The 106666-nt window shown below is 48.4% G+C and overlaps 1 protein-coding gene across 1 annotated transcript; it reads left to right on the top strand.

Moving 5' to 3' along the window:
• The first annotated feature begins 23737 nt into the window (after positions 1-23737).
• Positions 23738-92316, top strand: LOC144115144 (nose resistant to fluoxetine protein 6-like). The gene is made up of 15 exons (XM_077649320.1): positions 23738-24233; positions 71290-71531; positions 73167-73278; positions 75385-75472; positions 76391-76524; positions 77145-77315; positions 78219-78312; positions 78741-78833; positions 81241-81406; positions 82074-82153; positions 83062-83184; positions 85521-85641; positions 86312-86498; positions 87403-87545; positions 88922-92316. The coding sequence occupies exons 1-15, from the start codon at positions 23870-23872 to the stop codon at positions 89159-89161; spliced, it is 2358 nt and encodes a 785-aa protein (XP_077505446.1). The 5' UTR covers positions 23738-23869; the 3' UTR covers positions 89162-92316.
• The last annotated feature ends 14350 nt before the right edge of the window (positions 92317-106666 follow it).

The raw sequence follows: 106666 nt of genomic DNA on the forward strand, positions 1-106666 counted from the left end.
TGGTTGGGCCATTGGGGTGCCCGGCCAAGTAATTTTGGTGGCATAAGGTGGGACTGGGGCACCCTTCAGTATCTAGGAGTTTCTCTGCATCAAATTCTCAACAGTGAAGCCTACTAGAATTCACAGATAATGTTCATCAGGCGACAAACCAAGGCTTGAATGGGAAGAGAACTGTCGGCGTTTGCTCGGGCTCAAGTCTGCAACATTTTTCTGTTTGCAAAGCTTGCCTATGTCCTGCAGGTTCTCCACTGTGCGCGGAAGAAAGTGCAGGTGATCCACAGAATACTTGCTACCTTTGTATGGCGTTCCCAACGGGAGCCCATGTGTCGTGACAACCTATTTCTCTAGAGTCTGGTGTAATGGGCTTTGTTCACTTATTCGTGCATCAGCTTGTTTAGAGTTTTTTTCTATTTCAAATCGACAGACCATCCCTTTTTAGTAGCTGTGCTTATTAAGCGTCTCAGTTCTCATTTCTCTTTCCTATTCACACCAACTGGACACATTCGTGAAGGGCCTTTATGGGGATTCCTTATGGAAGTTGCTTACACCTTTCCTCACTGTGCACTTTTCTTTAGATTACTTGTATAGCCTCTCGAGAAGGCAGATAACTCAGGTACTTCTGAGTATTTCTTGCCTATACCGTTGTATCCGCCAGCTTTTCTGGAGCTTCTTGAGACCAGTGTTTTAAAACATGCTAAAGAATGTGCATTTCATCTGCCACCAAATCGTTCTTCTTTAAACTGCACACATCGACACTGCCTGTCAATGCATCGCTTCATTGACCATTGTTTTATTCTGTGCAGTGACGCCATGTTCTTCTGGGACATATTACAGCGAACGCTTAATAACTACACTGAAATGACACCCTACAGTACCCGCTTTTTGCCTATTGAGAAAAACAATGTTGTACCATGTGATCTATTTATGCTGATGAAACTATTTAGTCTCTGGGAAAGCCGTATGATGGACCACCAAGCCGAATCACCGCGGTCATCGAAATCTTTGTGCTTTGAGCAGTGCGCTTTGATGCGGGGAGCATATGATACCCTGGAAGAGCCGCCTAGCGGACTCCCCTATCTAGATGCATGTGCGTGCCTCCCAGAATTTTGTTATTTGGGGCGGTGGGGACGTGCGGAGGCACGGTTGGCTCGTATTACGCAACCGGGTGTTTTTCGGTATATTAAAATTTTTCTTTTCGGCATTTTTCCGTGCAATAAACAAAAAAAACTGCGGCGATAGCCTAGTGCTCTCGAGCACTGGCCAGCGAAGCTGACCTGTTCGCGCCTCCGCGGGTATGAATCCTAGTCGCGGCAATATTTATTTTTATTTATTTATTTCACTTGGCACAAACCAACAACCATCGCAAGATACTTGCACAAACTGAAAAACATCTCAAAATCGTGCTCGGGGCTCGCCCATCGGAATAGCGCTTTCGATACAAAAGCAAGATTCATAGGCATTCCAACAGGCGTTGAAGCACTCTTAAGCACCTAATAGCATCCGTAACATTGGAGTCGACACACACGTAAGCACAGGGTAAATTGAAGAGGGGACTCTACTTATCACCTGTACTTCGGAAATGTAATATGGATTGCAGAAGGGTGCAACTCTGGGCGAGTTAGTGGGGATCCGTTATTCTGCTTGCAAAGATAGAACACACAGAATCAGGGAGGACGGGACGAAGTGCTCTCCTATTCATATCACGAGTTCCTCATTACAGTGAATTTCCCAGCCCACAACCAAAAGTTAGAAACGCAGATATTTTAGTCACGTTTTGGAACCCGAATTCATATACTAAGCGTCCGAACGCAGTCAGTGGCAAAATTTACACTCCGGTTCTGAGGAGCATATGAACAACATGTGGGGAGGAGTGTATGAAATTTATTTCGGCCAAAGACAAAGGTAATACCCGTGCTACACGGGCCCGTTTGAATGGCGTGTGAATCGAGTGTCATTAGAGACTTGGAATAGCACTCGGACTCGGCGGACTGCCGCGATTCTTCACGACTATTTCCAAACGCATCCGAAATCTTCAAGCATTCACTCGCTGCGTTGCAAGGGCACTGCCTCAATCGAGTTTCGCTTTAATCGGCCCGCCTGTTTTCAGTGCGTAGACCCTATTCACTATCAGATTTAGCGGCGGCGGCACGGGGCTCCTTCGTGGCAACCCTGGGCCCCCCTCGCCCCCCCCCCCGCCATATTGTAGAGGGGGGGGGGGGGGGGGGGTCAAGACTAAATGCTCCAACAGAGGTGTGCTCGCATGGCGACATGTATTTTCTTAACATCACCGAGGTGGTCCATTTATGGAAACCATAATTTTGTGCGCAAGAGTTGCTTGGCCTTCACTAGGTCTTGGTACCATGATCCTTGAGCCTCGTAGAATGATGTCGCCTTGCTTGCGCATCTCCTCTTTCACCTTTGAAAGTGCATTGATTCCGTCTTTGTCATTCGAGGAATTGAACTTTGTAGTTGATGCCAGGTGTTGGGGGTGATGGCCTCAGCAACAGCTCTACATAGCCCATCTGCACAGGTCTCAATTTCAGTAAGATAAAGTGTTTTCGGAGTAGATGGCTACGCATTAAGACAGACGAACTCTTCGATGGAGCGTTCAAGGTCTTCTCTGGGGGCCGCAACCGGATGTCGGGAGATGTAGACTGCAGGGTTGAGGGTTCCAGGTTGATAATGTACCTCAAAGTCATAGACCTGGACACGAAGGCACTGCCTTTCAACTTGTAGGCGTGTTGGCCGCTTTAGCAGAGAATATGGTGGTTAGCGGTTTGTGACCTATCACCGCTACAAATGAAGCTCCATAGACATACAGGTGAAAGTTTTCACATGCCCACGCTATAACAAAGGCTTCACGCTCAGTTTGTAAGTATCTTTGCTCACTCGGGGTGAGTAAGCGGCTGGCGTGCCACACAGGTCGTGGTGAGGGGTCATCTTTAGTGTGCTGGGTCAGAACTGCACCCAGGCCAACTGGACTTTCATCCACTATGAGGGTAGTTTTGTGGCTGGTTCAAAGTACGCAAGTGTTGTTGTCTGTACAACGCCTTCCTTTATACGACTGAAGGCATCATTTTCATGTGGAACCCTGTTCCACTCGGCATTCTTCCGTAGCAGTTGCCGAACAGGTGCAGCGATAGGGAAGTTTGGAATGAAAGTAGAGCAGTAGGTAGGAAACGGAAGGAAACTTCTGAGTTCACATAATTTGGCGTAGTAACCTTCTGGAGGGCTATCCCTTTGCTCGGTAATAGTTCAAGACTCTCTTCGCCGAAGACAAAGCCGCAGAACTCAAACTTGGTTTTATGAAAGGAGCATTTGCAGGGTTCACTGCTAAACTACAGTGCTTGAGTCGTTCACATAAGGCATGCAGTGGTCGCTAATGCTCCTGCAGCACCGTGGACAAGGAAGTCGTCACTGGTGTTGAGGGCGCCTGATATGTCTGCTATGACACGTGAAATAGCTCGTTGGAACACTTCAGCAGCTGAGCATATGCCAAAAAAGGCGTTTGTACTGGTATAGGCTAGAGGGTGTTGCGAAGGTAGTGATCACACGAGAATCTTCCTTCATATAGTCAGTAGTTCGTAGCCATTTCTCTGATCAGTCTTGGAAAAGTATTCTGGAGGGCGTCAACTCTGTAGCCATCTCATGGAGGAGGACCGTGACGGTTAAGTACCATGGCTTTGCGCATGTCGACACACATTGGACTTGGATCAGAGGATTCATAACCGGTACGACTGGGGTAACCCATGGTGTTGGCCGTTCAAGCGGACTCGATAATGTCAGCACCTAAGAGAGCTTTGATTTCAGCTTCTACCTTCGGTTGGAAGGCACTCGACGAGGTTTCTACAAGAGGCACATCAGGCTTGATGTGTAGATTCACTAGGGTTCCCCTGGGTTTTGGCAATTCCTTTTAACTGCTCTAGATAAATGCTGGGAGAGTCAGCTGTACTGAGCGAGTGTGTGATGTGCAGCAGTCAGTGGGCAGTAGCTGGTTCGCGGCTTAGCAGTGTCGCTAGCGGGCAGCTGTTCTTTTTGATGACATGCTTAATGACGTGCTTTTGCCTTCGTATGTCACATTTACATGGGAATCCACCAAGGATGTGCAGTAGTTGTACAGGTTCGTATGAGCAGTGTTTGCTTAAGGGCTAGTTTGTTCATGTTTTCAAGGCGGAATACTTTTTAACGCCTGTCTTGTCCCCTTCATGTGTTGCGCTAAAAAGTGTTCCGCCTTGAGATCCATATGAATATATCTGATGTAACGTGTAATGCAGGTCATGTTTCTTTGCGAGAGAGTAGTATGCATGCTCACCCATTGTGTTGACGCTTGCTCCAGAATCGATTATAGCACTTGCAGAGCCGTAAGGACCGGAAGTGATCACTGCTTAGGGTAACTTCTTGCCTAGGCCAGCAGTGTCGAACATTGAATATGCACTTCTTGTGATAGCATTGGTCTGGTCTCTTTGCAGATTAGGTTGTCGCAGGGATCGGCATAGACGTGCGAAGTAGTTCGACTTTTCACACTTGTGGCAGGTTCGCCGTCGCGCGGGGCATGGCGAGGAACGGTGCGGGTTTGAACCACCGCAGAATCCACACACGCGGTCTTTCTGCTGGCCGGATGAACCGGCTTAATTCTCGGTGATTTGTCTATCGGGGGTGGCGGTCGGTGCGTGTCGCCGTGAAGGGTGACAGGCTGTAAACACGAAATTGCGTATTCCGTGCTTTTGGCAAGTTGGTCAGCGAGCTCTGTTGTGCGGGAAAGTTTATACAGTACCGCTAGCGTCATTTCGGGTTTGCAGAGGGTTTGCGTTTGCATTGCGGCCGACGAACAAGTCTGGCTGAAGTGTGAGTTTATTCCTGCGTCGATGTCCGTAACCCCACAGGGCAGCGCAATTTTCCGCACACGGAGGTAGAAGGTGTGCATGTTTCCTTCGCTTGACTGACGTTCTTGACGAAATAAACAGCGCTGAACTTCGCAGTTATCTTGTGGGTCAAAGTGCTTGATCAGTTGTTCCACCCCAGGGGCGTATTCGTTCAGGACGGCGGTGCTCGTAGATGAGACGGCGGCTGCGTCCGTCGCGGGTGACGAGTCATACGTGTCGTGCACTTGGTCGCCAACGCAATGAAGGAGCATTGCCTTCCATCTTGCTCGACCTTCGATTTTGCGCGCGGAAAGGAAGTTTCCAAAACGGGCGACCCACTTGCGCCAGCATGGACTTGGTGTCGTGTGCTCAGCTTTCGGCGAGGATAGCAGCAGTGATGATCGTGGTACATTGATGCACATGGTTGCATGGAGGTAGCCGATGACTTTACGCTTTTATCCTCATCGCCATTTATAGCGTTCGAGCAACTTTTATTCTTCTGGTTGCATAGGACTCCAAAGCTGCTGCATCGCGCGGTCACATCACAGGCTTTATCCGCCGCCACACGCCCAGCATGCCTTGGGCGGGATGATGTCCATAATCGAGGAAGGTTAGAAACTGAGCAAAGTGACGAGGACAAGAGGCAAAGAGACGAATATGACACCACGAGCGTGTCCGTGGCATCGTATTCGTTTCTTTACCACTTTGGCCTCGTCCTTCTCCGCAGTTTCTAACCTTCCTCAAAATTGAACCAATTAGCCCGTAAGAATGTCCTACTAAAGATGTTGATAATTATTGTGTTTCCAATAACCAATCACTAATCCAAACCGAAAATACAGCAACAAAACACTACAGAGGGGGCAGCCTACCCTGATTCTCTAGCATACGTGTGTCGAAGAGCACTGACAAAAGTCCCCTCCGCCGAACCTTGATAATTTGTTGGACAGCAGGATTGTCTCGCGCATGTGGCCGCGATGTGATACGACGGCCATCTCGTTGCGCGGCATGGTTGCCCACATAGGCGCGCTGCGCAATTGGTGTCCCATGAATAAGCGCGACGACGGCGCCGCCAGTATATAGGTCCGCAGCTGTCGCTGACGCACCGATCAGCCATCGTGACAACGATACTAGCACGACCAACGACCACATATCATTGTAGTGCGACATGTTGTTCAGGCCAACGACACCGACAATACCGGTCGGCGGACGGTCGCCTGACGTGTTCTCTGTAGATCGATTGATTGAAGAGACGGCGTCAATAGCTGCGCTTGTCTCTACATTATCCTTATTATAAATTAGAGAAACGAGCTGCTACGTTTCATATGGGCACAATTTAACACCAGCAATAAACGCTTGAAAAATTGATAAATTTTAAACGACGACCGCCTCTTACCACGACGAGAAGGCCTAGCGAGTCTGCAGGATACATGTGTGTGATTCTGGCGACTGTGGAGAGCGAATTCACAAGTACCAGCGAATGCAAATTGCCATTGAGTGTAGTTTCGACATAGTTGACCTGAATAAATAGACGATTTATTAAATCGCAGGATGCGTGCGCAATGAACGGCAGGTGCCAGTCTGAAACTGCGGAGCAATGCTTGAGGCAGCCAGCAGAAGTGTCCGCCGTTGCTTGTGGATTATAAAATAGGCCGTTTCAGTTAATGCGAACGATCACGGAGCACACTTCTGGATAAAATTATTTAAAATCAAGCATTTGGTTTCACTGGAAAAGCATAAATAATTGGCAAGAAACGGTGGTCAAGCGCGATGTCAGCAACTCGGTTATCAAGTGTTTCCCAGGCAGGTGATCGCATCGGCGCTTACAGAATCGTCACGCTGGCAAAACAAGCAAGTACACAAACTGTGAAAAACAAAAGCGGTTATTTAACATAGGTAAAACGCAGCTTGAGATTTATGTCATGCAAAGGAGCACTAAAGCTATTTGTGCAGAGATGAAAAACAAGAGTACTGCAGTGCAGTCGTCGTCGTCGGCACATCCTTGGGGAAATATCGTTCTCCCGCGCTAAATGCTCTGCGCTGTACTATGACCTTCAAGCAGTCATTTAGCGAGCAGACGAGCTATTCGCTTAACAAGCAGCAGATATAGAAATCAACACCCACAGAGCTAAAGCAGTCGCGCGACGCGGCTGTGGGCGAGACGAACTGTGTTCGCGTTTCGACGGCATTCGTAAATCTTGAATGTCTCCGCGGTTACTTGCTGACTGGACTGGCATCTTATCCGAATGCCATTTAAAAAACTTCGCGCAGCAGCACAAGTTTCGCAGTCGCGTCGAATCACATTCGGTTTGACGGCGTTTGAAGCGCCCAAGTAGCAAGGGTATAAAGTGAGTGCGATTGATCATAGTTTTCAAGTAACAATTGCGAAGTACTATTGCACTCGCTTCGATGGTCAAATCAGATGAAGTCCTTTTGATAATTTATTGTTAGCTCGTAGGAATTAGTTGACTTCTGTATCGCATTAATACGGACACGAAGAGATAAGAACAGGCCCAGTGCTGTTCCCAGTAGGATCTCTCTTCGCTTTTCGAGCTCTTCAATAAGTGAAACTGGCTCATGACATTGAGGAGAGATTTTTTTTCTACAAGACATACCATGACGACATGATGCTGGTGAATTTCTGCTGTTAGCCGTGCACCGGGAATGGAGATCGGAGTTTTAAGACAAACTCACTTTATAGAGAATTAAGAACTTGGTGGGCTGGAGTGCGTCTATGGTTCACAGTACAAAAAACAATTAAAGAGAAAAAGCAGGCAAGGGAATAGAAAATAGGACCTCGTTATGACATGCATGACGCAAACCAACAGTCACCGAAACCCAGGAGCATAGGGTTAGTGTTGTTTTTTGTTTGTGGTGTTCATCAGTGCGAGATTAAAACGGTGATCATTTTTGCAAAGGATCACTGATTAGAAAGCAGAAAGAAAGCAGTTATTTATGTGTAGTGTAACCGAACCTTGAGAGCGTTCACCAGCGCCACCCTCGTCCATAGCGGCGGACGTAGTGCGTCCTGTATTACCGCGAGTGCCACGCAGGAACGTGATCGAACGGTGAGGGCGGAAGCTGTGCGAGAACCCTTTTATGATACCTACGGCATCAAGACTGCCTAGAATCGAGTCCCTATTTAGCTAACGAGGGCCTCGAATCTAACGTTAGCCAACGACGGCCCTCGTTAGCTAACGAGAGCTCGGGTCCGGCTTTGGGCCGGAGCGAGCCCGTTCAGTGCACTAATCCTCATTTTTGCATCAGTTTTACGCATCCCACTGGAATGCCTAACAGTAGCTCGTTACTAAATAAAATAAATGTAACATAATCTGACACCCACCTTAAAATAACAATTCAATGCAGGAATTGGCTTTTCTTCGCATACTTTGGTGCTAACTGCTTAGCGAGAAGGCACGCAAAGCATTGTGCGCTTTGCGCGATTCTCCTTGCGAGGCTTCGGGTAGAAAAGCTGACCGTCATTTTTTTTTTGTTCATTCAAAGCAAGGAGGTGTGTTTTGAAGTATCCCCGCTAAGATTCGTGCTGCTTGCTCCTCTGGCTGCTTTTCCAATCTACACGCCTCTGTTAAGGGGTCTGAATAGCCAAATTCTTAATCCCTCCCCTCCCCCTCCCCCTTTTTTTACCGAAATGCAAAGAAGCCCGTGTGTTGTGTGATGTCAGCGCACGTTAAAGTACCCCAGACGGTCGATATAAATCCGGAGTACTCTATTACAGCGCCTCTTTCTCTCTCTGCTTTCATCCCTTCCGTCACGGCGCAGTTTAGTTGTCCGCCTAGAATGCGACAGTTACCGCGTATTTCCGTCCCTCATAAAACATTTCCATTTTTGTGCAACATCTAGCTTTTGCCGTTTCCCCCAACATGATTTCTCTCTTCCTCTCTCCCACTACTTTCACCTCTCAGATGATCAACTGCAATCTACGCTGGTCGCGCGATGCCTTCCGTTCAGCTGCCACCTCTCGCCTCTTTCCCTTCTACTATCCCAGCCTGGCGCAGTTGCGCAGATACCAGCTAGGCTCGGCAAACAGTTACGAGCGCCACCCAACTTTTCCTTTCCTCAAGAACCACATTCGCTCTCTCCCACCAACCAAGGCACACGGTGCCGTTGCCCATAGCGACATGACCCCCCACTACGAAAGACGCTGCCACCTGAGCGGCGGCGCTGGAAGCGCGGGTTTGCACAGGTGGAGTTAGTAACGCTGATCCCGCACGCGTAAAAGCGCTGATGGCACTGCAGGCTGATCTCCCCCAGCGCCCGCTGCTGTACTACGTCATGATGAAGCCATTACTTGCGCGCTTTTTTTTTGTTGTTGTTGTTGCGAACGCCAGGCGTCGCGTAGGACAGTATGACTCGTCTACGATGTCCACGGCGCCGCGCACTATACGAGTTGCATGTGAGAGCTCTCTTGCGGGTTGCGGTGCGGGTGGGCTAGTTCAGGACCCTTTCCAAGTCAAGCAAGGTCGAGGTCTAGGAACAGCGTGGTTCATTTGTCAGCTGCCGGAGTGATCACAAACTCTGGAGCTTCTTTGCGTGTCACAGCCGCGGGCGGCGGCGCATGTGAAGCGTGATAGGCAGCCCTTGCTTGCCGCCGACTGTTGGTGGGAAGTGCGCGAGAGTGCTGGTGGCCTAATGTGGGCCCAACCGCGAAGGCAATGCTCCAGCGCCGGCGGACGCGACCTTTCCACCGTCGCTGCGTGTCGTGCGGCGAATAGTGACGGTGCCCATGGGCTTTTCCTTCGTCGCCATGGCTGACAGCGTCGCGACTCTTCTGCGGTGTTTTCCCCTTGTATATAGAAAATATGTAAATACAGTAGCGCTGTAGCGGCGTGTAGCCGTCGTCTCTTGGTGGCGATGGCTACACGTCGGCACTTAGGCTTAGAAAGAATCGAGTTCAAAAGAACAAAAATTAAACCCCAAAAAATCAAGGAAAGCGCAAAAATTCCTCCTTGCATGCTGTTCAGAGAAACCAAGCAGGAAAGCGAAGCAAGAAACGGGCGCGTCCATGCACAACGCTGCAGAGTGAATCACGTAGAGGAGAGAGAGAGAGAAGTGAAGGCCGATTGGCGCTACTCTGGGTTCTAGCGAGCTTGGAGGCGCTTTGAAAATACATAGAGTCATTTACTGGGTGATCGAGTGCTCAAGAAGGAGCATGCAGCAGGAGCAGAGAATTGCGTTTGGGAGGGAAGTTTCCATGGCGGCGGTGTCGGAACCCATTCCTCGCCGGTATTCCATCCATTCGAAGAGATTTTGTTACACGTTGGGAAAAGGCGAACTTTATGACACCCGCCATCGAATGAGATTGGGGAGCTCATTCGAATTCGACCTTGAACCGATTGTACAATCTGTACACAAGGTAAGCTTCAGAAACAAGGAACGGGAAAAAATGATCTGTGCACCATCTAGGTTAAAGGTTTTATTTCTTGAGTTCAGGAAGAAAAAAAAAGTGTTGATTTCAGACGTCAACCTATTTTCACGACATGCTCTCGAGGACAGCTATTGCTCTCGGTCTCAGCAGATCCCGAGTGTGAAGCACGGCCTTGCGCGAGGCCGTCGATCATTTTGGGTTTGTTTCTTGTTGGCTGGCGTTCCACGTGCGTTTCTCTCGGAAGTACTTAAAGCTGTAACTGAGCGTTCCACGCTTTGGATGTCACTTCCGCGCTCCGGATATCTCCACGCTCCGCCGTGCCAGCCTTATTGTTCGTTTATATTTATCAGACTTGTGGTTGACTTTATACTTGGCTTGGCTTTTAATAGCCAAATTGCCGCAGCATGGCCGGAAACAATATTTAACGCCTATAACATGTCGCATGAATGTTTTCAACAGCTTTAAGAATACAAACAAAAATTGCAAACACCTTTCATGTGCACTGACGCCCCTTAATTATGCTATTTTTTATCACTGATCGTCACCGCTATTATTTGCGAATGGCATTTTTTTTTTTTTTTGCTGTGCGGCACCCAAAGAGACTGAATGGTATTGTATGCATCGAATGCCGTTCGAGTGGAGTGACATTAAACATTCCAGTGCAACAGCGGTAACAGTCTGCGTCAAAGTTTCGAAGCAAGCGAGACAGCGAGCGAGCCTCGAACCTCTCCCTGTAAAAGAACACAACCTGAAAAGTTGCACTGGAGACCTCTACCACATGGCGGTGAAGGTCAGCCCGTTTCGACGGGGAAAGTAATAACAAGTTATGTCTACCTCTTTCGCCAAGGCATGTTTACCGTTGAAAATGAAGTCAGACTTTTCTTTTTTCTCAAGTAACCGAGCGAGATCAACGCTACATCGGGACGGAGCAGAAGCTTAGGAAGAAGGCGACGCAAAGCATGACCGCCGGTACCATGGCTAGAGAAGGTGCTTGACGTATAGCATATGTGATAAAATTCGCTCTTTACTTTACCACGGCCCTATTGACAACGTCACAGATGAAAACGTTTCGTTGCAGAATAATATTTTGTGAAGCATCTCTCAGATTTATTTTTTAAAGATATAACAAAAAATAGAAATGAATGCATTTTGAGCGAACAAGCGTCTAGGGAAGCGGATCGAGGCAATTGGAGTGGTGTTCTGTTCGGGGAATTTTCTCTGTTTGCAAGAAATCTGAAGCACAAAATTTTGCGAAAAGCTTGCCTTTGTGTAGGTTCAGGAAAATTTACTGGCCAAAATGTGATCACTTTTTTCCAAATGAATGGATTTTTCAAGCTGCCGCAGGCGAAAAGAGCTAGAAAAAGACATTTTCGGGTCTGAGAAAATTTTAAGTTTCGGCATGAGATATCATTGCCCGTATAGTTCCTAAAGACGGCATTAAATTGTGCAGATAGATAGAAAACTACTGAGCAGCTCTGGGGCCGCAGTAAGTATGTTTCTTGCAAGCAATTCTGCCTTCATCGCATCGATCGAAGTGCGACATCGTTGCTTTCTCAGTCCAGCGCATTCAGGCGTTTCGCGCGATGCATGCCTTTTTAGCGATATGACAGGTGTTAAAAAAGCGTAAAAAAAAAGAACATGTCATGAGGCTTAAGCAAGGCAAATCAAGTTCCTGTACGTACGAGGTGACTGAAGGATCACTCTCGGACTGCTACCCTTTTCTCTCATGGACGCAGAAACAAACGTGCCGCAACGACATCTTTCGTGAGAAAGAAAAAAAAATATTTACAGGGCATATCTCACAGGCAAAAACTAATACTAAGCGCGAAATAGGTACAGGTTACTCCACTGCTCTCGAGTATAGGAAAAGACAAACATTTAAATGTTTCTGATGCTAGCCGACTATGCGGAAGAGAAGCTTCTCTCAGAGGGCAGATATTAATGACGAAAAATAACTCAGTAGTGTTCGCAAGGTATGGGTGGTGTCTGTGTCCCTGGGAGAATTCAGCACTGCCCGCGTCACGCGCAACGGAAAAGAGGCGCTCCGTAATCCTTGGTACAATCTTGAGGGATTTCCATGACGACGCAAAGCGACTGCGCGTGTAGATGATGCGCTCGAGGTCTCCTCACGCGTTGCATGTCGGGCCCATTCAAGTTCCCCGCTGGCCATCTTCAAAAAAGAAAATGGTTAATGCAAGCTAGTTTCACAAGAATTCGCGAAGACAAGTGCGATTACACGGCAGCCACCGCCACGCGGTTTGCGAAAGACGCATACAAAACCACAACAGCCAATATACCCGTACTTACTGTCGCTGCGAATGGCACCGCAATGAGTGCCGTGAAAGACGCTCATAAGGGGCATAAGTGTCATCTTGTCGCTCTTAAAAAATGGAATGGAATTAAGCTAAGTAGAGTCAATGTGCGGCGCTCCACAGTTTATATACCGTCAACGCCGACAGTGCCGACAGTGCCCACTACGCCGCAGTGAGGAGGTAACCGCTGCATCAAAGCGATATTTTAACGACCACGCCTTTATTATATACAGAGAATAAGATTGCAAAGTATTGGACGGGTGCGCCCAACCCAACGAAGCTTGTTAGGCGGTATACACTCAGCAATCACGGACGTGCAGCTTACGGGCCTTGCTATGCATACACTTGATTTATCGATACTTGATCTCGCAAGCATATTGGCAGAAAAGATTTCAGCGCTGCTCACGAGCCGGCGAAGTACACCCAATATATACTAAAAGTCCCGCATTTAGTGCAATTCATCAGCGTCGCCATCTTTCTCACTACGAAGTCACGGAACTCATTCGTCTTTCCATAAGCCCCTCGCACTGGGTAGGCATGCATTTGTTTATTAAGGAAGACAAAAAGGAAGGAAAAGACTTTTGCCGGCCGCGGCGTCTGCTATCGGATACTGAAGCACCCGAGCTGCGGCCAGCAGGAAATAAAGGGACAACGAGCAGACAGGGAGATTAAATTAAAGTGTGTGTGTGTGTGGGGGGGGGGGGGGGTTGATACGGAGAAAGGCAGGGTTAAGGACAAAGTAAATGGCACTGATATCAGCGAAGTAGCTGTACATGAGCACGACGGATTGTCTCAACACTGCACTGCTTGTCACTGCGGCGGGGCATATCCGCTTGCGTCATAGCGATTCTTCTGTCGGCATAAAGCCCGTCATGGAACGAAGAGATCCACAATCCGATTCCCTGCTCGGCCAGCTTGTGGCGCATGCTTCTCTTGACTTCACTGCTTGGTGACCACGGCTGCCGGCGTTCTGGCGAGGCTTTGCGAAAGCTGTGAGACCCTGCGATAGAAACGATGCTTTGTAAGAACCTACGATAGCTTAGTTGAAATCGAACTTACTCTAGTTCATTATTAGAAAGGTACTCTGTAAGGGAAAAAAATAATGTCTTCTCGCAGGTGTGTAAAGTTATGAGCTACTTCTCAGAACAGTAATTTTGCTCTATGTGTCCCTAATAAAAATCGTCCGACGGATATGGAGGAGACGGGAAACTCGCCAGTAAACAGCGAAAAATAATAAGGACGCCTATAGTGAATGAAGATTTACAAAGCGCAAGTGAATTGTTTTGCGCGGCCGTCTTGGTGCCACGACAAGCATAAAGACCAATTGTCTACATATAACTCGCTAACAATCTACGTTTACTGCCGCGGTGACGAGCTATATAGGCTGGTTAACAGTTTTAAAATTAGGTTACGTAAACAGACTCACCACATCCTATGAAACTGGATGGAAAAAAGTAGCCGCCATTGAATATAGCAGGTTTTTCAGGAAATCTGATCACTAAATATTTAACTTTTTAACTATTACCAACAGGCAGCTGATTGCAAATAGGGATTTGCAGCCGGCCATTAGTAAAAGCCATATCAGTTTTTAGAACTTCTAAAACGCGATTACCCTCGCCTCTATGGCTGAACTAATTATGGCTACATCGTGCCAAAATACATGCGCTTTCGAGAAGCATGCAGGCAAAACAAACCCCTCCGCTGAACGTAACTAGTCAAAACAGCCAGATTTTGTCGACCCACAGCGCCGAGGGTAATCGCGTTTTCGAAATTCTAGAAACTGATATGGCAATTACTAACGGCTCGTTACATAACTCTAATTGCAATCAGGCGCCTATCGGTAGTAGTTAGAAAGTTAACTATAAGAATTTAGTTCATCACTTTCCTAGTTAACATGATTTGTCTGCTTTTTGACGTCCACCAATGGCGATATTGCTATGCCGCAAAAAGCTTCCCTTTGCCTGAAAAAAAACGTTATTTTTCAAAAATTAGTGATCAGCATCCTTGAAACACCTGGCATAATTTCCTGCGCACCGGTCGAGACCTCTAGAACTCATGTGTTCAATCATCTGCGGTCACCTGCTGTGCTGCTCTCTGTATCAAGTGACGTGCTGTATTTGCGCCTGCGCTCTCGATATTTGTCTCGTAACGTTAAAAAAAAAGCTGTCCTTGAATTTCGCTCTAGCTGTGATCAAATAATTCTTTTCCCCCGTTCAAGGAGTCGGCGACTGTTCCTCATTTCTCTTTATGTACCAAAACAACTGAAACCCGAAGGGCGTATCGCGGCTTTGGAAAGCTTGAAAAAAAAAACAAGAGAAAAAAGAACTTGCATATAGAACGACTCGGCACCCAACCACTGAGAGCAACGAGAGGGCGAGTGCGCATTTGAGCAGTGCCTGTTCTTTCCATTAGAGCACTGCTACCGGAGGCCCAAGCGAACGCAGAAAAGCAACGAACAGCGCACCAGCAATCGAAACATCTCGAAAGGCGCAAGGCCGCGGACGGCAAGACTGCCCGTATCATGAGGTATATCGACAAATCGAGGCTGTGCCCTCCTGATCCTCTCCGGAACACCTTCGCGCGGAAGCCGTATCGCTCCCTAGATGTTAGCCTCGAGATTAGCGGCTATTTCTGAAATCGCACGCCGGCATTATTAACAGACTTAGGGGACTCCGGATCGGTCCTGCGCGCTCGCCGGCCTGTGCAGAGCAAAAGCAATCTGCCTAAGTACCCGGTTTTGCAACGCGGCCTCCACGACCGGCAATCTGCGCTGCTCTCTCGAAAACGGTGACCAGCCCGGTTTGAACGTGCTTCGCCACGCGGTTCGCGCAACGTTGTGTCATCATGTACAAAAAAAAATGATCCGTGATTTCATGCTACACAGTGCGAAGAAGGGACAGGAAGTCCTGTACCACCTGCACCACGCAGGGCTCCACGCGATTAATACACACATTCAAGTGCACATTTTCCCTGTTTTTACGTTGTTGTTTTTTTGTCAAACACACTCAGATATTCGTGTTTGACGAGAAGCGAAGTATATAGTTTGCTGCAGCAGGGTATCCAGATGGTCACAAACGCCGAATGGCTGGAAATAAACGTATTGTCATTGGTCAGAGGCTGGTCACATGATTTCGTGACCTCACAAGTTTTTGGGTTAGTAGCAACTACGACTCCCCAGAAAACGGCCTTATATAGGTATGGTTAAGAAAGCCACTGAAACAAAGCAGTGTGCTCACATTCATACTGTACATGAGAACACGTTTAGAGTGCAAGAACCCTTTGCGCACTGTTCGGCAAGTCCTTCTTTGCAACTCGGAAATTAAGAACCAGTACTGTTCGGTCAGAAGGCCGATTAAGCATGTGACAGCGCGGAGTTTGATTTGTACGATATCAATAATTTCTTAAACACTATGCCAGTGCGGCCCTAGTTTATGAAGACAGCAGCCAATTAGAAGGTCTTGATTGAGTTACGTAGAAAAAAAATCCCGTGATTCTGATATGCAATCCACGCACGTTACATTCTATCCTGCATATCTTGTTGACGTGGCGCAGCATGCGCCGCGTTTTGCCCGTTTCAGTCAAGAACAGTGACGTTCCATTCGGGGAATTTTTTTCCTTTTCAGGAACATTGAGGGGCAAAATTTGGCAAAAACAAAATTTTTGCAGAGTTTCAGGAAAATTTAAGAACGAAAATTGTCTCACTTTTTCCGAATTGGCAAAGTTTTAAAGCTGCTGCCGAGAAAAAGGGCCCGAAATACGTAATTTTAGTTCTTAGTGTGGGAGCACATTCTCACACTCATCACGTTCATGAATTTTTTTTTTAAGAAGAGAGCAGCAAACCATGCAGCGTAGAAGGGTCAAGCTTCTGGTTTGCAAGTTTACACTGTTGTACTTTGTTAAATGCCAACAACAGCCAAGTTAACTGCAGCTACTAGCCTATTTCCTTTTTATTAGGCGACAATCACCGCGCTGCTTCAGTTGTAGTTTCATTCCTGCAGGGAATTTTCCACAGTGCACAAAAGTTAGTCCAATTTCAAAGAACAAAAAACGATACGAGGTGTGACCACCTACGTAATATCTCTCCGATCAAAATCGGGCTTATTTGCAAGCCAACAGCCTGGCAAATGCCACCATGCCCCTGTTTTCCCCAATCCCTATATCTTAGCCTAAATGTAAACGAGAAAATGTGTTTGAAACAAGAATTAGATGGTTTGTAGCAGGGACCAAGCAAATCAGAAGAAACTTACTTGTTCCTTGCGTGTTTATTCCCAAAATAGTTTTATCCAAAGACACATAGAGCATAGAGCAAGCGCTGTACCTGCATGAAGCGGATGACTCGTGAAATCATGCGCTTGCACAGTTTCGAGTTAGCAGTTCTCGCAAAAATTGAAGGATTTATATGCATGTTGCTTCGAGACAGCGCCGGAATGTTACCCTTTTCCACCTATAGAAGAGGCAAGTTGTAACAGAGCACTCATTGCCAAAATGCCCTTCGTCCGCAGACTCACCGCGCTGCAGAGGCACATATTTAGTCGGCACATTCGACATCTCCTTTCAGTACCTCCGCTTATCTCAAGAATCACGCAGCTATCCAGACTCATTGTCCAGGAAGTGAGTCTCTAGAACTACGCGAAGGCCACAGTAGTTGTGTAAGCAGTGGTGGCGCAGCGATCCACTCGTTGTGCAGCAAACGAAGCGTGTAAGGCTTCCGTGGAATGGAGGCCAAAGCATGTTACATCTTGCAACGCTGATATATTGAGCAGTGCCGTACTTTCTTCCCCCCCCCCCCCCGCCCTCTGCGTCTGCCGAAGCGCTTAAGCATTGTCGTTATGCAAGCCGGCCGCTGCATTGCGCGTGCAAGGAAGAACGGCATTCGAACGATACATGTGGGCGAGATCAGTGCGAACCGACAGCTCGCATAGGTTAGTTACACTTGAGTCTAGACATCGAGGACATTCCAGCCATCGTGGGCTATTAATTTTAACAATGTCCTGCCATTTCACCGTCATTTAGCGGGTTTTCGTACACCTTTCGTAGTACGACATCTTTCGTAGTCTGCATAAATGGCTGAATTTTACATGTGAAGCGCCCTTGTTAGTCAAATAAAAATTAGCGCGCATAGTGAACAGAAGCGAGTAAACAAGCGAAAATGAGAAAAGGACCTTAAGCCTCATACAGGTCTTTCTCATTCGAAGCAACGAAACTCCAGACTCGTTCAATTATTCATGAAGTGTCGTGCTTCCGACCTTTTTAGATGAAAAGTGATGCAAGTAAAATGCTTAAATACATTTCCGCATATAGCTGCACGGAAAAGTATCTGTACAAAAAGTATCGGACTGTTGGATAGAGATATTTCGCATTTCAGAACTGTTCAAAGAGCCAGTTTCGCTCAAATCGCACGCGCCTCGGTGACAAAAACATTTGTGTGTGTGTGTGTGTGTGTGGGGGGGGGGGGGTGAAGCGATTTTATTTTGTATAAAAAAAGGACCTGATTTGTTTCTTCAGTGTGCGTTTATAAAAGGTATAACATTATACCTTTTGTCAACATACGATTATTTACAGGATAGGCATACTCACCCTCTAGAAATGACCTAATTACCCAACTGAATAATGGATCCGTGCATAAGTCGACAACTTATTCCATTACCCAGCAAGCAGTCTCAGTAATAGCGCTTCAGGCGGCACACCATTTATATATGCCTGTGCGCGTGTATGCGTGCGCGTGTGTGTGCATGGGCATGCTTGAAAAATTGGTTTTTCCTTTCTTCTTTCAGTCCCTCCTTTATCCCTTTCCTTACGGCACGGTTCAGGTGTCCAACGATATATGAGACAGATACTGCGCCATTTCCTTTCCCCCAAAAAAAACCAAAAACCAATTCTTCTTGTGGCTACGTTGGGGGAGGGGGGGGGGGGGGGGGGGGACGTCCGCTTGCGTCGCGCGCAGGTGGTCCTCGGCGTCCAGGAAGGAAAAAATTGGTTTTTCAGGAAAGGAAAGTGCATGTGTCTGCATGCGCGTGGGGGAGAGAGACTTTAAGTGTCAGTACACGTCAGGATACACCGTAGACGCAATCGGCGTGAGCTCCGCCGTGGCTCTGTTTCCGACATTTTTCCAATTTAGAAGTTCCTGTCAGGCTCGCGTTCTGTATGATGCTACACGTACTTCCCACTTCAATACTCGCTGGGTCTCATTGATTTGCCATTGTACGAAATATGTTCGCATTTTTTTTTTTGCGGCAGCTTCTTTCGTTACCTTAGTGCATGCGAGTAAAAAAGACGAAGGCACGGTGCTTTTTCATCTCTTCTCGCCAATAACTTTCACACATGTCAAGAGAACAAACTGTATTGTAAATAAGCGAGCACCTTCCCGGAAAAAGGCACATGTTAAGGGGGGCTGTGTTCACCGAGCGAAAAAAACGCATGGTAAGCCGCATAAATGTCCTCAGTAGTTCGGTTCAAAGGGGCAGTGAACCAGGGCATTGAACTTTCTTCACTTGAAATACCCTCTGCGCAGCTGCATTCAACGATTGCTGTTCAATGTTCGAGTCCTTTTACGGTTTGTATAGCAAAGCGAGATGAAAAAAAAATGACTGAATGCCTGTTTTGTGCTTGACATAAATTCGTCGGCTATTGGCGGGCATTACAATATTCCATGCGAAAGATGGTCTTAAAAACTTGAAAAATTGCAAACAGTTTATCTAACTGTCCCTTGCTCACAGGGCACAGGGCTCACAAGGCAGAATGCTCACAGGCAATCGCCAATACAATCGGAGCGACGTTAGGCATCAATAACCCAAATTAGATAACAAGCTATTTTTCGGGAAGGGTACTCCAAAACATTCCACACGCAAACCATTAATAAGGTTACAAAGAAATGCACAAAACGTACCCAGCTCACATATACAGTCTACATGGGCTGCAAGGACTACACAGCGACCATGAATAGTCCTCCACAGAAGATGCACCAATCAGAAAAAGTGCCAGGTAAGGTGAAACAATATCTCCACCGTTATTTAGCGCACGTTTACAGGAGATATCCAGAAAACTGGATTGGGGAAGAGTTAATAAATAGAGGGATAACTTCTCATTTTCTGATGGCCTCTGCTCAGCTAAGTAACTCAAGGTAGGCATTGCAGCACATGGTTGTAGACCTCAACTCCCTAAACACATCGGTAAACCTAAAAATTCTGAAGAAAACTTATGGTCAACAATTTGGGAAGGCAATCACAGCTGCGATGGGCAATTACGCATAGAATGACAAGGAAGTACACATATATATTCTCATATATATTCTATATACGGCCGCACAGTTTCCGTATCTGCTGCAATGGCATCCAACCAAATTTACGCCATCCATTTTTACGCCTAAAATTTCTGTAGCAAGTATTAAACCATAAACCAGCTCTAGAGCCAAACCTATATTTAAGACCGCTTATCTACAAGGCCGACAGGACTTGTTCATTCGCTTCCTTTAACGCCCTACTTGGCAGAGACCAACGCATTCCAATATTCCCTTTTTCCTCGAACTGTTACTGATTGGAACTACTTACCCGATAACTGTTTTCTATCTTTGAGTATGACTGAGACACATATTCTAAATTCCAGGGATTAACGGCCAAAACATGTTTGATTTTTGTTATTTCTGAGCATGTATTTCACGCATCTGTGTTATTGTCTGTGCTTAATTCCCGAACCTTTTTTTTTTTTGCTGTTTTGCAGAATTTCATGTCTGTACTTCTGTACTTCGCCCTTTTCTTCAATGTTACATAGTACCCCAGTCTCTTTTCTGCTGTATAAATTTTACTCCTACGATATTCCACTTTCTGTGTAACGATTTTTGTGTTTTTTCTTTTATACATGTTTGCTGTAAAACTGTACTCTTGTTATGTTTCATGTTTGCCCTTCCTGCTTGGGCTTCGACCTGCAGTATTTCGTAAATAAATGTACACGCAAGCTAAGTATTGACTGGAAAATTCGAACCATGCGACAGTAGTTCGGAGAATAAGAATAGGGTGTGGCGCATTTGGCAGGGACTCTCGGCTGTTAAATAGAGGCTTACAACGTCACTAGAGATGAAAGTATTTAATAGTTGCAGGGTCCCAGTTTTAACCCATGGGGCAGAAACCTGGAGGGTATAGCGAGAAAGCTTTTAAAAAATAAAGCGAGCTATGTAAAGAAAAATCCTAAAGGTAGTTAAAAGAAAAGAACCGGAGTCTTTATGGAAACAAAAGTAACTTTATGATATCCTAGTTGAAATCAAGAGAAGGAAATGCAAATAGGTGAGACAAACTACGGTAGGTTAGGGTCGTGGAGTGCAAGGCATTTGCGGTTTCTCCGCGTGTATTTTCGGTACTCATTCGATTGATTTTGGAGATCATTTGGAGTTGCTCCTTTATTCCCGTCGAACAACTTTTTTGTTCAATACTAACGCTGCTTCGTTCCGTCTTAGCCGCTCAGTTCGAGCTTGATATGGTTATCTAATAATTGCATTGTTGTTTTATGAAGAATGCATGCAGTACTTTGGTCGAGAGAAATTAGGGCATGGAAAATGTACCGGTGAAGGCATGTCATGTCTTTCTTGCCTCAAGTATGGGCTCCTCATTTACGGCATCTAAAATTACTGCTTCAAAGATTGTCTCGGAATACTACAAAAGATAGCGAGTAACACTCACAAATCTGCCGATTATCACAAGGCGCACCAATATCTGCAATTGGTAGAAAGATCCTTTCGCCATGGTTATTTTGCAACGTTATTAAAAGGCGCTGAATTTTTACGAACTGAAACAGTGCTTTGGCGACAGCTTCAAAACGCTTTCTCTTCCTACGTCGCCGTGTTGCCCGGTAGTTATATCCCCGACTGTTCCCTGTGTGGTCAACGGGCCGATAGAGCCCACACGCTTGCCCCGCTGTTGTCCCCACACCAGAGCTGAACTCGGTACTTTTGAGCAGTGCAGGGAGGCCGCGCTGCTCAGCTCGGGCCTACCTGGCTGTCCAAAGCCGGGCCCTCGAGCGAGCCACCGAGGTCACCACGGAGCAAGGTCTGCTGATCACTGAGCGTCGGCATCAAGTTCCGTTTTTTTCTTTAAACAAATAAAGTTTTCCCTTCTCCTCCTTACAAACCCAACATTGTTATCTGCATTTGCGTTTGGTCACAACGTTTCTCATTTCCCGTACAATTGCCTGAGCAGAAATGAAGCTAACCGTCGCAGCCCAATTCGCGTGCACTGACATAAACTTTAGTTGGGCAGGTATCGGCTGGACATGGCAGCAGAAAAAAAGACAGGTGCCGTGAGCCTACACGTTCATGTCAGTTCGTTAGAACTCACTGTTTCCCTGCGGCAAGCTTTTCTTCGCAACAATAAAAGCGAGGCTTGTCGCGAACATTTGAGCAATTATTAAAATAGACTCCGTTAGTTAAACTGTACAGCGGATTTAAATACAATCTCCCAGCCGAATACTTTCATTTATTACAAGTGTTTAACAAGTTGATTAACCCGCCCAAACTTATGGGCTTATTGACGTTTTAACTCGCACCTGAATAAAGTGAATAACAGCTGGAGGCGTAGCACTTTAACAAACGAAAAATACGCATGGACTCGCTTGTACAGGTGCGGACAAAAGTAATCGTAGCACGCAATTGTATTCCAACATTTTTTTACGCGTTGCCTAATTGAAATTTCTGGCAACAGCGTGTGCATGCTGGTAGTCCACGTTGGGGTGCTTTCTCGAGGACAAACAGTGTTTCTCCATTTCCAGTCGGGAAGGCGTGATTGCACTGAATAGCTTGCTCCGTTTACTTATGTCCGCGCCAGTGCAGCTGAGTGGAACGCCGTGGCTTCCATTCAACGTTTAGCGGCTACTAATGACTTTACTGCACCGAGGGGAAAAAGCACAGCGAGAGAGCCAAGAAGTGCCGCATAAAACGCTGCAGCAGGGCACTGACCTCACGGCAGTCAGTGCCGAAGGCACAAGTGGGAAACTCAGGCGCAGTGAGTGATGGCATGGAGCGAAGGCGCTCCCACCTGAGCCACCGCGTCAGTCCATCCATCCGCCGCACATGTACACAGCACGCTCTTCTGCAGCAGCAAATATGGAGGCAGGCAATCAACTCGAGTTCAGATGGAAGTGGGAAAGTCGTGTTTTTCAGAGCAAGGTAGGGACCACGCATTGCAGTCCACTCTTCGTGACGTAAATTCGTGTGCGAGGAGCAATTCCTAGCGTATCTGTAAATTTGGCTCGCCTTACATATTGTTTTATAATATGCAATAGTTACTTGCAGCGTCATCACTGCACCGGCACAAAGCATCATCACTGCAGCACGCGGCAAAAAAAAAAAAACCTAGGCAGTGCGAATTATGTATAAGGCAGTCGGATATTAGATGGGCTAATGTGTTACGTGGCTAACGTGATACGTGATCAGAGCATTTCCTTTTTACCTTGTGTACTCTGTACTGATGGAGATTATCTCGCGTCCCAGGAGTGGGGAAGTTATTTACTCCCTACTCACGTCTTTATTTTCTCTTTGTTTATGACGCACAAAAGGTCAGCTGAGGCTTCAGTGAATCGTGAAACGGATCTTGTTGAATACTCGAAGTGTTCTCCAATCTGCTTAATCACAAAGCCTGTAAGCGTTCGCGTTATTCAGGTAACAGGACAGCCTGTATTAGCACTGCTTTAGCGTACTACCGGGTGAGTTACTGCGTTTTCTTTTTGGTGTCGACGAGTTCGCGCCGAAATTTCCTAACAGCTTCTTCAAAGGAATCTTCGAAAGGAGAGCCTTTCTCTCCAGCACTACGTTCCAGGTCGTATACTGCCTTGCCCTTCTCTGTCTAGGTGAGAGTCACTGGCCGCAGTGGCGACAGTGTGCCGCGTTCGAGGGGATCGGGAGGCCGGCGCTCCTCGTGATACCAGTGCAGAGGTGTCGTCGACTCTTCGCTCAGCTTACATAATGAGGCGGGCCGCGCCACCAGGGCAAGGGTTGTGCTGCGACAGCAGTGACGCTGTACAGCTGAGCGGCAGCTGCGATCAGCGGAACAGGTCTGCGTTGCCCCTTCCCCAGCAGCGACCGCCGGCGGCACGTCCCTGGGGCTTTCGCCGGACGCCCTTTCCTGATCGGCGCGCGACCAGCCTCTCGTCCAAGGGCAATCAGAGGCAGTTCCGATGCGTTTGTCTTTCCCTTTTACTCGTGCTCCCGGTGAACGCCGCCTAAGTCGCCTTTCGCGATCGGTCGCGCTTGGACGGGTGCTCCTCCGCTCACTCTACGGCGTCGTACGCAGGGCCCCACGTCGGCCCGCAGCCTGACGCAGCAGACAGCCATGCGGCCCCCCGTGATGCTCGCCGCCCTCCTGCTGCTGGTGCTCGGCACGGCAGCCGCCTCTCCGGCCGAGAGCGACACGCGACCCAGCGTGCCGTCCCCGACGACGACACCCAGAACCGTGCGCTCCAGGGCGCCCGTCAGGACCACCACCAAGGACCCCGGGCCCGACCCGCGCAACCCGTACAAGTACTACGCGCGCAAGCAGGAGAAGCTCGTCAAGACCCTCATGAAGACCATCACTGAGCACGTGACGCCCCAGTTCCTGGGAGACATCTCGCAGCTCAACCTCACCGGCGACTGCACCTACGGATTATTCAAGATGATCTTCGGCGTCAAGCAGCTCAAGCCGTGGGCCATCAAAAGTGAGTGGCATGGCAGGCGCTCACTTCTGTGGGGGCCTGGTGCCAGTTATTCGCCTACTGGGCTGGCAGTTCTGTGCCAGAGATGAGACAACAAATCGATGCCGTAACTACTAGCGTACGGAGCAGCAAAAAAAAAGTAGACGAAAATAGATAGTACCTGTACCACACGCGTCTCCTGCTCCTGGTTTTGAACTTATAACCTCCCAGGAGGCGCTGTTTTTTACGTAAAGTTAAGCCCACAAATTGAAATGAATATTTAAAAAAACGTGATTTTTTTTTATCTGAAAACAAAAATAGAGAACGTGGACCCAGTTTCCACAGAACTTTAACCTACTGCAGCTACACAAAGTAATTTAAAAAGAGTGACAGTGACAACGGGTGGAACTGGGAGTACGATTTCACTGGGAACCTGCGCCCGTACTAAAAGCCTTCCTTTTTAGTACGAGCACATGTTGTTCATTAGAAAAACAGGATGCCGGCGGCAACAGCTGGTAGGCTTGATTGGTTACTACAACATGATTGGCAACGCAAATGAACGGGAAGTACGAAAAGGACAAAAGACTTGCGTACCCACAACTGCAACTCGTAAAGGCACCCAGCATATGCAACACTTCGTCATTAGATATAACGTGAAATAGGATGAGGAGATGCACAGACCTTAAATTCAGTCTTTTAGTACCTACACTTAGTGCTTTTTATACAAAATTCTCATATGAACCAGCAATGAGACGTTTTGCGTCTTTTAAGAGTTCAGATTCACTGCACTCTCTGTCACAAACAGCCTGCTTTCTTCGTTTCGACCCGCTTCTGTGTTCGACGTACTTATGTGAAGCGCTGCAATGAGAAATAATAAAAAAAGACCATGTAACCTGTATTTGTTTGCAACCCCTCATTATTATACACGTATGGCAGAAGGGTGGTGCGCTTCTACAGTACTTCATGACAGTAAGGTTGTTGTCATCAACAAACGTGCCTAAACCGCCAAACTGTGCTCAAATCTCGTGTGAAACTCGGACAATGCCGTTGTCAATTTCATGTCATTGTTGTTTTTTTATTCGCGTGCGTTCGAGTTGGCGCCCGAGCATTGTAGCGCGTTAGCAAGAGAGCGGACTTATAATTCGTCATATGCGCCGCCAAATATTGATAATCCCCATGAAACACTGCTCTTTTCGCACTTGCATGACTCGGCATTAATATATTGCCACCATTTCAAAGGTGTCACGCGCAAGAGAGCTCGCTCATCACGGGCACTTATTTCAGCGTGTAACAAAAGAAGGTCATACGCCGAAGCTGGTGTAAGCGTCTGGCACCCAGCTTCATCGAGGCAGTGACGTGCGAGCTCTAACAGCTGAAGCGAGCGCAGCGGAAGCTATAATTGTAGCAGAACAGAAAGGATATCCCGAAAACAGCGAGTAGGAAAGCAGATCGCGACGCTTACGGACGCAGGTGCTTTCAGTGTTGTGCGCTTTTATTCTTTTTTTCAATTACGCACAGACGGGAACACTTATATTAAGAAATTGCAGTGCAGATAGCGCGCACATTTTCCACTGCTCAATACCACTGCTTGCATTCAAACACGCTGTCAGTGACTTCTCTACGTACACACTCATTTAAGGCTCACGAACAGTGCTTGCGGGAGCTCGTAACATTTGCCGTTGACACCTCGCTTCTATACGTAGCCTTCTGAAACGCGTTGTGTGAGCCACCGTCCGCATAGCACAAGTACATGACCCGTTGTAGTTGATTTCGAGCATAGGTCCACCAGTAAACGTAGCCTCCGAGCTCCGAAGCTCACCGTTCACGCGCTCCCACACAAGTACGAGAGTGCCACCGCAGATGGTCGGTGACCGTTGCGCTCGTGCCTCGTGGAACGCAGAGCTGGCTGCTGTCGCAATTACGAATTTAATTACCTACACGTCATTTTTCGCCTGCGAACAGAACGTTGAACTTACTTGAACTGAACGATTAACCGCAGATCCTCAGTGCCTTCTCCTCACAGAAGCCGCTTTCATAAAATCAGAGAACCGATAAGGCAGCAAACTAAAACAAATCGCGGAGTGAGATGAAATACCGCGAGGTCGCAAGGAATTAGTATGCAACAGATACGGTTCCTATCTTCATAGGAAATTTTTTTTTAGATTTTTCTCTTGTATCTGGGGAGGAGGACCGGCAGGGAAAGGGGGCATCCTTTCGAGGAATTGTCCTCATTAGCATGCGGAGATTGTTGGCCGTGGCTTTGCACGCAAGGTTTGTTTCTTACAGATTCCACTGCATAAACAGTTCACCGCCCCAGAAGTTGAAGTTACCAATAGAAGCTCCGGGTTAACTCTATATCTCTTTCTCCTGTGAATCCGAGTCCCTGCACCGTCCACGGCTAGCGCAGGCCAGTTCTAAGTGATACCACTCGTGGCCACTTGTCGTCGTTAGTGGTTTCCTGTCACTCGTTAATGGGATGACGCATGACGAACCTTTTACTCTTTATTTTCGTGTGTACCGGTGGTCACCTAATTCATCAGACCTTTATAATTTCATCCGAATCTCGGTGGAGAAATAAAGGCAAACGAAATTATCCGTGAATTAGTTCAACCTTGTACAATGGCGATTACTCGAATCGAATCGGGTTGAGCACCCATGCGCGAGAAGAGTTAGGATTGGAGAAGGAAATGACATGTAGCTGTGGGAATGCTCCCTGAAATAAACAGTTCACCTGGCTCAAAAAAAGAAAGGAGGGGGGATCTATGGCATTAACCAAATATGAGCTACTTCTAAAGCCGAAATCACGGAAGGAACCAGCAGACAGCTGCCCACTGCGTACGAAAACTTCATAATGACGTTTTCTCTCTGTTTTTTTTTTGTTCAAATGATTTCACTCACCGTCTCTCTTTTTCGTGTTGGTTCCATTAAAACCGCTCAGACCGCGTTGCCTGACTGCTGCATTACCACTTTATGCACCAAGGAACCAACCCGCGTAAAAGGTAATAATAAGAAACAAAATAGAAGATCTGACCCGCCTGCTTTTTATAAATATAGCGAGTTTATTCGCCCATATGCTGCTTTCTTGTCTTTGAAAGTAGCACCTTCTTAATTACCGTTACTTTTAGTTATTTAATAGGCTTATTTGCCCCAAACGTTGCTGCAGGCTCTGAGGAACGCCATATAGCAGAGTGCTCCGGATTAATTTCGAGCACCCGGGGGATTCATTACCGAGCAATGCTATCTCAGCGCACAGAAGTTTACGCATTTCCTATTGTTCCAAATGCGACCGTCATTGTCGGAATCGAACCCGCAAATACAAGCTAGTCGTGATGTGCGAACCTCCTCGGTGCTTGCACCGAGGCAGGTTGCACAAACAGGCAACGGTTGCCTGTATAGAGAGCAAAAGACCAACGATCGCACTGCCACTCTTGGTGCCTTGCGGAGCAAGCACGGGCAGTTAGTTCTCGCGAGAAAAAAAAATAAAAATAAATAAATTGCGTAGCTCTTAATTAAGCTCTGAGGAGTGAAGCTCCTAGGATTTAAACTCGAGCGACTACAAAGGACGTGCTCGTCGGCCTGCACAGCGGCATTCTGGGAGAGAGAGAGGGGGGGGGGGGAGTCTTTATTGACAGGCATCACTGGCGGATTGTGAAGCGCCGCGCCATATGCTCTCGTCTCTGAACAGACTGGCCCGTAATCTGAGGCCCGTGCAGCAACAAGACGGGCGCGCAGGGAGCGCCTCGGGCGAGATTTTATCGCATTCCGCACAGAGTCTAGTTGGCGCGCTCTGCGCCAGGCCTGCGCAGCGCAGAGGGCCGCGCGTCCTAAGATGGCGCAACTCGACCGACCGAACCTGCCGCGTGCAGTGTCGAAACCATTCACGCATGCGCAGCCGAGCGACCAGTCTCACTTTCCGTCGACGTGCCGCGTTTGGATGCCCCTATGCTGCACGCCGTCGTGGCAGCAATAAAAACGCACACGAGCCGCGTAGTAGCCGTTTTCCGGGGTGTAAAGAGAAGCTGGAATTTTGCGAACTATCCTCCGTTTTTTTTCAGAATCTTTGTCGGAATGATTCCTCAAGTTTAAGTTCTTCGCGTGTAGGAACTGACCTCTACGAGCTCCTTGGATTACTACTCTCAGTCGTGAGTAACGCGAGTAGCCTTCGCTGCGAGCTTTACGGTTGGTGAACGGCCTCGAAACGCTGCCAAAACCAAAAAAAAAACGGACAATAAAGGTATTATGAGGCGCAGAATTATTTGGCTTTCCTTATTCATTGGTCACACGACGGGCGTTTAAGACGTAATGCGAACAACTGGCCGATATGCCATAAATTAAACAGCAAGAAATAAGGTGGCCTGCTTAACTGCTTCATTGCATCCTTGCCACAATAATACGCTTAAACGCGATAGCATGCATCCTGTCTTCGAAGAGTAGTCAGAAACGCGTCGCTTCGGTTGAAAGGAGATGCGGTTTGAGAAGGACCGCATGCATAGTTTGATGTCTCTCGTGTGTTAGCAGCACTAATATTTCGCTGCAACCACTCCTGATCTCTTTAAATATAGCTGAACGCTATATCGAAAAGAGGTTGGTGTCGGCCGAGTCATATTTATGCAAAGCGCGCAAAAAGTGAGTGTGGAAGCGCGTTCGCGACAGTCACAAGTGTCGGTTGTACTGGAGACTGGTTTCTGAATATCATGGAACGAACTGCGGTCCGTGAAACTGCGCGAACCCAGCAAAAAGGGTGTTCTGACCCCTCCTTCCTCTCGCGCATTGCAGAAAAGTAGCGCTTGATATATATATATATATATATATATATATATATATATATATATATATATATATATATATATATATATATATTATATATATATATATATATATATATATATATATATATATATATATATATATATATATATATATATATAAACAGACTGCCAATCTAAAGCGCCACAGAAATTGCACCAAACCGTCAGTGCGGAGGCTTCGTGCACTCGCGGTCACCCTTGCTATACCCGCTCTCAATAGCGAGCAATGCAGAGGTCGGTAGCATTTTTTTTCTTTCTCTTTTCTATAAGTCTACGAGCAATGCCGAGAGATCTATGCGGGTGCAGAGGCGATACCGATCTGCGCCGGGATTTCATGCTGGGTGACCAAGAAGCAGAGGGAGAGCAGCACAGATTTTGCCCTGGTATACCTGATACCGAATGATCGGTATCAGGTATACCAGAAGCCTTGCCCCGAGCTGTGTCCTCGCGTTACTGGTCTGACTGCCCCCATCTCCGAGGGTCTGTCGGAAGGCCTGTACAAGAGGGTTGCTCCGGAGTGACGCGCGCCAAGCTGTAAAGCAAGGGCACGAATTGCGCGGGAACGAGACAGATTCGTGCTACCTGACACATAGAACATTGTTTGCGCATGGATAATGTATTCCTTAATTTGGCTGCGTTAATTAGCGCTGCAGAAGAATTTTCCGATACGTGTCGGCCTTTTACGGAGACAGCTGTACCAGCGAAGCTTTACAGGGCTTCCGGAGTCGTCCTCGTCGAAGCAGTAGTGTGTCGTAACAGGAAACTTATGCTGTCCCCACTGCGGGGTCATGTGATGGCCTTCTGGCCAGCCACAACCGCGCCATGTTACCATGCTAGCCAATGGGACTGCGTCGTCTGTGGTGACGTGTTCCAGGAGGGTCTGAGCCTTGTCGGTTAACGGGCCCTGGAACTGAGCCTTCGGCTTGGGCGGGGCAAGGGAGGGGCAGGGCTAACAACCATTTAAGTCACTTGGCCTTGGGCAAAAGCAAAATTCTTATTGACTGTCGTTACACACCACCGGAACAAAGCTCCTCTAGCATATGCGTAGAGGCAAAAATGTTTTTTTTTTTTTAGACACCTCTTCGATAACGTACGTGTGGCGAATAACAAGGGGTCGAGAATGACTGTGCGTCTTCGTCGACGCGAGGTGGCGGAAGGATCGCGAGTGATGTGCGGCGCGCTTAACATCAGGCGCAGATGACCCGTTCACCGTTCGAGTTTCCGCGTGCTGGGTAGCGTTGTACGGCTCCAGCCTTTGCGTGCCGCTGCGTTGAGAATCTACAGAAGGCGAGGTTATCTCGGTCAAAATGGCAGCTCTAAGCGTTTGTCGCGTTTAAGTGCGAGACTCGTTTGGCGAGTTCGATTATTTTACATAAGTAGCTTGTTCTAGATACAAAAATAAAAACCCTGTTTCGTTTGCAGAAATAAGCACGAAATGGCACTCAATTACAGCGGGGCCGGCATACGTTTGGTCGCGTCTAGCGGGTACTCTCCTTGATCGTTGTCCTCACCTGTCTCTACAAAGTCCGGGACGGCACATGGTGCGTCTCATGTCTAATGTTCGTATGTGCTTTTGTTGCGTATGACACGTCATGTACCAACTCCGACTAACCAGTCTCCTAATTTGCACCAAGGTACGCATGTATAGCGCAGGCTGGCGTCCGCAGACTCTTGTTTCAATCGGCAGAGCAGGGACGGGCAGCTCCTGGATTAAGCATTACAAGAACTGAGAGAGTTTTCCTGAAATCCGGCCGGAAAGGCTTACAAGCATTTCATGCTTATTACCACCGACGGTCTATATTTAGCTGCGATCGTAACATTTAAACATAAAAGGTTTGAAGATAAAATAAATTCTACGCTACTATTACGCTAGAAAAACATTTCGTACTCGTCACATCACTCACGGTCCTCGGAACACTGTACAGACTAGGTTATTCGTTCTTTCTTTTTTTTAGATGTGCATGTTTGTTTGTTTTTCTCCTGCGCACGGATTCGTCACCCTTACATTGTGATTTCTTCGGAAAAGCAAATCAGGTCCATCTGGACAACTTGCTGTTTCTTTCTTGCTTCAGAAAAAGAAATAAGGTAATGCGGCGACGCAAATCCCAACCACTTCACGTTGCGAAGGTGATGAATGGAGTTCGCGCCATGAGCTTTGGCGACGAAAAAAAAAATCGTCGAATCTGTGCATTGCGTGCACACGTGCAATATTCGTGCGCTCAGCCAAGGCGCCAGGCCTTTGCCGTTGGAACTGGCGGCATTCCGAGGCGTTTTTTTCAAGGCGGGGAAATTTGCGGGTAACAAAGGAGAGCACGACACGAGCGGCATTGGCGTTGCAGCCACCTTGAGCCAGAAAGCTACGTACCGTGAATTAACGGCGGTGACGCTCGTTATTCAAATAAGGGAACCATAAATGCTTTCGCACGTCACGAGTGCACTCTGTCGATCTACATGGTCCAGTCGGGTGCGTGCATGAAAACGGGCGTGGACTCTGGTTAGTGCAAACGTTAGCAGGGATTCATCCCTGCACCGTCCCTTAGGCTGAGCTTGTTTTTCTATTTGCCGAAGGCTCTGCATTGTTTTACAACCCAGCACAAAACATACGCGAATACAGCGCGCGGAGTTTCGAGAGGGGTACTTACCAAGAAGGAAATGCCGTAAAATGTAAGTGACTGAACGCTCCGCGCTACGCGCTTTCCTGTGACGCTTTGTGACAGGACAGGGAGCATTTACGAGACATCGCAAAATCTGATCTGGAATCTGCTTTGGCGCAGCAAGGCAGCGAAATATATGCGCTCAGCTTTACGTTACGGCAGTAGAGTTGGAGCAAATCAATCTCGAAGCCCCGCCGGATATTTAAACCAGCTTGACGCTTTCACTCGAAAACCGACTTTCATGGGCCTTCTGTTCTCAGTAGTGGCGACGATTCACGCAACCCGTTCAAAAGACTGCAACCGCACTCTCCCTTCTACCCCACATTACACGACCAACATCATCTTGTTTCGACAGAAGAACGCGAGTTTTTACGTTTTACGCTTTTACGTTTTTACGTTTAACTCCTGTCGAGACGCCTCACGTCCCGTTAAACTCATTACTCTGCTGTACTCTTGCCAACCCCCTCCCCCCCCACCCCACCCCCCCATGTTTCTACGGGGCCTTTATTGTCGTTCTCTTTTCAACGGATGATGGCTCTTCCTCCAATGTCTCCGCCACAGCAATCGGATTCCTTCCCTCCCTTTCCAGGCACTTCGGTGTCGAGCTAGCCCGTCGTCGTAGCTTGACCCCGGCCTCTCCTTGTTTTCATTTTTTCTTCACAAAAACTCATTTCATGTATTTATCCTTTTCCTTGCTTGAAACTTGGAGGCAAAGAGAAACAGACCACTCTTCGCCACAATGTCGTCGACTGCTACGAAAGTCCCAAAACAAGATCTCTAATGAGCTGCTTCGGATATGGCGCAAATATTCCGTAATTTATGCTCCACTGTTTCACTCTTTACCTCATCCTTCAGGCTGCACAGGATTCGCCGTGTCAGTAAATGAATCAGATCAGTGAATCAAAGATTCGAAAGTCCTAGAGAAACTTGCAGAGTGTGGCAGCGTCACCTTGTTCGATAAAAATTTAAATTAATTATCTTGAAAATTAAATCAGGGCGCAAATGCGAAGTCAATGCCAACGTTGTGGCTCAAACTCGCAGCCAGCAAACTCTTTATTGCTTCGTGGCTATGCTGTTTTATTCAAAATGATTGATCGCGTTTGAAGACGCGCGTATCGGGTTTGAAGACGCGCGTATCGGAAACATTTGCACAAAGGACAGAAGACGATACACACAAAAAAAGCAAAAATTTTCAGTCACTGCACTTCAAATTTTAGCCATCGCACTACACATGCTTGGTGCATCCCTGTTTCCTTCAGACTTGCGTCCAAAAGTTGTTTAGCTCTACCCACAAATGTCGCAGCGTCTCTCCATTGGCGTTCACCCAAGCAACAGTGATGAGCTTCCTCGATCCTTCGAAACTAATCGGCAGTGATTCGACGAAAAGGAAAACTTCAACATCCCACAGAACAAAAAAAAAAGATCGCACGTCGCAAAGAAGTAAGACCTGGGCAGCTGATCATTCAACTAGCCAACAACCACTCGCGTTATTGAGGTCACGTCCCAATCCTGCTGGAAGACCCCAAAAGAGTTTAAGCTTGTCGAAACACCGGTGAAGGCCTCCCCGGTGAACATGGTTCATATTCAACACACAAATTTCTTTATGACGCACAGCCAAATTTTTATTTTAAAAAACGTTCGTGCCACCAGTCGGTTCGTTCCCTGGACGCCTGAAAGGCATTGAAACTAAAATTTCAGCCGCTCGCTGGCATGAAGTGCTTGGAACTATAGTGTAGAACCAAGAGCTTAAAACTCACGAAGTTTGAAACCCGTGAAATGTATTGAATAACACGGTGTCATCGAAACAGACAGGCCCTTGAAAGCGAGAAAAGGCTACGGGAAACGTATAGGATACAACTAAAAAAAAAAGTAGTTGGTAACAAGCGGTTATGGTCCGCAGCGTCCTGTATTGCTACGCTGACCAGTCGCAACAGTAAACGAGATCAGCTTTTTAATGCCTGACCATATCACACAAGCAAGAGGCATCGGAATGCTTGACCTTGTAATTTCGCCTAGCGATTAACTTCTTGTTTAGCTAAAAGAAAAGCTTTAGCAACTGGCTACGTTTTGTCACAGAGGAATTCTGTGTGGCGGTCACTGCAGACTTAAGTTGTATCCGACTATAATGTGTTTATCTGCATAAAGAGAAAGGGATTTATAAAAATGGACCTAGCAGATAAACTTAAAGGGAATATAAAAACAACCCTATCAGAGGCACTTCGCTAATTTTTTTTTTAATTTTCGTCCTGAACACAGGCGCACCTTTCTATAGGTTATCACAAAAAAAAATGGATATATAGTCACTCGAAATTTCAGCAAACTCTCCTGACCTTCCAATAATAAAAGTTGGTGGTGTAAGACTTCTTTTTCTGCCACGTTAATAGCACATGTCGAAATGCGAATGAGAAATTATTCTTCTATATTCCTCCCTGCTGTGCTCTGTCCGCGTAGTATTTTGTCACCATTTTTATGTGCCATAACTTTTATGGACGCAACTGTCCTTTCGTCTTCCTATCGAGCTCCGTTACTCTGTTTTTTTTTCGTTATCTTGCTCAAACAGATACCTTAAACAAAGAACGATTTTTGACTCTCCATTCTCTTTCAGCCATTATGTGGTTTTGGTAGCACGACAGAATGGCACGATGGCGGCCAAGTTAATGCAACACATTCACTACAAACACCGCGCAAGGCGACACGGACAACGAAGGACAGAGGACGCTGCGCCACCTTTCCTGCGTCCAATCTTGTCTGCGTCGCCTTGCACATTATTCCATTAGGATACGGTTGCACGCTGTTCAGTTCATCCAACCGGCGTGCAGCGTGCCGATGTTGACATGCATGGGCCTGCGGGAACTTTTTCCTCATTTCATCAATGAGCAGTCTTTGCAATCTGAAACGAAGCTGCTACGTTCGCTGCCCTACTCACCTGATTTACACACAACGCGTTCAGAACGTGGCCGCAGCTATATTAAAGGCACTTCGCTTCACTGGATTGCAGGCTGAGTTCTATACGAACATTATTAGGCTGCAGCAAGACGGGGGTTACGAAACGCAGCAAAATTTAAGGGCAGCCACCCCTCGTGCTGACCGCTGAAAAGCTGCATTCTACACTCGCGCAGAGGGTCCGGTGCGTTTATAAACGCCGTACTACGGCGGGAATCCCTGGATTCCAACCTGTATGCAGGTCGGAATCCAGGGACTCCCGCCGTCGTACGGCCAAGTCCCCCGCCTGCCTGGCAGGCAGCCGTAACCTTCATGGATGTGGTCGTTGGCGCCGTTGCTTCCTTAGAAGGAAGCAGGACGCCGGCAATATGGACCGGGTGTGCAGAATCGCCTGAGCTTACGTGGCCAAAGGAAAGCACGTGAAAGCGTGTCTACATTCCGACCCAGCTGGCTACCCAAGCGCAACGCTTCAGTATCCACGACATCTGGATTATGGGCAGAGGAAAAGGAGTGCGTAAACAGGAATTTATTGCGGGGGGGGGGGGGGGGGGCGGAATGAGCCAGGCAATCGATTAAGTGGCTGTCTCTACGTCGCTCGGAGGCATAAACAAAGTTGTCCTCCAAACGTTTCTCTGCCCTTGGACTGATTTCATTCAGAACACGGGGCAATTTTCAGCTGCGATGTTGGCTGCTCTCCCCTAGCTTTCAAGTCTTCACTTATTTATTTTTCTTCTAGATTTATGCTTCAGCATTACTTACTTCTGTTCAGCCAAACCAGCAAGCATTTCGCCTTCTGTTACTTGCCATTCTTCCCGACATTTCTGCACGGCAGCACAGAGTTCCCTCTGTGAGTCATGCTTCACAACACGCTTCGTTGGTCACGGGTGAAAAACTTCGAAGGGTGAGCCCCAGTGAAGCGTAACATGCTTCGTGTCGGCGGTGCGAAGAAGCGTCCATATTTCAGCTATGCAATGACCACTCGGAAAGAGCACGCGAAGAGTCTGCCAAAAGAATGCAAAGTGTAAGCGAGTAAGTTATTTATACCGTCGCCTCAGCTGGATCATCGTAATTAAGTGTCGTTCGAGGCTCCCCTCGTGCGAGATGGCGCCACCTGCCCGCTCGTCAGTGCGGCCTCGGCAGCGAGATCTGGAGAAGGAAAATGTTTAGAAGAGCGCAGCCGCCAAACGCCTGTTGCGCCACGCAGTGTCATTATGCTCGGGGCTAGCATTATACACTGCCGAACCGAAGGACAAGTGAGCAAACAGCTTCGAGCGGTCTTTTGCTGCTGGATGCTGACGAGACCAAAAAACCATTAAAGATGCTAGTCCGATGCAAAAACCTGCATTTCCTTCTTATAGGTAACGTATATAGTCGTCACAAAAAAGAAAGCGTGTGCGCGCAGTCGACGCTACTCAAGTTGCACCAAGTGTATTGTTCGCATGCACCGCTCGGCGGCCGGCGAGTGGTTATTCTACTACTTTCGAGGAATCACTGCGCATAAAAAAATTCCGAGCGACCTCTTGGCGGTAATAGGACGCGTAGAGGCGGAAAATTACTATTTGAAATACACCTAGTTGCAATAAAGTGTCGATGTGGGCTAGTTTGCACATGACTGGATTGCTGAGCGGGGCAAAAAGTCGGGACTGAGGTGGAGGCAACATAAACCGATGACTAGCAACTATTTAAACTCAGTCAAAAAAACACCGAAAAATCTATCCGTAAATTTATTCTGGCGCGAGAACAATTCCTTGTCTCCCCTCTTTCATTTCTGGTGAGTCCATGAACTCTTTCAACTTGCAAAAATGTCCAAGAGAAGAGAAAAGAAAAGGAAAGACGCATAAAAGGAACCGCTGTTAACCAAGACAGAACAGCTCTTCCTGCGAAATGCTTATTGATGACATCCTGGCGCGGCTATCCTCCCGTGAATGGCCAAAGCTTAAACTACTTCTCTGAAATGCCGGTTTCTGTACGTTACAGAGACCAGCTGTTGAGCATTGCAGGGGCCTGATATCAGACAAGTAAGTGTTGCCACATCATCGGGGTCCTACGGACATTGAATACACGTGTATTCTTTTCTTCTGTGTGTAAATGGGCACTTGCCACTGTCCGCGATTTGTACTGTTGTCTCCTTAGTGCCCAGGTTTTTCCGCTGTTTCGCATCCCGAGCACACGGTTAATCAAGAGCAGAACGTTCTTCGTGTGGCGTGTTGTTGCTGCTTCCTCTTCCTGAAGCCCATTTATACGGATATCTACTCTAAAACATTCATTTACCAACACGCGCGCTCAATATCCGAAAACAACAAACCGCGCTTTATACTGTTACCTATAGGCTGAAGTAGATCATCATGAACTCATTAACTGTGTGCGAGCTGGTTAGGCGGTTTTCACACCTTTTCCATCAGTCAGTTTCTATTGATGGCGAAACGAGCCGACAGGAGAGAGGCAAAAGCATAGTAAAGTCGTTTATTCTCGCGAACACTGCTTAAAATGACGTCAAACAGCAAAGAGGAGCTTTCGGTGGCGTCTAAAAAGCAAGAGCGCCGAGCGCTATCTACGGACTCGCACATAGCAGCATCGACATACGTGTTAACGCACCTATTGGCATCCTCCGGACATAGACGCGCGTGTGACAACGCTGAAATCGAAGGACAAAAGTAAAACGAAAAAATTATGAGATCCCTGCGGCACCCGCATTGGAGGACAGCGTAAGCATTGACGCCTCCTCGCCCGTCTTTGCCCCTCTTTGCCTAAATTAATCAAGTTCCATCATTGCCCATTTCAAGTTTTGAAACTTAACGCCACTCTTCGTTTTCAAATTTGGCGCCACGCTTCGCTCCGTCCACACTTCCCGTTTTTCAAATTTGGCGCCACTTCTGCTCAGGCCCCGCCCGCCTTTTGGACATTTTCGGTTCTAATTAATGAATTATCCCACATGCGCCTGATGATTTCCCCTGCAAGATTTTTTGGTGCTCTGTCTAATGCATCCATTCTTTTTCTTATAACTCAGTTCGTTCGAATGTTATCGTGATGACAAGCTCGTGATGACATGGAACCGCCAACATAGCCATACAATGCTTACGCATTAAAAGAAAAGTTTGGGAGCAGTATATAGCCATTGCTCCACCATATGCTCGAGTTATGGCAGTTTCTTTGCCCGCGCGGCTGGAGAAGCGGGTGCAGCCAGCGTGGCCGCAGTAGAGGCCACCCTGGCGCGTGAGGAGCGTCGTCCAGGTTGCGTGGGGGTCTCCCTCGGTGGCGCAGTGCCAAGGACAGAGGTCACTTCACCGGGCAGAGCCAATCGTCCATCGGAGCACGCACGTGCCGCTCTTCCAGGGTCCGTTGGCGCCCCCGAGCGCGAAGCTGACCAGAGGCACGCGCTGAGGTTGCACGTGCGCTCTTCCGCGACTGTTTACTTGCTTCGACGGAAAAGTCGATTGGCATTGCGGTATTCGCTCGAGGGAAGAGTTTTAACGACAGCGGAGCGTAACCTTCGACGGATAGGTTGACGAAAATAATACGCTTTGAAGGGCACGAAGCGAGCAAAGCGCCGCGCGTCGAAAACTTGTCGTCCAGCGTAAGCAAGAAACTATTAAGTGACGATTGTCGACATCTTTTCGACGGGGCTGTTTCAGTGAACCACCGCATTCCCTCATGCAACGCTGCCGGAATTCTGGAGAGTGAATAAGCGAGAAGGAGAGGAAAAGAGATTTTACGAGGCAACTGTGCGAACTAGCGTAGAGAATTTGCAGGTTAACTTGATCAAATAAGCTTTTTTTTCTGTTTATTAAAAAATACTTACACACATGTGAGCTCCTCAGCCTTTACCAATGCTAGGCATGTTCACTGTTGGAAGGTGCGATTCGTCTGAATCTGTTCTAACAAAGAGCCGTGTTGGCGCGTGGAAGACATTCGATTTATTCGAAGCGCACCTACGTGACATCGCCGACGGGTTTGTTTTCCTGAATTGTTACTTTGCCTCACCGCCGCGGTGGCTCAGTGGTTAGGGCGCTCGACTACTGATCCGGAGTTGCCGGGTTCGAACCCGACCACGGCGGCTGCGTTTTATGGAGGAAAAACGGTAAGGCGCCCGTGTGCTGTGCGATGTCAGTGCATGTTAAAGATCCCCAGGTGGTCGAAATTATTACCGGAGCCCTCCACTACGGCACCTCTCTCTTCATTTCTTCTTTCACACCCTCCTTTATCCCTTCCCTTACGGCCCGGTTCAGGTGTCCAACGATATATGAGACAGATACTGCGCCATTTCCTTTCCCCCAAAACCAATTATTATTATTACTCACTGTCACTTGTTGCGAGCCCGTTGTGCCATTGCGGTTCTGGCTGGGCAACATTATTTTTCTTTCTTTTTTCTCTGCCCACACTGATATATGTCACTGGTTGCAGCCTGTAACTTCAGGCCTAACATTCAGCCAGCGCTGCACATTTCAAGCTCCGGTAGTAAATAAGATGCTGACTTATGACAATGGGGAAAAAGACGATTCTGTAAAAGAATCGTTACAATATGAGTCCCGGTACTAGTTTCTTGAAAGAGCATTTTGGATCTTTGAGAAAACCTCAACTCTATATTTTCACACCCTGAAGAATTTCAGGAGGAACAGGCGCCTGAATGCACGGCGCTTGCTAAAAGTGACGAAGCTAGCAACCTGGCTGAAATTATTACTGCGACATACACCTAGGCCTTTATAGTATAGCCACTTTTTTTTTTTACACTCGATTCCATTCCATTGTTATCATTCGCAGCGGAGACTAGAATACCCCGGCGATTCCGAGGGAGCGGCGGTGCCTCAGCGAATGAAGAAATAGAATTAGAATAGAATACTCATGTTGTGCAGGCAGTGAGCAGCATTTGAAGATTTCATTTTCATCAGTTACCCTACCCGATCGAGGCTACCCAATCCGTTAGAGGCGGCTTCACTGCAGCGCGCATGAAGGCAAAGCCGAACCGGCGCGGCCTTGCGGTGGCACGGAAATGCGCGGAACTGGAGCGCTGTGTCCGTGTTTCTTCCCTGCCAAGGTTCGAGACGAGCGTGCGGGCTGCGTACTCGCGCGCCGTTATTCGGCCACCCGCGCGCGCAGAGAACGCGAGCAAAGGCGTCACCAGCGACGGGACGGGGCGAAACAAAAAAGCCCACTTGCGAGCGGCGCGAGATATCCATCAATCTGGCCAAGGTAGGGCCGAACCAGTTCAGCGGCTCCCGAAAGCGCGCTCCGTCACGCGGGGGGCGCCGCCAGCCAGCGCGCTATCCGGCGGCCAAGTGCTACGGTCGCGGTGGAGGGAACCGGCGCGCGCGTAGCTCGTTCGCGTTTCGCGAGCGGCACAGCCGGCAGATTAGACACCTCCGTTCGCTGACACCAGTAACGTTCCCCCGTTGGGAAGGAGAGAGAACGACGCGTGCCGCACGGGGAAGGAAACAAGCAGGAACATCGTGAGCTAATTTACGTACCTAGGTTTTTCATTTGCACTCGAGCCAGCTTACGGCTTGAACGAGGTCCGGTTATTAAATACCCGCCACTTATAATTACGGGAACCCAGCTTCTCTTTATCTGCGGTGGCATAACCATTTCGCCTTTTTTTTTTCGGGCACATAAGCCCCGATTTATCGGGAGATAGGTATGCGCAGCGGAAATTAAGAAAAGGTAGCAGAGAACACGCATTGCCGGCCCAGAAAACCTGACACCGGTATCACCACAGGTGTCGTGTAGAAGCCCGTTTTTTTTTTTCCTAGTACAGCCAGAAAAGGCCCGCGCAAGGAGCAGTACGTGTCCGAGACAGTCGATGTAATGGGTAAGAAAGAATAAAAGGAGACGGAAAATATTCAGCGACCAGATAGGCTACCGCAAAATTCGCTTAAAGAAAGGAGTAAGTCAACGGTCTCATTCAAGTATTTAAAGGAAGAAACAGCGCGGTGAAAGACGGACACATGAAGAAACAACACACATGAGCGCTTCATTCTCATTCAAGCTCATTCAAGCTTCTCATTCAAGCTTCATGCTCATTCAAGCAGCAACATACATGCTGTAGTTAAAGATCGGTGGAAAGCCGGGCCTGTTGCTTCAAGGTGGTGCTTCATATATATCACGCGAACCGCCGGCTACTTCAACTCTATAGCTCATAACGTGCAACTAGAAGTGAATACATTTAATTGCCCCCTGCAGCCGAATTTTTGACACGGCGCATTAAAGGTCGCTGTGCTTTACATCGTTCTGTCTCCTAATGGCCTTCAAAGCGAACGTCAAGAAAAACAAGCCGCTGTGATACCGCCAGAAACACCAAAGAAAACGCTTCGGGAAGTTTAGAACCGTCGATTGAGCGCGACATGCGATAGCACCCGTTCTGCGCCTCAGAATCTGCTGGCACAGAAGTGAAAGCTACAACGGGCGCCAGAAATAAAGGAATTTTGAAAGCTTTTTTCGCGCAAGGGCAGTTCTTTGCTGGCTCGCGCCCTTGACTTCACCAACTGTGACATAAAACAGCGTGCAAGAGCCGACCAATCACGGAGCGTTACAGCGGGCGAAAAGCGTTCGGGAATCCGGATGCTGATTAGCTGGCGCCAACTGCAGCCCCCACTTCAGTGCCAGGCAGTTATGAGAATATGAGGATTATCGCGGCTCTACGAACCAACTTCAGCAAACAGAGCGGGGCGCGTTTGGACAGGAGGACCCCGCTGCGCCTTGTTGAAGGCGCCGCTCTAAGCCTATACCAAATTCTCTCAATTTATTTACAAAACTAACAAAATAATAAAATATTCTGACTTAATATACATATACATTGGTCAGCAATGTGGTTGAAGTTGCGCCCACCTTTTGCACCCTGGTATATTTTAAAGCTGTGGCTAAAATTACCCGGGAATACTTTAACTTTCTAGCTATCGCATTTTGGGCAGAAATGCTAGTGTCAAATAGTAGAACGTCTCAAGAAACCTCTAATTTTCCTGTCTTTATTTTGATATCTACTTCAGATTAGTTTTTGTGCGTTGAAAAGAAATTCTGCGAAATATATAAAAAAAAAACTCGTGGTACCGCGCTTGCGCGCCGTGACAGCAGTGTTCTCAAACATGGAACTCATGAATAATAATAATAATTGGTTTTTGGGCAAAGGAAATGGCGCAGTATCTGTCTCATATATCGTTGGACACCTGAACCACGCCGTAAGGGAAGGCATAAAGCAGGGAGTGAACGAAGAAGGGAAGAAGGAGGTGCCGTAGTGGAGGGCTCCGGAATAATTTCGACCACCTGGGGATCTTTAACGTGCACTGACATCGCACAGCACACGGGCGCCTTAGCCTTTTTCCTCCATAAAAAACGCAGCCGCCGCGGTCGGGTTCGAACCCGGGAACTCCGGATCAGTAGTCTAGCGCCCTAACCACTGAGCCACCGCGGCGGGTGTGGAACTCGTGAACGAATCTCCGCTCTATGGTGCTGCGAATGTGACAGGGCGAAAGCAATGACATGGGCGCTGGTGGTAATTATTGAAACTAACAGGTGCGGCTTGGCTGCGTTCATCGCGGAAAACAGCGGGCGCGGCGGTTCGCGGTAGTGATATGAAAGCCGAAGCACTAAGCACCGTTCTAGACGTCGGTCGGGCGTTTCGTCTGGCAGGGATATCACCAACTTCGGGAGCAAAGCGTGGCGTCGAGACGCCAGACGCGAAACGCCGGTAGACGCTAAGGAACGCTGCTTAGTGTTTCCACTGACCACTGCGCCCGCTGTTTTCCGTGCACAACGTGGCCACGTTACAGGTGCTCCTTTCAATTTTTACCGCCAGAGGCCTCGACCGGCATAACATTACGATTCTGAAAGCGATGTCAATCCATTCTCAAACTTCCCGCCGTTTGTGATTGGCTGAACCGACGCCGCGCCTCGCGTTCGCAATTTTTTATTGGCTTCCGATTGGCGGTAGTGGGGGGTGCGATATCAAAATTGATGAAATCATCTTCTGAATCGTTATATTATACCGGCTGTGGTTACATTTTTGCACCTGCGCTCTTTCCCAGCAGTGTGCAGGTAGCCACTTCTTCAAGCAGCACATAGATGACAAGTGTGAGACTTCTTTTTATTTTTCCAGAATGTAGTTCGGCAAAATATCGCCTTCGCAACTCCTTCTCTGGACTCTATGGTTAGAAGCGACGATAGACGCGTGCTATCGGCGCTGAAAGTTTGCAGAATGCCCTCTGCGGAATCTATGGATTTTAGCGCATCCAGAGCGAGGAACCGGGCGTTGAACTCACCGCTCGAATGGAAACGCACTTGCACGGGTGGAACGTGCAGTTCATCTTCCTGTTCCACGATGTTTGCTAATGCATGGTGCGCGGCAAAGCTAACCCCACGATCCGATACAATACGAGCCGAGCCAATGGTGTTAGGTGTTATCTTTAGTAGTACACGTTACCTTCTGCGCCTCTTCTGCTGACTGACGCAAGTTGGCTTCGGCTGGAACAACGCCAGGCGTGAGCAGAATAATGCTTGCGGCGCTGGCTACGCAAAGTATTCGAGTGCTCCTAACAGCATTTAGTTTTTAAAGAGCGTAACTTCCATACACATAAGACCACTGATATTCCCCATACTGCATTCCGACCGCATCGAGCAATTGAAGCAAAGTTACAAGGTCTCAGTTACCGAGCCAGTATGCAGTATGGTAGATCTAAGCTCGCTTAATCTTCACGTCAAAAATTGAAGGCCCACCTGACGCAGACTGGCGAATTATCGTCAGTTGTCACCATCATCATCATTTATGTACCCTTAAGGGCTCCGTTGGGGCATTACATAAGGGGGGGGGGGGGGGGGAATATATGGCAATAACGGGTCACAAAAATAATAAAAATATAGTTCATAAAAATAAATAGTAAGCACAAGTAGACACAGCTCTTGACCCTATGAGATATAGAAATGAAACAGATTTATGCTTGATTGAAAACTGTGGCGACCTATCATACGTTACTGCAATATTTACACAAAGAGAAATCCACGCAGCATAACTAGGGCCTTTCGTTTCCGGGTGTTAATTTTTCCAGAATTGGAGAACGTGCAAATCGGGAGATATTTCCTTAATTAAAATTAGGGTAAACATCGGTTTATCCAGCGAAAATTTTCGTAATTCGGGTTTCTTCGGGTCCTTTTTGCAGCAAAAGACAGTTTACTACAAGCGCTCGTTCTTGGGCAGGACACAAAATCCACTATTTTTTGTTAAATATTTCACAAACATGGAAATGACACTTTGCGCAGAAAAAAAAAAACAGCTGCTCACCAAATTAGATTTTTTCTCATCTATTAAAATTATTTCGTCGCGTAAACTGTCGATCTCCTACGCAGCACTTCGCGCGCATGCGAGACCCGCCTGCCTTGTACGCTGCCGAAACACTCATTGAACATCGCAGAGGCTATTTTAAACGGGCAAGAGCCCTGCAGCTGAACGTCGTTAGCGTGGACCGTGCTTGGTACATGATGCCGAATAAGTTCCCGTATTTTGGCCTCTGACATCTAAAAGGTGCTTTTTCGAATGTCATGAATAACAAGCGTTAAAAGATGATTAAGATCGCCACTTGAACGAACACTCCTCTGAAATAATTGCGCACGATAGACGCTAAATGTAATGCGGTGTCTCCAGTTTTGCTCAAGTGGTGTTCACTAACAGCGTACAACGCTAGGATCAATGCTTTCCAATACTCAATTTTTTCCCCGCACAATAAGTCAATGGAATGAACTCCCGCCTGAGGTGCTTAGTAGAATCAGTGCCACTGGCAAAATTACTTATTGACAGTTGCTGAGTTGTTGTCCCTTGTTCTTTACTATGTCCTATTACCTATGTGTTAGTTTTCTGCGATGTAATTTGCTGTGTTTCTTTCTGTGTATTTGTGCCCCTCCTGCTTGGACCAATTTTAGCGTCTGCAGTATTCTGCAAATAAATAAATAAAACGTACGTTCTTTACGTCCTTTCATGAATACGGATATATTAACGAATGACTCATTATGTTGCCCTCGCGTGTTCTTTAGAAGAGGCATTTTCGGACAGAAATTGGGTTCATCCCGTGTCCGGGGTGCAGGAATCGGGTAAAATCAGGTTTTAAGCGCGAACAAAGGGCTGTAAGTATAACTAAAGTGCAAGCGCCCGTAACTCTCGCCGCGTGACATTTAAAACTGCATCGAAGATTATCAGCGAAAAATTGTTTATGAAACGATGTTCGCACTATGTTTGAAAAGCAGCCGATGTATGTCGCATCAGCGCCACTTTCTCGTATAGTCCGTCGTGTCTAATGCGATGAGGCGGTTTCTACTTCGCCTTGAACAACGGCCTACGGAAGCCAATACTTCGTTTAATGGAGACTGCACAGCCAAAGCCAGGAACCTCCTTACGCAGGGGTCCCACTGACTGTTTCGAACGCTTCTACATCGAACTGGTAGTGCGTGATGGCACCGCATCATGTCCGTTTCGTTACCTTGTTTTTGTCGCGAGTGTCCGCGCCCCTGCAGCCATGTGTGCCATGGCACGAAAGCCTTTTGGGGGAGAGGGGAGGAGCAAATCGAACAGCACCCATCAGCCACGGTGGCCGTGAAAACACGCTACGAAAGAAGCGACACAGCAAGGACAAATAAGCAATGACCACGAGCGGTGTACAACTCTCCGGTCGCTCAAGTGAAGCGCTCGCTGCTGCGATAAGCGCTTTAGCAATAACGCAAGTAATGGACCGAGGAAACTTTTCCGCGGAGATCATTTTGCATACATTACGCGGAGAGGCCTGTCCGCGCGCTTCAGCCACCGATCAGAACGGTGGCTCTCGCTGATGGTATTGATGAAGGAAAAGAACAGCCCGAAGACCATCAGAAAAACGCGCGCCGTCCGCAGATGAGTGATTAATGCCCCGTTGCTCAACGGATGCGCGATCAGTGGATTGTCTTGCTTGCGTGATGGCTAATTCCGGACCGACGCAGGTCTGCGCAGCGGGACAGGGACGCCTACGCGCGCTCACGGCCGCTCCACGCAGCCGCGGTCACCATGCAGAGCCTGCGGCGTAATCGCCGTCCCGGAGCTGCAGCGCGTGATTAGGCCCAGACGATGCCTCTTGCGCGCAAGGCGGTGCGCCACAGGGTGTGGGTAAAGAGTGAAGCGGGTGTGGGCGACACTCGCAGCCCTGTTCGCAAAACGCCGAAAGCGGCAGGGACCAAGTTTTATGCATGAGTAAACAACCTGTGGACTGTTGAATGCTTAATTAAGTTATAACAAAATAACTGAATCTCCGCCTACGAGGCTTTTTTCTAGTTGTTTACCCCATTTGCTTCGCTAAAAGCGATTGCATGGTGTATTCTAGCGAAACTATTCGGACGAAAAATCTCACGGAACGATTACCCTGTAATGCGATAATACAACGCAGCTGCTGTGGGCGATTTTTGCTATTGGATAAAGAATATTTGTTGTTCTGTATGCTTGAAGTATTTCAGACATTTTATTCAGAAATTGCGCAGATTTATTTTTCGTTCATTATTTTATTAATTCATTTTTAAAGGTTTGTACCTTGTCTTCTTTTGGATGAATATTCTTTGGAGGCACGAAGAGCACCTTATGGTCCGTGAAACGAACGCTTTAGTACTCTGTCGTACAATGTTCAATCCCAACCCCCCAAATTTGAGCCAGATTCGTAATGGCTGGACTTTGGGGTCATGTTGTGTATATGCCAGGTATCCCACCGTACCTGCAACTAATCCATCAACCCCGCCCACATTCAGGGTAAGCATGTGTGGCTTACCTGTTCGCAGCATTACGAGTGCCCCGCGCGCCCTCTCCTGAGAGTCGCTAAGAAGACGAAGCGGCCACAAGCTCGTGAGGAGCGCTTGGCCTATGGTCACGTGATACTCTTACAACACCAAGATCTGCGGTTAACCAGCAAACTATCCTTTAAAGCCTAGTTCTGCGCGACGTCCGCTCTGAGCGCAAAGAATACGAAGCGACCACGGGCGCGTGAGAAGCGCTCGGGCTAGTCACGTGATCTTGCTACAGCATCACCAACACGCTTAGCCGTCAAACGAGCCATTCGCGGCTGCTTTAGGAGCTATGGTGGACAGCACAAAGCATTGCGCTGCGCGTGACGATTCTGACGCTGTGAGAATATGTCCAGCATAAGCCAAACTTTAGGTTATGCGCTGCAAATGTTTTAAGAATGCATGCTGCAACGAGTCTGAGCGTTGCACCCGGGCAGGGCGTTTCAGAATCGATATATTTTACGCGTATTTTGCGATATTTAATAACTAGACAAGAATGTGGAAGATATCAGGCCCAGAGTTCTGGACACTAATAAACACACCGGTCTCTGCGCGCTACGCCGCTCCCCGGCACGTAATTTATGACGCCGAAGGGCAACACTTTCTTGCGGGCACTTCAGCCGCTTGTAAAAACGTGCATTGCGTATGAAACGAAACGAATCCGCACAGGAGGTGAATAAACATGTCCCGACCGGAGCAACGCAGCGCAAAACAAAAGTGCCCGGAGGGCGCACGCTTATGTGTCTTGAGCCGGATACAGGTTGTCCTTGGTCAAGACGCTCACTGAACGTAAGCTACCCTGGCGAGATTTTGTCTACGTTGGCCCGCAGACGATATTATGATGCGCACGCACACTGGGCTCGCAGCGAAGAAGGATGGCCTTGAAGTGGTACCGAGCTGAGACACGAAACCAGCAGAGAGGCGCAGAAAGCGACTGCTGGCTCTTGGAGTTCCGCGAACTACCGAAAGTCAGCAAAACATGAAGAGCGGTCCTGTGTGCGCGCGGTGGAGTATCAGTCGCCGCAAGCACACAGCTTCCCCCCCCCCCCCCCCCCCCCCGCTTTCCCCTCCGCGCAAGGAGAGCGCGTAGGAAGCAGTCGGAGCATGCCAGAAAGCACGGAGAAAGAACACTGTCTGCAGTGTATCTAACGCGCCTCTCGCATCACCTCGTGGTGTGGCGATCAGAAAGCAGGTCCCCCTGCAAGCGCTGCCTTTTCATGTTTCATCATCAGCCGTTTACACCATACAGGCGGCTCGTGTTTGCTGGTCACGCAAGCATTCCGTTCTTCGACAGCTGCCGAGGTATATTTTCGCCTTCTGCCAGGCCGCCGGACACAAGGCCAAAACTGCATGCCTGGCACTCCGTCAAGGCCTCAGAGAGAGATCCGTGGACTTTCGGTTCTCCCGCGCGCAATAAGTCATTTCGTTCAAGCTGATGTACGTGCGCATGTCATTCTCGTTTACTCCACGCTCGCTCCCTTGGTATGCCTGCGAGCCTGCCTTCAGCGTCACGGCTTCCTCCGGTCCGCGCCGAGCCTCCAAAGTGTTCGGAAGTGAATGGACGCGGGCTTCGGCCGCCCATAGCGCGGTGTGCCGCGCTGTCTCGCGTAACGACGGCGGCGCGGAGTGCTCGGGCCGGCGGGAAGAGCTGACCTTGCCGGTGATGGGGAACAGGTCGCCCATCGCTCGGGGGCGTCCAAAAGTCGAGGCCGGTTTTCCTTGTCCGCAATCCCAGGACGACAACGGCGGGAGGAGCCGGCCGAGTCGCACGCCTTCCACCGTGCCGCCGCAGGGGCACGTGGCGGCACGCGCCAGACGCCGTCGGTAGCCGTCGGGCCGGCACGACGCCGCCGCTGTGCGGCTCACCGACGGCGGAGCATGCACCGCCTCCTGCGGACGGCGAAGAGCGATCGGCCACACCCATCCGCTGTATCGTCTCGGCGCGCAGCTTCTCACCACGGGGCTTTCGTAAACGACGCGTTGTAACGGATCCTGTTCCGGTTCCATTCTTGCCTTAAGTATTTTGCACCAATAGAGGTAGACGCCATAGGAAATACAACAGTCAGTTTTCATATAAGAACGAATTAAGCTGTTTAATAATACTAATAATACTAATAATGCATTGTAAAGAGGTCGATCGGCGGTACCGGCAGCTGCGCTAGGGGTCCTCGCGTTGAGGCAGTTTTCAATGAACATGGCCCCGGCCGTCAGTTGCCTGCTGCTTACGGCCAGCGCAGCCGCCAAACCGCCAGCTTAGGACGGTGTTTTCTTGGGCATCCCTGGAAAAGGCATGCCATTTTTAGGAACTGTAGTTCAGGGGTACATGTTCCCGGGGCCAGCCAGGCGGCGGCGGGAGCCTTGGTCTTCATCATCTGAGCGGCTCCGATTGGCCCCTTCCAAGCCGTCTCTCCGCTGTCTCGCAGTGTGAGGTTAACTAAATGCATGAACACAGAAGTCTCGAGGCTTTCATATCTAGGCATCCTTAGTAACTGGTTACCGTGTAGTGGTTTTGCATGTTGTTCTTCCATTTGACGCTTTTTGAAGCGCTCCTTCTGGGACCTCGTGCAGGGAGGTGGGTGGGTCGCTGCGTCACCGCGGCGATACTTCGCAACGGTGGTCGCCTTGTTGATGGTCCTCACGGCGGTGGCAGATGTAGTGGCGTTCCCAATCCCTGTCAGAGCATTCGCGTGCCGGATATTGTGCTTCTTTCTGATCTTTACGACGACAGATGTCAGGCAGCGCTTAACCAATATCGAAAGCCCCCGAAGAACCCTGGTCTTGATCTTCCTCACGGCTGCGATGGGCTTCTTCCGAGCGGCCGTGCCTCGGTCTCGCAGTGCCGGGTTGACTAAATCCGTGAGCACAGAGGTCTTGGGGTTTTCTCCTCTGGGGTCTGCATGCTCACCCTTTTGGCGTCTCTCGAAACGTTCCTTCTGGGACCTCGTGCAGGGAGGTGGGTGGGTCGCTGCGTCACCGCGGCGATACTTCGCAACGGTGGTCGCCTTGTTGATGGTCCTCACGGCGGTGGCAGATGTAGTGGCGTTCCCAGTCCCTGTCAGAGCATTCGCCTGCCGGATATTGTGCTTCTTTTTGATGTTTACGACGACAGATGTCAGGCAGCGCTTAACCAGTATCGAAAGCCCCCGAAGAACCCTGGTCTTGATCTTCCTCACGGCTGCGATGGGCTTCTTCCGAGCGGCCGTGCCTCGGTCTCGCAGTGCCGGGTTGACTAAATCCGTGAGCACAGAGGTCTTGGGGTTTTCTCCTCTGGAGTCTGCATGCTCACCCTTTTGGCGTCTCTCGAAACGTTCCTTCTGGGACCTCGTGCAGGGAGGTGGGTGGGTCGCTGCGTCACCGCGGCGATACTTCGCAACGGTGGTCGCCTTGTTGATGGTCCTCACGGCGGTGGCAGATGTAGTGGCGTTCCCAGTCCCTGTCAGAGCATTCGCCTGCCGGATATTGTGCTTCTTTTTGATGTTTACGACGACAGATGTCAGGCAGCGCTTAACCAGTATCGAAAGCCCCCGAAGAACCCTGGTCTTGATCTTCCTCACGGCTGCGATGGGCTTCTTCCGAGCGGCCGTGCCTCGGTCTCGCAGTGCCAGGTTGACTAAATCCGTGAGCACAGAGGTCTTGGGGTTTTCTCCTCTGGGGTCTGCATGCTCACCCTTTTGGCGTCTCTCGAAACGTTCCTTCTGGGACCTCGTGCAGGGAGGTGGGTGGGTCGCTGCGTCACCGCGGCGATACTTCGCAACGGTGGTCGCCTTGTTGATGGTCCTCACGGCGGTGGCAGATGTAGTGGCGTTCCCAGTCCCTGTCAGAGCATTCGCCTGCCGGATATTGTGCTTCTTTTTGATGTTTACGACGACAGATGTCAGGCAGCGCTTAACCAGTATCGAAAGCCCCCGAAGAACCCTGGTCTTGATCTTCCTCACGGCTGCGATGGGCTTCTTCCGAGCGGCCGTGCCTCGGTCTCGCAGTGCCAGGTTGACTAAATCCGTGAGCACAGAGGTCTTGGGGTTTTCTCCTCTGGGGTCTGCATGCTCACCCTTTTGGCGTCTCTCGAAACGTTCCTTCTGGGACCTCGTGCAGGGAGGTGGGTGGGTCGCTGCGTCACCGCGGCGATACTTCGCAACGGTGGTCGCCTTGTTGATGGTCCTCACGGCGGTGGCAGATGTAGTGGCGTTCCCAGTCCCTGTCAGAGCATTCGCCTGCCGGATATTGTGCTTCTTTTTGATGTTTACGACGACAGATGTCAGGCAGCGCTTAACCAGTATCGAAAGCCCCCGAAGAACCCTGGTCTTGATCTTCCTCACGGCTGCGATGGGCTTCTTCCGAGCGGCCGTGCCTCGGTCTCGCAGTGCCAGGTTGACTAAATCCGTGAGCACAGAGGTCTTGGGGTTTTCTCCTCTGGAGTCTGCATGCTCACCCTTTTGGCGTCTCTCGAAACGTTCCTTCTGGGACCTCGTGCAGGGAGGTGGGTGGGTCGCTGCGTCACCGCGGCGATACTTCGCAACGGTGGTCGCCTTGTTGATGGTCCTCACGGCGGTGGCAGATGTAGTGGCGTTCCCAGTCCCTGTCAGAGCATTCGCCTGCCGGATATTGTGCTTCTTTTTGATGTTTACGACGACAGATGTCAGGCAGCGCTTAACCAGTATCGAAAGCCCCCGAAGAACCCTGGTCTTGATCTTCCTCACGGCTGCGATGGGCTTCTTCCGAGCGGCCGTGCCTCGGTCTCGCAGTGCCAGGTTGACTAAATCCGTGAGCACAGAGGTCTTGGGGTTTTCTCCTCTGGAGTCTGCATGCTCACCCTTTTGGCGTCTCTCGAAACGTTCCTTCTGGGTCCTGGTACAGGGAGGTGAGTAGTCCACTGCGGCTTCGACGCGACGCACCGCAGCGGAGGTCGCCTTGCTGGCGGTCGTCGCTGCGCTGGCAGACGTAGAGGCCTTCGCGGTCCCCATCACGGTATTCGCCGGCCGGGTACTGACGTTCTTGCCCATGTTTACGACTCCAAGCGTCAAGCAGCGCTTCATCATGACCAAAAGCTTCCGCAGAACGGCTCGTGAACGTGCTGCGGGTCTCGCGCTACGCGCTGGCCGCGCGGACGCCGCTGCTACCAGTCTTCCTCTTTGAAAATGTAATTCCTTTTTTTTTCTTATAAAACATACTAATCACTGGAGTCCAGCGGTACAAGCTATCACCAGCGGCACCTGGCAACCCTTTCTCTCATAATTTTTGCGTTGATGTAAAACGCGTACGTATTATTCGTGTATACAGGAGTACTATTTACACCAAAAGGATAGCGTGCTTCTCAGTCTCACTGATCGAGTAGTCACTGGTTGAGTGCTCATATTAGGTTAACTTTTACTGTGCGCTACCCTTACGTGAAGAACCTTTGCGCTTGTCGCGTGTGCAGCTTATACAGGTGCGAAGCTGGACTGGTAGTGCGCTGGGCGTGCACAGATATTCTGCCGTATAGATGCCGTACGTGTTTAGTTTGGTGACACTGGACGTACACATTCACCTCTATGAGATTGAATATGGGAAAAAAATTTGAACGCACAAAATTTTAACTCGTTATTTCACTATTACTTGAGCACCTTTCAAATTTCTACACTTTTGAATCAAAACTTTGCCAGGTATATACGTATTGATGCATTTACGTGCTCACTTTAGCACGTTCCTCAGTTACGCGCAGTCGTCAGCGTCCGCAGCGCCGCATGACACCTGCCAACCGAGGCAGGTGGAAAATTGGAGAGAGGAAAATCCCTCTCCCCTTTTTGGAAACGGATGGAGAGGGAAGAGAAAGAGTGGGTGGGGCGAAGGGTGGCCTAGTGGCTTGGGCGTCCACCCCGGCTGCGGGAGATGCAATTGGTCTGCGACCCACTGCCGGGCAAGGATGGGTACAAGCGCCCCACGGCCCGGCGCCCGGATTCATTCTTTGCTGTCACACTGCAGCTAAGTCTGAAACATTCGCGTTACAAACTCGTAACCATCCCGTAATATTTTTTTGTGTGCGTGAATCCATTTACTGAAAAACTGTGAATACTGGATAACAAAAATTTCAATCCGAGAAATAGATCACGTGGAAAAATTCTATAAGTACAGTACATTATCTTAGTATGTAGTGCATCGGTATCTATAGAGAAAGATTTCTAGAGCAATCTTATATTTGATGCAAATATAGCGCAGGTAGCTGTAATAATGGCGGTTGGAAACAATTTTGTCAAGGTTGATTTTTGCGTGCGAAACCAACGAGGTGGGCTATGAGGCACAACGTAGGGAAGAACTCTGATTCCTTGCGACCATCTGGGGTTCCTGAAAATTCGTCGAAGCCTCAGCACGCGGGCGTTTTAGCTTTCCACCATCATCGTATTACGGCCGCCGCGGCCGCAAGCAAAACGGGGAACGCGTGCTCAGCACCCAAACCCCATAGCCAGCCAATTCGAACGATATGCTTCGACTGGCTCTGCAAATTTTGCGACAGACAATCACGCAATCGATAACTGCGCCGTCATCAACCGCTAGAACTTGGCGTCCTTTTATGATTGGAATAAATTTGTTTCTTCGATGCTTGCTTGTTTCTGAATAAGTCCATCCATGCTGCACAGCACAACCAAGTACCAGGAATATACGCCACCTGGTTTACTGCGGCTCTACTCCTTACATCCCCCTCCCCTTTCTTTTTCCTCACCTGGTACTTTTCTAGTTGTTTTTGTGAGCTTTATTTCCCGTCAGCTTTGTTCGGTTAATCGCTCCGAGAGCTGACGCACCCAGCCGTGCTCGAGCATTCCGCTATCGGGCCCGTGAGGCGGCTGCTTTTCGAGTATACCAGCGGTTCCATGTAGGTTAATGGGATACGCGTACGAAATTTTCCAGGTCTTAGAAAGTTGCCGCGCATACAGACACACGTCGCGCTCGTAAGGGCGGCCGCTCGCTTCGGCTTTCCCTCTGGCCACGGTTACGTTACAGCGCGCCTGCAGACACGCCTCTCAAGGACGACGGTTGGTGCTCACTTTGGAGGCGAGATCGATCTCAACGTGCCGACAGCGTGATAGCTGTTCTCTTCGAATGCTGTCAACATGAGCCGCAGGCTACGTGCACCGGCCAGGATATCCTTTTGTGGGTGTCATGGCTGCGTCGGCCCGACGAGCAACTTCCGTCAGTCTGGTGGCACGGTGCCTATATATAATCGGTTATAACCGAGTTCCGGGCTCCGCTTCAGTCTGTTACAGCGCACATATTATGTGCGCTTGAACGCAAAGTGTTTTCCCCCGAAGACTATTTGTCACTTCTATACAGCGATCGTCACATGAACGCTTAACGCTGGGCGCGTTACGCCGAGCATGTGCTCTTTTTTCGCGGACCTCATGAGCTAACTGCTAAGAAGCGGCTACCTAGTGAGGCAAAGTGAATGAAGCAGTTGTTATTTCACTAAGTGTGATTGCGTTAAGATGAGCACCCGCTGTGCAGGCGGTGAGCGGACAAATATAACGGAACAAGTATCTGATGAAAAAAATTTTCTCCCATGACACGATCACTTAATTGGTTATCCCCGCTACTCACCCTGAGGCTGTAGTAATGTATAAACAGTCGTAATTATTTCTCGATTATATGCACAGCAAACCATTCCAATTTTTTTACGCTTCGTTGTCAGTATATGCAGTTGGACAGGCACCGGCATCGCAAAATGAGCGCGTGCGCATCGACCCATCTGGAAGTGTATTTTATATGCGACAAAGCAGGAGTAGGCGGCGTGCTCCATGTAAGTGACTTCTGTCTTTTTATTGCCATGAATTAGGGCTGGCAATCAGACGCTTGCCTCCTTGCGCGGATCGACACATCCGATTCTGCACTGGCATGCAGTACCACAGCAGCCTCAACTAAGACGCAGCATGAGAGGAAGAAAAAAAGTTTCGCTCAATTTCTGCTAAAAAAGCAGGCAGAACGTTTTGAAATACGACTTCGTTTTAAAAAAAGCACAACGTTTCAGTGACGCGTCTAAAGTGTAAAAAAAAAAGGAAACCGTACTGTGAAGCTCCGTTCTAAACATTAACTGTTTTATTTAAACAAGGCCAGGCCGCCAGACAGGCTATAGTACAAACATCTGCCTGTTTGTACGCACTGTTTTCTACGAATACCCTAGCTTCGTGCTTCAAAATTCCCAGCTTTTACACGGCTAAAACAAGGCAATTTCAGGGCGGTTACGCTGCTCTGATCGCAATGTCGTGGATCCGATTAGTGTCGTTTTCGTTGAGAAGTGAATCTAAGCCACACCAAGGCGCGCGTGGTTTTCATGCTCAGTTTTCGCTTTTTTTTCCCCTTGTATCCAAAACTGCAAGCAGCCCTCCGCTGTCTTGCGAGTGAGGCGCAAGATACGAAACAAGCAAACGCTGTTTGACCGCATCCAGCTGCGAACGAAATGCATGATACCAACGGCTTGAATAAAATTCCTGACCCAAGGGACAAGCGACGATGGGATTCGTGAAGGAATAACAGTGCCCAAGAAGTATTCACACCGATAACGACAGAAAAAAAAAAACGAAGCGTATTGCTGTGAGACCAAGGACTACACGTGCTGCTCATAAATACTTTCACTAGCGGCGAGACCAAAGCAAACAAACAGCTGGCTGCGTTCTTTCGTTTCGCTTACGACGAGCACCGCCGCAAGGGACAGGTAACAGGTAGTTCGCAGTACTCGTTGGCCTTCGATAAAACGCATTTCTTTCGGGCGCGCCGTCGACGCCAGCGGCAGCCCTGTCGCAAGCTTGGTGCTGGTATTCCAGAAAGCGAAAAACAATAGACGAGGAGAGCGACAATTACTACGCCGAGTCATTCGAAGTCACTTCGAAGCATGACTCTCTATGTTTTCTCTTGCATTCCTTTGTGTGCATACATTGAAGGAACATCGAAATGCGTCAGGAAAACGGCCACTCTACGCCGCTTCGGCGATGTCTGCACCCTTCGGAAAGAAGAAGAAAACATAGCTTCCCTCTCAACTCGTTCTCAGAAAAACTACGAGGCAAAAAAAAGGAAGCAAAACAGGTGCGTATTTTCCCGCTTGTTAGGCGCAAAAGGGAGCCAACAGCAAGCCAACGCTATAGGAACGAAGCGTCGCTGTAATAAGGCGCGTCAGCATGCCGCTCGTGAAGAAGGGCACGCCGCGGTCAAGTGCCGGCCGGAGAGGCGCGTCGCCTCGGGCTGCGCTGCGCTATAAGCCGCAAAGGCTGTAATCAGCCATGATGGCAGACCTTTGCCGGCTACAAAGCTCCTATCACGCCAGCGCTGATGGCCGGTTGCAGTCATGTCGCGCGCGCTAGTAATGACTCTAAAGAAATGAAAACGCTAGCCTCTTCTCTCGGGAATGCGTTTCCGCTACCATTATACCCTCGATACATCCACCCTCTTCACGGCTTGCTGTACAAAGGTAGCTCGACACTCGTTGCATAGAGTTTAACCTTATGATTCACAGATAAGTCGCATGAGAGGCGTTCGAAGACCGGAATAAGCCAGCCGCTTTCGCGTTGTCTTCATGGTCGTGCTAATGAGGGTGAGGTTTCCGCTCAGTGTAGCCGTCATGAGCAAATAACTTCCTTGGTCGCCACAAAGTAATGTGCGGCCGTTCGCTGAGGACGTTTCGACGAACCGAAACGTCGTGCCGCATCAACACGAAGGCAACTTTGGTGACGCCGCCCTTATTGGTATCGACGAAGTAGGCTGAGATGATCTTGAGGCGTAAGTTGGTGATAAAGCGCGCAAAATAGACAACGAAAGAGTTGAACTCACGCACGTTCTCTTATCTCCCCCAGCGACAAGCGATCGCGAGAGAGCGCATCCCACAAATCGCCATGCACAGCGAAACCCGGCTCTAACAAGGACTCAAGGTGCGCAGAAATAACCTCGCTTTAACCATCGCTTCGTTACGCCCATAGCGGACCTTGATTGCAATCTATACGTGTGTGCGGAAGGGGGAGGGGGGGGGGGTGTACTATAGCTATAGGGGTAAAACCGAGGTTGACAGCGGCCTGGATGTCGCACCTTCGTTAACGACCGTGGAGAAACGTCCGTGATGGTTCTTTCACGAACCTTCCTGAAACTAAATGAAGCAATGCCTCCGCGGCAGAGGCCGTTCTGTCGACACCGTCTCCGTAGCTAGCTACGCGTCCGAAGTACAGCCGCAGATAGCCCGCCACGTCCAGGGTCTGCGGTACAGCGTTTGTAAACAAGGCGCCTTGCCAGATTGCGCCGCAAAAGTTTCGAACTGAAGAAATAAATTAGTGTCAAGCGCCGCATTAATTTGAACGCGCAGAGCGAAGCGGATATAGTTTATTTGCGAAGAAAAATTATTGGTTATATCTGTATATACGAAGATTTCCTTTGGCTATAACGAAATGCAAATGCGAGTTATATCATGGCGATCGACACCTGGAGTGTCAAAAATTATATGGTGGCAGCGGTGTTAAGGAGTAGGCAAGATTAGCCTTACATTGGGGGTGTCGACAATTGACTTACGCGACCAGCCCGGAAACGGAAGAACAGGACGGATAATGGTCAACTTAATCGATACACGGTGTATTAGTTAAATTGCACGAAGCGCTGGAAAACGACAACGCGCGCCCTACAAAATTCTACTAACGCAGGATTGTAGGCGCTCGTCTCGACCAGGCTATCATATGTTTGAAACGTGCTTGATCTGTTAATTAACAAAGATGACGCTTACTATTAATACTCCTGCGTCTTGAACAACAAAACGGTCTCAATGGACGAGGCGTTAGATTACTCAGAGCAGCGAAAACGAACCGGTTAACCTGTATGAAGGAGCTAAGGACCACGCACATTTTTTTTAATGTGATAACATTGAAAGCCCTATCGGAGAAAAAAGCGCCGCGTCCGGCGTGTGTCACAAATTTCTCTGATTGGCCGACGGGGTGCGTGACCTCATGAGACCACGAGACAAAAAAAAAGGGGGGGGGGGGGGGGGGTATTCGTGATCGCGGCGTAGTATGTCGTGACAGAAAACTCCAGCTTTCAAAGAGGGCTGGGGAGGAGGGAGGAAGGATATTAAGGTGGAATCTGCTGCTTGTTTCTATGAATGGACTAGACGCTGCTGCATCCCTACAGGACGGAAAAGTGTCGCTGTCGCGTCGCCCATTGTTTACCCGATGCGCTTAGAATCGATACGACGTAAGGCGCAGACGAGGAAAAATACATGCGGAGCAATAATGCTAAGGCGTTTTCCTCGACGCCGCAATAGGAATAGCTTCCTATTGCGCTCCCTGCAAAGATGACAGCGGGGGATTTATTTTTGCCGCTATGGTTCACACTTCGCGCGCCCTTGACACACATAGCAGCGTCTGTCGGCAAATAGTCTGTATGGGAGCCTTCCTTCGCTCTTTACCCCGTGCTTATGCGTTAGTGAGACGCCGACGTTCTGATTGTGGATGCCGGCACGTAGGCGTTTCGTGTCTGACGATGACTTCGTATCTGTAGCAAAATATTCGATTGCGGAGAACTTTCAAGAATATTACGGTTGCATTTGGGTCTGTGCAGTCCTTCCTAATTTTAGAGTGCACGTTTTTGGTTTATTCCCTGAGCGCGTCTGTTTTTTTGAAAATTGATCGTGATTTTATACGTGGGTGCGCTTGCTATGACCGACGCTCTGTGAGTCAACGCTTCCACTTTTTGTTTTTCAACTGATAAACGGCAGATGGGGGCGCTCGTGACAGGCCCACACTCGGAGGAACATATTTTACTCCCCAGAGCACATCAACTGGGAAAAAATGAGGCCGGCTCGATGGCAAGTTCTGAGAAAGGATGTAAGGCGCCCGTAGCCACCGTCAATCATTTTTTTTTCTCCATTTCCCAGTTTATCCGGCACACGTCACGCCGTCGCCACTTTCCTGATTCTACAAATTCAGGTCGCGTTATGTTTTAAAATGACTGCAATTCTAAACATCTAGTTTTACCCTTCAAAGAAATTTCAAAAAAAGGCAAAAAAAAAACGAAAACAGCGCTTTTTTTTTAAGATATTTGATTTCGCCACCTTCGCGTTACGGCAATATTTTTTCCCTGCAGTGAAACAAGAAGCTTCATCTCTGCCCACGAGCTATTTTAAGAGCCGCAGGGCGTTAAATTTCTTGTTTCCCATGTATGACTGTGAAATGTGTGATTGAATTACCAAAGTTATGAATGTCCAACTATCTGTCTTACTTTAGAGTTCGTGAGGGGAAACGGCATAAACAAGTGAAACATAGTTGTCCTTTTGTTGAAAAAAAAAATATCCTGTAACTGATGGCAGTTGACAGCATCAGTTTTGTAGGTTTACACTGATACCTTCAACAATTATAATTTTCAAATCAGTGCAGTAAAGTATATAACCTTGCAGGAAATGAAATTTCCCTCCGAATTCGAATTTTTCATCCAGTCTGCTCAGCCGTCAAAGCTAGGGGTGTCCAGATATGTAAATTTTTGAAAACGAATCGAATGTGAGCAGTTAGCTTCGAACCTCGAACCTAATATCGTATAATGAGGCGCCGATGAATTTATAAAAAAATTCTTTTTTATTTTCATGTGGTCGAACGCTTGTCTTTGTTAATGATTAAATCAGTGAGCCGTGAAGCTAAAGGCGTGGTTTAGATCAGTACGATCACAAGTAGAAACAGATTCCTTGTTAACTGGAATAAAAAAGACTATATTTTCATGAATGCAAAGAAAAACGGATGCAGTGGTGAATAAATGTTCCAGGTTGGAGCACCATAATTATGTTTACAATAACAAGAAATCATGACGTATCCTGTGGAAAAGGGCTAGTATCACATGCTGTCATGTATGGATACAGTCTGGCGCAAGAATAAAGCATGCAAAAGTCATATAAACAAAGGTTAGAAGAAAGAAAACAGGTCTTACTAACACTCTCCTACAAAGAGAAGTGACTGGAAGAATAAAACTTTTCTTTCTTTTTTCCAAATAAGGATATGCAAGAAAAAAAATATCGTTCGGCTTCACTTCTCCGGGAGGTTTTAAAATGTCTATGTGGCCGAAATTAAATTGCTGCGCCAAAGCGGGGCCAAATTCCAAAGGCACCAATTCTTCGAAAGCGATAAGGATCGTGTGTCCCAGAAGTGGGTACACACGTACCCATTCTGACGTCTGTATTTCTCAACTGCTTCGTGCCCTTGCAAGTGTTAGCCCAATGAAGCAGCAAAGATTGGCGTCATAAAAAAACAGTCGCGAATGGCGATATTGTTTGACTTTTAATTCAGCACTCTGAGTAGACTCTGCAAGAGGATCCTGAAAAGCAGCCCTACAGAACAGTTTTTATTGGCTTCATTTCGATGGCATACACCACAGTATCTCGTTTCATCACGATTCCTCCTAGCTATGTGGCTATGCTACGTGACTAGTTTGAGCAAAGTGACCATGCTAAGCGACAAATTTTCAGGGCACTGTATTAGTCCTTGTTGTCTATTGTCCTTTCTTATCGAGTGCGTTAAGAAGACGCATTTTGTTGACCAACTGGCGAAATTTTGATAACTGAGCATGTGAGCAACAGGAGGGCATTTAGACTAGACGATCAGACTAGCGTTATCATGTACAAGGTTAGCTACAAAAGACAATTTCTTAAAACACCAGCTTCAAAAACCTCTAATTAATCCCCAATAACTTATTTTCTCTGAACCATATACTGGGGCTCTAATCATAAATCTCGTCTCATTAGTCAATGGAATATTAATTTTCGCTCAAAGTGCAGCTTGCTGTCCACTAGCAACAGGAGCAGTTTATAAATGAGAGTACTTGTGCGTCGCAAACATTTTTAAAAGCAGCGCAGAGCTGAAGTTTCTTCGTGAGCGTGTCTTTGCTCCATGCGGGCCCAGTACGGGAAAAGACACTCTATCGAATAACACAACAGTAAATATTATATTGTTACAACAGATCTTCCTGTAGTATTTTGGCACCTGACAACAGAAATTCTAGTCGTAACAACAGGACCTGCGCGGAGTATACACCCATTAATTTAGAAAGAAGGGGGTTTGATGGGGGAGGAACGCCGTGGCGCCTGAGTTAGAAACCAACACCAATCGCTTTATGCGGCGGACGGAATGTGCCATCGCAGCAGTGCGTACAGGTAGGCAAACAGAGCCCACCTGCTGCGTCATAATCTCTCTCACGCGTTGCCTCAACAAAACTAAAAAGTATGGAGGGCGCATGCGCAACAGTGTGGTCTAAACAGCAAGCTACGTTGCCGGTATAGTCGGTGCTGCATGTTTAATCGAAATAAGGCGCCATGTCGACGAAACTGAGAACGGCACAAGGAACAGAGGCGCCTGTGTCTGTCGTTTCGTTCTTTGTGTCGTCCGTGTGGCGTACTTTTTCTACTGAGCACGACTGATAGGGTCTCGCATGTACGCATCACGACTTCTAATTTCCAGGCAGAGCTGAGCGTGCTCTGCTGATTTTGATGCGCGGACGTATTTTTCCCGTGACCTGGGCCTATTGCGCAGCGTGCCATCCTTCGGGGCGCGTTACAAACGCTGTAGCAAGGCAGGCGGGCTTATTGAGTCGGTGATGAAAGTCATTACGCGTGCGCAAGAGCAAGATCCGGACAAATCTTTCTTTCCAGAAGCCGATATTTCGCCACAATTGTCCGTTTCGCCATCGATTTGGCTCCGCTATTGGTTTTGACAGAGCGGACATCTTGAGACGGAACGAACAATTAAGCAATGATAATTCGCGAATTCGCAAGGCAAGTTGACTTTGTCCTACCAGCATTAGCAACTTAGACAGTGCGGGAAACTAACACATTTTTAAGCACACAGAGAATCTCTGATGTTTAAAAATTAATTCTGCAGTCAAAAAGAGATAGATTCAGCCCAATGAGGTGTACCGCGGCTGGATTCAAGCATCGAGTGAACTGCGCACACTAAGAGTCATGACAGCGTGCATTCCAGCCGTTCGCGTTTGGCCAACAGATTCGATGAAATGAGCTAAAGGAGCAAATACGTACACGTATTTCTGGATACACCGCACGGTGTAGCGCTTTCAACTTGGCGTCGTGTGGTAGCGACAGGTTTTCTTTCTGGCCTTGGCGATGTCGACAAGTCGGCAAAGCCACGACAATTACGGTGTTGCGTGCTGAAAAGCCCGGTAAAAAAAAAACATGACGAACTATTCATCGTGGTTAGGCCAAATTGGAATTAGGTGCGCTAGCAATTCGTTTTCGGTTCGAGGCTCGGTTTTCAAGGTCAAGTTTTCAAGGTTAAAACTGGACGGGAAGCTTCGCCTTGAGGGTCTGACTCGATGGCGTCAAGAGGTAATACCAATATATGCGGAACTGGTCGTTCTCTAAATTACATTCATAGATCCATGGGAATTCTCATACCGCTCCTGGTGCAGTGGTGCAGCGGTTAAGCGATGCGCCACTGCCCTGTGATGACAGGTGCTACCACCGGTGGAGCTTGTGAGACCCAGGTTGCCCTCCCCCAGCAACCCGCGTCGCCATACAGGCCGTGGCGAAATCAGTGAGTGGGGGTCTTATTGCTAGCGCACTAAAAATTAAAGAGCGGATTCCCCCTCGCCCTTGAGGACGAGCTGTTTTCGTGCTTTTGCAACGAACGGTGGCGGGTTTAAGCTTACGGAGTCTTTTTGAAGGGGATTTCAGTGAACAGAACCTTGAGTATATGTTAGGTGCGTTCTTTACGTGTAAGAATTTGGTTTTGCGAAATCAAAAATATGGCATTATCGAACCAAAAAAATAAATAATTAATTACCAGACATTATGCGGCCACAAACCGTGGCACGACTACGCGATTACTTGCCCTAAAGGCTGTCCCCGCTGCATGTTGCCTCTGTTAGCGTTGCGTAGTTGCAGCTGCGCAATGCAGCCTAATGCGCTTGAGGAGGCAGGCACGGAGTCTCTGAAGGTCGCACGTTGGCTGAGAACAGGTTTATTCCGTGCGCTAGCAGCAATACTGTCACTAAGTATTTTTACGAAGACGGAAAACGGCAGCAATAACGAATTATACTTCGCACTTTTACGCTGAAGCCCGCTGACCGTTAACTTATACACTTATAGGACACGTTAACTTATACGGTTTTTATGAGCGAGCGACTGAAACCTGCACTCACTCAGTGATTGCAAATCGAGATGCTATATTGGAATGGGACATTTGAGTGGATCTGTAGACTACACGCCTTGCGAGCCGAGCAGGACCAAGCTGTATTCTGTCAGCCTACAGCCCCCACTTTCTAACTTTCCTCTCCAATATTTTTTTTTGTTTGTGTGGCATTTTATGAGGCGTACTCCTGCTTACTATAGGGGACGAAATTCTTCAGGACTCACGAAAAATTACATAGGCGCTTGCGTACCACGTCTGCTAAAATAACCATTTGATCGCCACAATTAGAGCACATGAGTCTGACTTTCACCTCCACAAGCATGGCTTCGAGCCACAGGCTGATAGCGGAGCTGCCGGCTTCGACTGCCGCTCACGCGTCCTGGAAACTCCCCCCCCCCCCCCCAAAAAAAATAGTGCATGCCGCATACAGCCATTTTATTGTGTACCACAAGTAGACTTTTTTTCCGTCTGCACAGAAGACGGCGGGCGGCGCCCTGCTGCTGCTGCCTTGACTTCGTGAAGGAAAAGTAGTCTCTTAGATCATACGAACGAATTTACACCCAAGCTAGGACGCTCGTACAGCCTTTGTCAAAATTTGTGAGCCCAATGGGGTCCAATTCCGGATCATACAGTGTGGTTCGTTATGCATCCCCAGCGTCCCAGGTATCTTGAAGGTGAGATGAACTTCCGTCTTCATCCGTCCAAAGGTTAGCACTTCCGTGGATGCTAGAAGAACCCTACTGTACGGCTCTGAAGCGAATCCCCCTAGACTTTTTACACAGGCTGTACATGTAAACACTATCACGCTGACGCCTTGCACCAATGACAAAAGAAAATCGCAGTTTAACCAGCAGTTAGAGCAGTAGAAAAATCTGTCTTTGCTCTTGGTTTCTTTCTTTTTGCTTCGAACTATCCGCTTTGAACTTTGAACTTGAACTATCTGAACATCTGAAGAGTAAACTGAAAGGTAAACAGGATAGCGAACCCAGTTCTCTACTTTTGTCCAATCGCACCCACCAAAAGCAAGCCAGAAAAGTACCCTTATTGTACCGAACAGAGTATACAACAACACTGTTACTGCGAAGGGCGGAATTTTCATCCAGCCCTGCCGGAAGCGACGCGGTCAATTTGTGAAGCGTAAAGCAACCGTATTTGTCTTGCCGCAGTTAAAAACTCTGCGTACATACGTCGTGCTTGCGGAACTTCTCCGTTTCACTCCCCCTGGAGAAAACTTGCGTGGTTCGAGCAAGCAGCGCTTAAATTTCGCCCTCGGTTACAGCGTGCCCCTGAAGGTTCACGGCGACCGAGGCTGGTGGGGCTGAACCCATGACGCATCGCGGGTGCGCCTGGCTTGTCGAAGGCGCGACGGTGAGGCAAAAGCTCTGGCAAGGTCGCCACTCGGAGGCTCTTGAAGCCTCGGGAAGGCGCCGGACGTTACAATAGGGAGAAATAAATAAAACAGCAGGAAAACAAGAGAGAAATGCGAACAAAAGTCATCTTCGGGAGGAAATTTTGATCGGTGCGAGGTGCGGACGAACAATAAAACCCTTTCCCCCGTCGCAATCTGAGGACGGCTTCGATGGCCTCGAGCGATTACCCGGAAACGTGTGCGCAGACGGCACGAGCCAGGTTTCCCCTCGAGCGATGCATAGGACGCCCGCCTTCTAGGTGACCGCACGTGCGTGAAGATTTTTTTCCTGCTGTCTCGTTATGGCACAAGTCCCACGCCTCCGGCGCTTCTGCCCACTAAGCCTCCTTAGTCGTTCGCGCGCACTTTTTTTCCCAGTCTGACGCGCACCCCCACCGAAAAAAAAAAAACAGAAGACATGTTGCGCGTGCTGCAATAAAATTAATACCAATATCCCAGGGCACACGGCAGCTTCCACAAACGATGCTCAGTGGCCGGCTCGCTCTCTGCAGCCAACGCCGGTCACGCGAACCTTCGCAGCCCGGCGATCTGCTATGGGGGGAAGCAAAGAGTTAGAGAGACCAATACAAAGCGCCAAGAAATCTCCAGCCTGCCCGTGCTGCGAGCCTTGGAGACGCAGAGCACGTCGGATACTACAAATGGCCGATTGCCAACTCCGGGGGCTCCTTCTCCAAACGGCGTTGGAGGAAGCCCGGCGGCACGCTGAGCACGCGAACGACGGACGCTGAATTATCGTTAACCAGACAAGGAAAAGTGAGCCCCAGCGTTTCCAGACCAGCGCGCGGACCTGAATCTGGAAAACGGGGCGAAAGAGTTAAAACAATGTCTAGAGGATCCGCTGAAGTCTGCACTGTTCTTCAACACTCTTTTACTCGCCATTTTGGTCTAACGTAGACCGCAAGGAAGTGTGGCGTCCCTCATAGGCCAGGTTTTCCTTGCTTAGGACCTGCGCTTGGGGGTGTGCTCGATGAGAGACAAACGAGTCTCTGGCTGGGAAGCGTGCCAGTGTGCCTGCGCAACGAGTCCACACGCAGCCCAGCCGATTGTCGTTTGCGGGGGAGCAATACACCTGACGTCAAGCAACAGCGCATGTAGAATGAATAAATGTCACCCTCTTCACCGGTCAGCTACTCAATTACCAGGAGCAAGCTTCCTGCTGCCGACGTGAAACCCCTACTAAAACCGCCATACTCTCCCTTCATAGTATTGCGCGATAGCCTCCCCCCTTCCTGCCTGAATATTCAGCTCAGCTGCAGCGGATACACATGTGCCGCTGAGCAAGCGAACCTCGCGTGGTCGTCTGGACAGCAGTGCCCTCGTTCTCTTTTCCTTCAGGCCACTGTCGCCTGTTATTCATTACCAATAATAAGATTAAAGATGCCACTCATTTCTTCACGTTCTATCAGGGCTGGAGAAGGGATTACGTAATGTGGGCTGGGCACCAGAAATTAAGAAAAAATGACAAGTAAACATCTCTCAAGGACTTTACGCCTATTCTGGGTGCCATTTCTTTTCGTGAATACAGTCCAAAAGGAATTAGGTAATAAGGTAACTTTTGTTTGCGAGTTCACGAGGCTGCAAGCCCAAAATGACAGTATTAACTGCTACGGGTAGCTTCGTTATGATGCCTACACGAACTGATCGGGACGGGCCTGCGGGTGGTATGCCGGGCTTTATTTTTTTTTACTTTTTGCGGGCCCTCTTCACGAAACTAGGAACATTTAACCAGTTCTTGCGCGATTTTTCAATTCCTCTGCGAGACGGAGCAACCGGCGCTATAGTCGGCAAGAAAAGTAGAAAAAAAATAATACATTGCTGAATCACGCGTTTTCTAGGACGCCGTGCAACTTTCTGACTTAGCCTAATGTCAATACTTCAGACATAAATTAAAAACGAATCTAATTTGGTAATTAGAGAGAATACATAAAGCACTGGAAGTTGCCCTAGCGAGTAGCAAACAACGTACTTTTAACAACGCCCTCGTAAGTGCACCGGTATATTTTTAAATCTTGGCTCAAGTTGCGTGACACACCCTGTCAGGCACGTGTCCAAGCAGGGCCCAGAGGGGGCCCGGATCCCCATCTTCGAAATCGAGCTTACCAACGAAGCTTATCAAAACCAATCAAAAAAACAAGCTTACCAAATATAAAGACAAATGAAATGAACCCTCACCCTCCTCCTACCCTCGCTTCTCGTACAAGAGTCTACTTTAGGCTCGCCCCCTGCTCCCACCCCCCCCTCGAAAAAAAAATAGATTCTGGCTTCGTGCAGCACCCTGTACCTACTGTTAGGGAAAAGAGTGGTGTATACCACACGAGGTTCGGTTAGACTGCACCGACGTGTCACTTCCTGTCGGTGCCTGCTGTGGAGACAGGCGAAAAGCGCGAAAGTTGTACGTGCCAACAGCAGCAAGCCACGCAACGACTCTATTATGCACAGGTCTTGTATATTTGTATATCTGTATATATGTGTGCATGTGTATGTCAAAGTGATAAGATAAGAGGCTCAAGTGAAAGCTGCGCATAAAAAAATTGAACCGACGGACAATCGCCAATTAAAACGTGCTTACGAAAAGAAAAAAACGCTGATACAAATAACCCGATGAAACTGACAGAGCTTACTCCCTACAAAGATCATGTTAACGGCGATAGACCTCTTGTTTTTTATGCATAAAATGGCTACGACCGTATGCTAGAAATGACTGTGAATGGACTCGCGTCTATGATGGCTTCCTGATTTCTCCCGGCGCCTTCCCGGCTTGGCCATTTTGAGGGCCAACACGCAAATCGTTTTTTTTTTTTTCAGTAAAGTGTGCTGTCCACTCGCAGGCAACAGATACGCGACGCTCTATCAAGGTCTTCAATTCACGCGAGTGGCGCTCCATATTGAACGCCCGCTGGGGCTGCGCTTGGGATCGGCTGACGGCAATGTCAGCCTCCACAAAGCGGAAGCGGCCTGTACCTTTAGCAGTGAACGCTGATAAACATCGCCAGTACTTGTGATAGAACTCTACCCTTGGATCGGGATCGAGCCGAGGTCGAGCCGAGGTCGAGCCTCGGGCGACCGTTGTGTTCGATAGCCTCATTGCGAAAGATATACGGGAGCGTGTTAGGTCTTTTAACTTGTGGAATATGTTACACTAAGGCGTGCTGCACATAGCAGAACTCCAAAGACACAACCAGTGGTGGTTACGAGTACGTTGTAACTGGGAGGGTGCAGCCGAATAGCGCTGCAAATGATGACGTCACATCGACATCTCTGTTACGAAGTGAGTGAGGCAAGCGTGGTCCGTAATCTGGCATTTAGCTTGAAGGCAAGGTGCATGAAACGAGGTTATTTCTGCTCAAGGCGATGCACCTTGTTTTTCCTGCTGAAGCATGCAACTATGGGTAGTGAATTATCAGTGCTCAACCACAGAAATTAAACTTAATCAAAGTTTAATTTCAAGTTTCCCGTAATGCGTTGTCCATCATTCGCGTTCGCGATGTGTGATGCCGTCAGGAATGTGAAAAAATTATTTTTCGATCCCTCACTTCCGAGTAAAATACGTTCATTATGAAGGCTAACATGAATAGCCTTTCAGCTCTGATATATGCTGAAACCGCAAACCAACTGTAGCATTGGAAGAGATTAACAACAGAGTGGGCATAACGCAAAAACGTAGAGCGCATGGAATTAAGAATCAATACCGCATGCCTACTGTTATTGATCTCCAAGGAGATTGTGCGTATGTCACGAGCCTGAGAGTAGGCAGAAGCATTTTACCTAGTGTTGACTGGCGGCAAGGAACACGGAAAAATACTGCCGAGCTCGGATTTGGAACAAGTTTGCACAGAACTTGTCAAGGTATCTGTGCGCTGAAAACATATACGGCGCGTCCAATTTATCTGAAACAACGAAACGTCTTTGAAAAGAAACTATGCATTGTTAGAGTTTATGTCTGGCCACGAATGAAGAGAAGAACAATCGAAATGCGTTGGAGCATATGACAGTGGGTGCATGCGGTAAGCAATGTCAAGAAGGATAGCATGTGGATGATGCCGAGGTAATTGAGTTGGTAAACACCGTGCAGAAACGCACCGCAGATGCTCATCCTATCCCCATTGTATTTGCAAAAATTGCACAGAAAATGCCAAGATAATAATGGCTTTAAAAAGAAAGGCCTCTTGCAACGGCGCTTTCGTCCCTAAGGTTCCGGCTTCCACTTTGCCGTTCATACCTTCTTGCTTCTGTAGCCACAAACTTTCGACGACCTGTGCATGTTTGTTTGTTTCTTTTGCATTTCTTCAAGCTGTGTTGCTCGCTTTTGAGTCGTTAAAGGGCATTCGTTCGTACCTTTCCGCGCTGAAAACGAGCCAAAGCGTCAGGCCTCTCAGGAGTCAGGAGAAACGGCCCCAGTCACGTGACAGAAAACGCGGCTTACCAGGAAATCACTCCGGGTGCTCAGGCTTCGGTGAAAGAGGCATCAAGTTGACTCCTCTTTCCTTGAATCTTCCATAGTTAGCTCGACCGTGATGCACAGAGCATGACTAACGGTGCGGCGTATTGGCAAGCATCGTTGCACGCTGCAGACGCCAGCCAGCACGGCAACTCACGCGTGCGCTGCGCAGAAATGGCTCAGTGAATCGACTGCACCCAGAGGCATAACCTTGTACACCGAGGTCACTCCTGGGGCAGCGCAGGTTCTCTCAGTTCTGTAGCTCTGCAGTGCAGATGCGTACTCCGTAATTGTAAAGAGCGCGGAAGAGTAGTGTTTGCTCCCATACTATGCGGACGTCGCATGGACATGTGATATTCGCGCGAACTATTGCTGACCTCAGCTTTTGCGATGTGGATGCCCGTTACGCATCCGTTCCGGCCCTTCACCCCTTCACATCACATCGGTCCATACTGGTTTCGTAGCGTATTCGGGCTCTGCTCGACAGACAATGGAAAAATTACGTAGGCATAACTTGCGGCACGCTTCCCCTCGCGGACTGTAGTCGGCACAAATGCCGAGTTGTTGTTTTTGCTGCTTATGTATGAGCGATTGTAACCGCCCTTCGGGTTTGATGAGCATGAGTAGCATAAGCACTACGTGGGACTGCGAGAACTCTGTTTTGTGATATATCATTTGCTCACGCCTCACGAGGAATACAGTTTGGTGCGGTCGGCGGACCACTGCTTGTGAGCAATATATCTGTGTTTTTTTATCCGACCGTTCGCGTTACGGTTTATTGAAAACAAAACTTAGTGAAGTGTTCAGTCAGAGAGAATTTTAGTGCTTAAACAAAAATGCGCCGTGAAAACATTGATGCGTGCACGCACATGCAGTGCTTAAATTAAATTCCTGTGGCCAATTGTCCAAGCACCCGTAGCGGTAGCTTATTAGCTGGCTATGACTTCCGGCTGCTGAGCACGAGATTTCCGGATATGATCCCGGCCGCGCCGACAGCGTCTGGACGGGGAAGTAATGCAAAACGCCTGTGTACTGGGTTTTTAGCGCACGTTTACAACCTCGGATCGAATTTAATCCGGAGCTCTCCACTACGAAGTGTCTGATCGCCTAAAGGGTGGCTTGGCGCATAAAAACTTATCAATTAATCAATACTTCTTGTTATGCCTGCTTCTCTTCATTCCGGCAGTCCGTGCAGCTGCCAGTCTAATACGAGAGCATTTAAGATACATTTGCCATGGCCAGAGAAGCAATAAAGAGAGGCAATACAGATTCCATATAGTGTCCAGGTTCAGATAAGCTAACTTCATAAGGTTCCTGCTGCAACGCGTACTGCACAAACGCTGAGGAATGCAATAGTTGAGAAGGCCAATCAGGGGGTACACGACTCAAGTAGAAGCGCCTATAGTCGAACAGGTCTCAATAGACCATCGTGTATACGGCCTGTATCGAGAAGCAACGTGAAAAGCAGGTAGACATGCGGTTGCGACGAGTTTTACCCTTCGATGTCTTCGGGCGAATGCCATTGACAAATTAAAACCACGTAAGCGTGCCGCTCAGAACGGCCCTGTCATGATCTCAGTTCTTGGCCGGCATTAATGGCACGACCGCTAGTTCGGACGTTGGCACATAAGGAAGTGGAATGCGTTACCTGGTAGCATTGTGGCTATTTACGAGTCATCATCTTTCCGTTAATCGTTACTAACATTTCTTGAATCAAGACCAGCATTGCAGTCTGTTTGAACTTGCCGCCTTGTACGCGTACATACTATTTTCTTTATTGTACACTGCACCGTGCCCACGATGTACAACACCGACCTAATTTGATAATTTAGCTGTGTTCTTTCAAGTTGTTTTTCCTACGTTTTTATTATGTATCACCTGAACCCTTGTGCATTTTTGTTATCTGTTCTCTCTCTCTCCCCCTCCCTCCTACGTAATGCCCAGCCGGTGCCCACTTCCGGAAGCCGGAGCAAATAATTTTGCCACACCGTAAATGCACGTTATGGAAACTACACTTTTAGGTGCTTTCAGGGTGCCATTTATGCTAATAACGACCTTTCCGTGTTTAGTTGAGACTGACCACCATTACGTGCATGACCCATCGAAATGCGATGCTACCGACAGCAATATCGGCTGGGTCTTTGACCCTACCTTGAGCAAACAAAAATACCTTGTGCCATGGCGCTCTTTGGCCGCAGATGCCCTTGCGCCGTAAAGATTCACTATCATCAGCATCACGGTTCAGCCCTTCTCCTTCTTCAGGTTTTTCGCAGCTGGTTGGTGCACGCTTGTGTGCCCACAGCGAATGTACGAGATCAATTTTGCGATGATGTTTTTTTTTCTTCAGGCTAAGCGAACTGTTTATTTTCCTTGGCTTCTGAAGGGCAATAGGTTATGCGCTCTTATAGTCATAATTGCAAGGCTCCGTGCTCAGCAGCTATCTGATACAGTCTCTGAAGTTTAGTTTTTTCCGCGCTCCGCTGCTCTTTGGCCTCAGTTCGATGACGCCGACACCGTGTGCACATACCGACTCAGCGCTCTGTCCACGGTTTTTTTACGACTAGACTATGCCATCCGGCGACCCTTTGACTTGACTCCTAGACGTGACTGTATCGCTGGTTAACAGCACCGTCAATGGCCTTGCATCGGGCGTCTGAGACTGCGAGTTCGCCCGTGCGAGCTGTTATCATATAAATATTTTTAGCAAATATTTCTTAGTTTCAGTTTTAGACAAGCGTTTGGAGCCAGCACCAAAAGTGAACTGGTAATCTCGCTGCATCTGTAGCCCCTCGGGGTTAATGAAATGTGGAAAACGGCATAATTTAGCGCCGCGCGTCGGCACGCAGATCAGTTCTTGTTTCGTGGGGGTCTTTCCCTCGAGTCTCGCGTGCCTGCGCTGCAGCACGCGGCTCCTCTTTGCGCAGTGCTGGACGCGAGCGGCAAGATGCCCGAGGGCCTGTTCTTCGGGTCGCTGACCGCCTTCGGAGATATGGGCGAGTGCCTGCAAGTGCGCGCCATCAACCGGCGCCTCAACGGCAAGCTGGAGGAGTACTTCCAGGGCCAGTACTGCGCACTCGACATCCGCTTCAAGCTGCCGCCGAAGCCGGCCCGCTATAGCCCCAAGACGTTCCTCAAGAACCTCACCGACCAGATTCCCCTGTACAAGGTATATTCGTTCTTATGCTCACTCCTTGACGCGCAGGTGTCGCAGTGGCCTGTGCTAGACGAAGTCCTGCACACGGTTCAAACTTTGGATGTTTATCTAAAGTCAGTGGCATATCCGTCGAACACTCTGCCATCGCAATTTTATCGACAACTCTGAACGCTGTTTTTGCCACTATTTTCTTGGCTTCGCACTTCCGTCACTTTCCCGAACAGCATTTTAAAATGCGGAAACAAAAACATTGAGCAGGTTACGCATAGCCCACATTTCTAATTTGTTTTCGTAGCCAAACTAACGGGGCGGTTTTCAAGAGTATCTTCCTGGCAGGGGAATGAAAACTTTTAACGGTCTCTGTTATTGTCGTTAGAGCATTCACATTGGAGCTTTGAGACGAAAGGTGAAGACGAAATTCCTGACACGCGAGGCGATCCTCTAATATGGTGGTGGATCACGCGCCTTCATCGGGTCTGTGGTTTCACTCTAATCACAACAACGCAGAAACGACCATGGCAGGCTATGGTCAGATCAAGCCACTAATGCTGCGCACTTGTGATACGTCGTGTGAATTTTTCGTAACGCAACGTTTGTAAAGTTTCCTATCTTTAATATTGACTATACTGCTGATATGGTTCGCTGATTGCCGACATTCATTCATTCATTCATTCATTATCAGCGGTTCATTTGTTGATACAAAAACACTATTTTGCGCTTCCAACCACATGCAAAAGAGCTGCCACCGATACAGTTTCTCTCGTGCTGCAAAGGCACAAAAGTGGCAGAAAAGCTCTGCTCAGAACAAGTCGTTGCATCCCCAATTTTCAGAGCAACAGAGGTAAAACAGCATGCTATCCAACATGTAAAGATACCAGTATCAATTTGGTATCTTTTAAGAGCGTTAAGACAGCAATGAAGAAACTAAGCGCTCCTTTCTGACATCCAGTGGGTGGACAGTAAAGCCCATGGCCCGTTATGGAAATGATGAGCTCACGGGCCGCAATAGAAGCGAAAAAGCTCAATTTTTTTTGTCGGCTTTAGCACGTAGGCTTGTATTGGATGAATGCACTGCGTCAGACGCACACACAGGCCGCATGGCCTTGGTTATGAAATAATTCAGCTTATTTACAATTACCATGCGTGCCCTGCATGATTCGTGTGTTTGTTTTTTTATACTTAGAGATTTAACACCACACCTTTAGCAGAAGTGAGTACAAGTGGTCAAAATTAGAATGAGACAGATGTCTAGAATCACAGTACAAGCAGAGTTAATTTCTCAAATCAAGCCCGTAAAATACAGTAATTAAAACAACAGATGTGCAAGAACCACTTTTATTGTTCAACGTACGCCAACACAAAGTACACAAAGCGTTTTAGTACCTTCGTGAGGCGCTCAGAAATGGCGGCAGAGTCAAGGACTCTAACAGCTTCAAAAGATAAGAGATTGAATTTTTTAAAAAATTAACCAGGAAAAAGTCTTAAACGTGTGAGTGTGGCTTGTGAAATCACTGGCAGTCATTGAGAAATGTGAGCGCATTGAGCTTGGAGAGGTAACTGCTATATATAATACTTCCATTCCCCTATAATAAGCACACTCTCCTTAACACTTTGCAACTCAACAACCGCTTCTATTGCTTTCTGCAGCACCTCCTTGGGGACGTGTCGGTCGGCTACTTCTACTTCACACCCATCCGGATGGCATTATGCGTGCCTTCGACATGCAGCCAGAGTGACATACAGACGCTGGGAAGCGCCGGTAAGGGCTGCACTGCGATGCGAGGCTCCCTGGTTTCTTCAGCGCAAGGTTTTCATTCGCTTTCAAAGATGAAGCGTTGCAACAAGCGGCATGGCAGTCCTAGTGACGCAAGATTATTTTTACTACAGTACTGTGAGAGGTTGTTAATCGTTACACGGGTTGCTCTTACAGGCACCGAAATTCACGCCTTTACGTGACCTATAAAAGCTTAATGCCTCGAGGAAATAAAACATCACATTGCACTTACTTTTATACACGAAAAAAACTAGAGAGGCAAGCAGCTTCAGTTTTCTACCGCAAAAAAAAAATGACTTCCTATAAACAAATAAATTGAACTGAAGTAAAATAAAAGGGTCACAGCTTGAATGGCCTTCCTTCGTTGTTTTTTTTTAACTATTCGACTCGCCACTGGGTCTTGTATTCAGGTGACGAAAAAGCCTGAACAATGTGAATTACCTCAAAATGCCCCCAAATGCTTTTGTTGGGAAGCACTTGAGGCTGTTCGTGGCATAAAAGTGGAGAAGTTGCCTAGTTTGAAGGAGAGACGGAAAACGCTTTATTCGGAATCAGATAGTTTAGTCGCTCTCTAAAGTAACACCCTAGATTTGAAGACCATAGTCTTCTTACGGAGAAAATAATTACAGTTAGCATCCACCTGATTGTAATCATGAGGTTACAGTTTCATCTTGGTACGTGACACGAATCTCAGACCTTAATACGTGTTTCAGCTCCGAACCAAGGCCATTTTTATTTATTTTTTCAACCGAAAAGGTTTAAGAGAGCTGTATACGGCTACAAAGGACGTGGGAGGAGCGAAAAGATTCACTAAACATCAGAAAGTACGAAACAAGAAAAGCTTGAAAAACCGTCTAAACTAGGCTAAATCTTCGTTAAACATATATGAAGGATCGCGGTATTAATTCGAGCTCCTCCATTTTCCACCCCGTTCCTCTCTCCGTCTTCTTCTTTCTTCAACCTTTCTCTTCCTTCTTTTTTTCTATTTATTCTTTCTCTTTTTCTTCTTTGTCCTTCTCTTCCATTTCCCTTTCGTCTTTCTCTTCTACTACTTTCTCTTCTCTCTCGCTCTCTCTCTCTAGGTTTGGTTCTTGGTTTGACTTGCATAGGCTTAGCGCCAATCCGCTTGGGCGTAGAGCCAAGGCAAGCCAAGCCATGGAAGAAGAGCAGCTACAGCGGGCTTCAGTTACACGCCGACTGAGGGTGGGCTCTCGTTAAAGGTTATCGCCTTAAACGAGTTTATCGCTAGGTGCAGCAGTGCCGCCATAGGAGTTCGGCTTTTACGCGCGCGTAGTGCAATGCCCTCTGATCTCCTCCCGATTGAAACTCCCTGCTGACTCAACATTCAGCCATGGCTGTCAGGCAAGACCACAGTAGTACTCGTCTTGGCTTAAGTGTCTCGAAGAGTGGAGTATGGAGAAAGAAAAGCTGAAGGTCACAATCCGCCAGCGTTGTCGGAAGCCCAGCATCGTTGATTTTGACTCAATTTAAGGACACTTCGTCTTGCTGCGACGTTTTTTAGCGCTGCGCAAGAAGGCGAACGTTAGTCAGCGTATTGCTCTTGCGTTGTCGTATCACAGCGCTCGAACAGATGTTTTCGATGGTCGAACCAAACTCCAGTGTTTTACTGACATCCAGAATGACCTATTTCAAATTGAAGGAAAAGTGCAGAAGAGCATCGTGAGTGATAAAGGCAACCTGCGCGAAGTATCCAGTCACCTACGTGGCCATCTGATAGACAGCGAGTGCAAAATGAAATCAGCGAATGTACTACTGGTGACAAAAGTTTCCGGGACGCGAGTTATAGGAAAAACGTTTATTGTGTCTCCACCTGGCTAACCAGTCGCCTGATAATGTATGGAGGCATTAAATGCCTAAATGCTCCTTCCTCTCTTCACAATATCAGGCGACTGGGTAGCAAGGTGGATGGAGCTGCAATAAACGTTTTTCCTATAGCTCGCGTCCCAGAAATTTTTGTCCCTAGTAGTACATCCGCACAAGAGATGCAGTGCAAGTGTCCTGGCTCTTTTGCAATCATAAATGAGTGTAGGAAGCACGAGTAATTTTCACATCAAAATGCCCTTTTCACAGTGGGAGATCTGGCCCAACTTGACGTGTCGGTTCCCTTCTGCGAGAAGCTGCAGCCGACGCAGTACACGACATTGCAGCTCATTTCCATGTAAGTCACTTCTGTAACGAGTCGGACCAAGTGTCAAGCAGTTGCCTTTATTTTTACAGTTATGCATAATGCTAGAAACCTCACAGGATGTCAAAAGCGTGTCCACTTTGTGAAACCGGGAACACTTTTAAGAAAACTCAAAGGGTTGGCTTCTTATTGGTTCTCCCAAATCGAACGAAAAAAAAAAAGAAGTACTTATTGTGAATGCACTTGACCGCTGTGAAAATAAACTTGCATTCAAAACACGATGCCACATGCGCACGCAAAAGGTGCTGCTTCAGCGCTGTTCCCCTTGTTCTGGTTGTCCTCACCGCCAACAAAACAGAACAAAAATATTGAAACCATGGGATCGAAGAATGCTGAAGAATTGTGTCCTCCGTGTTCTTACTGGTGAGAAGAAAATTCTCTGGGAACGTTTGCTTCCAAGTTGTTCACTATATACCGGGTGTTTCAGGGAAGCTGATTACTAAATTTTGAAATAGGATTTTTGATGTAAACAGAGGCTTTTTGCTGCATAGTAATACCAGTGTTGACCGGCGTCAAAAAAGCAGGCAATTCACGTTAACTAGTAGAAGGATTAACTAAATTCTAACATTAACCTTTTTACCTATTACCGATAGGCACCTGGTTGCAATTAGAGATTTGTAGCAGGCCGTTAGTAATAGCCATAAAAGTTTTTAGAATTTCGAAAACGCGATTACCCTCGGCGCTGTGGCTCGACAAAATTTGGATATTTCGACTACTTACGTGCACTGGAGGGGGTTGCTTTGCCTGCATAGTTTTCGAAAGCGCATGCATTTCTGCCGCTATGTAGCCAAAATTGGTTGAGCTGTAGCAAGAGTATACGACGGGACGGCCGAGGTTCCCTTCATAATGTGCGCACGACATGACGTGAACGTTGCTTGGCGGCGTGCGCAGGGCCATCCTGGCGTTCTTCTTCTGCCTGGTGCTGCTGGGCACTTTCATGGACGTGGCGCCGAGGGTGCTCCACAGCTGGGTCTCCCACGGCGACGTCACCTCGTACGCCGAAAAGGACAGCGAGACGAATAGAAGTGAGCGAAGTTTATATTTGCTGATACAACATTCACCGCTGCAAGGAACTGAGAGAACATCGCTGACGCGACAAAAAGTGGGTTGTTAAGAACCCAGGATATATATCGAACGTGGCCAAGCAGAGAGAGAGGGAAAATATTTCCTGAAAACAAGAAATTTTGTGGAGAGTTTATGGCAGACATTTCTCTCTCACGCTTTCCGTAAATTATTTGTCATGCACTCTATACTATATATATATATATATATATATATATATATATATATATATATATATATATATATATATATATATATATATATATATATATATATATATATATATATATATATATATATATATATATATATATTACAGTGGAGTAATCTAGGAAACCTACAGTTGAAGCACTGACATCTTGAACGGTCCCCCCTGAGTGTAAAATCACTCTTAATTCACGTATTCTTACGTCGAGTTCTGTTTCGCAAAGCGCTCTCAGCAGAGTTTACACAGACTAAACGAAGCACTATTTCAGTTCGGAGCGAGCAGTATTCCTCAGTGGCCCGGTGTGCCAGAGTGGGTCACTCCAAGGCTGTGAGGAGTCAAGCGATGAGTTTCACGTACCCGGCCCGCTCCTCGCAGATGTTGTGCTGGACGTGCTCCTGTCGTTCTCGGCCTTCACGAACGGCAAGCGGCTGCTGAGTACGCGCACCGCCATCGGCGTGCTGGAGCCGCTGCACGGCATGCGTGTGATCACCATGGCCTGGATCATCCTGGGACACACTTTCTTCTACAAGAGCTACGTCCTCTCCGGTGGGCCGCTTTCGTCTGTCCAGGGCGCCTGACGCGCGCGCCGGTCGAGAACCGCGGCACATGATGCCCGCAGCCTTTATTGCGCGCTTCGTGCATGTGCTGCGGCGAACGTTTTTGTTGGAGTAACCGCGGCACTTGTCTGAACGTTCAAGCCTATAGCCAGTCGCTTGATCCAGTTTGCTTAACATCTGGTCCGTGGGAGTCGCACAAAGCGACCGCTGTCGCAATCGCAGGCATCACCAGCATCCTGCGCAAAGACGGAACGTGACCGTGGGCATGTACCCGCGGGTGCAGCAGCCCATCCGCAAGTAGTGGCCTTGTAACCGGTTGCCCTAGAGCGACCACCTGATACTGGCCGCACTCGCTAATCACTCATCACAATCTCAAGGTGTGCGCCCCTTAAGGACATGTGGAAGCCCGGTGACAGGGCGACCTGGCCCGAAGCACCTGGGCGTAAGCGGGGGATCTTCCGGTGGGCCCACGAGGACGCACGCGAGTCAGACAGAACCACCCAGTTGCCCTCGCCACGGCTTCCCGCAGCCGTGACGCCCAGCGCTCGTCAGCCGTTCATTGAGGCGCGCATCTTGACACAGATTTAATTGCCTCCTACTTGGAGCATTGAATAATTCAGTGCTGCGTGAGCCCTCTACGCCAAGATATCCATTTAATGGCAAGCCGATTGTTTGCGTCACTGATGCGATATGCTGCTTCGTTAATTTGTTTTTTTTTTTGTTTTTTGTCGGCGCCTTTAACGCATGCGCATAAATATGGCGAGGGCAACGCACGCCGGCGCCTCGCTGTCTGCCGATCAAGGCCCTCCCAAGAGCGGTCGTAAACGGGGGCGCCGTTTTGGGCGCCGGCAAGGATGCAACCTCGCCTCATGCGCGCGTGTCCTTTCTGCAGGCGGCCTTTTCGAAGCGCTCGAGTACGGCAAGTCGTTCCCCTTCCAGATTGTCCTCAACGTGTTTCCGGCCGTCGAGACCTTCGTCACCATGTCGTGAGTGCAGGGGGAACGACTACCAGGGCGGTCCTCTCGATGCTCAATACCAAAACACTCGCTCAGAGTGCTGGGCGGTTTCAATTTGCATTATGGAAAAGGCTTCCCGAGTCGAATGTATGTGCAAAGAGAAAAAGGAAATAATGGTCATAGATAACCTAGCAGAAGGATACAGATGAGCGAAAATGCGAATAAAGGCAATAATTAATGCAGCACTGGCGACCTTTAAGCCACCTCGTACTTGCACTGACTTCGAGAGCAAGGTCAAAACTATAAAAACGTGAAAGCTTAGAGTTAACTTCAAAAGAAGGGACTATCCTAAAGTTCAGCCAAAAAGATACAAAATGTGCTACACCCCCATCGTCTCCCTTTTCAGTCTCCTTACTGCACGTGTGTGATTTTTTTCTTGTACCTGTTCCTGTGCGCAGTGGCATCCTGGTGGCGTATAACAGCCTGCGCAAGCTTGAAAAGTGCCAGGGTTCTTTCAATCCATTCAGCTATTTCCTCCATCGGTACTTAAGGTGAGTTCAGCTAGGAAAGCCTATGAGGACGCGTCCACGTGTCACTCCCCGTGTTACACGGATTGAAGCACGTGGGACACCTTCCACTAGCGACAAAGTAAAGAAAAACTGGACAAAGAAAAAAATATGTAAGGCCGGGTTGCGCCGCGGGCAATAAATGCGGTCATTTTCCTAATGTATGACCTCCGTTAGTAACTTTCTGCTTCAAAAAGAAACGTGGAAGCGCTCCCCGACCTAAGTTATAATTATGGCCCTGAACACGTTTTTTTAGCCTCCGGCAATAATCCCCCGTCGTATAAGGACGCTTTTTTTATCGGTGCCAGTTTCGCCGCAAGTCGTGTGATCGCATATTGAGTTCCTGACGGCCAGAAAAGACGCACGTCCGCGAATATCTTCGGCCTCTGTAGGTATACAGCGCCGAAAGCTGACCTCCGGCAATGTCGGCTACTGAATCACTTACACTGGTGTACCCCCGACTGCAGTTCGCCCTCACAGAGCTGAAGTTTGTATGGTGGAGTTTGGTCCGTGCAGATGAGCTTGTCCGTCTTCTTGTGCGCTTACTTTTTACCAAAATTATGGGCAACCAACTAGGCCCAAGAAACAGCCGTGTGTTCAGTTTTCTTTGCCCGCGTCGGCCACCAGCGCTCATTGCTCCTGGCATGCTGCAAAGCCCAGGCCGAGTTATCACAAACGAACATTCATACGGGCCAATCAGCATCGGCAGGAGGCTGCCGCCCCGTTCCAAGCAACACGCAGAATGATACTTAAAAAAATCCCATCAACGCGAAAGGGCGTGATTGATGAGATTTCAGAGTTTTCCTTGTAGTTTTCCGCCTTTCCGCGCTGCCGGAAAAGGAAATACAAGAGCAAAAAGCTTCCTTTAGCTTGTAAATGCGAAGCGGTACCGGGCAATTGTCGGGAGTAATGCAAGGAGAACATTCTGCACACCGAATATCGCACCGACGCCACGGAAAAGAACCTATAATGCGAACAACAATAGCAAGATTAAATGTACAAAATTCGCGCGCCACGCTTGGCTTCATGCGGCGGCGGCGACCTGTTTAAGCTACAGCCATGATGCCCGTAAGTGAGCGGCCGTGGACGAGGGCTCGAATGAAACGCTTGGCGAAGCCGTCACCTTGGCCGCTATAACGAAGTTTGCGAAAGCTAACGCGAAGGCTGCACAGCCGTGCGTGACTTCACGCGTGCCGAGGAAGAAAGGATGAAAAAAAAAAAAAAAGGCAGCGTCTGACGAGAGTCAGGGCATCGATTCGAAGGTAATCGCGATTACTTGAATAAACTCGGCTCGAAAGGACATCGAATCGACACGCAAATCGCACAGAGTTTTCTCAGCTTAACCCTGTTTCAGTCTGAGCGCAGTCTGCGTCTCTCGAAGCGATTTCCTGTCGTGTGCCACCGAAGCATTCTTAGCACTCACGTGACTTGTGTTGAGAGAGACGCCCAACTCGGTCTGGCGTGTCCACGCAGGGAGAGGCACACAAGGCGACGCGCGACTGCAGCAACTTTGCCAGCAGCACGCAGAGCCCTAACCGAATACCTAGAGTACCGAATACAGAGAGAGTACGTTGCACGTGCAGTTTTACTTTGTGTATGAGCCCGCGTATACCCATCACTAATACTCTATAAAGGTGCGTATTATCTTTGTAAAAAAAAATGAATAGCACTTATAATATTCATGTATAAATTTCAAATGCTGATGTAAGTTCATTTGGTAGTCGTGTATGGTAAGCACTTAAAAGTGCCGTTATCACGTAGTTTACTTGGAAGAGCAGAAAGTTGGGCAAGTTGGTTCACATTCATGGCTGGTAAAGCCATGAATCTTTTACTATCCGGTCTTTTACTATACGGCTGCTCTTTGACAGTTAGTTACTGCTTTTTTGCATTGTGCCCTACGAGGTGATCCCGAAGTTAATGAATTAGCATGCGGTAGCCAGTGAGTGCAACTAAGCAGGGAATCACTGCTAAGTAGTAAATCGCTTTTCAAAGTTAGTAATCTCCATTTTTAGGATCACACACTGCACTCAAAGTACTGCGTTGAGCAGGAATAATAGTGTGGTGATATCTGGCGTATGTTATTGACATTCGTTGTTTCCCAGTCGCATGCGGAGCGTTAATAGATTTCTTCGAGGAAATAAAATAAAGCTGTGGTCGATGCTTCTCAGATTTGTTGGCATATATTTATTGACGAAAAACAGGTTGGCCCGATGAATGACGGCATGGCCTGTCACTGAGAATTCGTGCATGTATGGATGAATATATGCAGGAGCCTTCGGTTGGAAGCAATGTTTTTGAGCGTTGTGAAAAGATGGGCCCGACGTAAAGCTGCCCTGACATGCCATGAACTGGCCTGTGTTTTTCTTCTTACTTTCTTTTTTCTTGCGTGTAGGTTAACGCCGGCCTTCCTACTGGTGTCTCTTCTGATGATCCTGTTGCCGCTTACCGGGAGCGGGCCCGTTTGGAACGAAACCCTGCAGCCATTCGCAAAAGCCTGCGAGAAAAGATGGTGGACCAATATTCTGTACATTGGTTCGTGGTTCAAAAGAGAGGAAATGGTGAGATGTCGCCTTTTTGTAGCACCTTCTTCGTAACGCGAAGAAGCGCACTAAAGTAAAATTAGGCTTTCCTTATACTTTTTCACAAGCGCGCTACGAAAGGCACACTAAAGTTGAATCAAATGGTCAGCCTAATTGCTGACCATTTGAAAGCGGCTAAGTGTTGTTATCTGTGTTCGAGTGCCTCATTTAAAAGCGTAACTTTCCGGATCTCTGCGTGTATAGTGATGAAAACATGCACAGTCCCGATAAACACTGGTGCTGGATATGCTGAGTTGCTGATGGCCGAAATCGAACGTCGCCATCTGTTTCGTAAACAGCGCTAAATGCTGGTGTGTGGCAGTGTACACCTTAATCGACTACTCTACTATGACGTACGCACTACCACCCTTCGTTTTCGTTTAACTAAGGTTCTCTCCCATTAGTTCGATCCGTACATGCGTAATTCTCTGTCTTCTTTGCTCACGTCGGCGCCACCAACGCTCATTTCCCCTCGCGTGCCGCGAGGCCCTGATGACTTTGCACAAATTAGAGTTATAGGCAAATTGGTACCAGGCCATTCGCGTAGGAGGGTGCGATACTCGTTTTTTTTTAGAGCACACCGGCAAAAAGTATCAGCAGAAAACAAAAGTATTGATAACCGTATTTATTTTTCTACTTTATGCAGTGCTTGCCTCACGGGTGGTACCTGTCCTGTGACATGCACTATTATATCATCGCTCCCATCATATTCATCTTGATGTTCAAGTAAGTTACCCCAGCAGTTTTCAAGGATGTGGTCTCACGACGTTATGTTTCCTTCTGCTTTACGTTTTCCATGTGGGAATCACACATGGGTGCTCGATGATAACGGGTCACGATAGGATTGCAAAGATCAGGATTCAGTGGCAGAATGACGAATGACATCCCACGTGGCCTAGCTAGCAGGTGTCTGTAGGTTTTGTGCGGCCCTCGGGTCGAGCGAGGGTGAACAGCGCACTCAGTGCCTGCCGCCGTACAACGAACTAGGGGGTCGCCATATGTTGTGTTTTCGCCCCAGATAGTATCGCCCTTGGCACGTGTGACCTGTCACCGTGCTGTCACACTCTAACTATTATTCGCTGTTACTCGTCCCGGCTGTTAGATTCCGGCTAAAAAAGCCCGCGACTTCTCGCTTCATAGTGCAAAGTAGCAGGTGCACGTCCGCCACGTGCGGCTCGAACATTGACTGGCTGGAAAGAGCCTTGTTGTCAGTGGCCAGAATGCGGCCACCTATTAATATGACGCCACTGGCAAAGCGCTGAGTGGTTTTGAAAAAGCCTGTCATCTGTGGTCAGAAGTTGGTCATGTGGTGTTATGACGTGCACAGATACGCAGTTCCCGACGCAAGCAACAGCGTAAACCCCAAAGGATCGTCCTCATATAGCTGTATGCCTTGCGATACTGCATGAGGAAGTTTTCCCTATAGTTTTGCGCTTAATGCACATGTCCATGTAACTGCGCTGAGTTCGCATATAGATTGCGTCCTGCTACGAGCACCTTTCAGGGACATTCTATTCACGCTTAATTCGCGCGTTTGAGCTAACTTCAGTGCTGCTCTGTTGTCTAGCATTCTGATGGCACAGAAAGGGCTCCGGCTCTCCAGTTCAACGCATCGCACTGCACTGTGCTCGCAGGAGGCCCTCGGTGAGCTTCACGTTGCTGGCCCTCCTGGGAGTGGGGTCGATCGCCTCTGTGGGGGTGCTCACCTACATCTGGCAGTTCCCGCCCATCCCCATTTTTGTGGATCCCGATCCAGAGTGAGTAAGCCGAGTTCCGTGTGGACAAGCAGCCTTTTTCTGGGGTGACCCATTTACTGGGTTCAGTTGATCCCATATGAACCAACTAAAGGTGTTCAGGGGCAGGATTCACCGAACTGTCTGTACGTTCGTTCGGCTCTCCACGGACCGGCACATGTGCGCTGGCATGGCTAAAAAAAAAAGGCAACGGCAAAGGCGTCAGCCAATCAGGATTTCGCGCAGCTTACAAAACCTCAGTATACCAAGCCTTCAGACGTCCACAACGATAGAAAAGTGTAAACTACAAAAATGCGTATCCAGTGGTGTGCGTGCGTGCGTGTTTTTACTCTGTCCTAGTGTCTTTGTGCTTCTTCTTTCAAGCCTTTAGACGACAGTAGCACAGAAAAACTTATTTTTTTATTAATAAAAATGACATACCGCACGAGAACAGTCATTTTTGTTTTCGAGGACTGGTGCCTTGATCTTTCAGGTGGTGTAATGTGGCAGCCACAAAATGTTAAACTGTTACCGGTTAACTGAAATGGTCCTACAGCACCGCTCCTAAACTTCGGTCACCGCACTTCGCTCTTTTATGAGCGAGCATTAGTAGGAGGAGAGACCCATCAAGACAATGAAGCTCGTATATTAATTAGCGAAGGTTACTTATGATAAGTACATGTAGTGCTTAAAATTGTAAAATGTGAATTCAAGTGCTCCCTCCCCTTCAGTTTTTCTCTTTTTTTGTAGCGATAGCTACATTACGGCATCATTTCGAGCCTTCAGCGTGGCGGCACTGCCACCCTGTGTCTGCGCAGCCACGCTGTCACGTGGTTGGTCACGTGATGCAGAGCAGCTGCCGGCGGCGCGGTGCCGTGGCTGATCACGTGGTTGGTCACGTGACCAAGTTCCACTCAGCCAGCTGTAGCTATCGCGTCACTCCAGGTTTAACCAGAGCTAAACCACCGCCAATTTTTTTTTTTCATATAGCCGGCTCTCCCAACTATACGAGATGGTGCTTAGGTTGGGCTTTTTCTGGCATACGAACGTTCAAACAAGGAGTAGAGAGCTGAACAAGAGGTCCTTGGGTCCCAATTAAATAGCTAATAGTTTATTATTCACCAACTACTAATACAAGTTTGCGCGGCGAGGTTTGTGTGGTGTACCCATGCCGTAATGCTAAAGCCAGTCCTGAATGAAGGTAAAAATTTCCGTCTGTATTCAACTGAATAAATCATTTCACCTGCACAGAGAACGCACTGCCTATCATTTTCAAATGGTCTCGTTAATACGGGCTACGTCACGTTTGAGATTAGATTCAGTGTAAGAACGGGATCAATTCCTTGCACCACCTTAAGTTTCTGCACTATGCGGCAAGCTGCCCCAAGTAAAAGAAAGCACTGAAGACAGATTCAAGAGGAGATGCAGGTGTTGCGATCGCAAAAAAAATGAGAAGAAAGTGATTTTTGGAAAAACAGTTTTCCGTACTAAATATACTTGAAACTATGTCTGCAGAATATCCGCGCTGAAAACGATCCCAAAGTACAAAAAAAAAATACTTCGCGCGGCTTAAAAACGAAGCGCGATGTTCGAAATGATATTCCACTCTCACCGATCGGCGCCAATTTCCTACCGTTTGAAAGCTCGTTTCGCGCCCTTTCCTTTAAAACGTCTCAAGATGGCACCATATCAGGGAAGCCAAATCTATGGTGTTTTTACCGTGACTCGATTTCCCCTTAATCTCTGTTCGCGATTTTACAAATACAGCCTCTGCCTTAAGAGCTTTTTCTCTGGTTTGTAGAGGGCAACTAAATGAGCTTGGTGTAAATTTATTCGGGAAGAGTAGAGCTGTGCGGTGATGCTATATATACATTATGAATTAAATTTAATTAGTTGCTTTCCTTAATTACCAGCCAACCCATTTTGTACGTTCTATTCACAGAATTTTTTACCAGTGTACTTTTACCGAAGCAAGTCTAAAAACAGCATCACCGTACAAAGTGCACCTTGGCTGATTTAGTTCTGAAAATATTTCAAATAATTATAAATATTTTTGGGTAATAGCCTGTAACGAAGAGCCCGAATAAAATCCTAAAGCTGTTTATAACTCAAGTTCTAATCGTTGTACTCAAATTCTAATTGCATATTTGGACTCTACATAAAAAACACACACATATAGTGATTTTAATAAGAATGCTGCAATAAATAAGAAAATAGTTTTAATTCCCGCATATCCCCTCAAAGTTTCCCAACGTCGAGATGGCTAGGTACAATTCTACGAAATTCTATTCTTTTTTTCACCTCAACGTGTGCTCAACTAAAGCGATTTTTCTTCAATTTCTTATTTCCGCTCTTAACAGCCACTTCAACGAGTTCATGAGCTTCATCGGATACCGGCCCTACACACACCTTACAGCCTTTTGCATCGGCATGGCCACGGGCTACTTCCTCTACAAGAACAAAACGCTGCACATCAACAGGGTAAGGACAGCAGTGGCAAGCAGCAGTAACGAGGAAACGGGGCAAGCTAAACGACACAGTGCGGGCGGCCGCTTACGCGTGAGCTTCCTATCGAGCTACGCGCGGAAGAAACGCGAAGAATCCATTGGGAACGTCGTGCATTGTCACGATTTTCAGCCACCCACAATTTAAAACAGCTGAGACGTCAGTGTAGTCAGGAGAAACCAATGGCAGAAGGGAATGGGCTGAAAAGGCCCCTGGTGAAAAACGTTACCGGTTTCGTGAACGAAGGCCGAAGGAACGGACGAACACAGAGCTTTTCCGTCCTACTGTGTGTGTGTCTCAGGTCGCGCTGTTCGCTTCATGATGCTTCGGAGCCAACTGGCCCTCCAAAACGTAGTTACCGGTTTCACATTACGCAAGAGCCCAATCAATCACCCATAAAGCGCGAAGGTCAAAGCTAAAGTGTATGCAAAGTTATTATCTCTAACAATACCGAGATTGACGGTTGTTGATTAGCCTTTCTCGTAGCAGTGTATCCTGTTGATGGCCCCTCTTTTGTGAACAGAGCTACTCGCATATTTGGAGACGTTTTAGATATTTCTGATTTTTTTTCCTAACAATCAAGGCATTGGAACGTTAAAAGTGACGCTAAAGGCATCGTGATAACCGACAAGCGCGCCCTCTGCAGGTGGCCCGCCTGCTGGGCTGGCTGGCGGCGGCGCTGGTGAACATGACGGTGGTGTTCGGCGTGTACAACTGGAACGCGTACGAGGCGCCGTCGCTGTCCGTGGCCGTGGCCTACGCTGCGCTCAGCCGCACCGCCTGGGCGCTCGGCATCGCCTGGATGGTGGTCGCCTGCGCCACCGGAAACGGAGGTGCCACATGGGGCCTCTTTCTCTTCTAAAACATGTTTACGCAGATGTAAACTTCAACGTAGTTGCTTGGTTTCTTATGATGCTCGGCCGAGTACCTCGCAGTTCCTTGAAACACAGTGTACGATAAGACTGTGCGTTGTGGGTCCGTGTCCTCACAAATTGATTCTATGGCTCCAGACACGGGATATTCGTTTTGAGTTCATTTAAAGATGCTTTGCAGTGCAGTCCTTATAGTTTCGTAATTCAACTCCCCCCCCCCCCCCCCCCCCATCAGCTCGGCTAGCGTACTTGGGACCTGCAGAAGGGAGAGCACAGCAGGTTATGCAAACATGCGCGAGTCATGCACGCCGAAACATGGTAGACGCAAGCGCGCGTATAATGTCCACAATCTTTGCCGAGGGCACGAGAGTAACAAATCGCCCATTACAGTGGGTTTAGTGCAACAGTTGTGATCGTATTTTTCAAAGCCTAACTTTACGTGTTGCCATGCATTTGGTTCCCAACCAGACAGCACACCAAGCTTGAACTCCCGATCGCAGAAAGAAGGTGCGCCCGGCAATTAAAGCAAAAACCAACCGGACTCCGCAGCAACTGTACTGTTGCCTGACGAAGGAGAAATTAGAGCGTTTAATTAGAGAGAGAAATTAAAGCTACAGCAACAGTGGCGGATCGTGTTGGGAAATATAGTGGTACAGTCGCGAAGAAAAAAGATTAGCACTAGTGACGCGCCGCCGGAGCGGCAGATCGCAACGCTCGGCGCTTCGGTTACGAACACGTCAATAACAAAAGTGCCAGGCGTGTTCGCAAAGCCTTTCAGTGACGTCATTGTGCCAGTCTTTTTTTCGTTGCGACTGTACCTCCACTGAACGTGCTCCTGACAGAGTTGCGCGAATGCGTTTCGCAGGCTTCATCAACAAGGTGCTGTCGTGGCGGGCCTTCGTGCCGCTGAGCCGGCTCACCTACCTAGTGTACCTGGTGCACCCATTGCTCATCCTGTGGCACACCGCTTACCTCAAGAAGCCCTTCTACACCACGCAATTCTTCGTGGTAGGTTCTCGGCCGGAAGCGCATCGCGCAGGGCATTATTATACGCGCACCCATTGGGCTGCGCAGGACGTGATGGGAATTGTGGCGGTGCATGGAACGACTCTACGCCGCTGTGCAGTGTCACTGGGGCAGGCTGAGGCGTTAAACGTTGCTCCAGTTCTGCGTTTTTTTAGGCCACTTCACTGCGGTGCACGTTATAGGAAGCCTTCATCACCCCTGAACGTTCTGTCGGTTGCACTGAGCTGCGAAAGCATGACAGCAGCAATGGCATTGCTACACATCTACTCGCTGTTCGCCGTGATAAAATGCATTCTTCACTGGTCCCCGTCGACACCCGGGCGCCTAGAAACCCGCTCTTTCCGCATCGCGTTCCTTAGAACCTCGGCACAAGCAGTGCAAGCGCAAAGTCCCGAGAGTACCTGCGCACGGAGCCGAGGGGAGCACATGGGAAGAATGCACGCTACAGCGCGTCGAAGGTTTGCAGCGTCGCAGGTGTGCAGCTTGCATTGTTTTGGCACATTCTTCTGCTGGCGGTCATATGGAGAATGAACATGTTTTAATGATAGAAAGTTTGTGTCATGCCTCGCGATTGGCATCTGCAAAGAGCCCACTGCGCATGCATAGTTCGTTGCTCCTTCTGGAGGCAGGTCACTGAACATGTCAGTTAAGCTATAGCTTTACTAATATGCATCGCGTACGCAAATGTACAAGGTACGCTAATAAAAGTAACAGAGAAGACAGAGTGGGACGTACCTATAGTTTCTTCCACAAATCAGGACACGAGTACCAGCATCTGTGCACTGAAATGCGAGCGCTGACTAGCTATGCGCGAGTGCCAGCATACATCACATTGCAGTCTGTTCTGTGCTGCCGGAATTGACTTCCACACAAGTTGAACGAAACTTTGGCGGTCCTACGATACTGCTCCGACTTCCGCTGCAACACTTGAAAGCGCTACTGCGCGGCACAGAGTAACCTGCTTTGTCTGCGCAAATGCCGAACGTATTTGCATGCACATATCGTGTAACTTGCGACAGGTAAAATATTTGCCCTTTGAATGGTGTCTTGCGTGGCGTGGCATAAAACTTTCATGGCAGTGTAACAAAAGAGAATTTTAGCACAGCGGTGACGTATACCGGATGAGCCCCGTGTGCCTGCTGCACATGCGCAATTGCAGGCGTACTATATCCTTGCCAGCCACGCCTTCGCGCAGCAGGGTCCGACAGGTCCAACATGTCTACGCTAGTAAATCTTCGCCGTGCTTAAGTTGTCTAATGTGACTGAGCATATTAAATAGGAAGTATGGCAAAGCATAAGCCCTCTGGGATATCTTCTTGGAAGAAAACACCCTGACAGTGCAATTCGCTTTCCCGCAGGGCTACGTCTACCTGGGCCACCTGTTCTCGGCCTACTGTCTCTCCTTCTCGCTCAGCTTGACCTTCGAGTCGCCGTTCATTCTGCTCGAGAGGATACTGCTGGGCAAGCCGATTCGCCAGAACGGCTACCACATCGAACACGAAAAGTCGGACAAGATCCTGGCGCGGGACTTCTCGAAGAGCGCGGACGCGCACACCACAAAGTCCTTCGAGAATGGCACCAGCAGCTGTGGCGTTTAAGTGCAACCTCCGCGCGTCCCACCTGAAAGTGTCTTCCTTCGCGAGGACGGCAGACGCCTCCCACATATGCTCAAGGGACGTCCGCAAGGAACGGCCCTCAAGTGAAGCAGGGCTAAAAACTTCTGGCGGATGCTCGTTTTCCTATGCAGGGTGCGTGCGTGTGTGACCTTGTTATTTTTTATTTAGTTGCGCCATCCTTTTGTTGTTGTTATTGTTGTTATTGTTCAGATTTACCTGTAATCGGTAGGCTTGTCTTCGTTACTGTGGGGCTTCTAATGAGCTGGCAACCACGAAAAGTAATGCCAGTGATGCTACATGCGTAGCAGACGCTATGGCACTCGTGCAATACTTTTCTCTGTTTTTTTTTTGTCTTGAAGTATGAGAATTAGAAATATGCGCTGACAAGATTTGAACCCTCTCGATTCCCAAAGTAATGCTTGACCCATCGAGCTAAGAGCGCCTCGCCTGCGGTTCAAGAAGCACGTGCGGACTGCATCGTACCGTCCAACAGCCGATAAAGTCGCCCGCAACCTGCAGGTAAACCTAACGTCACTTGGCTCTGACGTCACTCAGTGAGAACGTAGGTTAGTAGATTGCGTTTCCGAATTTTGTGGCACGCTGCCACCGCGAAAGTCTCCCCCAGCCTAGTCGGAGCACTCCGACTGAAAGAAGCAGCAGAGCGACGGGCGGCGGCAGCAGCACGCTAGTCAGCCGAAGAGGACCGCTCCACGGCTGCGGGAACTCCACGGCAGAATGATGAGGGCTGCCGAAGCCAAGCGGCAGCAGTGAGCTTGACGGCGCTGCGACCCGTTAAGTCTGCACGTGTTTCATTCGGGCTCGCGGGTGCGATTGGCCAGGGACATGCAGTGCGCCGTTAGCAATTGCACGACATTTCTCACAAAGATATGAAATCTCTCGGGCGCGCACAGGACTTGCCGCAGTTGTCTGACAGGGTCTGCCCTCTGACGGAAGCACACGCATATATGCATGAGTGGTGTCGTTGCCTTCGGTCAAAAAACAAAACGAACGTGAGAGGCGGGGGTACTGAATTATGATGTACCTATTTACTACGGCGTTCGGTGTATCATAGCTCAAAATGAGGCACATGGAGTAAGGCCGAGAAAGATCTGCCAGGATTTGTGCTTTGTGCTGAGGACCCCCAACACTTTTTATCAAAGTTGAAAAATGTGTGCAGTATGAAAGACCGACCCTTTTGGGTTTACCTACGGCAAGAATTTTTCTGAAGCAAACAGTATCTATTCGAGTTAATATAATGATCAAAAACTGCCCCTCACCTCCTTCCTCCAAGGCTTCACCTCTATTCTCGTCAGTCCTATTGCGCCTGGTACTACTTGCCGCTAGGTGCTCGCGATGCCCTGCCCAGTGAGGGCGTTTTGTACACATTTTTCCTCGTGCGTGTAATTTCCTTAGCACTGGCTCAGATGCGGTTCGCCAGGCTTGCTCGTACTGCGTTCTGTGCATTCCGCACCAATTGGCATCAGCCGTCCGTGACGCTGAACGAATGCACCTGGCTAACAGCTGCCACCTCTCTGTCGTATCAGGACAAAAAAAAAGACGAAAATTTGAAAAGGTGCAGAAAATAGAAAACCATTCCTGGAGTGAGATTAGAGTGTTTTAGCATAGCCGAGCCGAACTATAGCGTAGACATATACCGGATTACTTATGTCAGCTACTTACGCGCAGTGGCAGGTGTGCGGCCCGTTGGTCCATATTCAGCAGTTGAGCGTGCGCAGGCGGCATACATTAATCCGCTATATGTTTACGTTAATTAGTCTTCGATATGATAAAACTCACAATCATAAGTGTTCCGCTGTACGTACAGCCACTTTATTTCAGATTCAGATCCGCTATATTTCCAGTCGTTCACTACGCACGTAATTTAAATGTTGTGAGGATTAACTTACTCTGTTAAAGAAGCATTTCAGAGTCCTTTTAACTGCGGTCATTTTCTCTTATCTGACACATTACCTTGGCATCTAAATCAGCAATTAAGTTTATTTATGCTGCCAGCGTCTTTTGCGCTTTCTCCATTGGTCGTTACCTCGAGTCACGCAGTTATGAAGACAAGCCTAATCGAACATGCCTTTATTTTATTTTATTTTGCAACTAAATAGCACCAAGCATAAAATTTTGGGACTGTAATAGCATGGAGAGTTGAACTAGTTGGTGCAACATTCTTAAACACAGCTCAACGAACGAAGGACCACAAAGACTCTGGCGCAGAGCTTTCCCGTCTACTCGCTTGTCCTTTGTTCGTTGCGCTGTGTTTGGGACTGCCTAGCGCAGGGCCGTGTTGATGTTTTATTTTTTCTTTCTTGTTGTTATTGTTGTTATGATCGCTACCTTTGTATATAGACGCGCAGAAGGTAGACGCCTTCCCTTACAGAACTATGCCAGTAGTACACAGTTCTGTAAGGGAGCAGCTCTGTAAGACGTCGTAGACGTCTTTCGTAAACAATGCATATTGTTAGTTTGTACACCGAAGTAGGTCTGTTACAGCCAGCAGAACTGCTAGGCAGGACAACAGAATCTCTCTAGATGAACTGTGCCCGTTTGCTATCACCCACATGTGGCTTGACGAGGTGAACTAGTGGTTGCTGAGCCTTCGACACTGCAAAAACGTAGCTGCCCCACTTGAGCCAGTGGCGTCATCTATCTCACTTGCGTGTTCGATGCATACTGCGTGAGCTGACATAACTGCTGGCGTATCCCTCAGCTGTGTCGGCCTGCCGGAAACGTCCATATCTCTACTGGATGCCCAGATGACGTCACTGGTACACAACACATGCAGCAATGTGTCCTTTACGCAGATGCTGCGCAAGCATCAGGAATTTCACAGGTATTTTTTCACGTGCCTAAGGCGTTGAAGCGGTAAATAATTCGCATTAACTTACACCACGGTGCAAATCCATGCCGCTGTGAAGTATAACAAGAATGTAAACCAACGAATATGTGATCCTTAGTAAAATGGAAAGTTGAACTACTTAGAAGGTCATGTTCGTAGAAACAGTGCTAAAAGACAAGGGACTAGCAAGAAGACGGGACGAGCGCCGACTAGCAACTGAAGGATTTATTCGAGAAAAATACATAAATAAACAACGTTCCCGCAACCAAGTGCACATGTTCGCAGATAAGAAACAAAAAAGTTAAATTCATTCAGGCTCGTCAAGATATAAGATACAAGACAAAAGATATAACAGCAGACGGGGTGCCGACGCACGTGTCGCTGTTCTTGTTTTGAAAGAGGACAACTCCATGGTTGCGGCGCCCTCACTCGCTAACGGCTGGAGGCCTTGTTCTTGGAGACATAAAGAGACTTTAACACGTGTAAACTCCAACGACATCTATTTGGACAGTGCAACGAGCGCCCATAGTGCGCCTGAGGAATCATCGATGTTAAAACATGCTACGGAATGAAGGATGTCTGACTCAGCTGGCCGGAACATGGACGGTGGCCGCTGTGCTAGCGTTCATTCACTCGCGCCAGCAAAAGCGGGAACGCTTGTCGGGATTTCCCTTCGAGAGCTTCCCTGGAACCAAAAAGACCCCCGGCGAGTTCCTCGGGACTACACACAGCTCCTCAAGGACACCCACAAGTACCAACAGCGTTTCGACCGCAAGGAAGGTGTTGCCGTACCTCTCAGGCCGTCACCTGACATCTGCAACCGGAATTAATTACCTCGAGAGCATCCACAAATGAAGCTCAAAAACAGCTTTGTCAACGAAAACAGTTTTCCTCTCATGTCATATATGCAAACAAGTCGGCATAAGCCATTGTTGTCTCATTATACTATAGTGCGATGGACAATATTTTGTCCAGGGTATCAACATCCACAACAGTATCCGGTGGCCAGACGCAAAATATGCTCTGTGCTGCGCCAGCGGAATGTGCTTTATAGACCATCAGGTAATTTGTTTGCTAGCTGGCTCAGAAATGCATATGTTGAATATGTCATTTTATCAAGCGTATCAATTTGTGATATACTACGCGGTGAGTCGTATTTTGCGACATCAGCTTCGTGTTTTATTGGAATACAGAATGCACAGACGCATTGCTGTAGCTGTATATATCTACAGTGTGTTTGTTTGTGTGCTCGTATTATGTGCGCCTCTTTACTTGCACACTTTGTGCGCAAATAAACAGTGTCAAAACATGAGCTATTCGCTTGGCGGTGTTTCGATTATTAATGCAGTTCTGAACCCTCAGTCGGTGCCTTTTTGCGTATTTGCGCTGGCTGCTTCACCACTTGTAACAAGGGCGGCGTTCTAGCAACTAAAAATAAACACTCACGCTGTGTCTTTTGACCACTGAGGATTATGGTGTTTTAACGGATCAAAAAACAGGCGGCTCCAGCAGGCCTACACACACACACACACACGCACACACACACACACACACACACACACACACACACACACACACACACACACACACACACACACACACACACACACACACACACACACACACACACACACACACACACACACACACACACACACACACACACACACACACACACACACACACACACACACACACACACACACACACACACACACACACACTGGGACTTTTGACCCATGAGGATTATGGTGTTTTAACGGAACAAAAAACAGGCGACTTCACCACGCCTACACACACACACACACACACACACACACACACACACACACACACACACACACACACACGCACACACACTCACTCACTCACTCACTCACTCACTCACTCACTCACTCACACGCAAACAGTGCTGACAACATCGTGAACATCGTGGCTTTTTTTTTTATTTTGCCGCTTGGGCTACTCCATTTCCTTTTTCGCTAACTGTTATTTTACCAACTTACATGGTACCATTTGCACACAGCAACTCTGTGAGGCTAGTCCGACATGGCGATAAGTGCTTACGGCCCTCGCACCCACGCACGTCGCCTTACTGGCTATAAAGGTACACCTTAAGCCCCAACTCGATGGGCACATCCTACGCGTACGCGCAGAGCGCCTGTGCGCCCAGCGCCGCGTCGCGACGGGCGTCGCAAGTGGTGTGCACCTCCATAGCCTGTCGCTGACTCGCGCTCGTGCGCGCACTAGCACGTTGTTGCTAGACCTCATAGATTGGAACTGGCCAAAACAGTTAGACTGCCACTTGAAATCTTTAGGGCAGTGCGCGCACTCGTGAGCGAACTTTGGTGAGCCTCCGTGAATTCCTCGAACACACGGGCTTGACGTGCCGTCTGTTCTCCGTCAGGTAGTTACACGCAGTGACCGAACGCTCCGCGAGTTCTACCTTGAACGATTAATAACTGGACGCCCCACTACAGTTGTAGCCAACACAGTGCTGTGCGCGTGTGTTATTTAATTCCTCTAAAATGAACTAATCACGCGCACAACCTGGACACATTTCTTATTGTGTAAATAGTTTGTACATATTACTTCTCCCCCTATCCTCTATTCCTGTCCCCTTACCTCTTTCATTTCATTTCTCCATTCTGCCTGCTGTCCTTTATTTCCGCTGCCCCAGCTCAGGTGCTTCAGTATCGATGGCAGATGCCGGGGCTAGCAAAAATCTTTTCCTTCCTTTTTACTATTATTTTTTAAATAAAACCACTACCACCACCACCAAGGCAAGTTATGTAATATATAAACTGAACTGCAGTTTTAATAGTAGCTTTTCATTCAAACTGGCACGTATTTCAGTGCAGTTTTCTCAGGTCTTTATTTTAACCAACAGCATCATCGCCATAGCATTGCATGGACGGCATTTCCCGCCAGCTCGTCACCCGCAAACGCTTGTCAGCTCGTCAGCATTGCGAGCATTCTCGGTGTTGCTCATACTTGTGCCGAAATCATGCCAGCAGTGTGCGCACGACAGCAACGAAATGGACTTGTACTGCGTCTGATTCGAACAGTACTTGTGATGTTTGTGGCTGGCAAGCCACAGCGAGCGGCGCCTCTCAACAGCAGCGATTAATTTTTCATTGCTTATTAGGTACGACATGTTTGCGCAGGGGGCTGTCGCAGCTCGCTGACAAAAAAAAAAAATCAGTCGGCGCGCCACGGAGGCTCATTCCGGATATTGCGGGAACTGTGCCCTCTCATTGGCCACAAACCAGCGAGCCACTTCCGGCGCGTGCCCCAGCGCGCCGCCAGGGCCGAAAATATCTGACATAAACAGATATCTAGCAACGCGCGCGCCTGCGCGCGCGTATCGCTTTGCGCATGCGCAGACAGGATGCAGCGTACGCCCGTGCGCGTAGGCGCTCAGCCGGTACGCGTAGGATGCGTCCATCGAGTTGGGGCTTTAGGCATACAGAATACTCGCTCTCTACACTCACCGAAGGCACGAGCTGCGTCGTCGTTGTCTAATGCGTGAGCAGTGTTCTCAAATATAAGGAAGTAGACAAACGTTCCAGCAGCACCTTTCTTGTGCCGCGCAAAAGAGCCCACGCCTTACACATGCCCATTACCACCACAGAGGGCAAGGCATGTAAAAAGAACTGCTCGCGTTAGCGCAAACATAACGGCAATTTAGAGGCCAATCTGGTAAGAAAACTCACAGCTAGGATGATAACGTGCAAAATTTCACCGCTTCACTTGCGCAGCAAGCCGCCGTGGTGGCTCAGTGGTTGACACTGCTGCTGACCCGCAAGACGCGAATTCGATCCCGTCCGTGGCGGCCGAATTTCGATTGAGGCGAAATTCTAAAGGTTCGTGTACTGTGCGATGTCAGTGCACGTTAAAAAAAAAATAGGTGGTCGAAGTTTGCGGAGCCCTTCACTACTGCGTCCCTCACAGCCTGAGTCGCTTTGGGACGTTAAGCCCCCATAAACCATAAATGAAACTTGTGCAACAATCCGGACTCTTCCTCGAGATCTGTATTCGTACTTTAGTATACGAATTTTGGAAGGTCCTTCAAAGGCAAAATATTGCAAGCATTTAGGATGAGGATGAGCGACGACCTCATGAGCGTTGCCTTCAAACTTTCTATTCAGAGCACGAGATATTCTTTTCACTTTATGTGTCAGCGATGCTGACCCCAAGGCCCTGATAAAGAAAGTTCAAAGCACATGACCAACTTATTTGCGCGGTGTACGTCACGCATATGTGCACCTTGTATATTTGTAGATAATGCGCCACGGACGCCCATTACCGCAGCACGTTCGAACAAGGATGAAGACAGGTAATTGGGCGAGAACACGCGGTGAGTGTGGGCAGACACCCTTAATCCTCTGTGGCCTCTAGCCGTCCATGAAATAAACGGTTTTAAATGGAATTGACAGTGCGAGATTTGCGGGATTTCACAAACCAAGGAACATTGCGCAACCTGAAGAGCATGGTTCCTTGAGACATCAGGTCATCGACAGCTGCCACGATGCACGGGCACTGATCACGCGTGCGCGTACCGCTGTAACATGCACCGCTGGTGCGCATACTTTAGAGCCATGCTGCACAAACAACGTAGTACAATTGCACAACACTAAGCAATGCTTTTCTCTCCGAATGTTGCACATTGGAAGTGATAATAACCATCCCGAGTAAAAATAACTGATATGTTGAACTATATTAGCCCATATCTAATCGGTAGCGGCGGTCATTTCTGCTGTGCACAAGTGTTATCAACGGCAATAGAACGATAATACCCTTAGTCCAATATGCATAGCGTGAAACTACTCTTGAGAGTGTACAACACACTCACCCTAGGAAAAAGACGATAGACAAAAAAAATAAAAAGCTCCACAACGACAACTATAAAAAATGCAAGAGTGATGGCTGCAGGGCGCGCTGATAGACGCCGGAATAGTGAAGGCGTCATCTATATCATTAAATCACGGCGGGCTGGTGGCAGTAGTAGTAGAATCACTTTATTTTGTAACTCAAAATTCATCACAAAGAAGGGAGCGGGCCTGGTGAACGAGAGCCAGCTGGACTTGCAGCTGATTCGAGGTGAGCCAGGCACACCACGAAGGAAGGGGTGGTGAGAGGGGTCTGAATGGCCGCGGGGCATTCAGACGGCAATGGACCAAATTAAGAAAGCCTGTGTCGGTGTGAACATAACGTTGCGTTGAATTTGACGAAGTCTAATGGACGAAGTGAACGGAGGAGGGTGTGGAGTGGGAATGCTTCGCCTGTTCTCGCGGAGGTTGCCGTAATGTGAGGGACGTCTTACACGTACTGGATGGCCTCCATCCTGGAGCGATGGTATGGCCAGGGGATGGCAGGGGTCCGGTTTAATGTATCGCTGGCTAGCTGGTTTACCATTCGTCCAAGCTCAGTATCCAGGAGCTTAATTGGACGAATAGCATGAGCATGCCGTTTCATACGGGGCACTGGTGGCTGCTACCAAGCTCGTCCTTTTACTTTTTTTTCTGAAAGTCAATACTTCTGGATAATTAAGTTCAAGATGTACTTTTCAACTTTTGCTGAAAACAGGGATAAAGTAACCGGCGACTATCCATCACTGTGTGCTTTCCCTACTTCTATGCCGAAAATCCTCCAGCTTTCTTTAGCTACTTTATGCCGCAGATGCTTTCCCGTTTTTTTCTGCCGGCTGCTTGCATTATACAGAGGAGAGTGGTCGCAATATAAAGTGCAAAATTTTTAAATATAAGAAACAAAGTTCAGTAACTTAACTTCCCGAGTATGCATTGTTAGCTAATGTTGTGCGAAAATGATGCAAGTCTTCATCGGTGGCAGTCGAGGGCAGGAGATGCCAATCGTGGGATTCGAGCAATGATCCGATCACTGCATGCAGGTTTGTGTCCGACATTATTTCAACCTTGCGAGGTGTTCAGGCACGATGATATGTAAAGATGTGGATAATTATGGAAGACATTTAGCGTAATAAACAATCGCGACAAATTTTCCGACAAGAAGCCACCGAAGGTAACTTAAATGTGCGCTTGTTTGATGATATGCTGGTGGTAAGGTCGTGGTGCCGCAAAGCTTCGTTATGTTTTTATGCGCTTTGTTTACTGCCGCCTGAACGCGACGTTATCGCTTTCTGTTTGCTGTGCGAGACGCGACCAGAGCACTCTGGAATATTCATAATCACGAGTGACAGCCTCTACAACGCTAGAGATTCTGGTCGGTGTTTTAGACGCTTTCTCTTGAACGTTTGCTGTAGTCTTTAAATTGAACGCGAGAGAAAGCAGCAGCCATTCTTATTGAGACCCACAGCCGAATTAATAATGTTCCATGCTATCGCCACCGCCGAGATGTTTTCTGCTTGCGGGCACGAGTTCGCCCAATACACAGCTTCGCGCCGAAGCCTGCACTCGCCTGTGTGCTTGCCGCCTCTGCTACGTGGCACTATTACGTAGAATAAAGCGCATGAAGTTATTTTGAATTAGCTTGAAATTAACTTTTTATTTGCGTACTTCTGGTCACGATCAAAAAGGCAAGGATCTCAGCGGCGGCGATAGTAACGCGCACACTTCGGTCCGTGGAGATCCTTCAAGCCACCTTGACCGGCGCCCTCAATAAAGTGACGTTTTATTGCTCGCTCTCTCTCTCTCTGTCCGGCGCCCGTCGGGGGCAGAATAGGCAGAGCTCTGTCCGCCGCATTCTATTTAATATGACTTGGAACATTCTGGACTACGTGCAAACATCGTGAAAACTGCCGAACGACGCAGAATCACGCGCAAGTGATCGCGAACTTTCGCAAACACACTAGCGCCCTCTTGATGTGCCAATTAAATCGCCTAGGTTGGAGAAAGCCAGGGATAATGTCCGTAGCAAGGCAGGACTATTGCCAGGAAAGCCAACGAAAGCGCGCGGCGCAGCAACCCGCTCCTTCCCGCTCCCTTCCCCCAAACCAACTCCCTCCAAGATCATTCCATTTCAAACGTACGTAAAAATTATTTCTGGTGAAAAAAAAATTATCGCTTAAGCAGCTGTTAAAATATCAATGTTGGTGCGATAATTGACGTGAGAAAAAATATAAAAATATGTGTTTAGCGCACAGCTGTAATAAATATTTTTCCTACATCTGCTTCATGTCAGGTCAAACTGCATTTGGGGCGAATTACAGCCTGACCATTCGAATTGCAGCATCATTGAACCGAGTTCATATGCGTTGAAATGCACGTGCGGAGTCACACTTCGCAGCGACTGCCGAATTTAAAAAATAATTCTTCCTTAAAACAAAAAATGTATCGAGGGAACTACACGAGCTTAAAGACGGCTTCTTTAGAGATCTGGCCTGTCTCCCTCACCTCGTGCCTAGGAAAACTGTATGAAAGGGTACAACATACTCGCCTCCACAACCATCGAGGAGCACCAACTCTTCCCACCATACATTCTCGGTTTTCGGCCAGGCCTTTCTGCCCTGAATGTTTTTCTCCGTCTAAAACATGATGCTCGTCCAACTGGCTTAAAGAGGCTGCTGGGACCGAAGACCTCCCAGCCTGCATCTGAGGCGGCGGCACCCGCCCTTTGACCTGCGTGTCGGGGGGTGGATAGATCACCTTATTCGTTGGACATTAAAGTTTACTCCATCCATCCATCCTCATCACTCTGGACATTAAAGGCGCTTTCGATAACATCTCCCGTGATGCCATACTAGAGGGACACATCTCCAACAACTGTGGCCACCGCATCTTTGAATACGTACAGCCTTTGATAAGCTTTTAGAGCCCAGGGGGTTTGTTTACAAGCCGTGCAGTGGTGCTCCTGCAGCATTCGTGGGAGTCCTATCCATGGGAGGGGGCAGGACCATAAATATACCTTCAGGAGATTTTGAACGCTGGGGATGCATTACGAGCCACACTGTGTGGCTCGGAAGCATACCTCCTGGGCTCCGAACTTCTGACAAACTGTGTACGTCACCGCTTTCTTATTGAACCGCACTGCCACCATCTGCATCGGCTCCACATGTTCGCACCCTTTCAGCACACCCAACAAAGGCACTCGTCAGAGCGCAATCTTCTCTCTGCTCCTTTTCAACATTGCCATGGCCAAGCTGGCCCAAAAATTTTCCACACTCCCTGAAATCGGCTACGCACTTTACGCTGATGACATTACCATATGGTCTACCCATGGTTACTTGGCCGACAAAGAGGCCGCTCTTCAATCCGCCATACATGCAGCCGAAGCCTCTGTTACCTCAAGTGGCATGCAATGTGCCCCCGAGAAATCGGAGGTCATCCGCATCCAAGCAATCCAAGACCGCAACTACACAGCATTGGCCTCCAAGTTCATAACACCCCCATCACGGAACGCCCACTCATACGCGTCCTTGGCCGCTGGCTCCAACAAGATGGGCGACCTATTAATACCTTTACTGCCCTTCGTACCACCACTCTCAACGTCTCACCACTCTCAAGGAGGGATTTCTGGTCATCGAAAGGGCATGCGTGAGGACGGCACCTTCCGCCTTGTCACAGCCCTCGCTACCAGCCGCATCCAATATGGCCTGCTCTACCGCCACCTCGCTCATGCAGACCTAAACAAGGTGAACGTTCTCCTGCGCATCCTCCACAAGACTGCCCTGCTCCTCCCTATCTGCACTTCTACAAATTGCCTCCTCACTCTTGGAATCCACAACCCTTTCGAAGAGATTCAGGAAGCTTTTCTCACCTCTCAACCTACTCGCCTCCTCACTACTACCGAAGCAGAGCCATTCTCCACCATGTTGGCGACCCACAAGCCTCTCGCACCCTGGCCCTCACAGGCATCCTCCCTGGTGCAAGTACGCCCAATGACCCTCCCCCATGCCACATGCACCATTAACTCCACGCTACCCGAAGTCAGGCCTGTGTTCACTACCTCCGCAGGCAATACTGCAACGATACTACAATGGTACAAGTATATGTGAGCGCGGCCTCCTGCCCCCTCCTCTCCAAATACGCTTTGACGGCGGTTGATCACTCCTTCTTCCCTTACCTTGCTGCATACTTTGAGGCCCCTGACCCAGCTACGGCGGAGGCTACTGCTATCGCACTCACAATCAAAGCACAGGACAAACAAATGCGCAGCTTCCACATTATCACCGGCTCGCAGGCTGCGTGTCGGGCCTTCACCACTAGCCGAGTTCTCAAATTTGTCCTCCGAATTTTGGGCGCCACCAAGATCATGTGATCACATGGGCCCCCGGTCACGAAGGCCTAGAAGACAAAGACAAGGCAGACACCACAGCTCGCGATTACACCAACCGGGCAGGGACTCCCCAGCCCAGACGTTTACCCCCTTTCGGCCCACTACTCTACGCGCCTTGAGACCTTACGGCTCAATTGACGCATCTACCCCCTCCTCACAAACACCTTTCTTTGCCGGATGCCTACTTGCTCCACCGAATCCAGACTCTCACTTTCCCCAACCTCCGCCATCTACACCGTCTCCACCTGACAATATATACGAATGCATGCCCATGGCGCGGCGCCACCCCTACCTTTCTCCATATCACACGGGCATGCACCCATACACCACACCACCTAAAGCCTTCCAATGCGTCCCTGAAGCTGTGGGAGGTGCGGCTGACCAGTGCCACCCTGGAATCCCAGGAGGCGCTCATCGCTATCTCCACAGCATCAAACAGAGCCACTGGGGTCTTGGACTCAAGATTCCACCTGCTTTGCTACAACAACCCTTTCCCTCCCTCTCAATAAATGTTTATACCTGGGGTCACTACAAGCAGTCGCCTCGATCGGACGCACGTTCGCATCGCTTCGGCTTTTTTGAAGTTTTTTGGCCGGAAGTTTTTGGGATAGGCTCCCAGAAATGAAAGGGTCACCAGCGTCGTGTCCCTAGTCACCTGTTGACCACGTTTTCAACGCTTCCACGTCGAAGACTGCCCCAGGAAACCATTCCGAACCATTGGATACGCCCTCCACCGGCGCCAGCATAGCTTCCGAGCAGACGTGTACGTGTTACAGAAAATAAGTAACCGGTTACAATTACACGGATATTCCATCCGAAATGTAACTGATTACAGCGGTCAATTACAGGCCCAGGAAAGTAACTCAACAATTACAGAAAAGTAATCAAATGTCACTGCGTCATTTTCCTTAAAACTTTTATTGTCACAACACATATTCACTCAGAGTAGAACGAACTACTAGAGCTTGGTTGATAATTTTCTATACGTTGTTAATTTTGGAGATGACTTGTTTTTGGAAGTTGTCCCTGATTTTCCCACGTTTCCTAGTGAAGAGATCAGCAGTTACACGGAACACTCTCTAAATGCATGCGCTGGAATTATGGGCGGCATTATAACGTGCGAATAACTTGCGAACCAGCTCGTAGTTGCGCACACAGGCCGGCCGCTGGTGCTTGCATTCCCGGTAGCTTGTACCGTAACAGGGAGCGACCTGCTCATGAGTAGTTGCCTAGCATGCCGGGTTTGTTTGTTTGTTTGTTTGTTTGTTTTACTTGTTTTTTAGTTCTCAGAAGGCTTCATAATTGTGTTCTCGAATACCCTAGCTGTGCACAGCTCAGGGTGGTCGCTGGGGTAAACATGAAAAGGGCGTTTGATTCCGTGCTCCATTCTATCATGCTTCACCGGCTTCAGGAAGTAGAGATATACGGGAGCCTCTACGTTATCGTGAAAGCCTTTCTTGTGGACAAAACATTCTCAGTGATGGTTGGGGAAACTCAGTGTGAATGGCAACGTAACGAAATCGGCGTTCCGCAAGGTGCTGTCATATCTCCCGTTCTTTTTAACATTGCTGTGTAAGGCCTACCAACAATGCTGACATAATTCTGGCCTTAAAAATGCCGTGTATGGGCCGATACAACGCTGTGGACCAACTCGGGGTCTCTTGGTGAGTAGCCCTACAGGTCCACGACTACTTCCAGGAGCATGGCACGCAAACTTCTCCTGGAGAAACCGAGTTCGTGGCTGTCATAAACTGTCCACGGCTGCGAGCCGAGGCAGAGCGCAACCTTATCCCCCTTCGATTAGAGGACTCATTCATTTGCCGGAAGTATGCTAACTGACGAGGAAGGAGGAGCCAAAAGGTTTACCTTCAGAGCACAGTGGTTAGTTGTCATCAGGACCTACACCTTATGCGCTGGTTGCCCGCGCGTGGGTAGGGAATAAAAGAGGCGCGGCTCCCGTCAGATAGCCCTCGTAACATCAAAAATTATATACGCACATCCGTACATGCGACTTAAAGCGACCAAAAGCCTTCACCTTGAGCACATCAATCGAAAGGCGATAAGCCTATATAGTTACTGGCCTACCGCAGTACTTGCCAGTAATGGACCTATACGCATGTATAAAAATTAATGCCCGACAGGATGTGTCAGAGCAGCAATCGCAAGCTCAGCGCGTCCGTCTCTCCACAACGGCGGCTGGCTGTCAGTTCATTTAAGGGCATTAAGCTACAACGTCGATGAATTAGAGCCGCTCTCGTCTCTTGTCCCACCATGGAAATTTATCGATTTAGTAGATGATATGCCGTACCAAAGAACACGAATTCATCTTATCCTCAAAGGTGTACAGCTGCTGCCAAACGCCACGCGAAGCTGTCATGCAAATTGCTAGCCCAGGAAGGAACCATCCAACTATGCACAAACGCCGCTCAGTCTCAATATAGTGCCGCCATAGCTTGTTACGATTCTTGAGTCAGACAGCACTGTAGTCCAACGGCTTCCCGAGGAACACACTGCCACTAATCTCGAGCTCACTGCCATACGGCTTGCCATCACTCGCATAGTAGAAAGACAGGATCCGGCTCCTTGGGTCTGCTACGTTTACACTCACAAGCAGCGTACACCGCCTGCCGCGCAGGGGGACCAGGCTATGCCGTTCCAAAGTCTATTCGAACCCTGCTGCCTGCGAGAGGAGGACTGCACCATAGTTACCAAACGGATCCCTGCAGTGCTTAAAGTCAAGGAGGTCTCGGGCCCCCCTCCCCCATCAATACTGGCAAGGAACCTGAGACCCCCCCCCCCCCCCATGATAGAATGTAGAGACTGCATGAATTCGAAGCAAGCAACCATTTTTTATTCTTGTCAGTGGTGGCCGAAACATTTCTTCTCTATCGTTTCGAAAATTTCGGTGTAATTTTTAGTAGGAACCATTCACATGTTTTCTAAAACACGAGGCGGAGAAATATACAAAGCTGGCAGCACTACACAAAGGGTGGAAGAAAAGGAGAAACACGTGTCCTAACATCACGAGTCATTCCTGAGCTGGCCGTTCCAAAGCTACACGACAACAGAAAAACACAACAGATTTTTCTGCAGTATTTTGGCACTTTACCACAGAAATTCTTGTAATAACAGCAAGATTCTCTGCAGTATTGTGCAGTCTCCTGTCGTAACGACAGAGTCAGTTCTGTCCCGACAACAGACAACTTCGCAATACTAGAGAAGAGGTTGTCGCAACGACAGGACGGCAAAGTATTTTGTGGCATTTTGGGACCGGCTTTGTCGTATTTTTCGATTGGACGAGCGCACCTGCAGTGTGTTTGGATCGTTTGTTCCAGGCATACATAAACTGAGCAAACAAGTACCCATAAATATGATTTCTCACCTTCGTGTAAAACGATGTGTAAAACAGGCCGCCAGCCGTTTTCTCTATCTCCTTGTTTATTTCCCTCTCCACCTGTGCTCAGATCACTAGAGATCCCCTTGGATGGAGCCAGACTTTAACTACTACCTGCACATGAAGGAAATGTGAACGAAAAGGCACATCAGGCTGCACGCGCTATAGCTCTTTCCGTACATTTTTGCCTGAATCCACTGTCGCCCCCAATGGATAGGGGTCGAGACATGGCATCGCGCACAGTGCTATCGCCGGAGCGTTCTCCAGCACTTGGCCAACCCTGAGAAACTATATCGCCGCCCACCCAGCACATTCCGAAGTGTGGAGGCGGTCCTTCTTCGCCGCGCAAGCGTCTATCGCCAGCAAGGCTACACCTCATAAACCCGGACTGATACCCGACCTCTACGTGCCCGGAATGTCCGGCAAAGGCATGGCCGAACATCTTCTGTGCCACTGCCCTGTCTTCCACACGGTCCCGGAGAGAGCAATACTGTCCCTGGGCGGGCACCGCCCTGTCACGCTGCACGAGTGCATATACACCCCCACATCGGGATCGCACACCGGGTCTCAGAATGCGCTCCAGTTCTGGCGAGCTTTTTTGGAATACTTCAGGGAACGGAAGGGCCTGGTCGTTTTTTTTTTTTTCAGAGCTGACCTCGGGACCACCAAGCCTCGAGGAAGAGGACACCGGCCCTCCTCCCCAACCTCCACTCAGCCCCTCATTTCTGCCGCAAAGCTTCAGACTATTAAATGCATTAATAAAGACAAATCAAAAAATATTTTAATGTTAATACCTTCCTTTTTTTCTTAAAGACAATAAATTGTACTATCAATTGTGTCATGTTTGATATTTTACGTGGACCGTCAGTGCATGAAAACTGCTGACAAACTGGAGAAAGTTTCGTTTGTCTTTCGCGTATTTGATATTTTTGTTGCAAATATGATTACAGCTCATGATTCAAATTTATTTTTCCGTTGTAGTACTATGGCTTACCAATTTTACCTGAAAAAAATGATGTTTTTGAAAAAAACGCAAAATAGCGCCATTTCCTAGATGTTTAAACAAATACATTAATTAATTCTTCTCTTGCTAATACAAGAGTGTGTAGGAACATGCATAGATGTAAGAAAAATATCAATTCCACTTGTGCGCGAAATATACCAGTTGTGCGCAGCACCGAGCGTTGGTACTGTGCAAGTCGCCGATGCCTGTCGGTCCCAAAAAGGCTTCATCGTACTCTCCTGGCGGCTTCTCGACCGGGGCTCGAGGCAGGCAGTCCGCATCGGTGTGCTTGCGACCAGATTTGTAGACGACAGTGATGCCGAACTCCTGCTTGATTTCAGCTCTTAGCCCCGGTAACCCACCAGAATGTCTGGTAAATAAAGTAGAATGTCAATGTCCTGGAGGCGCAGGCTCCACCGAGCGAGGCGGCCGGAGGGGTCCTTCAAATTGGCAAGCCAACACAGTGTGTGGTGATCGCTGACCCCCTTAAATGGTCGTCCGTACAGGTGGCGGCGGAATTTAGACGTAGCCCAGACAATGGCGAGGCACTCCTTCTCGGTCGTCGAATAGTTATCCTCGGCCTTCGGCAGAGAACGGCTTGCATACGCGATTAATTTCTCCAGTCCATCGTTTTTCTAAACGAGGACCGCGCCTATAGGCCAACGCTGTTTGCATGCGTCGGTATAAATTTCAGTCTCGGCGTTTTCATCAAAGTGCGTGGGGACTAGGGGGGACTGTAAACAACGCAGAAGTTCCCTGAAGGCTTCCCCTTGCGGCGCTTCCCATTTAAATGGCGCGTCTGCCTTTGTCAGTTGCGTCAGAGTCTCGGCGAAGCACGAAAAGTTGTTGACAAATCGTCGGTAATACATACGTGCATATTCCGAGGAACCTGCACGCAGATTTCTTGTCCTATATTTATTTACACAATCAAAGAGAACGCGGTCCGGCGAAGATGGCGAATGCCGGCCTCAGTTTATCAGCAGGCCT

This window comes from Amblyomma americanum, chromosome 1 (assembly GCF_052857255.1).
Source record: "Amblyomma americanum isolate KBUSLIRL-KWMA chromosome 1, ASM5285725v1, whole genome shotgun sequence".
Taxonomy (NCBI): Eukaryota; Metazoa; Arthropoda; class Arachnida; order Ixodida; family Ixodidae; genus Amblyomma; species Amblyomma americanum.

What these genes read in the sequence shown, in the direction of transcription:
- LOC144115144 (XM_077649320.1), top strand. Translation starts at nt 23,870, where the DNA reads ATGCGGCCCCCCGTGATGCTCGCCGCCCTCCTGCTGCTGGTGCTCGGC. An exon ending in ATATTCATCTTGATGTTCAA is followed by an intron (nt 82,154 to 83,061) that starts GTAAGTTACCCC and finishes CTGTGCTCGCAG; the next exon opens with GAGGCCCTCGGTGAGCTTCA. An exon ending in TTTGTGGATCCCGATCCAGA is followed by an intron (nt 83,185 to 85,520) that starts GTGAGTAAGCCG and finishes CGCTCTTAACAG; the next exon opens with CCACTTCAACGAGTTCATGA.